General features: G+C 40.6%; 4 protein-coding genes across 4 annotated transcripts; 3 read left to right on the top strand and 1 right to left on the bottom strand.

Annotated features, from left to right (window-relative positions):
* The first annotated feature begins 1,911 nt into the window (after positions 1 to 1,911).
* On the top strand, positions 1,912 to 45,720 carry LOC105935474 (collagen alpha-1(XXVIII) chain). Its single transcript, XM_012875866.3, has 36 exons — positions 1,912 to 2,228; positions 2,342 to 2,508; positions 4,612 to 5,186; positions 8,045 to 8,065; positions 8,149 to 8,211; positions 10,616 to 10,669; positions 10,782 to 10,826; positions 10,993 to 11,019; positions 11,424 to 11,468; positions 11,643 to 11,687; positions 12,907 to 12,960; positions 17,600 to 17,668; positions 17,780 to 17,848; positions 19,458 to 19,526; positions 24,945 to 25,013; positions 25,625 to 25,693; positions 27,220 to 27,288; positions 27,474 to 27,542; positions 28,783 to 28,854; positions 28,933 to 29,001; positions 29,384 to 29,455; positions 29,573 to 29,641; positions 31,536 to 31,604; positions 31,920 to 31,988; positions 32,417 to 32,485; positions 33,970 to 34,038; positions 37,130 to 37,198; positions 37,348 to 37,416; positions 37,513 to 37,593; positions 37,812 to 37,847; positions 37,936 to 37,972; positions 38,116 to 38,673; positions 40,816 to 41,108; positions 41,195 to 41,417; positions 42,957 to 43,151; positions 43,273 to 45,720. The coding sequence occupies exons 2-36, from the start codon at positions 2,358 to 2,360 to the stop codon at positions 43,278 to 43,280; spliced, it is 3,690 nt and encodes a 1,229-aa protein (XP_012731320.2). The 5' UTR covers positions 1,912 to 2,228; positions 2,342 to 2,357; the 3' UTR covers positions 43,281 to 45,720.
* Positions 45,721 to 48,803: 3,083 nt separating this feature from the next.
* Positions 48,804 to 56,198, top strand: LOC105935484 (kelch-like protein 41b). The gene is made up of 6 exons (XM_012875877.3): positions 48,804 to 50,069; positions 51,317 to 51,474; positions 51,828 to 51,935; positions 53,060 to 53,245; positions 54,008 to 54,154; positions 55,778 to 56,198. The coding sequence occupies exons 1-6, from the start codon at positions 48,960 to 48,962 to the stop codon at positions 55,887 to 55,889; spliced, it is 1,821 nt and encodes a 606-aa protein (XP_012731331.2). The 5' UTR covers positions 48,804 to 48,959; the 3' UTR covers positions 55,890 to 56,198.
* A 1,344-nt stretch (positions 56,199 to 57,542) lies between these two features.
* On the top strand, positions 57,543 to 64,787 carry LOC105935480 (2-oxoglutarate receptor 1). The gene is made up of 2 exons (XM_036128436.1): positions 57,543 to 58,315; positions 63,271 to 64,787. The coding sequence occupies exon 2, from the start codon at positions 63,280 to 63,282 to the stop codon at positions 64,240 to 64,242; it is 963 nt and encodes a 320-aa protein (XP_035984329.1). The 5' UTR covers positions 57,543 to 58,315; positions 63,271 to 63,279; the 3' UTR covers positions 64,243 to 64,787.
* A 13,276-nt stretch (positions 64,788 to 78,063) lies between these two features.
* On the bottom strand, positions 78,064 to 113,690 carry LOC105935479 (heparan-sulfate 6-O-sulfotransferase 3-B). The gene is made up of 2 exons (XM_012875872.3): positions 112,745 to 113,690; positions 78,064 to 79,356 (listed from the first exon to the last, which is right to left on the bottom strand). The coding sequence occupies exons 1-2, from the start codon at positions 113,290 to 113,292 to the stop codon at positions 78,606 to 78,608; spliced, it is 1,299 nt and encodes a 432-aa protein (XP_012731326.1). The 5' UTR covers positions 113,293 to 113,690; the 3' UTR covers positions 78,064 to 78,605.
* Positions 113,691 to 114,367: the final 677 nt, after the last annotated feature.

Here is a 114,367-nt window from a genome sequence, read left to right as displayed (position 1 = left end):
ACTTTTATGACAGAATTTCTAGGCGCAGCCAAGGTGTTGAGGGGATCCGTTTTGGTGGCCATAGGATTGCGTCTTTGCTATTCGTGGATGACGTGGTTCTATAGGCTTCATCAGGGCGTGATCTACAGCTCTCACTGGAGCGGTTTGCAGCCGAGTGTGAAGCGGCCAGGATGAAAATCAGTGCCTCCAAATCCGGGACCATGGTCTTGAACCGGAAAAGGGTAGAGTGCCTTCTCCAGGTTGGGGAGGATGTGCTGCCCCTAGTGGAGGAGTTCAAGTAATTTGGGGTCTTGTTCACGAATGAAGGGAAGATGGAGCGGGAGATCGACAGGCGGATTGGTGCAGCGTCTGCTGTGAAGCGGGCGCTGTACCGATCCGTTGTGGTGAAGAGAGAGCTGAGCCAAAAGGCAAAGCTCTCGGTTTACCGGTCGATCTACGTTCCTACCCTCATCTATGGTCATGAGCTTTGGGTCGTGACCGAAAGAACGAGATCCCGGATACGAAATGAGTTTTTTCCGTAGTGTGTCTGGGCTCTCCCTTAGAGATAGGGTGAGGAGCTCAGTCATCCGGGGAGGACTCAGAGTAGAGCCCCTGCTCCTCCACGTCGAGAGGAGCCAGTTGAGGTGGCTCGGGCATCTGGTAAGGATGCCTCCTGGACGCCTCCCTGGTGAGGTGTTCCAGGCACGTCCCACCGGTACGAGGCCTAGGGGAAGACCCAGGACACGCTGGAGGGACTATGTCTCCCGGCTGGCCTTGGAACGCCTTGGGATTCCCCAGGAGGAGCTGGCCCAAGTGGCTGGGGAGAGGGACGTCTGGGCCTCCCTACTGAAGCTGCTACCCCCGCGACCCGACCCCAGATAAGCGGAAGAAGACGGACAGACTGTCGGACGGACGGACTTACATTCAAGCAACTAAAGTTGGGGTTTGCACGTGATCCTGCATATTTATACCTCTAACAGTCAAAGCTCCACACAGCATGATGCTGCCGCCACCACGTTCCACTTTGGGGATGATCAAGGTAGCGTGAAGTCTCAGTTTATATGTCTAGTTTGGTTTTAGCCTATATTTATGCAAGTTTACCTGAGTGCAAAAAAAAAAAGCATGTTATGTAGAGCAGTAACTGACAGTTTGGCTATCTTATAATTTCCAAGTTTCAACATGTAAATGCAACATTTGTCAAGTTTTTATTTTACTTTAGTGCACACAAAACTGAACTCATTATCCATTTGCAAAAATAGCAGGCTGCTGTGCGTACTTCTGTTGCCTTTCCTATGTTTTCCTTCCCAGTGAGCCGATTGTAATGTAATGTTTTTTTTTAAATTGGGTACCGTTGTTGTTGAAACATCTGTTGTTGAAACATTTTGTTCAAATTTAGTAGGAAAGTCCTGGGGCACAGAAGACATATCCCGACGAGCATATCCCTGTAAAATCTTTTGGATGATGCCCTTGATGAATAACTTTAAACCGGTTATAAAAGGCTTCAATTGTAAAAGGTTGGAGTAAATAAAACTGATAATATGCTATCTTTCCACTAAATGTACACTGTTTTTATATTTTTGTTGTTGGTGGTGAAAACAGTTTTTATCCTCCTAATTATCTGGACTTTGTACCAAAGACACTGCTTTATTGTTTCCAAGCACAAACTGAGAAAGTCCTGCTTCAAATCCAGCTGGTACAGATAAAAAAAAACAACAAAAAAAACAATGGCAGGTCTTCCCAAACTGGATTTCATTCCTGCTATTTTCCTGCAGAGCAGAGGTTAAAAATGTCAAGATATGAGAAAAGAGAGTCAATGCAGTCGTAATGAGGGATTTTTATTCTTCCACACCCACACTTTGCTGAAAAGCTTGCGAGGGAGTGGGAGAGTTTCAAAAAAAAAAAAAAAAAAAAAAAAGGGCTGGACCATCTCTACATTCACTTCAGGATCACAATGACTCGAATTTGAGGGAGTCCCATGAGAGACGGAGTGAGCTCCCAACTTTTTTTTTTTTTTTTTTTTGCAAGGACATTGTCGCTGCTAATCCTACCTGCATGACTTTTGTGGCGCCTAATTGAGCTGCAGAGCCTCAGCTGATGTCCAGCCACTGGAAGAAAGACGTTCAACCTCATAATCTGCAGATGGAAATCTGAATGAAGAATTTCTCCTTTGTCTTCCTGAACATTTTTTCCACTCCTGAAAGGAGAGCAACAGTTTAAAGTGTGGAGCCCTGAGTCAGCAGCATTGGAAGGTATGCATCCTCAATCTCTCTCTGCACCTAAGAGACGAAAACTTGTTTTTACTTGTAGAGAAAGTTTCTGATCTTTAATTTGTCATTTCCAATCTCCACTTTTGTGCTTACAGCCGTCTGAGGAAAGTCATGGTCCCCTCTCTGCACTGGCTGCTCCTGCTCTGGAGACTACAGGCTCTGTGGGCTCAGGACTATGAAGAGGAATATGAAGATGAGGTGGTAACCACGAGGAGGAAAAACAAACTTTATACACCAAATTCCATACCACAGAATGGCAAATGTAAGTTTACAGCTGAGGCTGATTCCATCGTTCTTTTGTATCAATGCTCATATTTAGGGAAAAAAGGGGATGGGAGGTTGGCAAAAACAAAAAAAAACAAAAAACTGAACATGATACTCGACATTGCTGGAGGATGCAATAAACACGGTCTGATCACATCTTTGCTCCCAAAGCAATTCATCTCCAGTGTGACCGCTCAGTGCTCTGTTATCCAAATGTTTTATTCACTCAGAATCCCGTTTCCTCAGGCGCATTCTCTCTGTGACATATTCATGTGAAGATTAATGCGGTTTATCCTCAGCCTCTGTTACCTCTGCAATCTCTCTCTCTCTCCCTCTCTCTCTGCTGCAGAAAACTTTCAGTTTGTCTTGAAAATGAAGAGGCGCCTTTCGTAAAAACTGTATCGCTCCCGAAAAATGCTGCAGAACCCTAAACTGGCAGCCTTTTTTGCTGCAGATGTTCACGCAGATAAAACTTTTGCACTCGGACTCATGGAATCGTTTTGATTGCGATCAGCAGGGTCCTCGTACTTGGCGGGAAATCAAAGTGATAAATGAGTTATTGATGAAAGGTTGAGGGAACTGAAAAAAATAAATAAATAAACGCACTGCTGCCGTCCATGTGTTTGTTACGAAGCCAAAGCGGCTGACTCATGCTGATGAAGAGCTGAAACAGGACCGGTCTTTTAAGCCAATTGGGTTTTATGTGACAAACGTAATGCCCCCCCCCCCCCTTGTAAAAATATGAATTAACCGTCATTGACTACATCTTTTGGAGAGCTGAGTTCAATATCACTCCCTACACCCATACCGGATTACTGTACACCCTGACCTTTACTGTAGATTCAAGAAATGAGGACGTAGGTTGAGAGATCTTGAAAAGCAACAAACTACAGGCTAAATACATTGAAGAACGCCCATTGACATCTATCAGTCAGGCTATTTCAAAGGTTTTCGGACTCTAGCAAACCGAGCTGAACGCCATTATTCACCGGTAGAGAGAATACTCAACAGCGGTGAACCTCCCCAGTAGTGGTTGGCCCACCAAATCGACTCCAACACCAACCCATCCAAAACTCTGCAAAGGAACTTAGAACAATATCTAACTTAAGGGTTTAGAAGTAGGAAAGAGATGGGGAAAATGGGAGTGTGTCCTGGTAAACACCAGTTCTGACCAAAGAAAACACAAATCCCCATTAGTACATTTGAATGACAAACAAAAAAAAAACAACCTTACTGATCCCACTGATTACTAAAAGAGAATTAACATAAGTTTCCATTTTTAGAAACCCATCTTGCTAAGCAATTGTGTTGTTCCTGTTAAGTAAGAAAAATAAAACCAGTTGCTTTTTTTCACTGAATAAAGCCAAAGAGATGGTTGGCATACCTGAGCCAAACAAAATCCAAGAGAAAGAACTGTTTACTGTGCCTCTCTTATATTTCTGAATAGCAGAGTACAAACACTTTGTTACCTTACTTAAGTAGAAATTTTGGTTATTTATACTTTACTGGAGTAATAATTTTTTTTGCCTACTTTAAACTTCTACTATTTTTCCCTTTTCATGCTGTTATCTGTATTTACTACTCCTTACATTTTGAAATTAGCCTCATTAGTCTTATTCTTATTTCAGCTTGTTTTTGTTCTGGTTTGTCAATAATAAAAAAAAACTGAAAAATATTCAGATAAATAGCGCTAACTAAACACAGTGATTTTAATTGTGGTTGGAGGCACCAAGCTGTTAGCCAAACACCCCAACCAAAAAGTTAAGAAGAAGAATATAACGTGGAACATTACATTTTTAGGATGATTTGTTTTTTGATACTTCTACCTTAATACATTAAGTCGTTTTATATCTGGTACTTTTATACTTGTCCTAGAGTCAATAGTTTGAGTTCATACTTCTACAGAAGTATTTTTAAATACCTTTGCTGAATAGCTAACAGCTTCTACTTCAGCAGGATTCATAATATTGTGTTTTGTCGCTGCTATATCATTTTTTTTATGCAGGTTTAGTTCAAAATGAGTCAGTAAACCTCCAAAAAGTTTAAGGTGTTGTTTTTTTTAACAACACGTTTATATTAAATGAAACTCTGTTCTTCCCAGCTCTTATCGACGAGGACTGCGGTGTGGAGCTGGCCTTTCTGGTCGACAGCTCAGAGAGCGCCAAGGACAACCACGGGCAGGAAAAGCGCTTCGTCTCCAACGTGATGGACCGACTGCAGGGCCTCCGGCTGCAGACCGGCCGCGGACTTAGCTTCCGCGCAGCCCTCCTCCAGTACAGCAGCCAGGTCCTGATAGAGCAGACCTTCAAAGGGTGGAGGGGCATCGAGGACTTCAAAGCTAGGGTCGCTCCTATCGTATACATAGGCCACGGCACCTACACGACCTACGCCATCACCAACCTGACCCGCATTTACCTGGAGGAGTCCGACAGCAGCAGCATCAAGGTGGCCATCCTGCTCTACGACGGCGTCTCGCACCCCAGGAACCCGGACATATTTGCCGCCGTGGCCGACGCCAAGAACCAGGGGGTTCGGTTCTTCACCATAGGGATCACACCTGAAGCCAACGAGGCCGCCAACATCGCACAGCTCCGTTTAATTGCCAGCTCCCCAGCTAGCCGCTACCTTCACAATCTGCAAGATGCGGGCATTGTGGATAAGGTCATCAAGGAAATTGTGAGTAAAGCACGTTTACTGATCCAGTTTGCAAGTGGAACATCAGTAAAGACAGCAACCTTATTGCGTCTTTTTTGTAATCTGTGGAAGTATATTTAGCTTTTTTAACAGCTTTTGACTGCCTTGGTGCCAAGCCCTTTTAATTAATGCAAGTGTTTTGGCCAAAAACTCTTTGAGCACCACCATGTCGGTCGCAAAAATACTTTACTGTAATACTATGTCTGTCAAATAATTATTTTGGCCATTGCCTTTGTAATAGCTTGCCTCTAAATACTTGAAACTGCAAATCTTTTTTGGTCTTTTGCTATGCTGTCCACTAAGGCTGGACAATAATTCAATAACAATTTATATCAATAGATGTGTATCGATGATAGAAAAAAGGGTCAATAAAGAAATTCCTTTCTTTTTCATCCTAGCCTATCATGTAGGTTAATATTACAGTTATTACATCCTCCCAACCAATCACAAACGCAGACCCAGGAACTCTCTTCCCCCAAAGCTCCGCCCCCTTTCAAAGAGTTCAGAGAGCACGTGATTTTTTTTTCATTTTTTAAAAACTTGCAGTTTTGGTAAAAAGTTTTTTGAAGAAAGGGTTGTGTTTGAATTCAGTGTTTATGTGTTCTGTATCTGAAGATAAGTCGCTATAAGCAACAGTATAAAATACATGTTTTGAATTTGTTGATAATTATCAAAATCGATCAATATGATCTCTATTTTATCGATATGCTTTTTCTCTATATCGTCCAGCCCTACTATCCACAGCAAAGGCGTACTGTGATGCTACACATGCACACACCTCAGCATGCAGGACGTGTCTATGATAAAAATGAAGAAATGAAACAATATTGAACAATGAAAAGTAGCATCTGTTCTTAATGCGGCACAACTGTGAATGCCATCCCTCTGATCCCAATATACCCACACTATTCAGGACAGGAATACATTATAAGCAGCATGTTTACGTTTTAGAATTCAAGGCCTTAAAAGACCTTAAACATGTCCCAACAGCTGTTGTTTAGGATCACAAGATTTAAGAAGGAACAAGGTGACTATTTTGCAAAATATGCTTACTATGGCCCAAAACCTCCAGCTTTGGCTTCCTATACATTGATTTACAGTTGAACCACATAAATGCTCTCATTACGCTGACAACAAAGCCTTCTTTCCAGACAGAAGTGACAGGTAGCTCATTTACACACACACACACACAAAAAACAATATCTGGCAACTTGGCACGGTTTTGAATTCCTTCAGATACATTAAGGAGACAGAAGAGAAGTAACATGTTTTTTGGTGTTCATGCTCCGACCTGCATGAACACTCAAAGCCCACAACGTTTTACTGGAACTTTTATATCGCTCGTGAAATTGCATGCGAGCGCGTTTGATAATTGCTTTTTTTTTCCAGGGGGCAGAAATTGATTGGAGACGGAAGCTTCGAAAAAGCCATTAGGTGAACAGACGTTCTCCAAATGTTAGCGCCCTTCCAGTTTCACCATGCGCCCCAATAACAACTTCCTCTGCTTCCGCTGATGACGGCAGCCGACGCTATGATTTCCTGGCTTATTGCATCCCTAATGTACACCTGCTGCTAGACTAGCGGGTCTCCTGCGAACGCCGTTCGCTCGGATTGCTTCCTGCACGCCTGCTCGAAGTCATCAGCGGGCCTCAGCGACCTAAAGCGTTCGTTCTTCGAACACGCGTATTTGAAATTTAGCAATGCGAATGCATATGCATGGGGATTGTTTATGTGTATCTTTAACGGTTGACTTTTTATAAGCCACTGCTGCGTTAATTAGAATCCGCGCTGCACAAACAACATCCTTGAGTCAACAGCTTGGCCACATGTGCTCCGTATTAAAGCTCTTTGTGGGAAAAGCGGGTGAAGCAAGCGGCCAGAACCTGGGAAGAACGCGCGACGCGTGCAACACCGTCTGACAAGCGCCTCAAACCGTTGCTTCAGACTCTAGCTTAAGTGTTTACACAGGTGGGATGCATCTAAATACGGGGAATGAAAAACTTTATGGGAAGCTAGTCCAGAAACATCCAAAGCATTGCATCCAACAATCCCCACTTTGGTCGGTAACCTAGGGCTGAGCAGCAGCAGCAGCCGCAGCTAATACTCAGACTTTCATCTCATTTCCTTGTATAGGCAGCATCTGTATGTCATAAGCATGTAAAGCTGTAGCAGCCGAGGGGTTGTCTTTTATCTTTAGTCCAAGCATTAAACGGCAAGACGCAGTTCTTTAGGAGAGGACAGACTGTTTACTTGGCTTTGCTTCCTGGCGCAGCAACCCCCCCTTGGACCTTTAGGAGAGATATATTATTGATCATTATGTTTTTTTTTTTTTTTAACATAAGCATTTTATATTTGAGAATTCAATCTGCTTCTAAAATAAATCAGAGTTCTGGCAAGATGTGTCTTACAAGAGGAAGTACAGGATGTAATCTGATGCACCAGATGGTTTGATGCAGAGAACCAGCTGGAAAGTCCTTTGTGAATAAGAGCAGTCACCTCTAGAAAGGCGCTCCATGGACGGATTGGCTGAGGCTTCTCTCGCTTGCAGCTTCAATCGAAAAGATGAATCGAGCCCGGCCAGCCGAGCCAAGTCTGTACACATTAGCGGGCCATGTTGACCACGGCTGCACCAAAAGCTGGTCGACTGCGGCATGTTGTTTCATGAACCTCTGTGACCTGGGTAGTCGAATAAAAGGCACGTCTGGTTTTAGAATCAAACAAAAGGGTCTAACCCCAATCGAATCCATCACAAATTAGGATTCATGTTTAGAATATTGTTCAGTTCTATAAGACTGAGACTAACTGTATGGACTGACGCTGTCGTCTTTCTTGCCCCACAGACAGCGCTGGCAGATGAAGGCGTAAGTATCCGAACGACAAGATTTCCAGAGGTTATTTTGAATGTGGGTCCATGTCCACTATTTCCACTCTCGTGATTTTGTAGTGTCCTGTAGTGAAGAGCCCATGTCAGTGTGAGAAGGGGGAGAGAGGACCCAGCGGCCCGGCGGTACGTAATACTTTCATTCAGACGTAATAGCTTGTAGGTGGAACCATATCGTCCAGTGTGACTCCCGCAGTCCTGAGTCGGCTAACAAAGTATTAGTTTGGCCATTATTATTTATTTTTTTTTAGCATGAATTGAAGTATAAACTTTATAAGAGGATCTGACCATTTTAAATGATGGGTAACTGTAATGTAAGGAGTTCATGTGCAACGGACCATAGCAGTGTCTTTGCAAAACATGACTAGAAGGCAACCTTTTTTCCACCCTTAACATATTTGGTTTGAATATTTGTACTATGCCATGAAACTAGGTGGAAAGTTCTGTTCATCTGGAAAGAAGTGCATTTTACTGCTTCGAACCTGGAATTGTGATAAACGGTGCCCCAAAATTAGCAAATAGGAATGCATCCCCATTTTTGCTAAATCATCCTACCCTACCCTAGGGACTGGGGGAAGCTGGTTCTGGCTCTAGGGATGTGGGATGAATAGACCAGCACCTACATACCGACCGGTTGTTTGGGAAAACAGCATTTCTGCTCTACTATCAGAAACTTAACTATGCTGAGTTGGCCAGACACTCCAGGGACCTTCACTGGAAATGTGCACTAAACCAACATTCCGCTTTGGTTCAACACACACAGTCCAGGTCGGATTGGTGTAAAACGAAGGATAAATAAAGTACTTTGCACTGTCCTGTGAGTACAGTAGAGGATCTATAATCCTGTGGGCCTGTTTGTTTTTCAAAAGCCCTGAGAAATGCCTTAGAGAGGACCCAGTGCTCTGGATGAATTAAAGACGACACGCAAGGGGGCTGGGGTTAGTAAGCGTCGCACATGTGAATGTTTTTGCAACCGTTGCAGTTAAATCCCTAAACACATCCATGTTAAACCACTTCTGCTGCTACCCGGACATTCAGCCCGCCTCCCTTACAGTCTGCGCAGAGGACCCCTCCGCAGACAAAGGCTCCTACAGGCTACATAATTGCAGGGTTCAGAAGAGTTTAGTGACTTGTGCGGGTTTTTAGACGTCTCGTCTCCCCGAAGCAGTGAGAGTAAAGCAAATGCCTTGCATTCCTCTAACAGTTTATTGAGAACAGGTCCAAACGTATATTTACATGGGAAATCGGCAGAGTGACGTCTGCTCAAGGAATCCAGCCTCTCGGGACTGTCGGAGAACACATGCTTGGCAGATTGGACGTTACATGCGAGACTTTCTTCGCTCGCCAAACAATGTCGTGATGCTGGCTCGCCTTCTGCTCCCCAGAAAAGGTCAAGCCCCAATCAGACAAAGCGATAACTGCTTTGAAGTATTTTATCTGGATTAGAACAAACAAATTACTGCTTTAGTCCTGACGCTCAGGACATAAGCCGCTATGCATCAGGAGAAGATTGGAAGACGGTCACGGAGTCCATCCTTTAAAACAGAAAAGAGTCGAGAAGTCTTCTGTCTAGACAAGGAAGCTTCAGTTATGCTCGACTCTTCCGCTCCCTTCACCAAAAGACCTAAACCCTATTTTCTTCAAACCACGGAGCTCTGATATTTGGTATGAAGAGCTAAAAATGCTTAGACATATGATAGAAAAGACAAGCAAAGAAACAGATATCAAACAAAAAGTGGCACAAATCATTTCAAACAAACTATAAAATGACAGATAGAAGCTTAGACATGATAGAAATAATAATAATTAAAAAAATCTTTGACCTTTATGGGAAGGCTGCAGTAAACGAGGCCGTTTTCAGCCATGATTTGAAGGAACCAACGGTTTCTGCCCGTCTCGGGTTTTCAGGGAGTTTCTTCCAGAGCTGAGGGGCATGTAGAGCGAACGTTGCCTCCACTTGTTTTGCTCTGGTCCCGGGGAACGCTGCACGAACAAGTCTCTGATGACCTGAGGGGTCATCCTGGTTCATGACTGACCAGCCGCTCTGCCTGCAGTGAATTTCAAGTCGTTAATGCCTTATAGGCCATTAACAACTTTGAAGTCTGTTAACAAGCAAGGGGGGGTCAGTGTAGTGATTGAAGGACTAGTATGATGTGATCCAATTTCCTGGTGTTGGTAGAGCTGAAGCTGCCTGATTGGTATAAGGACTATACAAGAGTCCAACCTGCAGAAAATACAAGTATGCACCCCTTTTCTGTGTCCTAGCTTGACAGTAAAACCTTATTTTGCTGGTTTATAAAGTAGTTGCAGGCTGATATCTTCGTACGTTGTGTTTGCCTGCCGGAGTTTAGCTCTGACTACCAGACCCAGGGTTTTTGCTTTCCAACAAACCATCTCCAATTTGTTTTGTTTTTTGACTTATATAGACATTATCAAGCAATAGAACAGTATAGAAGGATGTTCTCTTAAATGTTATTCAGTGGCTGAAACTGTTTTTATCTTAAATCTGTTGTTTTGACTTCTTCCACAGGGCAAGAAAGGACGTCCTGGAGAGGATGGAAGCCCCGGCTTAAAGGGACAGAAGGTAGTATCAACCCTCAACTCTAAATTTATGATTTTTTGAAAAAAAAAAAAAAAAAAAAAAACTTTTTAGGTTGGTTACCTTTCCAAGTTAAATAATTTGTTCTTTCCTTTAGGGTGAAAGTGGTCTCAGTGGACTTCCAGGTCGGGAAGGAGGCGAGGTGAGCCAAAGGGTCTCCAGCTTGGTCGATCACATTACGACCGAGTTAAATCCGACACGTATTCTTTGTCCTCTATTCAAAGCATCCAGCAAAACTGATGTATACTTTGCAAAATGACTGTTTGCTTGTGTCCGCTTGAGCTAACCAAACTGTCTTATACACACAGGGTAAACCAGGATACAAAGGAGAGAAGGTATCGTATGGATTCCGCCCCAAACCCCTTCTTTAGTTTCCACAACACAGGGTTCCCGCACTGTTCTAAAATCATCATAAAGCGACAGTAACAGGGAGATTATGAGCTTCAGACATGATGACATGCTTGTGATTTAGAAAATATTGCAGCATTTTTGTCTCCTTTGTTCCGCCATGTTTAATCTCAGACCTGTCTGCAAGTATTTGTGCTTTGCTGCTGGAAAGCCTTCTGATTCTGCATATTCCCACAACGGTACTTGTTGCAAAGCAGCTCCAACCTAAACCCGTAAACATCAGTGTTTTTTAAAGCTGGCTTGTGTTTGAGATGACAGTCTTTATCAGAAGCTTGTTGGTGGCGATGGACTTATTGAAGGAACCTAAAACCCTTTCTATTTTCTCTCACAGGGAGAGAGAGGAGAGTGTGGCACACCCGGCGTTAAAGGAGACAGAGTATGTTTGTACTTATTCATTATTCAAACTTCTCAACACATATGTAATGTTATGGCTGATTTCTCAGTTTGACACTAATAAATCCTCTTCAAATTCATTAAAGGATTTTTTTTCTTTTTACAACCTGTTACAATCGTTTTTGATCAAAAATAAAAACAACCTTTTTTTTTTCAGGGTCCTGAAGGTACTCTTGGTCCAAGAGGAAACCGTGGACTTCAGGTACATCTAACATTTCTCACTTTTTTGTCATACTTCCATGTTTATGGAGGACCAAGTCTTCCATAATTAAAAATAAATACAGAAATAAATAAATGCTCAATAAATAAATATGCATACAATTATGTGCCACCAAAAATATAATAAACAAATAAATGTAGGTAGAAAATAAATTATACAGTGAGACAAAATGTATATATCTCCTTTAATTAGCCACTTTATTTATTAATTACTTAGTTTTTTAAGTATTTATTTATGTGCATGTTATAATATTTTTGTCCGTTTTATTCTTTCTTTGTATTTTTTTTGCCCTATTTATTTCTCCAATGCTATTTATTTCTGCCTGTCCTTTTTACATTTCTGTTTGTCCTTTTTACATTTCTGTTTGTCCTTTTTACATTTCTGTTTCTCATTTTTACATTTCTGTTTGTCCTTTTTACATTTCTGTCTGTCCTTTTTACATTTCTGTTTCTCGTTTTTACATTTCTGTTTGTCCTTTTTACATTTCTGTTTCTCGTTTTTACATTTCTGTCTGTCCTTTTTACATTTCTGTTTGTTGTTTTTACATTTCTGTCTGTCCTTTTTACATTTATTTTTAATTATGGAAGACTTGGTCCTCCATACATGTTTAGGATCATCAAACAAATGTCAATACCAGAGAAACACAACCTGAACGAAAACGAGAAGCGGATTTCAGATGATGATTTCGCTTTCGATTCTGCCACATCAGAGCTTTCCAGCATGAAAGGGCTGTTTATGTTGACGCCACGGTATCCTGATCGGATGTAGGTCCAGACTTTGACTGATCCACTCTAAAAGTAGCAATTTTTTGAGCCATTCAGAGGTGGACGTGCTGGTGTCTGGTACAAGGAAAGAACATATTCATGATTTAGGATGGCTTGTTTAGCTTTTTGTACCCACTCAGGTTGTTTTTGTGGGATATTGAAGCTAATTTTATGATCTAAAACATTTACATGGAACACGGAGAAGGTGCAGATGTAGTCTGCAATGCGCGCTCTGCAGATGATGACTAACAGACATTTGTTGTAATTATTCACATTGTGGATTTGATTGTTGTTGTTTGAGTGCGGTTGCTAAAAGGAAAACATTAAAAATTAACAAAAAACAGAAGAAAATGCTCCACCCGTGCATGCAGCTTAGGGCATAGGGACCTGCTGAAAGCATGTTGATGGTTTATTTCACACCTTTATTTGTGTTTTAGGGTTTGCCTGGTCCACCAGGGGATGTGGGACCTGAAGGAATCACGGGAAGAAAAGTAAGTATTTGCCTTGGTTATCCTGCAATTTAGGGAATACTGTGGTTATTTATTGATTTTAGTTTTGTGATGCCAATATTGTCGGTTCACTTCTCACCATGATGGATTTCCTACTAGCGCTGCTTTAAATGAAGCCACTTTGGCTAAAGCTCTGATATGAATACAATATACTGCATTTTTGCCTTGCTGACTATCAAACAGGAATTTTATGAGAAGTAAATATGTTTATGGGCATGGTTCCTGTTTATGGAGATATGTTGTCAAGGTTTATACTGTTAGTCAGACCTTTGCAATAAAAGGTGTAATGAAATCCACATAGTTACGTTTCAGTGAATTATACAATTAAATGGCCTTGATAAAACATTCCTCCAGCATCACCTTTCAATGCGCCTGATACTGTAATTTACATAATTGAATCAAAAGCTAAAACACGCTGGCAATGATGTGTTTTGGACATTTTGAAAAATTCAGTGGCTGTGCAACATAATTATAAAATATTCTCAACACGTCATGTTATACTATGCAGATGCACTGTCTGCACTGATGAAGAATGGTGAACGGTTGGAGCGCTGCAGCGTGACAGTCTGGCCTATCCTCTGTTAAATTCTGCTTATACAGTGTTTGACCACTGGGGGCATTCATAGACACAACACAGAACATCAAACCCAAGATGGGAAATGCAAACTAGAACACAAAATACATAAGGAAGAAATATGAAAACTTGGGGTTCCTCAACATTCGCTTAATTTTTTCATGTTTAGCCTCAAACAGCTCTTTAGATACGCCCTCATTTGTGACAACATAGGAAACGCTGTGACCGCAGCTCTCAGAAATATAAAATAATTAGAAATTCATGGGTCAGTGCAGACGATCCTAATGCCCAACTTGTCATTTGCTCAGTCAAATATCCGTTGTGTCAGCTTTAAACTCCTGGTGTAACCCTTTTCAGTCACATCCAACACACAGGGAGCAGATTTCAATCATCTTTCCCCAGCAGTAGCTAACTTATGCACCAACTGGGCCAATAATAGAGGCTGATGGGAAACCTTGTTCCACATCGCTCCCTTATCAACAAATAAAGTGCATAAGGAGGTCAACAGGAACGAATACACAATTATTCAGCTTGAGATAGACTACGACCTTTAGGACTACTTGTTCTGATTTTCCTATTCGGCACTTTTTTTACTGCGTTTTTTTTTTTACAGTGCTGTCATTTCCATACTGATATGGCAGTGTGTTGCTAAGGTAACACTATGAGCTTACTATGTTTATTGAAAACTAACACTGTGAGCATGTGGGGATGACAAGAGGTTTTACAATAGGAAAAACAGAGGTCTGTTTGTTAAGGTGCAGCTTCACAAACACGACTAGTGTTATTTCTTAGTCATCCTTATTTTTTTAATTTGTGCCCCTGGTGACAGTGATTAACTCCATTTATCACTGTCAAAGTTCAACCAGACATCTCCATGTCTAGACTCGCAAAAGCCAGATGCAGCACCTCTCCAAAACATACAGAAAACAACTTTGTCTTTTTTACTTAGCTGAAGTAAAAAAAGAATATACCGTCCGATCATATCAAATCAACAGGGGATGTGACTACTTAAGGCATTTTCTTTCGCTAGCAAGACCAGAAAAACGGCTCATTTGCATGGACAGCAAACATATGACCTCAGAAAAGGAAACAAACTGTTTGTGAACGGCATCGGCTGATGATTAAAATGTCCTCGAAGCCTTGAAAACCTTCCAAAACAATAGTCAAGATATTAACGCTGGCCTAGAGAGTGATGAGGGGAAGGTATGTGGATCAATCAGACGCCCGTGATGCACAGGATGCGTGGTGATTCAAGCCTTTAATCAGCTTTTTATCAGCTGCAGCAAAATATAAAGAAAATTTGAGGGACTGACCTTTTGTCTTTATCAAAGATTAAGCAGGTGGTGGCAAATAAATTAAATATTTAGACTTGTCACTACATAAAATCTGAGACCCCTCTGTGTGTTAAAACCATTTATCCACATTCATAACCTTCCTTCTGCACATCTGGGATTGCGTGTTCTCCCTGTGCAAGCTCAAGTTTTCTCCGGATATGTCCCTGTGATTTAGGATTAGGTATTCCACAAAAATGTTAGGAAGTCAACGTTTTTTTTTTACGTTACAAGTCTAAAAGTGTCAACTGGAATGCTTTTTTGGGCTGCAAATTCAAACCTAAAAGGTTAGAGGGGTTCCCATTGACCCCCAACCTCAAAATCCAATATGTCTGCCTGCTTCATAAACGATGATCGTAGCAGCAAAAAAATAAATAAAAATAACAACAACATAAAACATTCTCTTTGCTTTTGCCCCATTTTGCATGACATTAAATCGAGTATCTAATTTGGATCCAATAAATACAAAGAGATGTATTGTTATCTGAATGTGCTGCTAAAAGTGCCTGGTCCCTTATATGACCAGTTTGCAATTAAAAGTCAGACTTTTCATGTTCCAAACGCAATTAAAATGCCCCCTAAACCTCACCAAACCTCATCTCAAAGTTCAAACTGGCTGCCAAAATAGCTGCAATAAACTGTAGTGTGAGAGAGAACAGCTAAAACCACCTTTATTCATCGATATTAACTCAATTCTTACACAAGGCCCCTGGTTCTTGGCATAGGCTACATAGGTAGTTGCCTAGAGTCATACAAACAAAACAAAAAACTAATAGATGAAAAACATGACATGAACACTCGGATAGATGTGCAGTCCTGACAGGTGCCCTGATTGGAAAGGAGAAGACGCAGCAGCTTCTTGATTTTTGATCTTTTCCAAAGAAAACCGGCAGTTTCTATCGTGATAAAACTATATTACAACTTTCTGTTGCTAAAATGTGTTGAATAAAATGTGTTTGATGGTAGATACACAGTAGTTTACACAAGGATCACAGACTGCAACTGTTTATGTTCAGTCAGGTGTTTTACATAACATAACAGAGATTTAATAGCTTAGAATTCAGTTGGGCTCTGTGTCTGCCCGTTATTCCAAGCAGGCCAAAAATGTTCCACTTTGGTCTCATCTGACCAGCGCACCTTTTTCCACAGGTTTGCTGTGTCCCCTGCGTGTGTGTCAGATTTTAAACTGGGCTTTCTTCTTGCCCCTCTCTCATAAAAGTTAAAGGTGTGGAAGTGCATGACTAATAGTTGGCCTGTCAACACATTCTTTCACCTGAGCTATAGATTTCTGAAACTCCTCCTGACTCACCATGGAGGCGAGTCGCCCCATAATGTCACATTACAAAGCACAAGCGTAAATATATTTTATTGGAATGTTATGTCAAAGGTCAACACAAAGTGGTATACAAATGTGAGGTAGAAATAATTTTTTACATGGTTTCTTTTTTTTTTCTACAAATAAAACACTTAAAAGGGCATTGAGCAAAAGTATTCAGCCCCCCTGAGTCAATATTTTGTAGAAACACGTTTTGCTACCATCTTAACCAGCCTCTGATGCCGTCACAGAGCAGCTGTATTTGTACTGAGATTAGATTACACTCAGGTGGATTCTGTTCAGACATTAGCAATCATCAGGCAAATTCTGAAAGCAATTGGTTGCACTCAGACAAAGCGGTGCTGAATACTTTTGCACACCGCACTTTCCAGTTTTTTATTTGCAACAAAATTTTTTTAAATTATTTGTAATTTTCGTTCTACTTCACAATTGTATGCCACTTTGTGTTGGTCTGTCACATTTTCTAATAAAAAATATATTTATGTTTGTGGTTGTAATGTGGCAACATGTGGAAAAGTTCAAGGGGTGTGAATACTTTTTCAATCCACTGTATGCTGCTGGATTGAAGGCATGTGATTTAAAATTTAAAAAAAAAAAATCTGTTTAACCCTGAGACTTTTTTTCTCAGAATAGCATGCAGTAAATACCCCCCAACTCTCACGAAGCTGACATTTATAGCGTGTTGGATTAAAATCACCTAACACTGGCATAAATAACATCAGAAATGTCAAGTATCTCCAAAAGCTCATAAAACGGATGGGGAAACTATACATCTGAATGTTTATTGGTGAGTTACAATCCAGCGCTGCTCTGACATTTGCAACTCCTCTGAAGGAGCTCATCTGTCATTAACTTGTCGGCTTATTTGTCGGTCGCTTCTCCTTTTAGCCTCCTCTGCCGTGTTAGACCTGCCCTTTCTGCCATAAATGCACATGCTCCCCACCGAGTGGTCGCCTCCTAATTATTTTAGAAAAATGTTCACGTTAATAGTCTGGCTGTCACCGAAATAGCAGAGTAACGTCTGGCTCGAAGCGTTGCCCCGACTTGCTTGCAAAGGGCAAAGGAAAAGGGGGGAAAAAAGCACCGGTATGCACCTAGAACAACCTCCCGGCCCCATTCCCACCCCCCCATGTGTCTCTCTGTGAACACCACAGCTGTGATTTACAGCCTCTATGTGAAGAAGAAACCGCATTTAAAAAAAAAAAAACAATTAAGTCTTCAATCAGGGATTGTTCCTTAATGGAGTGCTGAAGCTGAACAAAGCAGGTTGTGTATGTTTAGAGTGGAGTTACATTGATTTTCCTGCACTTACATTTCTAAAACATTGGCAGCTACACGTCATGATTTGCACAAAACGTAACCTTCGTTGTCTTTTTATAGGGGGAGCGGGGGCTTCCTGGACCACCTGGAATCCAAGGTGAAACGGGGATCGGCCTTCCGGGACCAAAGGTAAAAATTTGCCGCCATAATGTTCTGGAAAATCGTTTCATGAGAACATAAAGACCAACCTTTGTGTCTCGCCCTGTTTGAGCACTCCCCTCGCTTTCTCGCACTCTGCAGGGGGATGTTGGTTTCCAGGGGCAACCAGGGCCTCCCGGTCCTCCAGGAATTGGCGAGTCTGGACCACCGGTGAGTCAGAAGCGAGGACAAAACATGTCACTCGTGTATTATAGATGGCAGCAGAACAATGTAAACGGATCCGGCCTTCGTACTGTTCCAACCTGCTTCATCTGTCTGGCATGTTATCACGTGAAGCGTGTATTTTAGAATTAGTTGTTTTGTTGCCCAAAGCAAAAAACAGTACTAACTTCTCATGTATGGCGACTTTTATTAACCACATGAACTTTAAAACCCTGTACCCACTGCCTGTGTGAATATTAAAAAGATCAGAGATTTGAGATAAAAATACCTGATATCAGATTTTTGAGAATGGCAATTTTAGGCCGATTACATTTCTCTGACAGAATGATAACTAAAAGCATAAAATTATTAGTGTTTACTTACCTTCTTGTGTTTGTTGTTATTCGTTAGTTAAATGAGGAGCAGAGGTGACGTCACACTGTGTGAGTTAGATTGCAGTCGCTGTGAAACAGAAGGGTTTTAAACTGGCTTTTTTTATTAGCATGGTTTACATTACTAACTGTAAACATAAGCCTGCATTTCTAGTCATATAGGATTCAGACCTTTACCTTCCTAAAATTTCACCAACATTTCCAAATCCGGCATGTTCCACTGCACACATGGAAGCTCATAAGGATAGCCATAATAGCCTTCCTGCTTTCTACAGAATTTTCCCAAAATGAAGACGAATTGATGTCCTCTGGTGGGCAGTCCTCTTTTTGTACCCAAAGAAGTGAGGTATGAAACAACCAGTGGGGGTTCTAGACCAAATTTAGCAGGGGGGCCAGGGTGGGGCCAGTGTTTTTTCACAGGGGCACAGAACAAAAGATTGTGGAGGGGGGGGACTTAACAGGTCAACATTTCGTCGTTTAATATATTAAGTAAGCCAAAGAGCCAATTGTGGCTCTGGAACTGCAGGTTGCAGACCCCTGATCTTTTCTCAATACAGCGGGAGCTTAACGTGAAACAGCTTAATATTTAATTATTTTTATATTTATTTTTTAATTATTTTATTATTGGGTAAAAACATAAACGAAAAAAAAAAAATACAACTGATCCAAATGACCAGTCAGTCACGGTATCTTTGTCAGCATTTATCATCCTAAGAAATTTTATATCATGTTTTTAGTACAGGGGCCATAACAGGGGCCAGGACCAGTTCTACGGGGGCACAGGCCCCTGTTGGCCCCTGTCTAGAACCGCCCCTGGAAACAACCAGAACTTTAAAAAAAAAAAAAGTACAAAACGGACAAGAAACAAAGTGACCAGCGCTCACTAAAGTCTACATCTCATTTACAACAGCTTGGATAAATAGCCCAAAAACACAGTTTCCCTTTAAATGGTTTCTTATAGCCTTTGGAGGTGGTGAGAAAACAAAAAAAGGAGCCTCATCATTACTTTTTAGGCATCAGGACCAAATTCGACATAGACAAGTACATATCACTGCAAAGTGCTTTATGAATAAACGTGCCTTGCCTAGAAGCTGGACTCATTATTGGCTTGACAACCGTTTGACCAAGATGCTTTTCAGAAACTTTGAATATGTCTTAGTCATTGCTTCAGGAAAGATCAAGAGTCCGTTCCTTTAAAGGTCATTCGCACTTTCTGTTTTATTCAGGGACCTCAAGGGCCACAGGGAGTCCAAGGAGAGAGGGGACAGACAGGAGAAGGTCTCCCCGGACCAAAGGTGAGTGGGTGTTCATGTCTTTTATTTCTGAAGCTCCTGGGACAGACAGTATATCCTGAAAGACAAACGCACTCAAGCCGGCTAAAAGCTTCGGCCTTTCGCCTCGTTTTTTCCTGCATCCATGTTCACTTTACCCGTCCGCCCTCTGACCTGTGCAAAAAAAAAAGAAAAAAAAAAAGAGTTCTGTCTGGGCTCCAGATTCTTCAGCATTACGACAGGAAATTGACGGCCTGTATGGAAACGAGACATAATAACGCATGACAGAAGCGCCGTAAATTCCCGTACGGCGCTGCAGCGCTGCTTCCATTACCTCATGCTGCGCTGCAGCCTATTGATCGACCCGACAGGAGGAGATGAGAACATCCCGGCGCAGCGGAGGAGATTCAGAGACGGGACAGGAAAGGGGGAATCAAAAGGCCAGAACACCCCCACGGTTCAGAGTGTGATTCAGTGAGAAGGAACTATACGTCTGTTACAGTGTCTGTGCTTTCTCAGCGCAACACACGCAAGAACACAAGCAGAACATCTCCCACATGTGGGAACACACCTTCCCTATGAGCCTTTCTGTTTTCCTAACAAAGACCAGAAGCATGATGGTATTTTGTGTTTCCACAGCATGGTGTTCACTGTTGAAGTTCGCTCAGATTACTCAAGTCGCTCTTTGATGGGCTTTGGACAAATATCCATACTCCTGTTAATTTTGATCAGGTTACAGACAGTACCATATTATGTTTCTGTGTAATAAACCAAGACAAAAGTGTGCGTGTATTTGTGCAATGGAAGGAAAATTATACATGCTTTTTTATATATATTGCAAATAATAATCAGAATTAGCATCTTGCCCCTTTTGCTCTGATGCCCTAAAAACAAATCAGAGCCAGCAGGGTTAGGGTCCCAGAACAATTTCTCAAGTTTTGAACATCTAATGACATCATAACGTGGAAAAGATTAAGGGTTGTGAATGCTTTAGCAAGAATGCCTCATTTAAAGGCATACTATGCAACATTTTTCAGTTAATTAATGTGTTCCGTACCGTTTTGGATGATTAAATGAGTCATTTCAGGTCGAACAAAGGTTTTCTCGGCCGCCCTGGTGGTCTGTGGGGGAAATACCGTATTTGCAATTGCAAGAGCCCTCGGCCCGCACACACAGGCTCAGAAGTCTCGTGCAACACCGCGAGAGTCGGTCTTGCTTTACGGCGAGAACTCCATGTGTTTTTGCCCTGCCATTCACTATATGCACGCGCGAAAGCAACAACAAAGAACCGCATGTTAACGTCAAATAAACATGCAAGCATATCGAGTTTTTTTTTATTATTATTATTATTATTATTATTTTATTTTATTTATTTTTTTGAATGTTGGCGAGGCGGTAGCAAGAGTTTGTCGAGGTGGCCGCCTGGCTTGACTGAGAAATCAGAACAGCTGAGCATCTTTACGACAGTGCACTTTTACTTTCGCCCTCTGGGGTGAGCCTCGCTGGAAAATCAACCCCGGTTGCATAGTATACCTTTAAAGATGAGTTTCGACCTTTTTACATTTTCAAATTATAAAAAAAAAAACAGCTCTTAACATCGTACTTAGTCCTATTAATCATCCATTCCAAAGGTGCTCACTGTAACCAGCTCTGGACCAGGCCCATCATTATTACATTATATTAGCACAGAATGATGACTGGTAATTTATGTGAAATAATGTCAGAACCTCAGGTGTAAAAATCCCATCCAGATCTTTGTTGTGTCAGAAGCAAACATTGAGCGAAGCATCGGTAAACTGCCTTCAGGCCTTGACATACCTAAATGCTTTTTTGTTTCTCCTATAATATTTACCAAGCAACCCCGCAACAGAAGGTAGGCTTCAGGTGAACTTCGTATTTTACACTCAAACCGGACTGTCATCTAATTCATCACCTGGCGCCGTTGCTGCACAAAAGTAACAGTTTCCACCATAAAACGGGAGAAGGTGTTTCCCCCCCCCACTGTTAGATAGCCCTCGAGGGCACTCTTTTTCTTTTCTTCCATTTTTCCCTTTTCTCTTTGCTTGCACCACACTCGGCTGTTTTCTCACAGATGGCATTCTCTCTCCAAAGCAGCGTTCCTCACATGACGTGCCCCGACAAGCTCCAGATTCGCAGCAGCGCCGGAGCAGTGCAACCCTTTTTACACATCATTAGCGCCTCTGCTTTGAGCTCGGATTACGGATTTTACGCCAAAAAAAAAAAAAAAAAAAATCCAAACTTCTGGAAGCCTACACACAAATGCAGCATTGCTATGCTAATTAATGTACATCTTTTCTGTTTCTTTTCCTTGGGTGACCTTGGAAGATGGGTAAAATATTCTCAAGGTAAAAAAGTGTGGCTCCTCTGCAGACGCTCCCTTTTCAAAGTGGACTCTTTTCTCTTTTAAATGGATGGTGCTGTTTGATGGAAGCCATTACTGTGCCCCTCCATGTTTCCTGTGCAGCGGTTGTCCCCGAAGCATCAAGTCTTGGACAAGAGATTGATTTAATGAACAGATTTAAAAAAATATTAGATTGGCCTTTCCTTGACAGGTTCCTTCTGGAAACATGATTATCAGATGATGCTTGTCCAAAATAGATAAATGAGGTTTTGGTAACTGTGGGATCCAGGAAAAAAAACAAAACTGTGCTAAACATCCTGGGGGAAGCTGGGAATTGAATCACCGCATTGTAATTGATAGAAAAGCCCAGTGATGTCGACCTGTGTGATCTCAGTCTATCCCGATAGATATTTAGATAATCTGCTTTAGTGAAAGGCATCTGCCTCATTTTGTCCCACAGGTCGATTTAGTACCATCTAGTGGGAAAAGTGCTAAATTGCTTCCAACAAGACAATTATTAAAGCAGCCCCGTGTAAGTTCTGACATAAGTATCAGCTTAATTTGACATATATTATATATTAATATACAGCACTTAGAGCGTATTGATGCTCCATGCAGGTTGCCCTTCTCAAAAACTCGCCTGTGTAACTTTGGAGGGTTGGATCCGTCACTGAACGGATCACACAACCCATTCTAGGTTAAGGCAGTCTGAACTCAGACTGCCATAACAGCAAAACAAAACTGATATGACGCTTACCTGATCAGACACATTTTTGGTTCTCTGATGAAGGATTTAGTTTCGTCTTTACGTAACTCCATGATTTCTCAATGAACTGGTCTGCTATCAGATTCCAAAACACGGAGGGAGACTGTTTAATTTGGCAACAATGCAGCCTTCGGGGGCGCTAAACCTGAAGTTACAGGTCTCGCGCCACTACTGGTCAAAAGTTACATAGTGCTGCTTTAATCTCTCTACCATAATGCCTGGATGAGAAACTCTACTGACCAAAATCAATTCAGATAATTCAGATAATCTTCCTATGTGAAACATGGTGAGAATGGAAGTTTCGATGTACAGCAATATTAAAAACAATGTTATTGCAGTTATAAAAATCTAGTTCATTTATTTTCACACTGTCTCAATTTTCTGTGAGGTTGTGATTTCGGTATGTTTGCATCTTCTGTTGTCAATACAAGCTTTAATATAGGAGCTCATTACTGGCGCATTGCCTGCTAAGTACGTGCGACCTCGTTTCTCTTCACTGTAAATAACCACCTAACGTGTGCATGATAACAGTTTTATAAAATACTTGTAAAGTGTCATTAGCATGCTGTAGAGTTTTTTTGGATACTGTGGTTGTTCTTAGATGATCCTGCACCTTCATTTAAAACTGTCACTTTTAGTCCCACATGTGAAAAACAAACTGTCCCCAAAACCTACCTACTAAGTGGTTGTGCCACTCAATAATAGGTCTACAACACCAGGTAGAAGTTTTGGACTACTCTCTTTTTGCCCGGATTGCTTTAATTGAGATATACTAAACCTAACAGCTTCTCTGTTAGGTTTAGGTCTAAATCCAGTTTTATCTGGTCGGTGGCCACTCCAAAACCGTTTTTTCAATAGGAGAAGTAAACTCTCCTATTGAAGCCGTTTCTTGCCCACTGTCTTTTATGTTTTAGAATCACTAACAAGGATCTCAACTGAGGCATGTGAGACCTGCAGTGCTTTAGATGTTGTTTTTGGTTCCTTCAGTGAACTCTTGGTGCAACTTTGGTCCGACAGCCACTTCTGCAAAAGTTCTCTATTGTTCCATGGTTTCTGTTCCATGGTTATGGAAACCATGGAACAGAAACCATGGAACAGTGATGGCTCTCACTGTGGTTCACTGGAGACCCAAACCATTAAAAATGGCTTCGTATCCTTTTTAAGACTGATAGGATGCCAGTGACTTTGTTTCACATCTGCTCCAGAATTACTTTGACCTCTTTTAGCCAATTTCATGTTGTCAGATAAGTTCAATAAAAGTATGTATTTTATTCTACAAGCCAGGCAGCAATCAGAGCTGAGTGCGGCTAACGAAATTAAACTCTTCTTTTAAGAATATGACATTTCACAGTTAATTTTTGATTTTAAAGTTTGCACTGGAAATTTTTCACAAGATGGTTTGGATCGATTTTCTTCCCCTGAGTAAAGGAACTCGTCATTTGACAACTGTATTTTGCATTTACACATTTCTTATTTTTTGTCTGATGTCAAAGTTGGTCTGATGACTTGAAACAGGACCAAAAAATATAAATCTGTAAGTGGGAAAATACTTGGCCAAATTACAGTAGACAGGATGAACAAATCCTAATCAAAATCAAAATCAAAACAATAATAAATAAATAATAATAATAATAATGATGATAATAATAATAATAATAATAATAATAATAATAATAATAATAATAATAATAATAATAATAATATATAAAAAATTTAAAAAGATTGATGTTACCTTCTGGATTCTTATGGTTCTTTGTAAATTGAGAAATATTGTGTTTGTTTTCTTCATTAAACTCGCTCATATACAGAAGCGGATAGTGCTGGCTTCTTCCAAAGTAAATCTTCATTGAACTGGACTTATCCTAATTGGAAATTTCTTAGGCTGAATAAAACAGTATTGAACTGCAGGTCTATGGGTTTGAATTGGACCTATTAAGTTGTTGTTTAGTGCTTTGGGATTCCTGATAATTAATAATGTGAATGTCAGTTTCTTCCTAATATCATTTGTGGTCTCCTTTATTTCTTGAATAATATAACTTAATATTAAGCTTTTAACCAGAAAGATATTATAAAGTCTTTACTTGGCCTTTGAACTAATATAAAATTAAGTTCTTTGTTCTTTATGTGAATACTACACTACAGAGGACACTGAAAGCAAGCTTTTATGTGTATGAGTGTATCTTTTATCAAAGCAACTGTGAAAGACTTTATACTTTTGCTTATATGGGGCATATGGTCTTGCTTTGCCATTCCTGTGAGCACATCTAATATTTCAAAAGTCAGAATGCAATAACTTCTCTGTCCGCCTTCACAGGGCGAACGAGGCATAGAGGGGCCACGGGGGCCCAGAGGACAGCCGGGCCCAGGAATCAAAGGAGACAAGGTAGAGTACAGAGAGGCCATAAATGAGGCGCCTCGCTGAAAAGACTTTACAAAAGCAGAGAAAGCTAGAAAGCTAGAGCCCTGTTGTGAAGGAGGCCAAAAGTTGCCAGAGCCACGGATAAATGCACTGAGCATGGTGTTATATAGGAGGTCACGGTCTACAGGCTGTGAATCGCAGTTAAAGCCTGAATGGTGTAGGAGGACTGCAGTTTTATGGTTTGGGCTCTTGAATGTGGAAACATTAACACTCTACTGCTGCATTCAGACATCAGTGTAATCGTAAGGTTTTTATTTGTCAGAATGTTTTTGCAGAACTTTGAAACCATCTGGATTTCTTTTGCCTCACAGATGTAGACATGGCTTGGAAATGCTGAACTGATTTGCAAAAAAAAAAAAGGGCTAGGAAGTCACATAAATTCTTTTCTGCTGTTTAGAGGATCTGATATTTTTTTTTTTTTTTTTTAGACAAGCCATAGTTACATCGAATGGATGCAATGCAGCCGATCAGCGGAGTCCAAATGATATGTGTAGAGAACGAATTAAGCACTGCGCTTTCTACAAGTAATAAATTATGAAAATGTATTGTGATTTTTGTAAACCACATTCTTACAGGGGGATTTTGGCCCTCCAGGGTTTCCAGGGCCCCTTGGCCTCCCAGGTGTAGGCATCCAAGGAGAAAAGGTATGTAGCTGGTTGTTAAACTAAGGGCTATATTTGCAACATTTTCTAATGTGTTTCATTAAGCCCCAATTTGACAGGATGATGATCATTGATTTTTTTGTTTTTGTTTTGACTCACCATTACTGATTAACCCAACCTTTGACAGGATCATTGAATTCAATGAAATCGAAAGTAGCAATGACCAATTAAGGGATCATTGCTAGCAGGCTAGCGTTGCCATTGTTTTCAGGCACCTTGTGTTCGGTCCCCTCCGCAAATAACACTCAGTTGGGTCTGTCAAATGGGCTCAGATGACCCCACACCAGCACCACCACCTCCAGCATCAACCATTGATACAAGGCAGGAAGCATCCATCCTTGCATGTTGTGTACACCAAAATATAACCCCACCGCTTGACACAACTGTCACTGAATAGATGCACTTTTTCTTCCCTTTCTTCCCCACTCTAAAGCTTAGTTTTAACTTAAAAAGTTGTCTTCACCGTACAGGGGCGGAGCTAGGGGGGGGGGGGTGCAATGGACCCCCCTAAAATCTGAACGGTTAAATATGTCAACTGTGGATGTTATTGTATATATATTTGAGACACATCTGTACAAGGGGTGTGCAAAATAATCGTCATGATGATGCATCGCGATTCTAATATTCGCGATCCAATGCATCGATTCTTGATGCCAAGTATCGATTATTAATTTAAAAAAACGAATAAATAAAATGGATGAATGGTTGGCGAAAATCAGCCAGAAACAAGTGGAATACAACTTCCAGTCCAGTAGATGTCGCTGCGGATGTGTTGACGCCCGCTGCCTTGTGTCACAAGCATTTCCGGCCGTGGGATACTGCGACGAGTCGTTCATAAACAAAACATGGAAGAGACTGGGAAAATTCGCCCAGCTCCATCTAATGTCAAGTCAGATGTTTGGACACATTTTGGCTTTAAAAACAAAGAAGGTAAAAACAAAATTGATATGACGCACCCAGTTTGCAAACACTGTTACATCGTAATGAAATACTGTGGGAACACAACAAACTTAAAAGCACACATGCAGAGGCGCCATCCAGAAAAACAAGAGCCGCCAGCGCTGCAAGCACTGATTAAACAAACAACACTCGATTGCAAGCTAGCCCCAACTTCTACACGCGCAAACATTTGAATGTTTTCATTTCATTGGTTTAAAGGGCCACTGAGGCCATGTAAACGACACTGATCCTTATTTTGTTATTTTAAGTTTTATAAATCCTAAGCACTTTTTGTCAGTGTGTCCACTCCAGTAACAGTAATCTTTGTTTTCATGGCAATACCTCCAAAAGGCGTTTCAATAAATACAGCTATGTATGAATACAGTTGCTTTCAGTTATGCATCAATTGAAGACACTATCCAGATCATACACAGCCTGTCAGCCACTGGTAATGGCTGTATTTTATTCCAACAGTGTTCAGTAAAAATATTGCAATGCATTGCGATGCATCGCAATAATTCAAGTATCGTGAGGCATTGTGATAGAATCGCTTTTTGTCTTCCTTGCAGGGAACAGAAGGTCCAAGGGGGCCACCAGGAATAAGAGGCCCACAGGGAGAGGGTTTTCCTGGACCCAAGGTTTGTTTTAAATCGGACCCAAACATTATGAGAAATCAAAGTTGTATTCACTTGTCACATATTATATATATATATATATATATATATATATATATATATATATATATATATATATATATATATATATATATATATATATATATATATATATATATATATATATCATTGAAGGTATATTGTTATAGGGAGACCAAGGGTTGCCAGGTGAAGTTGGGGCTCCAGGAGAAAGAGGAGCTGGTGATCCCGGTGCGAAGGTGAGTCATGGGGTTCTTTTGATTTAAAAGGCCACAATCATTTATAGTCCCCTTCACACTGGATCAATACCACTCTATGTTGTTTGGGATCTGCCCCATTGTTTGAACGATGCTGATTCACAGCAAATCGGAAAACTCACATTTTTATGTAATGGAGAGTCTGACACTGTTGTACCTTTTGTACGCCGTGTTTCTCTGTCTGCTGCTTTTCTTATTAGTGCTACCAACAAAGGTTCACTTGGATATTTCCTACCAATCTGCTTAATTGATTTATGTGGAAGGTTTTATGCACCCCAGCTACCAGTTTTTGCTTTACTGTGGAGGAGGAAACACCGGCATATTCATCAGCATCCTAATACCTTAATAAAAATGCAGGCGAGAGTTTATTTTTCTGCACTAAGAGTTGTGAGCTACAACCTGTGGCAACCTGGGCCTTATTTTTAATCTCACTCTGGTCTCTGAGCACTGATCTTTGGTAGTGCAGTCAGAAGGTATGAGGCAAAATCACTGATCACTTATCCTATCAAGGTTATGAAACCTAAAGCTATTTTGGTAAACTAATGCAAAATTACATTAGAAACTCTACAAGGTGATTCTTGTCATTTTCCTTCTCCTCCTGCTGCCTAATACAGTGAAATTACTTATTTTTGATTGGATGGAAAATGCTGATTTTCCAGCTCTCCTACACGACAACTCCCAGCTTTATACGCGCAACTTGGAGGTGTGCGCGCTTTTCTCCAACTAAGAGCCCTATTCCAGGTGGAAAGCCGTTTACGCAGTTTTTTTCTTTTTTTTTTTAATGGCATTGTGATGTTGAGGCTAATGGGTGACATCCTTTTGACTGCAGCCAGAACAATAGTGGAACCAGATGCGCAAAGCAGCTGTGCAAAAAAAAAAAAAACAGCCTTCTCATCAAGCCAGTCTTGCTTCAAATCCCCTTATAACCAATCTGCGCAGGTGTGCAATACTTATATTTTATGGATGATGTACCGTTGGTGCTACCAGGCTCAATCACACTGCATCCAGGACCCAGAAATGCTGCCACCTAATGATCAGCAGTGCATTTTGTTTTCTACACAATCCAGAAGACCTCTTCAAGACCCTCTAGGGACCGCCCAAATGCTGACTGATTTTTAACGTCATAGTTTGGTCATTGTCTGGTGTGAACGAGGCCTGAGTTTAATATGGTGCGGAGGTCTGCGGTCCATGCACTTTAGAAGAACCTAACATTTGTCTGCAGGGGGAGCCAGGATCACCAGGACTGTCAGGTTTGCCTGGGCTTCCTGGAGAGGACGGCGCTCCAGGACAAAAGGTAGTTTGGAGCATTTTCTTCATACCTCTATATGGAATGAAAAGCACATTTATTGAACCTCAGAGTCTGTGGCTTTAGGGTGAACCAGGAGCCATTGGTCTGAGAGGTCCAGAAGGCACGCCAGGGATTGGCACTCAGGGTGAAAAGGTACTCAGTTTAACTTTTTCCTTCTTCATTCTCATAGCATGGGGAGGATTGTTCGTTCAATCAGCTTGTGCATGCCACAAAAGATGATGACCCCCAACGAAGACCGTGCTTGGTAGTGACGTATTGGACGAAGTTGTTTTAGCTTTTAATTGGAGCATAACATATATTGAGGTTTTTTTTCTGTTTAGTGTACCTTAAGTGTATTAAGACCACTTCCTTTTTTGGGAGGGTGGGGCGGATTAATCATGCATAACTGGTATTTTGTTGTTACACTCTTTTTTTTCTTGTGAAAGCCCTTGGTAGACGTGTACGTACATTAACAAATGAGTAAGAGACTCACAGCTACGGCATAAATAACCATATATTCTACACGGCCACTCAGGGTGACCAAGGCCAAAGAGGAATAAGAGGCTTGACGGGTCCGCCTGGCATTGCCGGACCCTCGGGACCAAAGGTAGGAATCCTTTGAGCCATTGTTAGTTAAAACTGTAAACAATCTGTGACAGGATGATGACTGGCAGTTAATGAAAGGTCGGGAGTTAATGATTCGGTTGAATTAATGTTTAATCAGGGGGAGCCAGGGGCACAAGGGAGGCCAGGATCTGTTGGTCCACCAGGACGTTTCATTACTGGACCCAAGGTATGAGCGCTCAGTTCTCGCAGTGAAAAACTTCACTATTCCTGCATATTTTCAGGTTTGTATTTAGGTGATTATTACGCGCCGGTTCGTTTTGTGTGAAAGCAATTATCGCTTGTTTCACAAAGATGTCATTATAGTTCAACTGAGATGAATATGTTAAATTCCCTGAAGAGAAATTTTGATTCTTGCAGCAGGCAAAATACGGAAAGAACTATGTGCCATTATTAAAACTACAGTGAGGTTCATTATTAATAAAAAAAAAGTTGTGTGGGTATTGAAAAAAGTTATAGAAGGGGGTGACAATGACAGAAACTGGCATTCATGATACTTATGGAGTTTAGTGAACACACACACCCTAAGTCTGACCCTATGCACACAAATAATGGGTTCTGCAAGTACCTTGAAAATATCCTTGAGGACATTAACTGAAACTATGTTTTGGCTGACACAGATGATGTCTCTGAAACTTCAAAATGAATGTTTTCATGACCCTGAGTCAATCATCTATTATTGTATACCTTCTGTTCTTCTTTCTTACTGAATTTAAAGAGTGAGATGCAAAATAAAAGAGGAGAATCCGGTTTGTTTTTAATGACGCAGTGCAACATGTCTTCCAAAGTCCCGTGTGATTGGTTGGTCAGCTTGGTTAGGTCTTCAGACCAGACAGATCGAGTCAGAAAGTTGCATAGTTTTTTTTTTTTAGGACCAGATTGGATCAACTTGTGAAATTTAACAGTGGTAATTATCGCCAAACCCTTAGCCTTCTCAGAACACGTCTCCAATAATTAGGATCTTTGTCCCTGATTGCATTTTAAAACTGTAATCTGGCTTTTTGTTAAACTTTGGAGTCTGAAACTCTCTTATCAGCTTCAGCCAGCATCTTCAGAAGGTCCTTTTTGCTTTTCTTTTGGGAGCTGATTAGTACATTTCTCACCAAAACATGTTCATCTCTGGGACGCAGAACCTCTCTCCTTACTGGATGGTACGATGGCTTCAAACTCCGGTGTTTATCCTTGTGTATAATTGTTTGCACCTTCAGGCATGTGAAAATGTGAGGTGCATGATTCTTGTCCAGGTATTGTTCCTATTACGTCACACAATGAAGTAGTGGGTTTAAAGGTGTCACCTTGAAATACTACAGCAGAGATGCCTCCATTTAAATCAGGAATTGTGAATTACCCTGTGGGAATCTTGCAAAGCCGTTACACCAAAGATACCATAATACAAGTGTCTGTAAACCTCTGAGTTTAGAAAGAGAGAAAAAAACATAAACAAATTTCCATTTGGGCAGAAATGTATGAATTCTATCTGAGGAAATATGTTTATTTTTATTTAAAGTCAGACAGTGAGCAAAAATAGGTTACGGTTCTTTTTATACAATAATACACCTTTTTGGTTGGTCAGTTCACTGACCCTAGTCTGACGTGGGTTTTCTTTCCAGCTCACTTGGAATACTGCAAGCTCCAGGGTGGCCACAAGGGGCCGCTAATGAGGGTTTATTACCGTGGACTCCCCAGCTCATCCCTTAAAATTACAAACTCAAATTCTAGCTTTTGGTTGGGTTTTTTGCACCTATTAAATCAGCTTCTCCCACATTAAAATGAGCCTTTAGATAAGAAGAATACTCACTATAATATATGTTTCAGAAACCTTTATTTATAAAAGCTGTAAGAAGCTGCAGAACATTTCTATAGATAAATATCCAGGTGTGCCTATGCCACAGCATTGAAGTAAACTAAACTCTTCTATTTCCACCATGACCTCTGGTTCACTTCCTTTCTCATACATTTGGAAATACTTACAACAAAAATGTATTTAATTGTGTGGCTTTATTGGCAATAGTATGTACGTGTCATCTATATCTGAAATCTTTATGCTTTAAACCTTGTTGTAGGGTGACCCTGGCCCAAGCGGTCCTCCTGGTCCGATTGGGGAAACTGGCTATGGACTTCCTGGCCCAAAGGTAACAGAAAGTATTTTCTGGTGGAAAATATGTCTAAAATGGAAATAATCATGAAAGAACTACGGGAAGGATGAAATTCCTGCCTGTAGAGACCGATCTTAAATATTTAAGTTCTTACATGTCCTGACTAGATAGTGTTTGTTTGGAAAAATCAATGATCAGCTAGCATTAATGGGAGGCAGAACTGAGAGAAAATCAAAAATATGGAACTAAAAGCAAAGATTGTTTTGTTACCCTTGTATCAAATGTTTTGCATTTCTTAATATCATTTGTGTGGAAAAGTCATCTACCTTTGGATTGATTGCTCTGTTATAGGGGGATCGAGGGGATCGAGGCCCCGCTGGTCCGTTTGGTCCCAAAGGAGACGGCTATCCCGGCCCCACGGTGAGAAAACCGAGGCCGGCAGAACGTTGCCTATCCATCAACCTATAATTCTCAACATGAGCACCATTCATCACACATTACACCCAGTTCTCCATCATCTCTCTCTGTGTTTTCCACGTCAAGTTCATCAGTTCCAGCTGTCCATCCATCTGTTAGACATTTATTACCCAAAAGTTGCAGATGTCCTGTGCGCTCCTGCCGCAAACGCTCAGAACAGACATCGGGACATTCAGGCTGGGATGAGTTCCAGTTTAGAAAGAAAATAACGTGTCCTTAATACCTAAATAATCCACGAGATCTGGTGTTTTAGCTACTGTCTGGCAGACAGTTAGACCAGACCACATTATTGTCAGCAGTGTAAATTAAATGAGTACAAACCAGCGAAGGTGGATATTTTTTTCTGATGAATGATTGTCTCTGTTGTTTAGGGTCCTCCTGGTATGCCGGGGCTTCCTGGAGAACCTGGGTCCGAGGGTGTGGGCATCCCGGGACCAAAGGTGAGAACGCGTCTGAATCAGAAAGATACCACGCTCCTTCCATGATTCTAACTTTATAGTTGACCCCTGAAATCCAACAGAAAATTAGATTTGAGTAAAAATGAAACAGCCAGGAGAGCCAGTAGTTTCTGGTTTTGGATGCATTTAGATTGAGGGTCCCTGAAGAAAGAGAAGCCTATGGTTTCCTTTCTGAACTACTTGTCCTTGCAGAGGACCTGGATATCTAAATCAGGGCCACATCCTGACTGATGGAGACCCATTCTAGTGTCATTAGTTTTTAGACTGATCACAGTTTGTTGGTTTCTGTTTATCCAACCTGCGTCTTGAGAGCTTAATAGAGTTGGGATGAAGAACTGGAGACTTAAAGGCCAACACCTACGCTGGAAAACAGACATTTGTTCTCTCTGTCGAGGCCCCAAGAACAAGAACAAGGTGCTTTCTGATCAGGACATTTCATACTTAACAAGACCTCAAGTGCAAAATGACCTGGGAAGTCCTTACAGGCTTCTACTGCAGCACACTCGACTTAACCTTCATCGGATACCACACACACACACACACACAAAAAAAAAAATTCAGCGCAGAACATTCAGCCGGAAACAAGCTGCAAAAACTCCCAAACCATGATTGGAGAAAAAGAATGATGAAAAATGTTTGTTTTTGCAGCCCTGGGAGAGAGAACTTTGCTTCTAAATCCTAGTTTTTGATGGTCTTGTTGTCAGAAGGTTGTTTACATGTGTATTCAGACACTCCCACCTGCTGCCAGTACTGGGTAAGCTCTGCAATGGTGGCAACATGATTGAACGCTCCTTTGGATGAGATGGTCCTGGTGCTGGCTTGTCAGTCTTGGACAACTTGGAGGCTTTTCTTTTCGGCTAAAAGTTCTTGATAGTCCAGAAAACTGTTCTTTTGACAATATTCCTCAGGAATAAAATTAAACATCTGCCAATGTTGATGGTATTTGTCATTTATTAGATCAAAAGCTTGCAGGTAACTGTTTCAAAGTCAAAAATTGTCAATTTTTAGTAGAAATCGATTGATCAAAGCTTTGTGGCCAATTTCCAATCTCAGGTTTCTGTGAGACTGGACTCAAATTTGTCTCAAATATTATTGCTGAGTTTTGAAATATCTGAATATGTTGTCCTGCTGGGGTCAATAAAAGATCATTGGCGACTTTTTTTGTACTCAGAAAAGTTGCCAATGAAACGACCAAAACTGCTAAAGGCCAAAATATTTGTTACACCTTTTTTGATCTTTCTGATTGTGTGGTATGGTGTGTTCACTGATCAGGAAGACATCGGATTTTTGAGTTTCTGCTCAATCAGGGCAAAACCAGGGACCAGCCAATTGTGCTTACTAGCTCTACTTTTTAGTGGCGATTAATAACATTTGTTTTTACTCAGTATTTGCATATTGTTGAAATGCACGCTCCTGGTGTTTATGTGTTCTTACTGTGTATCTTGCGTGTTTTCGCAACTTTTCAGGGGGATGTTGGATTTCGAGGGTTGCCTGGTCTACCTGGCCCACCAGGAGAAGGCATCCAAGGACCTCCGGTAAATTTAAAAGCATTTTAGATGCATTTTTTTTTTGTCCAGGTGTGGGACTTTCCATTTACATTTTTTGTAACCTTTGAAAGCCGAAAGTTGTACATTCATGAGTCAAAAGAAGGATTTATTTATAATCTTGGTAAATATTTGGCTTTTCTTACACGCTCTGGCATTTAATCTTCAAAAAAAGGCACATTTCATTCTGTATTTTAAGGCCACAGCAAAGGTATTTAAAGTTTTTACACATTTTGTCATATTTCCACAAATCAGCTTTTAATATATGTGATTGGGTTGACATGACAGACCGACACAAAGTAGCACATAATTCTGCAGTAAAAGTAAATTCTGCAATGGTTTAAACATTTTTTTTCACAGATACAAATTTAAAAAGGTTGGCAGGACGTTTTTATTTGGCCCCTGTAACTCTGCTAACCTGACTCCGCCAGATGGATTTGCTCCGCATATCCATCTGGAAACCTTCTGTTGAAGTAATTTTGGGAAGGGGCGAAAATACTGGTTAGCTGATTGGCCTATGTTGGTGATAGACGGGCCAAATAAACCAATCAGATCAACGAAGCATATGACGTACTAACAGCGACGATGAAAACACAACCACAAGCTCTTGCCGAAACCAGTCGGGAGAAGAGCAAAAACATCTTTTCCTCTGAGAAAAGCCTCCAGAGCAGTGTTTTGCTCTTCTTTCAGCAATGAAATACTCTGTAATTCCGATAAAACTTGTTTGATAGCCACGCTAACGCTAGTTTCCTCGGCTGAAGCCGCCATGTTCTTTAGACTGAACTGTCGCGCTTCTCGTTGCGTCACACCTCAACCCGCCTCAAAGCCAACGCTGATTGGACGTTCGTTTGGTGAACGGCTCCAAATTTTCATTAACGGAAAGTAGCCAGACTGATCTGCGAGTGAAACCTTGAAAGCTCGCGAGATCAGGATGGTCTCACGAGGCTATAACTCTGGTACCCCTAAATAGAATAGGTATAAGAATCTACTACTATTACTTTTGATCAGGTACTCCACAGAGCTGGCACTTAGCCATGTAGGGGACGCAACCAAATATGTGGAAGAGGGTGTTGTGGTCAGATGGGCCCAAAATTGAACTACGCTGCCTGCATGTGTGGAATAAAACAAACACTGCTCATCACCTGAATACTCCCCTGAAACACGGCGGTGGCAGCATTATGCTGTCATGGAACCTGATCAGAGCTGATGGGTAGATGGATAGAGCCAAACACAAGGACATCCTGGCTACAATGTAAAAATTTGATTCGCAGCACTTTCATGTGCTATGATGGCCTAGTCAAAGTCCAGATCAAAATCCAGTGGTTATTTCTGTGCAAAACTTGAAAATTACTGTTCACAAATGCTCTCCATCCAATCTGAACCGGGTTTGTTTCTTAAAGAATAATGTGCCAGAAATGTCCATCTCTGCATGTACACAGCTAGTAGAGACAAGCCCCAAAAGACGGGCAGATTTTAGCATCTCGAAATGTGCTTCTACAAACCAGGTGAGCTGAATACAAAGGCATGCAGCTCTCGCCAGATTTTTATTTGGAAAACCCACCATCATTTTCTTCCGATTCCATAATCCTTCCTCTGCTTTGTGTTGCTTGTGAAACTTTCAGAATGGGAAAGGTAGCCATCTTCATAAGCGTATTTTATATAATCACCCCCACCGCGCCCTGTCACACGGGTGGAGTGTGATTCTGCAGACGCGTGTGTGATGAGGAACACTTGTTCTAGCAGGCCTTGATTGAACAACACCCAGCGCTCCGTGCGTCCTCGCAGATCCCCGTCCTCGCTCCCCGCGGGCTGCGGACCAACGTCTCTGCAGGTCGCAGCGCTTCCGCAGTCATTTGCAGGGGGCGAGATTTAATTAGGGACGCAGATAAAGTCTCCAAAGGCGGAACAAAGTGAGGAAACATGTCACCCTGACAGATGTCAGGCCTTCTCCACGCTGACTAAATGATGTTAGACACGAGACAATGTTAGGATATATGGCTTTAATTCTGAAATAACTTTAAAAGCCATCAATAACATCTAGATTTGCATCAAGATCTGCTTTCAACAGCTAATTAGCTTGGCATTTAACATTGTCGTAAAGTTCCTTTTGAGTACCACTAAACGTAGCTGAGGACTTGAGAGACAAGAGTGGTTATTTTTTTTAAGGTTATGCGTCCTGTCCCGTTGCACTGACAAAGCAGGAAGAGATCATCAAGCCAGCAGTCGGACATGGTGGTGGTAGTGTTATGGTCGGGGGCTGCTTTGCCGGTTCAGTACCTGGGCGACTGGCTGCAATCGATGGAACTGCAAGTTCTGCTCTCTAGCAAAAAATCCTGAATGAGAACGTCTGTTATCAGTTTGTGAGCTTAAGCTTACACACACCCGTTGGCCGAGCAAATAAATGTGGCCTAGTCAAGTTGAGCTGAGGTGCTGAGCCAGGACCTTGTGTTCATGTTGGGATTAAAACTGTTCTGCAAAGTCAAGTTGGCCTGAAATTGAGTAATCAGTCAAGATGACATTTAAGTGAGACCAAAAAGGGCAAAATAGAAGAAATGTATAAAGAGGGTAAATACTTCAACATCACACTGTGTTCCATTTGCCTCCGACTTTAAATCCGGGTGTAACTTTATATTCACCGCGCCCTTGTTACTATCGTATCGCTGCGTAATTTGGATTACATTAAATTTGATTAAATTAAAAATAAATTCAATTAAACAACTCTCAGCTTCTTCAGCTTGATGGAGACATGCAAGATTTAATCTTTTAGAGAAGCTACTGGGGAGAATTCCCCACATAGTCAACCAGCAACCCAACTCCCCCCACTGCCCCAACAGCTCATTTTGGTATTCAACACAGGAAAAAAAAAGAAAACTGTTATTTTTTTATGCCAACATGCATCTTCTTTGTCTTCTTCTTTGTTGCCAGCTTTGTAACATGTGTCTGTACCTAAATAGTCGTTCTTTGTCCACTCGCTATGAATGTGCATATTTTTGTGAAAAAATACGGCAGTAATGATAGATGGAAGGATTTAACAGTAGCAGCACAGGCTAAGGCTCTTACCTGAGTGGGGTTGTTCTTGCAGGGAAACCCCGGGCGACCAGGTCCACAGGGACCTACGGGGCCACAGGGACAAGGAGTTCAAGGCCCCAAGGTAGGCTTTGGTTTCATGCCATCAATAAGTATCATTGTCAATTAACTCTGAGAGATACTAGTGCATTTCATTCAGGTCTAAAATGCACAAATATAGTTATATAATGTCTGTATGTTTTCGTGACTATTTTACGTGTGTGTGTGCTTCAGGGTGAACAAGGGGCCCAAGGTGTGACGGGGCCCAGAGGTTTACCGGGAGAGGGCTTTCAAGGAGCCAAAGTCAGTCAATATCTGGTTTTAAACCCTCCGCGTGGCAAATTTGGGGTCACGAGTCGTTGCTTGATTGCTGCTGCTTTGATTTGTTTTGTGCATTAGGGCGACCGTGGCTTGTCAGGAGAGAGGGGGCTGAAAGGATTCAAGGGGGAATTGGGCGATCCGGGAACGCCGGGACAACCTGTGAGTGGCGCTTTGATTGGTACAAGTTCTGGGGTGGGGGTGGATTTAAGTATTTCAGGTCATAAGTATGAAAAGTAAAGCTGAATGTGGGGCATATTTCTATTTCCTGAGTTCCATACCATCCATCCATCCATGGTGTAAACATTGCTTCTGCTTATTTAAGCTGGTATTAATTCAGAGATCTCAGCACAGTTTTGTTCATTGCATCCTCATCTTAGGGTCTGCCCGGTGTAAAAGGCGAAGCAGGCCTCACTGTGAGTCTCACTTCTTCATATCCTTTTCTCATCAGTTATTTAACATTGCCATTTATGAACTCATGCTCTGATGACGGATTCATTTCAGAGAGAGGACATCATTCGAATGATCAAAGAGATCTGTGGTAAAGTATCTCCCGATCTTTCACTTGTCCGCAGCGCACAATGCAACCGGAGAGGGTTTAGCTTCTGTCTGGCCTTATCTGTAGATGGTCAGATCAGATTTCCACCTACTGAAAGTGACATTGCAGCCATGATGTCATTCTAGGATGCGGGATCAAGTGCAAGGAGAGGCCCATGGAGCTGGTGTTCGTCATTGACAGCTCGGAGAGCGTGGGGCCGGATAACTTCGAGATCATCAAGGGTTTCGTGACCACTCTGGTGGACCGGGTCACGGTGGGCCGCAACGCCACCAGGATCGGTCTGATATTGTACAGCTTGGAGGTCAAGCTGGTTTTCAACTTGGCTCGCTACAACTCCAAAGAGGACGTCAAGCAGGCCATCAGGAACATCCCATACATGGGCGAGGGGACCCATACCGGTACGGCCATCCGTAAGGCCACACAGGAGGCCTTCTACAGCTCACGCCTGGGCGTCAGCAAGGTGGCCATTGTGATTACGGACGGGCAGACGGACAAACGGGAGCCGGTCAAGCTGGACATAGCCGTGAGAGAGGCCCACGCCGCCAACATTGAGATGTTCGCCCTGGGGATCGTGAACTCGTCGGACCCGACGCAGGCCGACTTCCTGAGAGAGCTCAACCTGATCGCCTCCGACCCGGACAGTGAGCACATGTTCCTGATTGACGACTTCAACACTTTGCCAGGTATGAATTGACAAACGGGCCAAACCAAAGGACTACATGTGGTTAGAATAGAAAAATATGCCATACACTGCAAAAGTGTTTCTGCCTCTGGAGTTTTTTTCACATTTTCCCATGTTGCGTTAAAGGAAAAAAATGCATGAGTTTCCAATTTCATTACAAAGCAGAATCTGAAAAGTAGAGTGAGCTTTTTGTATTCAGCCCCCCCTAAGTCAGTCATTTTGTGCAACCACCTTTCTCTTGGCTTTACTTGCTTTACGGATCCTTTTGAGCGTTCTTTTTAGCAAAGTGGCTCAATTAATACAATATTGGATGAAGAGCCTTGAAGCAGCTCTGGCTGTATTTTTAGGGACATTGTCCCTAAAAATACCTGCTTGTTTACCTCAAGCAGGTAAAATCTGCCCGAGTCTAAAGTCTTTACCGTTTGAAACCAGGTTCTGTTCCAGGATTATCCAGCATTTAGCTAGTCTGTTGAACATAAATGTACCGTATTTTCCGGACTATAAGTCGCTCCGGAGTACAAGTCGCACCAGCCATAAAATGCATAATAAAGAAGGAAAAAACATATATAAGTCGCACTGGAGTATAAGTCGCATTTTTGGGGGAAATTTATTTGATAATATACAACATCAAGAACAGACATGTCATCTCGAAAGGCAATTTTAAATAAAAATAGAACGGAGGCAACAACAGGCTGAGTAATTGTACGGTTAGCTTACGCTACATGACACAACTGAGAACGTGGCTGGTATGTTAACATAACATATTAAAAGCTATTCAGATAACTATAGCATAAATAACATGCGAAGAAGTTAACCAAAGCGCCCGTGTCACTCCAAATAACTAAAATCCAGTGAAATCTTCATCCTCTGTGTCACTTTCACTCCTAATAGCTGTTAAGAGGTTAGCAAAGCAAAGTATTGGTTCATTGCATTTATCTCAGAAGTTAGCCGTAACTTTCATCTGACCCAATAGTGTTGTAACTGAACAATCTGAGTATTATGAGCAACGCAAGCTGAAAACCTTGAACTCTTCTGCACTTTGTGCAGACATTGACATATCCACCTGAAAAAAACGTCATGAGAGAAGTGCAAATACCCTGTAGACTACGATTAAATGTTATTAGCTATCTCTGTCTCGTATGGGTGGCAGTCATACTAAATCTTCAGGTCTTGCTCCCTGAAATTCTGACAGCCGATTAAAAATCAAGCAGAAAAAAATCAAGCAGTTTGTTCTCATCCTTTAATATTTTGCAAGTTAAGGTTAAGGAGAGATTCTCTAACCGTCCTTTTCATTTCAGTTAATGATGTGGCAGTTGCAAAAAAAAAAGGGACTCTGGAACTGCAGGAGAGTAGTCCAAGTAGCATTAAACAAAGTCAATTCAATGAGGCTTAGTTCATTAGTTTAAGTGTGAATTTATTGCATTTTCAAGGACTTTGATAAAGAATAGGATTCAGTAAATCCTAAAGCCAGTTGAGTAAAGAAAAAGTCTTCTGTCAGTCCGGCATGACTTGATGGATAAACTGTACCGCTGTGACTCTCTGAAGGGATCGGCCTTGTTGTTGGCTCTGCCGTCCGCTGTTGGCAGAGGTGAAAGATGGAAGCTTTTGTGTGAGGCAGCACGAATGAAGCCAGAGAGCAGTGTGTTTTAATGCTAGGGCTGACACAAACCCAAACCAGCCTCCTCTCAGACGGTCACCTGCCAAGAGCTTCAGGCCGGGTTGTGTTTGCGGCACCGTTCTGCGATAGCTTGGTAGCTTTCGTCTCAGCCAGCTGGCCGGTGCTCTGTAGCAACAGGCGGGGGAGGGGCAGGGCTGTGTTACAGCAGCAAATAATTTCAGTTCCTCTGGCTATTTCTCTGGCTCTTCTTTCAAAAGGCTTTAAGCTGTGTAAATGACATGATGTTAATTTTTTTGGTGGATTTCAAATGAATCTTTTATACTAGATCCTGCCTGTCAACCATGTGTAAGTAGAAACCATGATGGGAATGTTTTTCTTTGTTTACCCCAGGATATGTAAGGGTCCCACAACAATCTGAAACTCATCTGATAGAGTTGGAACACTCCACTGAAAACCTTCCCGGACTCCTGTAACGATCCGTTGTCTCTTTCCTCCTTTGTCTTGCATGTGTGTGTTTCGTCTCAGCTCTGGAGTCCAAGCTAGTCAGTCAGTTCTGCGAGGATGAAAACGGAGCCTTGATATACAACAGAATAACCAACGGCTACAACGGCTACAACGGCCAAGGCAACAACGGCTACAACGGCAACAGAGGCGGCACCGGGAGCTACGCCACCGGTGGTTACGGGTTCAGGCCCATAACGCAGCCGGACATACTCAACGGCCGACAGACTGGCACTAACTCTGGTGCCGGCACTCACAGCCAGGGCGGTCGGACAGAAAAAACCCAGCCTGGCAGCAAAGGATCCAGCTCCGTCCACGTATGGAACGCAGTGCAACAAATATATATGTGGGTTAGTAAAGCGCTGTAAAGCCACAAGGCTCTGTTTGTTTGTTCCTTTCTCAGGGTGCAGGAGGGCAGCGTGTGACAGTAATAACCAACACAGGAAGCGACCGTGGGGACACATTTAACCGCGGCACCTCCGACTACAGAACTCCGCCCCCCGCCAGAGGGAGCTCGTCCGGGAGTGGAGGCTCTTCCTCATCTTCATCCTCTACAAACATAAGCACATCGTCGTCAGGCGTTTCTGTACAATATGTGCCTCCACCAAGACCAGCCCTTCCTAAAGGTACACACAATCTCCTCTAATTTCATATCTTTAGCAGTTGTCTGTTGAGGAAATTATCTTTAAACCTTACATTTGACAGAATCAAAGCTGCAGTTTGAAATTTTTGGGTTTTCCTCTAATCCCTCTGAACCCAACATCCCCACTCGGTCATGCTTTGGGCATGCTTTTCTTCGACAGGTACAGGGAAATTTGTCAGAGCTGTCAGGAAAATGTATGCAGCAAACTGGTTTACCTTCTGGTTTACCTTCCATCAGTGTCACATTAAATACACAGCTAGAGCTCTAAAGCAATGGTTAATATCAAATCATATACATGCGTTAGAATGACCTAGTCAAAGTCTAGCCTAAAATTCAATTGAAAATCTATAGTGAGACTTGAAAATACATTTTTTATAGATACTATACATCTAATCTGGCGAAGATTGGGCTATTTTGTACAAGTGGTAATAAGAAATATGAGGATCTAGATGTGCAAAATGGGTAGAGATCTATCCAGAAAGACTTGCAGCTGTAATTGTGGCAAACGGTGCTCCTACAAGGTATTGACTCAGAAGGCCTGAACACAAATGAATAAAACTGCGTATGTGAATTTTGACCAGAAACGATTGCTCTTTATCACGCACTAGCAGTCTATGGAGCCCCTAAAGGGACATTGAAGGAAAATAATGCAAAATAAAAGTTTAAAAAAATGTTTTTTATTCTTCTTCAATGTCCCTTTAGGGACTCCGCAGTACTCAAACAGGCACATTATTTTTTTTAAGTGGATGAACATTGGTAGTTTGCAGGAAAGTGGTAAACAGTAACCGTTCCTTTTGGTGAGCCCTCACCTGTCACTAGTGGCTGGTACTGTCAGTTCTTCACTTGCTAACATCATGAACTATGCTGGTGTATTTCAACTTCGATTTGTCTTCAGTTTATTTTTCCCCCCGGTCCTCTCTTTTGACTTTCATAACAAAAAAAAACGTTGCATCCTCACGACGCTTTCCTGGACAAAACTAAACTTCCTTAAAAGACTTTTAATGCGGCCGGCTATTCAATCCTTACCAGGGTGCGCCTGAGATAAAACGGAGAATCCCATTCAACCAGCCCCGGCTGGGATAATCACATGCAAAGTGAAGCAGCAACAACTGCTGGCGATAACCCGACGCTAAAACCCTCAAACTTCTGACAGTTAGTCAAAATCATTGCAGGAGTGGGGGTTGCAGGAGCCCCTGCAGTGACGCGACATGATTAGCATCGCCAGTGACGGAGCAGTCCGGTGTGTTTAGTGAGCCGGTGGCAGAGAGGGCACAGCTTTGCTCGATGTATCCTTCATGCCGCGTGTGCAGCGAAGCGAGGAACAGTCAGGCCAATTATTTTTGAAGTAGTGTGGCTATTATAGTGGAACCGGCCCCTCCCTGAAGAAACAGAGCGGAAACGGTCACTCTGGGGATGGATTTTTTTTTTCTTTTTTTCTGCAGCTATCTATTTTTGGTGTGTGTGAGTGTGCGTGCGTGTCTTTGTGTGTGATTTCTTACCCCCTTATCCCGTTTTCCTGCAGAGACCGTGCCCTTGGACCCTCGCTGCGGGCTGGTTCTGGACCAGGGAACATGTCGAGAATATAACATCCGCTGGTACTACGACAAGCAGGCCAACGCTTGCGCTCAGTTCTGGTATGGAGGCTGCGGCGGCAACAGGAACCGCTTCGACACAGAGGAGGAGTGCAAAAGGACATGTGTGGTTTCCAGAGTCATAGGTAAGCCTTCCCACTACATTGTTTTTGTGTTGTTGTTTCTTTTGTTTGTTTTTTCTTTGGTATAACCACAGACTTGATCTGTTTAAGTCACTGACCTTTCTGCATGTTTCTGTTTCTGCAGGAGGCTGAGCGAAGGCATCCGTCCACGACCTGCAGCGGGAACTTCAGGGAGGAGCCGCAAGATGCAGCCATTTTCCACCAGATTCCAGAAAGTTGGGTCACAATTTCTCAGGCAACTTCATGCACATTTCAGTTTGTGGCATTTCACAACTTATCGCAAAATTTATTCTGTAAAAAAAAAAAAAAAAACCCAGACGTGTTTCGGTTACCTTGGAGATCCGCGATCTTTTCCTCTCAGGTATTACAGATGGGCACTCCTGTCTGCTCAGCTTTTCTTCACCTACAGTTCAGTATATTTTGTTTCCCTCCCACTTAATGATTGCTGTGAAGATAGTGGAAGGACGGACTGTTTGCACAGCGCGGACAGTCACAGCTCTGCAACTTAACAAACAGCACCGGTGAATCAGAGTGGTTTAAACCCAAGCTGCAGCCATTACAACTTTTATTTGGCTTCTAACGTTCAGACCCAGTAACATAGTAGAGATTAGGTTTTTTTTTTTTATGTTTTCCGTCTTCCCTCTTTTTTTTTAGATTTTTGCTTCCAAGCTGTCGAAACCTTTATGGGATCTTTTGAGTGATGTCGATGAACATTTGGTCTGACTTTTTCACTTTTTCTCTGGATCTGGAGCGTTTTCACTCCAGCACCTGTCCATTTTCAGAGGAGATGGTTTTCTTTTCCTCTGATTGATGTATCATTCAGATCTATAAAAAGAAGACACCTGCAGATCCACATCTTATTCATGAATATTGTATTAATATTAGACTTTTATTACTTATTGAGACATTTTTTTTTCAGGGTGGAGTGATTACAAAACACACAAAACAAAAATCAAATGTGCAAATTTGAACAGATTTTGGATTTGCTCTGATTCAGCCACAACTGAAATTATACATGCTGGTTCAGATTATGAACATACAATCCACAGTAATATTTGTGTTATAATCCTTGGCATAGTTGAGGCTGCAGAATGAATTATTAGGTGATTTAACAAAGTATTAAGGCACAACCAGGCTTTTGGAGCTCATTTACTTTTCCTCCCTTTCAGAAAGTTGGACTATGCGTAGCCTCACGCTCTCTACATCATAAAAAAACTGTTTTTGAAAAGTTGTGCGGCGTTGTAAACGATTTGTCCTTCGGGATCTTTGCGCCGTCGAAGCACCCGGACGGATCAAACGTGCATCAGAACTGGCTGTGGAATAGATTAAGCAGGTTAATATTGAGCTTCTGGGATGGCTCTCACCTCAACACTATTGAACAGAGTCTATAATCCAGGCTGGTGCAACGAAATACACCGCTTTACATTTTGTAAACAAGAGGTGAAGAATCCGGCCAGAATTACACCAGATGCTGGTCCACTTGCAAAAGGTCTGTTTGTCTGTTTATTCATGTTTAAAATAAATCATTAAAGTTGTGTGTTGTATAACCATTCCATCCTGAAGAAACACCAGCGAGAAAGCACCTTTAATCCTCAAAATTATTGACTTTCTTACCAAGGATGGGCGTTTGCACCCTTCACCCCAAAACTCTAATCAACAGATAAACTAGATGCTTTGATTTAGGGTTAAAGTCGACTGCGATCACACCTCTGCTTTGGCAAGGGAATGTCACGAAAGCCAATTTGCGAGCGGGTGTGCAGTGGGGGCCAGTAAATGTAATGCAAGGCCTGATATTTAACACCGCTCCCTTTACTTGGTTGGTGTGGCCAGCCCGAGCGGTTGACTTGTGGAAGGTCTGTTGTCTTATGGTATTTGCAAGGAACTAATTGAGACGGCGTGCTACTGGAAGCCATTAGCAAAATTACCATTGTGTACTAGTTTTTAAACAAAATAAATACAAAAATGTCACAGACTTTGTTAAAGGGTGAATCTGTTACAGATCTATTGTTATTCCTGAAATCCACGACGTTAAGGTGCTGCAGTATTTCGGTTTTTGTCCTCCTATTTAGTGCGATTAATATTTTACATACATCTAATTCATAGCTTGCTAAATTATACCAAGATTAGAGCTATAAAAATTGAAAAGAAAAGTCTGAAAGGTAACAAAAAAAAGAGACCTTAAGTGAAAAAGCAAGAAATAAGAACGTGAGAGATGGTTGAACGCCGTTTTGCACTACTGTGCACACATTATGAATAAGTTTCTCTTTGTGAAATAAATATGTACATGTGTTTGTTTTCATCAATATAAAATGTGATTTTTTTTTCTATCAGTTTTTTTTATTTGTCTTCATGTTCGCTTGGGAGAAAACTTTTCAAACTGACGCACATATCGCCCTCTACTGGGCAACATAGGCTCCTGTCTCTGAATGCGGCGCTTCAGATTTCAGTGGGAGGCTGTTGGTTATTGTGTTACCCAGATGTACTGACTGCAGGAATGCATACTTACTGTAATGTGTAATACTTTGTTAAAAGTGTCAACCATTTAAATAAATCTGATCTTAATTAAACTATGCAAAAGGCTCATCGATGATTAACTTTATGGGTTTCAGAATGAAGTCAAAGATCAATTTACCATCCGTCCACCCATCCAGTGGTGGGCCATCAGTGCCACCAAGGTCCTCTCTGCTGGACTTACATCACCAGAAATCATGATAGTAAATATGATAAAAGTTCATTTAAAAAAAAAAATCCTAAATACACACCGTCAACTTCCTAAATATATATGAGAGTGAAAATAATAATAACTGGGAAGCATAGGTTTGCAAATATAAATCAGAACATGGTGGCATTCATTTGTAGTCAATCCCCGCTTACTTTGATACCCTAAATAAAATGCAGTACAACCAATTGCCTTCAGAATTGGTAAATAGAGTCCACTGGTCCCAGTATGAATGTAGCTTTTCGTGAAAGACTCAGATGTTTGCTAGAGGATGAACAACCAGCACCACGAAGACCAAGGAACACACCACCCAGGTAAATGATAAAGTTGTGGAGAATTTTAGCGACGGCTTATATAAGACAACATCCCAAGCATTGAACATCTCACAGAGCTCTGCTCAGTCCATCATCTGGAAATGGAAAGAGGGTGGCACAGCTGCAAAAACCAAAAAGACATGCCGTTTTACATTAACTGTCAGTCAGAGCGTGTTATAATTAACCTTGCCTGCAAGATAAATTCTTGCGGTATTTGTGTATTCACAAACACATGGGCTGCACACAAGCAATCTGGCTGGCCACATTATGTTATAATGTGTTTTTATGGCCCAATTAAAGTTCAGATTTAAATGCAATTAAGAATCTGCAGTAAATCTGACCGAACTTGAGCTAGCAAACTGAAAACCCTGAATCCGTTTCCATTTGAAACACACAACTTTGTGTTATTCTGTCACGTAAAAAATCCCTGTAAAGCACACTGGCTTTATATATATATATATATATATATATATATATATATATATATATATATATATATATATATATATATATATACATATATATAGTTATATAAAAAATGTATGTATGTATGTGTATATATATATATATATGTATGTATATGTATATATATATATATGTATATATATATATATATATATATATATATAAATATATATATATAGTTAGCTTAGCATAGCTTCAAGAAACACTGAAGGCACAGGAAAATGATAAGCATAGTATAAATATACTTTTTTTATTTAGATTTAAATATACCTTGGATTAAATTAATGTAATTATGAATTATATATATATATGTATGTATGTATGTATGTATGTATGTAGACACCCTCGTTTGGCTTCCTAGGTGAGCTGTTTTTAAAAAGATTAATGCCAGGTTTGATTACCGTAATCACAAGATAGTTAGCTTAGCATAGCTTCAAGAAACACTGAAGGCACAGGAAAATGATAAGCATAGTATAAATATACTTTTTTTATTTAGATTTAAATATACCTTGGATTAAATTAATTTAATTATGAATTATATATATATATGTATGTATGTATGTATGTATGTATGTATGTATGTATGTATGTATATATATATGTATATATATATATATATATATATGTATATATATATATATATATATATATATATATATATATATATATATATATATATATATATATATGTGTGTGTGTGTGTGTGTAGTGCAATAAAATGTGGAACACTTTAAGTAATGTGAATACTTTAGCAATGCAATGTAACTGCAGGATTATCTCTCTCACTTTTCCTAAAAAAAAACGCTGTAGCTTTAAGGAAGCGGCAGAGCTCTTACGCACGTCAGCTCCCCCTTTCTGCTTAAATTACATTTTAGAGACTCCTCGACATGTGGCGTAGTCTGATCTATCTTTAGTGCAGCCCGCAAGAGAATTGTTACCCAACTCCACGGTCTCTTCAGACTTTATCAGGCCGCAGAGATAAGACCAAATCAAATAAGCAGCTATTGAGCCAGACACATTATTTCTGGCAGTTCGAGCATTTTACAGGGAAATCGTGGATGCAAGCAGCCAGACATAATTTGTGTTAGCGGAGAAAAGAAACACGTATTTCTATCTCTAAAATTAATATCTGCGACTGACGTGTCTTGAGAAGTTTCAGTGGCGAGCTGCACACACACTCACACACACACACACACACACACACACGCCTTGCTGATTTGTGGAGGTATAGCTGCTTGTTTGTGTGGCTCTCACCTGTTTTTGCTCACAGCTGCCACATTCGAAACTTTTTAGGTCCAATTATAGCACAGCGTGTCTCTCCAGTGTCTGCTAATTAACGCTGCAATGGGTAAAGAAGAAAAGAAAAAAAAAAACACAAAACAATTGCAATGTAACACGCAGGTAATTACTAAGTCAACTGTAGAGTCACGTGTTGTGATAAACAAAACTTTCATCGGCAAAGTGCGTTTTTTTTTTTTTCTATGTTGGATGCGGGTAAGGTGTGATGCTCTATATTAATGCATTACACCTATTGCTTCGGATTAGGATTGGGGCTAATGAGATTATGTAAAATGCTAATCGCTCAACCAGAGTCAAAATGAAGGTAAACCATTTGCTATAATTTAAAGAAAACGGGTGTAAAACTTGAAGGAATATGAAAAGGTCTGAAATACACCTTCTTTTAGTAAAGGGCACCACTGTGTTGAGTAGCTTAGTTGTCTTTTGAGAGTACGAACCTCCTGCTTCATTAGAGGTTTTGAACTACATGCAGGAATGTTTATGGCTGACAGATGAGGGTAGGCTCCATACAGCCCCATCCATGAGGACAGGGAAAGGAATTAACATCTAAAATAGAGCAGATGTTTCTGAATATGACAGCCACTGCTCTGAATATCCTGTCGCTCATATGTAGCTTTAGCTATAAGGGGGCTATTTAGGGGCTTTGACGGTATTGTCTTTGCTTCTAATGGACCGCGTGACACTCTGGGAGCTGAATCATGGTGGCGTGCCTCCAGCCGACTATCCCAGCAGTTGCTACTTTCAGTCTGCAGCGGCAGGTGCTGGAGCCCGGGCTTGGGGCTCTGCTCTGATTCGGCCCATTGAGATTCCGCTGAAGCCGAAGCACGCTGGGGTTAGTGGGAGCTATATTTAGAGGGGGAGGATTAAATTGCTCGGTCTTCACGCCGGGAACCCTTTCTCTGCTCAGCCTTTCCCAGCCAGGACCGACTGCCAAAAGGACCTCTGGCGACCGTCTCCGTCCATTGTCCATAGACGTTGTCGTTTTGAGCTGCTGTTCCCACCTCTTGACCAGCTATGGACCCCAACGCCATCAAGGAGGAGCTGCGTCTCTTCCAGAGCACCCTGCTCCAAGACGGCTTAAAGGAGCTCCTGAATGAGAACAAGTTTGTGGACTGCACTCTGAAAGTGGGCGACCGCAGCTTCCCCTGCCATCGGCTAATCATGGCCGCATGCAGCCCTTACTTCAGGGACATCTTCTTCACGGAGGATGGAAAGGAGGTGGAAAACACCAAAGAGGTGGTCCTAGAGGACGTTAACCCCTCTGTCCTGGACATGATTGTCCAGTACCTCTACTCGGCTGAGATTGACCTCACTGATGACAATGTTCAGGATATAATTGCTGTGGCGAACAGGTTCCAAATCCCTTCTGTCTTCACAGTCTGCGTTAATTACCTCCAGAAGAAGTTGTCGCTGGGTAATTGCATGGCCATCTTCAGGATGGGCCTGGTGCTCGGCTGCCCCAGGCTGGCGGTGGCGGCTCGGAACTACATCGCAGATCGCTTTGAGCTTCTTCATAAGGACGAGGAATTCCTGAAGCTTGCCGCCCATGAACTGTTTGCGGTCATTGGCGGGGACTCGCTGAATGTCGAGAAAGAGGAGTTGGTATTCGAGGCGGTCATGGCCTGGGCTCGCCACGATAAGGAGAAACGCGTCAAGGTCCTGAAGGACGCCTTCAACTGCATCCGCTTCCGACTGATGCCGGAGAAGTACTTCAAAGAAAAAGTGGAGAATGACGAGATGATCAAAGCTGACCCAGAGCTCCAAAAGATGATCCAGGTCATCAAAGACGCCTTCAAGGGGAAACTTCCAGACAAGCCCGTGAAGAAAGAAGGTGAGGAGGGGTCCAACGTGGAAGGAGAGGAGGAAGACAACCCGTTCCCCGGTTTCCTCAACGACGACCGCAGACATGGCATGTTCGCCCGTGACTTCATCCTGATGATCAATGACACAGCAGCGGTGGCGTACGACGTCAACGAGAACGAGTGCTTCCTCGCGGCTATGTCAGAGCAGGTCCCCCGTAACCACGTTAGCGTGGTGACGCAACAGAACCAGCTCTACATCATTGGAGGACTGTTTGTGGACGAGGACAACAAGGACGTGCCTTTACAGTGTTACTTCTACTTGGTGAGCATTTCTAGATTTACCCAACTACATTGGTGGACATGGTGTAGACACCCACAAGATAGTTAGCTTAGCATAGCTTCAAGAAACACTGAAGGCACAGGAAAATGATAAGCATAGTATAAATATACTTTTTTATTTAGAATTAAATATACCTAGGATTAAATTATTTAATTATAAAATCATTAATTTTAAAGCGTTTTTAGTGTAGTTTGAATGGGCAGTGCATTTTACCACACCTCTCAACTTTTGACGACTGTTGAGATTGAGATTGTTGTCGGGGGGGGGGGGGGGGGGGGGGTAGGGGTGCTGTTGGTCAATTGAAGACGGTCCAACCGGGGGGGGGGGAGGGGGGGTTGGGGGGGCTGTTGTTCGATTCAACACTGTCCAACGGGGGGGGGTGGTGCTGTTGTTCGATTCAAGACGGTCACTATTGTAGACGGACTTTGCTTTCATGTTACAGTTTGTAATAAAACATGACGACTTACCATTTAATTCGCACACAACACGGACCGTACAAGTGTTTCACTTTGGATGAGGGAAACTTGTTTGCGCGGCGGCGGTCCTTGCAGCTGTGTTACCTCTACTACTGGACGTGCGGAAACCATTGTACCGCAAATTGGTTCCGCCATGACGCGAAGCGTCCGTACGCGTGCGTTTCAAGAGTGAAATTTTCAAAGTAATGCGTGTGAGCGTGTGCAATTGATGAAATGCGTGTGTCACACGGTCAATGCGTGAGAGTTGAGAGCTATGATTTTACTCTGTTTTCACTCCAAAATACTAATCCAAGCTAACTTCTCTTTAGCTAGCAATAGCCTCATATTAAACTGACAAATTGAAGGTTGTTGTTAACTGTTGTGGCTGTTCTCTGATTTTTTCACCAATTCTAATACAGACTGGGAATGTTTATGGGGTGCGTTTGTCTGTAAGTAACAAATTTAGCATTAGCTTACAGGAAAGCCTTTTTTTAAATAGTGTTAAGGTTAATCTAAAAGCCCATTTTCAGCTTTCTTTCGAGTAGTTAATTAACTCAGGATACCAATAAAACAACTGAAAATGAATGTTTTAGTGGTGGTTAATTTTCAGCATTTGAACACAATATGTTAGGCTCACAAAGCACCTTGCCCCATAACTTTCTGCAAGCGACGTTCATGCAGTTAGTCATAAAGACTCTACATGACCTTTCATATTTTTATTCTCACATATATGAAGGCTCTTGTCTTTTCTTGTACAATTTGTCCCCACCGTAGTTCGATCCTCTCGCATCTGAGTGGGTCGCCATGCCACCCATGCCTTCTCCACGATGCCTTTTCAACATTGGTGAGAGCCAGAACCTGCTGTTTGCTGTGGCTGGAAAGGACCTGCAGACCAACGAGTCGCTGGACACCGTAATGTGCTACGATGTTGAGTTAGTGCTATTACTTGCTTCGCGCCACATGTTTTCTTCTCACCATATTATTTTCTCCACTCTGTCTCTCACTGTGTGCACACTTTCCAGGTGTTAATTAACCCCAGGAAAATAAACAGCTCTCTTTACAACTAAAACAAATTGTACCTCTATATGCTTAAGGCTTTAATTTTATCTCACATTCTCCAATGAGCTTTGCCTCAATTAGTATATGCAAATGTATAATGTGCAAATTATCGTGTAAAAAAACAACTTAAGAGCCAATGCCAACTGCTTTGTTCTTTAAACATAGACAGAGATACACCAAAATATTGCGACATACCTTTATATTTTAAAACTGTGGCATTCCCTAGGAAGATGAGATGGACTGAAACCAAAAAGCTTCCTCTGAAGATCCATGGCCATGCTGTTGTTTCACACAAAGGACTGATCTACTGCATTGGTGGAAAAACAGATGACAAGTAAGTGTGTGTGTATGTGTCTGCGTATCTCAGCTAACGCCGCGAACCTCTGCTGTTCTTGATCTATCATCCTGCAAGTCAGGAAAACTGCAGGATACACATCACAGACAACAGTTACAGTGCCACAGTCCAGGGTTTTCTAAAATAGCAATAATAGAGAATCCTGATCCCCTGCATCTCTTTTTACAGCTATAACACAGCCGCTGTTTGGTTCCACTGCCTGGACTCACAGCACTGGTGCACACAGTTTAAGCCCTGTGCTTTCCAGGAAAACTGACGTCAACAAACTTTAATATTGTTGCTAATGAACTTAAATGCTGCCTGTAAACTAATATTAGACCGATCAAATAGCCCAGCTATTTCAGCTGCCAGTTATACACTTATCAAGAGAATATAGTTGTGCTACTCCTGCTTTGAATTTCAAATGACAAAGAATAAAACTGGGCTATCTGTTAAACAGATTGTAATCAGCAAAAGAATCAAACCTATAATTTTTTTTTTAGATTTTAAGTTAGTTCCTTTTATGTATTACAACCCTCTAATTAGAGCAAAACGTTTTCCTGCTAAAAGATAATTTTTGCCTAATTTAAAATTGTTTATGCATGCATGCATGATGCTGCCACATTTGCCGAATAGCTAGATCTGCTTGCACTGGATTTAATTTAGGGGCATCAAGGTACGTGGGTCTGAATACAAAGGCACAGCAGAATTTGCTGATCTTGATTTGAGGAAAACAATCAACCGTTTCTTCAATTTCACATTTTATGTGCCATTTTGTGTCAGTCTTGTCTCATGAAACCACTACATACCCTGAAATTGGTGGGTGTAATCTGACTAAATGTTCACACTTGATGTTGTTGTTTTCCCGTTGCATTCAAATTAATATTCTAAATATTAATCGATTTATAAATCAATACGATTATTATGATTTAATTTTTATTCTTGGAGAGTTTTGTGTCTCTGTTTTGTTAAAAAAAAAGATAGTTTATATAGTTTGACATAAAAACAGACACAATATTAAAATACAAAGCAAAAATGGATCCCCCAAACATCATTTGGCTGATCGTTGACATCTTTGGACCATCAATGTTACCCACATTAATTTCTGCTTGTGACGCCCACAGCAAAGCCCTCAACAAAGTGTTTGTGTACAACCACAAGCAGTCTGAGTGGAGGGAGACGTCCGCCATGAAGACGCCCAGAGCCATGTTTGGAGCCGTGGTCCACAAGGGCAAGATCGTGGTCGCTGGCGGGGTGAACGAGGAGGGCCTCACTGCTTCCTGTGAAGCCTATGACTTTACTACAAACAAGTACGTAGAAATCACACAATAGCTTATTTTCTAGTCTCCTGTTGCTGCTAGCTTTGCTGCAGGGCTATTGCTGCATTGTACAGAAAAAATTAGTTGATTAGTTGAAGTTGCTTTTTTTTAAATTTGTCCTTCTCCTAAATAGTACTAGATGGTTATGAAAAAAATAGTTAGTAGTTTAGTCAGTTTTCTGGGTCTAACCATGTCCATTCTTCAATGCTAAAGTTGTTTGTTGAAGCTGCTGGCTTTGTCAGCTGTGATCCGCCGACAATTGAAAATCTGCTCTAAGTTTGCCCAGACAAGAGTAAACTTGGATTTCGTGTCAAGCTGTTATATGTGCAGCAGCGTTTTACTGTGCTGTCTAGGTTAAGTATTTGTTTGGAAATTGGACTCGCAATCTGGCGTTTGGGCAGACTGATACAGCCTGAACTAAGATGGCTGTCATACTGAGAAAACGACAACTAACCTTAGAATGGCATTGGACCCGGGATGCATTTCATGGCAGCTGATATAGAGTTGTATCCTGCAGATAGAAATATGTTCAGTAGTTGTTGAAAAACTAGCTAAAACATGGCCACTAATCTGACAAGCTGTCTGCCCTCCAGCTCTTTGGGGAGTTCTAACGGATCCTGGGAGCGGATTGGCGCTGTTAGCAATATTTCCTCCGTGTGAGATGAAGGCGAAGGAGTGTATTTGCTCCAGAAAACCACATGTACCAACCCTAGGACAGCTGTGAGCTTCTCTTGGCGTGCTGTGTTTCTGCAGGTGGGAGCCCTTCACAGAGTTCCCCCAGGAGAGGAGCTCCATCAACCTGGTGAGCATCGGTGGCCTCCTGTATGCCATGGGTGGCTTTGCTATGGTCCAGATGGAGAACAAGGAGGTGGCTCCGACAGAGGTTACTGATGTCTGGCAGTAAGTCTCCCCAAGCTTTAGGCACTCCACTGTTGCACTGATTAAACAAACTGTCTAATTGAAAACATATAAACCAAAAATGTTATAAATGTTCCCACTTGGAATTATTCAAATGAAACAGATTAAAGGCCCTTCAAATAGATGGGCTAAATAAATAAAAGGTTTTCATTGATCAAGGGAGTTGCACATTACCGACAAAGACGGCTAACATCGTGTTTGAAATGCCAAACTTGGGGATTGATTCATGACACATTGTTTGCCAAGTGTTCCAAAATAAAAGGAATGATAAAGCAATTTCCGCTCAAGTTTTAGTTCATAAAATGAAAAATAAAATTAAAATGGGTAACAAGAGAAATGCTGCCTGAGCGCAGTAGCTTGGAGACCCTACAAACCAAAGTCTGTGCTTTGCCCAAACACAGACTCCATATGTAGGGTGCTGGTTTGTTAGGTTTCCACTAAGTCTCCACTATTACTACTACTAGAGTAACGTGGATGTCAAATCCTGATTCTAACGACACAGCATTCAAACTCTAAATGTTCGCCTGCATTCAGTTTACTCATAACCTGCTGATTTAGACTACAAATTCACTTCAACCTAATGCTGATCATGTGGTTGGTTAAAAAGATTTTAAAAACACTGTGTTATGCTGATAAAATGCACCTAAAAATATGCTGCTGCAGCTTTTTACTTAAAGAATGTGTTTTCTTGCCTGACAAACGTAATGCAACAGCAAACAGCTGCAGTCCCCTTAGTGGTCTGCCTGTCGACTTCCTGATTGTGTCCTCATCCCTCAGCTTTGTGTTGTTCCCTTCTCTTTAAACCAAGGATAGATTTTTATATATATGATCCTGGGGCAAAAAGTAATTTTAAAGGAAAATATTTTTTGGTGTGGGTGGAGAAATTTGTCCATCTTACCTGTGTTTGCTTCCAGGGAGAACAACGACGCTCCTTGCATAGACAATATTTGTCGCACAAGTTCTCACATCATCTTTTTTCTGAGAAATCAATAAATTGCCACACATACATTGGATATAAAGCTGTCTTTCACGTCAAGAATATCGTACATCCTTTTATTACTATGTTAGATTTCCAGATTATGTGGCTCCAAGCAAGAAGTCCTGGTCAACTAAGGGTGGAATTTCCTATCATTTAAAGAAAGTCTATATTTTTGTTTTTATGTCATACTTTTTTCCTACTTTTCTTACTTTACTGTATTTTCACCGAAAGATGTTGCGCCTGCTAGCAAGTGTCACTTTAGCATTAGCGCTCTCTCGCTGAGCTCACAAGAGCTGGAAACAAACTTAGATTCTTGCCCAAACAAAGACACTTTCTCAACCACAACTTCTTAACCTCCAAATAGAAGATATATGTACCAATTAAACTCCTTATATGAACTTATAAGCCTTATATTGATGCGTGATCAACTGAATGATCACTCATCTGTACTGAAACCCAGCATGCATAGTTAATACTGTTAAATTGTAACCATTATTAGCCAATGCATTAACAAACTGACATGCTTGATTTCAACTTAAATAATCTGGATAGCTGCTGTGTAATACCCTTAAAAGTATTTTTATACGCCGTTTTTAAATTACAACTCTCCCCTTTGTTCCTATTAGGTATGAGGATGACAAGAAGCAGTGGAGCGGCATGCTGAGGGAGATGCGCTATGCAGCAGGCTCCTCCTGTGTGCCTATGCGCCTCAACGCTGCCAGGATGCCCAAACTGTAGACAGAACCACTTTCCTTCTCGTCTTCTTCTATTTAACGACTTCCAAAGACCTCCTCCTCCTCCTCTTCCTCCCCCTCCTGCGAGCTGCTTCTAACGCTCTGGGTTGATCTTTGACATTAATTTTTTTCTCTGAACTCAGATGATTTTTATCTGTACAATAAAAGCTCCCTTCAGCTGCTGCTTCAAAGATGCCTCATCCCCTCGGCATAAAAAAAAAGGAGTCACAATTTAGTTTGATCTCTAAAATCTCTGTTTACACAATTTTAGCTCGTCTTTTGTAAAAAATAAAAAAAAAAACATAACTTCTCCTTCCTGCCTGTGCCTTTGCTTTTTGTGCTTTGCGAGGGCAGCCGGGGGGGTTGCAGGAAACGCATATTTGTAGACACATTCAGGTGAACAAGGAAGTGAAGACTAAACGGGGACTGTCGCCTTGACACCGAATGACCGAGTAATGATTTTTTTTTTTCTTTTTAAACAAGGGTTACATTTGTGTTAAAAATGACTGCTGTGGGAGAAAACAGATTTGAAAGGAAAAAATTCTGAAGATATGATGGAGAGTTGGGACGGATGTCTCTGCATTTCAAACCTGGCTGTGAAGAAAATATGTGAGCACAAAAGGAAAATAAGCATTACATTTGTTTTAGTTTAAATTACCATTACAGTGAAGATCAATATGGGGATATTACACAACCTTTACATAAATTTACGCCTGCACTCCCGGACGTACTCATCCGTCCTCATTATTCCATCCACTCAGTTCAATGCACCGGCATCACTAGCGACACAATCCCTAGCATGATACGTCCAACTCCTTCACATTCTTTCTTTTTTCTTTTTCTTTTCTTTTTTTGCCCAAGCAGCTTAATGTTTACCAAGAACTGGCATGTTCCTGTGGGCAGCAGAATTTTTTTCCCCCCACAAAACCACACCAAGGTGGTGGGGACATAACACTGGTGATCCCGCAGCTTCCAGTTAATGGCGGGCTTGAGCCTTGGCGTTTCCTGGATCGTTTCTGGGAAATTTATTGGTTTGTTTTCGTCTGAGGTCAGATGGTTGAAAGTCGGACACAACAGGGAGTTTCACCAGGATATTGATCCCAAACACGAATCAAAACTGCTTTGGAACTGGGCTGACACTGACGTTAAACATATTCAACACGGGCTGACTGTTTAAATGCCAGAAGCGAAAGGTGGTGAAACAAAGTGTGTGGTTTCTCTGCAATTTGCCAAAAGATATCTAGTCTGATGAGATTTTTTTTTTTTTTTTTTTTACCCACCCAAAAAAACTGAAAGAGCACTTCCTATTATGGCCTGAAACAGCTATTTGTTCAGTAGCTGTAAACTGAGACTTTAAATAAAAACTTCAAAGCATCTGAATGCGATTTTCATAAATCAACACAAAGTAACGCACAATTGTGAAGTGGACGAAATACATGATTTTAGTAGAAACTGATATGACTGGATTTATTACTGCATGTCTTTTAGGATATATATCTGCCAGATTTGTACATCTCCAGCTGCAATGTGCACCCATTTTATTTATTTTTTGCAAAATAGCTCAAGAGCGGAATGGACGGAGAGCATCTCTGAACATCAGTTTTCAGCTCTTGCCACAGATTCCTACTTAGATTTAGGTCTGGACCTTGACTGGGCCATTCTGACACACAAATATTTGTTTTTATTGTAAATGTGTGTTTGAGGTCACTATGAATACTCTGTTTTTTTTAAAGGGAGTTTGTGTTTCAATGGGCCGATTTTAAAACAATCCTTTTGAAAGTGGTCTGGTAAAAGGACTAGACTGAAGCGGAGTAGAATAAAATAAATCCGTACGGCCAAAACTCCCTCGGAGAGCAGTGAGAATAACAAAGTCATGGTCATGAGAAGCTCTTTGTTAAGAAGCAAATGGCTCAAGCCTTCTTTTTTTTTTCTTTTTTTTTTAAAACCGGAGCATAAACACAATAAGCTTTTGCTTCCCGCACATTTCTCACACCTCTCTGTTTTTTTTTAATGACAAACTAAGGGCTGCTGTATGCCAGATTTATGTTAGCGGTATGAACTCTTCCAGCTATGTGACAGCTTCAAAAACAACCCAAACAATGGTTTCATTAACAGGAGTTCGATCTAACGAGACAAAATAAATATTTTACATTCTCCGCACCCTGCTCATTCCCCCCCCGATTCACATGAAACCTGACGTTTGTCAGTTTTAAGCGTGAGACAGGAATGTTGGCTGCGACCGGCTAAAGGTGAATCACACAACGGTGCACCTGAAAAGCGAATTATGCCGGAGTCCCCCCCCCCCCCACCGCCGCCCCGGGTGTGGAAGCGTAGGGAGTGGGAGGTGGTGAGATGAAGGAATGGAGGTGAAAACAAAGACGGCCCACAGAGGACCTGGGCTCCAAGCTGATGAGGACACCATAGTTGACAGTAAGTTAACAAATATATCCATTTCTTCCATTATTCTAAGACTTCTGTGGAACTGTGACTCTGAAATGTTACCTCAAAGACAATTGGTATAACAAACTAGTGTCCCTGCCATGTTACATCAGTGTCAGTGTGTGACATCCATAACAGGAGGCGTTTCACAGGCAGAGCTACAGCTGTTATATCCTGAGAGGCTTTCGCAGACCAAGCTGTTGACAAGGAAACGAGATATTGTTTGCTACTTTCCCACTGAGGCGGCTTGATTGCTTCCTTTCTTCCCCGCTCTGCTCACCTCTTGCTTTTCGATCCCGCTTCCTCCTTTCTTCCCCCCGCAGTAATTGCTGCTGACTGTGTAACAACAGATATAGGAGCAGAGTTTCGCTCCGAGTCTGCTTTTCAGCGTCGGTTTTTACTCGCGCAACGTTGTCGGGTCAGCTGTTGACAGGCGGACCTTCGTCTGGATGGTTGGTGAACTTAACAATAACCAGTGTCAGTCCAATGGCTTGTGAGCGTGGTTACTGTAGTTTGATGGACATTGCCTTTAGAATGGATTGTTAATATAATAAAAACATTGTACTATGAATTATATTTGTTTAGCTTTCAGTATGTGTGTATTTAGTTTATGAAAAAATGTACAGACAGATATTTTTTTTACAGTAGCACAATTTCTCATTCTGAAAAATGTGGAGAAACATCTACCTTAAATTTAGTACAACTGTTAAAATTTAACCAATACAGGATTTTGTATACAATTTTTTTTAATTATATACAGTAAGTTTAGCAATTAGAAGAGGTTTGAATATATAAATTATATTTCAAACAATAGATTACGCATTTAAAAAAAAAATATATTTTACTCATCCGATTTGTTCTTCGATATTTAAAAGGAAATAAAATAGGAACTATTCTAATTATATTCTAACAATCTCAAAAGAAGCTATGCTAGCGAGCTCATTGGACTTTATTGTGAGCTTAGAGTCTTGATCTAAATGTTTTCAACCACAAATTCCTTTGGCTGTTCTCAACTTCTACCCTGATGAAACAAACTGTTGAGATTAAACCAGTTTAACCAGTGGAACATTTTCAACAACTTTCATTTGTCAACATTTCAATTAGTGTATCTCGGTGAAAATTATGTACAGTAAGTCTAAAAACTCAATTAAACTCCAACCAATTGTTAGAATATGCTTAAATAAATCAGTTAAACTAAATTATTTTGCCTATCTGTTTAATCGTCCGTTTAGGGTTGCAATTTTTCTGAAATGGAAATAAGTGACGCCCAACACAGCTAGGGACCCTGACCTCAATGGCTTAGCGGTTAGCTTAGCAGTAAGCTTTGGTGTTAGCCGTTCATTGTAGCTCCGCTGCTCACACTGAATACTTTGAACATGGCTGAGAGTCGCAAGAAGAAAACCGCATACAGGTTTATGAGGAGAAGAGGAAGACGCATGTGCATGTGCAGTTATTCAAAAAGGGACGTGGGGAAACTTCTGGAAAAATCTCAGACTCTACCTTTAATGTAACTTTTAAAATGCATAAGTGTTTTTGCTGTAGGAACTCTCCTTGTGAACCCTGGGGACATTTTTACCTAAGACGCAAAATCCTGACGAAAAAATTAATAAATAGATAAAATACAAAAAGAAAACAAGGATTACTTTGCCTGCTAATTCAAATAAATTAAATGACACCAAAAAAAAATAAGAAAAAAAGAAACATTGTATGGACTGATACCTGAACACTGCATTCCAGAGAAATATAGACATTTTAACATTTCTAATCTATAAACTGTATGTCATTTTTTAAATTCTCTTAATAAAGATCTATTTACGGTTTTATGCTATGCCAAGCTATTATGCTATTAGCATAATTTTTATTTAAATGGCCATATATATTTTTGTTGGCTAATACTACTGTAGCTCCCAGCTGAAGAAAGATGAGCCTTACTGATAGTCACAACTACAATATATTAAATTAATGATTGTTCAAACCAAATATCCTAAACAATCAATCAAAGCATAATATCCTACCAAAAGCACAATAGGAAACAATAATAACATAATTTCCCTGCCATCTTAGTCTCAGGAGATGATTATGGTATGAAGAACTGTGACACTGAGGCTTGGGTCTCTGTTCTTATGTGTCTGCTGTGTTGCTCTCCTGATCCATCCTGTCTCATATCAGACATGGAAACACTCACTGACACATTTTACAACTTGCCTTGTACTCATCCCCACCGACGCTGTTTAGCCAGACATGTGCCTCCTCCCACTCACGTCAGTATTTTTGCAAGCGTTTTTGCTTCTGGGGACGTCGTGGAGTATCTGGTGCGGTGGACAGTTTTAAAAAGGCGCGGTTATGTGGTGTCTGTCTCTAAGCAACTGTGGCAGCAACACACGCAGGCTTCACCAGTCCACAGCAGGCTCTGGGGTCCTGCATAGATCTCATCATAAAAAAAAAAATTCTGCCACTAGTAGTTTCTGTTTTATTTTGTACATTATTGTTAGATTGAGCGTTGATGTGTGTGTGACAGACGTGTGTCGAACATTTATAAAAAAACATGGAATAAATCACGTTTCATATTTTTCTGAATTCAATATGTGATTTGAGACGCAACATTTAACTTCCAAAAATTGACATTTCTGTATCCTAGGGGACGAGTGGCAACTACCTCCAATGTTTAAAAGAAACCAAAAATTACTACTTTTTTTTGGCTAAAGTATAAAACGAAATTGACATAGTTATAAACATTTTAAACTTACAACTATGATATACCATTCACTCGCAATGATACAATGTTACAAATGTCTGTGGGCTAAGCTAGCAAGTTTAATGTTAGCATTAGCATTGTCACTAAACTAGCTAAAGCTAAACCTGGGTGGCAACATTTTGATTTGCAAAAAAATAAAAAATAAAAAATAGACTTGCCTCAGTTTTAAAATAATTTAATTATGCCATGTTCACTTAAAGAGGGCTTTTAATTGAAACATATTTAAAGTATTCTTTCTCTCTGTGGTTGGAGAAAATAGTTTAACAACAAATTTCAGACTGGCTTTCACAAGTCAAAAAGAACAAAAATTACTTACACAAATAGGAATATTGACTCTTTAATATTAGAAAATTAACCAGTAACAATTATGATACACTTTTAGAATCCTACTGGACAAATAAATAATTGCCACCTTAAATAAATGAATAAATAATATTAATTACAATAATAGGAAATCAGCATTCCTTTCTTTTCATTGTTATAATAAAAGTAAGAAGTATATATTCTCACAAAGACAATAATTTAACAAGTAAAAATGTGTATACTCCAGTCTTTAGTTTTTTTTCATCCTATTTTTTTTCCCATCCTCCTTGTCTCTCAATTGATATTTTGCCGTAGCGCTGATCTTATCAGTTTTGGGTTGTACCAAATAAGCCTGAAAGTCTTTTCAAGAAGTGTCTTTGAAATGAAATCGCACAAGCTGATTCCCCTTCAGTGACTCAACAGAGAGGTGGTTCCTGTCCTTTTCCCTGCCTCTGCATCAGTGAGAAAACCCTCTCAACATTTGCATTGTGTAAGACAGACTGCTCAATCTTCATTAATTCTGAGTAACATGTCATCCTTTTGGACTTCTCAAAATATTTGGTCCACAATTGCTGTACCCGACCTCTTTTCCCCGGAGTAACAGCAAACTCAATCAACTCACGCAGCCTATTATCTTTTTCTGTGTCCATTTGACCCATGAAAGCTATGGCACAATTGTCATATGCAGAAATTTTTTTGCACACGGCGCACTTTGCCACCCATTTGTCCTAAACAGGACAGTAAGAGGGAATTTTTGTTTGAAGTTTGTCTGTAAAGCTAGACTTGTGCTTTGAAGTCTTGGTAACAAAAGCACCAGTCCCAGTGCTGTCCTACAGAACCGTATTTAATAAGAGAAGAACCACCCACAAGGCAGCAGCTCGGTTACCTGACTCCGCCAGATGGATTTGCTACGCATATCCGTCTGGAAACCTTCTGTTGAAGTAATTTTGGGAAGGGGCGAAAATACTGGTTAGCTGTTTGGCCTATGTTGGTGATAGACGGGCCAAATAAACCAATCAGATCAACGAAGCATATGACGTACTCATCAACTCGAAAACACAACCACAAGCCAAGCTACTCTTGCTGCTGCAAGTAAAGGCTCGTTAGCTCAGCAAAGAAATACTCTGTAATTCCGATAAAACTTGCTCGATAGCCACGCTAACGCTAGTTTCATCGGCTGAAGCCGCCATGTTTTTTTAGACTGAACTGTCGCGCTTCTCGCTGCGTCACACCTCAACCCGCCTCAAAGCCAACGCTGATTGGACGTTCGTTTGGTGAACGGCTCCAAATTTTCTTTAACGGAAAGTAGCCAGACTGATCTGCGAGTGAAACCTTGAAAGCTTGCGAGATCAGGATGGTCTCACGAGGCTAGCAGCTCGGGGGTGATGTCATTCAAAGGAAAGGCTGTCACAATCTATGCATCACACAAGTCAGTTTTAAGTACATGCCTATTGGTCCTGGGAAAAATTATAAAAGCTGGATATTTTAGATACTATGATTATAATTCCTGCTCCAACACACAATCTCAGCCACAAGCATTATCATGGCTTTAGCAATAATTTGACTTAGCGTACTTTCCAACATTCTGACTTGACTTTACGTACTTTCAAACGCAAATGTAGAATGTCATTTTTTGGGGGGTAGCAAGTTTACCTTTAGCATTAGATTGACTTTAGTATTAATTAACCTTTAGGTTTGATTTAAATGTAGCATAAGTCTGACTTTAGCATTAGCACTGTTATATGCCAATATCTTGTCAAGAAATAGAAAGCTTACTGGCCAGTGGAGAGTGTCAATTTCTTAGGTCATTTATTCAAGAAAAAGCTAAATGGTGTTACTCCACCTGTAATTTTATTGGTAATAATTTGGTGTTTCTTTCTTCCGACAGGGCTTTTTCATGGCTGGGCTTAATGACAGCTGCACTGATTTGGAGTTGGTCCTTAAACGCTGCTACCTATCTGTCTGCTATGGCATCATCTTTATCGTGGGCCTGGTAGGAAACTTAACATCCATCAGTATTTATCTGGCAAAGCTACGTCCGTGGAAGAGCAGCAGCATCATCATGGTCAACCTGGCACTTACGGACCTCCTCTATGTTCTCACCATGCCCTTTTTGGTCTACTACTACAGCAACGAGGAATCATGGCTGCTTGGCGACTTTATGTGTCGCTTCGTGCGGTTCGCCTTTCACTTCCACCTGTACGGAAGCATCCTGTCCCTGTGCTGCGTCGCTATTTTTCGCTTCGTGGTGGTGATCCAGCCGCTCAGGGTGGCACAGGTGCAACAGAAGGTTTGGGGCATCGTCGCTTGCTTGGGGGTCTGGGTTGTCGCCGCTGCTGAAGTCACGCCAATGCTTACTAGCCTATCCCTGACGCACGAGGACAACATGACATTTTGTGTGGACTTTGCTAACACAAAGCCAGTTAGCAGCATTCGGGAGTATAACTGGCTGCTCACTGCGTTAGGGTTCGCCGTACCCTTAGTGCTGGTGTTCATCTGTTACATCGGCATTGTGAAACGGCTCATTAGCGGATCCGGCCCAACCAGCTCCTCCAGGATGCGGGCACGGCGTGTGACCATCCTCATCTTAGTGGTGTTTGTCCTGTGCTTCCTACCCTACCACGTCTTGCGAGTTCTGTGGGTAGAAACTCGAATCGGTTCTTCATCACGGTGCACAAAAAATATAGTGCATGCAGCTTATATCATCTCAAGGCCTCTGGCAGGATTCAACACGTTCTTTAACCTGGCGTTGTACACTCTCTCGGGCGATAACTTCAAGAAGGCCTTTCTGGACATTTTCTGTCGAGAACAGTGGGTCAGCAAGGCGAGATCTCTGCTCCACCTAAACATTAATAAATGAGCCTGCTGCTGCATGACTAACAACCAATGACTTTTTCCTGTAATCATCCAACTAAATGGACATTAGAAGGCGCAAGTTAGTGTTATCAGGCACTCAGCAGACATTTGAGACAGTTAGTGAATGTCACTAGACAGAGTTTGTATAAATGGTGCAATAGATTAGCATAAACTGTTATTTTAACTCTTTCTTATTGTTGCTGTGACCGTATATGGGCACGTTTAGGTGTGTAGCTATTATTATTTAGCCATTTTCTGTCTTACTTAATAGGTATGTTCTTTTTATATTTGTGTCATGTTTTACAGTATGCTGCAAAATGTCCAATGTCCCTGGCACTTTTGATTGTTTTACCTTGAAAACCACCAACTTCGATATGTTTCGCTAGGATTTTATGTAACAGATCAACACAAAAAAAAACGAAACGGTCTCAAGGGCTTCAACAAATAAACGTCTGAAAAGTGTGGAGAATTTTTGAATTTAGCACCTTTCATCCGATTGAATCGGCCAAATAAAATCCAGTGCAACAAAAGACATGCTTGTTTGAGATATAGGGGTTGACTCATTCTGCTCATTGGGTTAACCTGGTCTTTTGCGTGAGAAAATGTTTTATACTTTGAAACTTTTTATGCTGGATAAGCCTCTTGAAATGAACCTATGAATCATTCAGGGATGAAACTTGTCACGTTGACCTTATTTAAACAGACATTTATTAAAAATAGGTTAGAGTGTGTTACCGACATGTCTTTAATTTTCCCCTCATTTTGAGCCACCTCCGAGGGGAATTTATTTCATGGAACTTCATGCAACAAGGTGATTATATTGGCCAAGATTGATTTTAATGTTTCATGCATTCTCTTCTTATTATAAATGAGAAAAGATACGTTCCATCTATCCATTATCTTTCACTTATCCAAGATTAGGTCATGGGGGCAGCAGGTCCAGGGAGGAAACTCAGACATTCCTCTCCCCAGCAACATCCTCCAGCTCATTCCGGGAGATCCCAGTCCCTCTAGTAAATTCTGAATCCTCAGGGTCTCCTCCCAGTTGGACGTGCCTTGGAAAACTCCAAACAGCGGTGTCCAGGGGGGTCTGCTGCGATCCAAACCACTTCAACTGACTCCTTTCCATGTCAAGAAGCAGCAGATGTACTTTGAGCTCCCCCCCCCAGATAACAGAGATCCTCACCCTAGCACCAAGGCTGAGCCCGGTCGCCCTCCTAAAAAAAACTCATTTAAATCACTCGTATCCGTGATCTCATTACTTCGGTGATGATCCATAGCCGATTGCTCTGTCCATCTCCCGTTCTATCCTACCGTCACTTGTGAACAAGACACCAAGATAGACTGACGCCCAGGAGTGGAGTGGGCACTCTGCACCTTTTTCTGTTAGAGGAAAACGGCCTCATGCTTAGATAAGCTGACTCTCATCCAGGCCACTTTACACTCAACAGGGGCAACTCCAAAATCAAGGCCCTCGGCCGGGGGCCTTTCAGCATCCTCACTCCCGCCTGATGCCCCCTTCCTGAGTAATGCTGGAGTAGAAGAGAGTCCAGCCCCTCTCCGGGAGCTGGGTTCCAGAGCCTGAGCTTTGTATAGAGGTGACTCCAGTTGTTTCTAGCTGGTACTGCTCAACCTTACATAAAAGGTTCGACTCCTCGCTCACCAGCGAGGCGATATGCCAAGACCTAGAATCCAAAGCTCAACCCCCAGGAACTTGCAGATGAGCTGCCCCGCCAGGCCTGGCTTCAGGAGGGTGCCCCGGTCTCCCTAACCTGGGCAAGGTTCCCCTATTGTTGCCATGTAATCTGAAACCGTGACCTATTCTTCCTGTCCCCTCCGCTGAAGCCAATTTGCCACGGGAGACCCCAGGAGGAGTAAAAGCCTCGGGATCATAAGGTGCACAACCCCATCCACCACGTTAAGGTGGCGACTCACCAGCGAGTAAAACACACACGTTACGTAACAATGTGACCTTTCTGAGGCTGGGTTTACAGTGGAGGTGAAGACTGAGCCAGAGTACAGTGAAAGCAGCAAATGTTTATGTGTCCGATTTGTCACAGCTTTAATGGACAGTCAGTGGCATGTTAACCCTTCCAGCACGAAACTAAAATGTCCCATTGCTGTTCTTTTTTTACAAGTTGATATTTAGCATCTCCAAACAGCCTCATTTATGAGCTATTACTGAATTGCTGAGCGTTTAGCTTAGCACTAAGAATGTTTAGGAGAATATGGCTGTTCAAACATAAATCACCTTAAACATAGAAGAGAATAAAAAAGAATCCTAGCATCACAAGAGCATGGGCAACCAGTATAGCTCACACCTGCATTGCTTTGTTCCCTTTTATTCTAACAGAACTTTTGACATTTCGCAGGTATGGGTCAACACAATGCCAAGAAGGAAAGATACAAGCAATTCCCTCAGAGGAAGAATTGTTGCTGTTCGTTTATTTGGCTATTTCTAAAAAAAAAAGAATTAAAGTCCATCATTTTGCAGTGAAAAAAAAGATAAGGGCACTTGAGAAAGATATCGGCATAGCTTGTAGAGTTTAGAACTACACGTGTAACCCTAAAAATACCTCATTGCATATTAAGGTTCAGGGCAATAAACAATTGAAAAAGACCAAACAATTATAGCCTGTTTGAAAGGTTGAAAAAGAACGCATCCTTTTGCAAAAGAAAAAAAAAAGAAATACTCTTGCACAAAATACATTGTGACTGTGTGTTAGATACTTGGACATGTACCCGCTTTGGTTACAACAAACCAAAAGCAGATGAACCCAAACAGGGCACAGAATGGCTAAAAGCTAAACAATCAAGCTGTCGCACACAGCACCCCATTCATTTCTTCGACCTGATTGAAATGTTTTTGGGAGGACCTCAGGAGAGTTGCGTAGAAATGCATATACATAATAAAATTAAGCCTGAAGTGATGTTGTCAAGAAGAGTGATTCACAACTCCTCCACAGCATTCCACCAGCTGCTCAACCAATAAACATTTCTAATTTTCCAGTGCAGTGTATTAAATATCAGCAACACTTTCTTTGTCTCATGACTTGATTCCTTTTAAAGCTGAGATCACGCCCGATGTTCTTCTTTCGACAGAGCTATCCATGCTTTGTGAATGGAATATCTCTTATGTGGTGGTCCTTCATATCAACAGCTGCGCAATAGGTTTAAGCGCTGGAGCTTACATCCAACAAATACTGGAGCTTCAACATCTTAGAAATATGAAAATTCAGTAAATTGGGAAGTTTATCACTTTCAATAAAACCCTCTGCACTTAGTACCTTGGGAGGTCAGGGCAGTCAAAAGTAGCCGGTCAACGGCAGCAAATCGCCGTCTATAGCAGCTCCTGCCGCCGCCTACTTTTCCCCGATTATACATCCCAAAAACCAGCTTAGCATCTGTCTCCACTGAGAGCAACATTAACGAGTGATTGGGTTCCTTGTTCCAACCGAGATGCTACTTTTCCGATCAAAACACAGACCGGTGTTATGCTGAAAAGTGCAATAAAACCGTGAGAGCCGACGTGAGTTTTGAAACTGCAAAGCTTTTTAAGGGGAAGATAAAACGTGCACAGCACCGCGTTCATAGACCAATGTGATGCATTCACGAGCGTTAGAAAGCTATGGTGCATTCAGGAGCATGGGACATTTCAAACTTACAAGGAAAGAGGCATAAAACGGAATAGAACTTAACTCATACAATAATGTATTTATCCAGAAACAGCCTGGGCTTTCTTACAACACTGAATGCTCTATAAATGTATTTCTGATATTTTTTGATTATACACATTTGTTAGCTTTTTATTCTAAAAAATCTACAATATTACATATAATAAAATATAATATTACAGCAGCAAATTATCAAAGTTTTTCAGGGGATGCATTTTGTGTTCATCTCTAGAATCCTCGCCGATGATATGATATCATGTGTGATGAGTGCAAGTGAAATTAAACTGAGATAAGAAATATCGAAAGAGCAATATGACTCAAATAAATTCAATATGTAAATTCAATTTCAAATTCCAACCCTGTATTTTTATCATAAAAATTCGACTTTGTTTGTAAAGAGATGTTATGATCGTTTTTAGAACAGAACTGTGAATAATAATAATAATAAGATGAATAGACCTCACCTAATCTGATCTGTTTTATGTGGTGCTAGTAATTCAAATTAAACTACTTTTATGCAAATGGGAATTGCCTTACCTTGTTAAAACATGATGATAACATCATGTGAAAAAAGTATGTTTTAAGAATAATAATAAAAAACAAAAGTTGTTTTTGAAGAATTGATCATTCACATTTTTTGCCTTTTATTCAATTTAAAACATGCACTCTGACTCTATTGTTTAAATAATCACCTGTCTTGAAAGCTTCCAAAATATATCAGGGAGAGTCTATTTTTCAAAATTCTCCCCTCCGGGGCTCGGGCACCGGCATAAGTGCACCCTCCTACCTGATAGTGTGCAGCCTGCTACTTTAAAAAAGTTTGACTGCCCTGTCAGACTGAGGAGTTTCACCTGTGGCAGCGGCGTGCCAAATGAGGACCGACATGGGGAGCACACAGGAAGGCTGCCTTGTTGTAGGATCTTGAAAAGTGACTCACAGTCAAAATAACCGTTCCTCCTGAGGAAGACCTACCCCTTTTTTTTAGCAAAGAAAATAATCCAAATAAAGCTGAACTAAAGGACTAACCCCTGGCTGGATTGTGTGCCCAGTGGGATTATGGTTCAGGCTCCCGTTGTCTCTTGTGTCTGCCCAAACCAGTCCCTGTTAGTTCTCAGTTTCCTCCGCTTACACTAGAGCTTTATGGGCATCAATTTGTTCTACTAGTTTGTAACAAATGAAACAACTTTGAATGGATAAATCAAATGATCTTACGTTTTTTTTTTTTATGGTAAAACTATAACTTGAGTTATATTTCGTTAAATTTGATAAGACTTGACAGAATTTAAACTACTCACCCAGAGTGCCTCCTGTTTCGTGGACAGAACAGAAAATGAACTGCCAAGTACTATCTTGTCTGTAAAAGGGAAGGGTGTTTTTGTGGGATCAAACAACTTTTGCAGTGACCAGTTGCCTGAATGTTTAAGAATGTTAGGAACTATATCCTGAAGTTTGTTCTTTCAGAACCGTGTTGAGGTGAAAGGAGATCTATAAGCTCTGTTCAAAGTTCTCAGGTTTAAACTGGTGTTGGCAACATATTTTTAAAATCCCTGTAACAACTTTCAGAGGAATTATTATGGTTTATCAGGGGTGTAAATCACAAGCTTTGTAACAATATGGCTTTGTTTGGATGACGATACAATATTTGTCGCTATAACAAAGTCCGTTACGATTTGATACATGTGATTTAATATTATCTGCCAATCAACTCACAAAAACAAATATGATCTGATGATTCTATTTCTATGCTCTTGCATATATCAGGCATTTAAATAAAAATGCTTCTAATTTTGAAATAACTAACTAGTTTGAAAGATTTTCATAGTTTCAAAATAAAGATGTATTTTAAAAATGACAATATAGATTGATATTGGCAAAAACTCGGGCGTGGGAAGAGTTCGGAGAGGCCATGGAGAAAGACTTGATTCCTTTTAAAGCTAAGATCACACCCGGTGAGAGTTGGACTCTGCCAAGGTTGCCCTTTGTGACCGATTCTGTTCATAACTTTTACGGACAGAATTTCTACGGGCAGCCGAAGTGTTGAGGGGATCCTTTTTGGTGGCCTTAGGATTGCGTCTCTGCTATTCGCGGATCACGTGGTTCTATTGGCTTCATCAGGGCGTGATCTACAGCTCTCACTAGAGCTGTTCGCAGCCGAGTGGATGAAAATCAGTGCCTCCAAATCCGAGACCATGGTCTTGAGCCGGAAAAGGGTAGAGTGCCTTCTCCGGGTTGGGGAGGATGTGCTGCCCCTAGTGGAGGGGTTTAAGTATTATGGGGTCTTGTTCACGAATGAGGGGAAGATGGAGCGGGAGATCGACAGGCGGATTGATGCAGCGTCTGCTGTGAAGCGGATGCCGCACCCCGGATAAGCGGAAGACGATGGATGGATGGATGGATGGATGGATGGATGGATGGATGGATGGATGGATGGATGGATGGATGGATTGATATTTTGCTTCAATGTAATTGGATTGTTAATCATTGAATCGATATATCGACGTGAATCAGTGTATTGTTACACTCCAGACTATAGAGGTACCGATGCAATAGGGAAACCTGCACATCCACCCCACCCCTGGAATTTCACCTTATTTTGTGGGATCCCTGGGGATGTATATGTTGCATTCCATTTACAATCAGAAGTCGGAAACCTAGGCTTGTTGTTGTTGTTTTTGAGAAAAATATTAAGATGTCCTTTTTTTACTGTTGACCATGAAATTTTACCTGTTCGTCTATAGTAAGCATATGAATTAAATGCTTGTGAATTCATCTATTTTTGTGCCCATGTTTTGAGCTGTCACGAGCAATTGATATACATTTTTTTTAAATTCTGTGAACCATGATCAACATTCAAAATCAATTGAAGCCTTCCAAACAACTATATGTCAAAGCCACTGTAAGAACAAGTTACAGGAAATGACCTAACATGTTACAATTGATGCAAACAAACTACATGTTTTTTTACTTTAACTGTTTTCTGAATGTAAGAAGTTGTCAATTTTTACTTTTCTATCATCACAGACAACTGATTTGCTCATTTAGAAAGTGACAGTGATGTTGGATCTGTCACCCAGGGTGCCCTCTGCGTAGTGGATTTTAAGGTAGGCTGGGCAATCAATAAATTCCTGAAGCATTATTAATATTGAACTGTAAAATTTCCAATTTCAGAAATGCCGTTTAGATTTGGTGTCAGGCCTTTTATTGTTTCAAATTCTTTCTCAGTTGACAATTTCATACTGATCAAGGGCATCCGATGGTATGCTCAGACTCCCAGCAGGTATTTGACTTGATAAACTCTGATGACTTGTATAGTACAGATGAAAACCCTGAAAGCTGCTCAAATTTACTTTGAGACTCCGTATCCTCAGCTCCATCCTCCAGTCCCTGGTGAACAATAAACCATAAACTTGAACTCGTCCTCTGATCCGGTGGGAACAATCCACCACACGAAAAAAATGGAGCCTAAAGATCCACTTTCATTGGTTATTTTCTAAGCTGTGTATGATGTGTTGAAGAGACGTTGGTTCATCGCTTGAGTTTAGGACCTTCTTTGCATGCGAGTAGTTTTTAGTTAAGAGAGCTGTTGGTAAAGGCTCCTCTAACTATCACAGGAAGGTCTGTCTGCTTGGGGGAATCAAAAGAAATGATTTGATAATGCTCCACATGACGTCGTTTTTGTTTGCGCTGTCTCTAAAAAGAAGACGTAAAAGCTGTCCCGAGACTGAAGCCTGCATCTTGTTGAATAAACAAATCAAGTCCTCAGCAGGAGTAAGGTGAGTGGAAGCTCATGTAAAATTGGGGAAGCTGATTATTGGAACCAAAAGCAAGCATTACAATCAAACTGAGGCACCTGACATAATAAATACATCCATGCATGGCATTTTTTATTCTTCCAAAACTTGATTGAAAGGATTATTTATTTATACAGGTTTCTTAGTCATACTGACTACTCAAAGGATGTTCACGCTAGAGGAGTTTTTTTTTTAAACGTTTCAGGTATTTTGGAACTGGAATCAAACTCACAACCTTGCAAGATGATCTCTGCCATGCCTGGTGGATCAACAAAGTGGTGACCTCACCTTCAACGAGCTAAACACACTTGAAGTTTAAAGATTTCTCGTTGAGATGGATCATTTAAGACTGTCATCAAGTCAGGTAAACGCTAGAAAAAAAAATCAATTAATGGGTTATAATTGGACCCTTCAGTGCTGTGTTTAACTTTCTGATGTTTTAATGGTGGCTTTCTTAACACCAGTATAAACGCATGGAAATGTGTTTATACTGAAAAGCGTTGGACAAGCACATTGAAAAAGTGTTTTGCTTTAATTAAATGGTTTTCATTTCGTAATCCTTTGAAGAAACCTTAGGTCCAAGACATATTTCATCTTAGTTAGCAAGCAGATTTTTCTTCAATAAAAATGCCCCTAATGGACATGTGACATAAATAATTAGATGGTAGATACTAAAATATCTAAATTTGGATAATTTATTTAGGGTCTGATGAACTATCGTTAAATTGACCTGAAATTAGCAAAAATATAAAAGAAAATCAAAAAGTCTAATTCATTGTTTTGGCGGCGGTTATCTTTTAAAATTTAGCCAATAAATTATTAAACTTACTGAACTATGCCCAGATAATAAATGATTGCATGTTAAATTGTCCAGGGACTTTGAATAATTATAAATCTATTTATTTCAGCTATTTAATGGATTCTGATCACATTTGTTACTATTTAAAATATTTCATTTATCAGAAATAATAACAAAAACTTCAGTTGTGGGTTTTGTGAAACTTTGTTACATTTTTACTCCAAGTCTCAGTTATATTGTCACTTTGTTCCAATGTATATATTTTTTTAAGTAACCTTTAGTCCAACTTTTTACGGTGTGGTGCACAACTCAGGAGTGAAAGAAAATATGTTCGGATTTAAAGTTTTTTTTTTTATATATACAAATGGATATGTGGCATGTTTACATTCAGCTCAGCCTGTTATAAATCCCTATCACAAGATGCATGTTTTACTTCTGCCCCACAATAGTGGGCTACTTATTTGTGTTGGTCTGTTACATAATACACACACACACACACACACACACACACACACACACACACACACACACACACACACACACACACACACACACAACAAATAATATAAGCTTCTTAACTGCAACTTTTGTGTACAATGGTACATTTTTCACCAGTCCTGCACCAACACCGTAACTAATATTTACAAATCCTGTTTCTCAGTTACAAGCATTTCTTTGCTTTCTTTCTTTATTTTAGTAACAAATGCACTTCAGCATTACAATGGCGATCACAAGTACGTTGTTTTCTCTTTCCTAGTATTTTTGGAGCTATTATTTTTAGCAAAAAAACAAAGGTGAAAGTCAGCAACACGGTGCAATAAGGCTTTCTAAAACCAGGGCGTGAACCTGTGTGTGCGAACAAAGGTCGTTTTAAGGTGCCTTGAAGTCTCAGCAAGTTGCCACGTTATGCGATGTACCAGCACAGGATTGTGTATAACCTTTGCGCATCACATGTTTTATCCTCTCAGCGATGACATGGTGGTGGCATCGTCATGTTGTGAGACAGCTTCCGCCCATAGAGACTGATGTTGCATTCCATTTGCCTTGGAAACGAAAATAGTAGCTGGGAATGGGGTAAACCCGAGCGAAGTGTTCCAGTTAACACAGTCAGAGAAGTCGGGATTCCACAAAAAAAACAAGAGATTGGCATTCCAACATGGCGACGGCCAGGAAAGCTGTTGCTTTTGTTCCTAGTAGCTCTTATAAACGTCCTTTAAAGCTGTACTTTCCACATGCAAACACCACTCCTAATTTGTTTGGTTCAGAGTTGCAGCCGCTATACGGAACATTGATTTTTAGACGCACTCTTTCAACTGTCTTGTAGAATAAACATGTTTTATTACAGCTTACTGTTGATGAGGTTTGAAAATCTGTTGCAAGACCTGATGCAAAAAGTGATGTTTGTAGATGCTCTCTATCCAATATGACTGAGGCTGAGCTATTTTACAGAGGGGAATCAACAAAGATCTCTAGATATGCAAAGCTGGTACAGAAATACCCTAGAATACTTGCAGCAAACGGTTCTCCAAAATATTCAATCAGAGGGTTAATACAAATATAATTTTCCCCCACTTAATTATGTGTTGCTTGGTGTTTGCATAATGCATAACATCTCATTTAGATACACTGAAGTTTGTCTTATTGGTCCCTGTTATTTTTTTTTTATCTTGCCACAATGAGAAAGTACTCATTTACAGTTCTCAGATAAAATAAACACCTCATTAGGATCAACATTCTTGGGCAACATCAACGCTACCTTCACAAAACCTTAAAGTATAGTAGTGATGGCAACTTGATAAAATGCAAAAACATATTTCTATTCTCAAGTTCATGTGTTTTACTAGCTGCACTGCAAAAACAGAACTAAAATTAAGTCAAAATTTCTTGAATTTAGTGTCTTTGTCCTTGATTTGAGTAGGTAAATAAGATGAGCTGCCAATGGAATGAGTATTTTGACCCCTAAAATAAGATAATTAGATATACTGCACTTGAAATAGGATGATGGAGATGAATTGTTCCTATTTTAAGTGCAGAAATCTTCTTTCATTGGCAAATCATCTTATTTGCGTGCTCAAATCAAGGACAAATACACTCAGTTTAAGAAAATTTGACTTATTTTTAGTTTAGTTTTTGCAGTGTGAGACAACACATTTTCTTTGCCAACAGAGAGTTCATCCAGATGAGGCTTCCTTAGTATGAATTTGTTTTTGAGATGCCCGTCTTCAGTGAGCAGGTGTACGCAGTAGAAGTGAGACTTACTATAGATTTATAAAATGTTTCTCTTGTACATGCTGTGCAAGTAGAGCCGACAGCTGGGAATGGAAAAGCTATTTTAGTCTGCGGATATTCTGTTTTTTTGCCTCCAAATTGATCTAGATGCCACACATTTTTTTTTCCTCTTCTTGGTCGTATCATCGAGACGTCAGGAAGTGTATATCACAGGGCCCAGCAAAGGGATATTAATTTTAGGCAATCACCCCAGCACCTAACTTTTAAAGGTCTCCTGTCTGTGGAAATTTGCAAAACCTGATTGTTTTTCTACTGGAGCGAAAATGGAAGGTCCGTAGAGCTGCACGGTTCTCAGATTGGGGAGAGTAAAAAAAAAAAGCCTTCAGCTTCTTCTATTTTGTGCTGCGGCAGAGTCACGGCCAATTGAAGTTTAAATGATCAATTTGGAAGCAAAGAGCCCAGTGATCAATGCCCTAATGGTACAAATACCAATGTTCTGTCACTGTGATGTAAGAGTGCTCGAAGTGGCTCTGACAGCTTGTCTTTCAGGCCCGCTGCTCTCCTCTTCTTCACAAGTAAAAAAAAAGAAAAACCTCATCATTCGCGTGTGAATGTGGAAGAAGTGTGAAGATTGACTATTTCTATAGTGTGGAAAAGACACATGAGCATTCACATGTGTACTGGACAGTCCATCAAGTACAAATTACTATCATGGGAAGCTGCTTTTCCAGAGATACAGTACCTTCCCTTAAGCATATAAAATATTAGCCCTCAGTGATTTAAATTTTAAATGAGCATTTAGGTTTGTATGTGTAATGTTCTATATCATTGTGGAAAATTATAGTACTAATTATAGATCCCCTTTTCTGTTGAAAGTGCCTGCAATGGAAAAAAAAAGTTTTTTCCTATGGTAACAAATCTAATGGTAACAAATCTACAACATTTATTTAAGTAGTTTACTAAATATGTTGATTCAGTTAGCCGTTAGCACAGCTAACCAAAAAGTTAGCTTCCCAAACTCATATTACACAAGCAAAAATATTAGCTTCGCTACTATTAAACCAATAAATAAGAAAATGTGAGGAAGCTAATGCTATCTGCTAAATTATAACCACACACATACACTCAGTCTGTGTCACACGTCTATAGTCAAAAAGTGCTGCACGCACAAGAAAAACGTATGGATAGCTATTTTAGAGCCAGATAAATAACTTTTAAGCTTTTACAGGGGAGTGGAGGCATTGAAAAGAATATTCTATCCCTTTGGGCCGAGGAAGCCATAGTGTGAGTGTGTTGGTTGGAAGCTAGTGTTGCTGGTTTTTGCAGGAGAAACAAGCAACCAGCTCTATTACCTGATAAGTCACTGATAATAATCACACCTGGCAACACTGCTGGAAGCCTGGAAGACAGATCAGAACTGAACGTTTCCGGAGGTCTCTTTTGCCCTTTATCATAAGGCTCTTTAACAAACGTGCAATAAATCATGACTTTTTAGGTTATATATTGTTTTAACAACAATATGATAGATTTACCGTATTTTCCGGACTATAAGTCGCAGTTTTTTTTCATAGTTTGGCCGGGGGTGCGACTTATACTCTGGAGCGACTTATGTGTGAAATTATTACACATTTTTACCGGTATATGATTACACCTGTACTTTTCACACCAAACCGCAAGAGGGCGCTCTAGGTCTGTGTTGAATCAGACGTAAGCGACGTAGAAGCGAAAGTGCCGCATCTTCTACCTCCGGAGTTAACGGAGTTATTTGAAATTGACACCGAGGATGAAGATTTCACTGGATTTTAGTTATTTGGAGTGACACGGGCGCTTTGGTTAACTTCTTTGCACGTTATTTATGCTATAGTTATCTGAATAGCTTTTAATATGTTATGTTAACATACCAGGCACGTTCTCAGTTGTGTCATGTAGCGTAAGCTAACCGTACAATTATTCCGCCTGTTGTTGCCTCCTTTCTATTTTTATTTAATATTGCCTTTCAAGGTGACATGTCTGTTCTTGATGTTGTATATTATCAAATAAATTTCCCCCAAAAATGCGACTTATACTCCAGTGCGACTTATATATGTTTTTTCCTTCTTTATTATGCATTTTATGGCCTGTGCGACTTGTACTCCGAAGCGACTTATAGTCCAGAAACTAAAGTAATGTGCACTATTTTTGAATTGAAAAGCCTAAATAAAAACGTTTCATCATTGCTGTGTAGAAACAAGTTTTTCCTACTTTATACATGCTGGTTAAACGTCCCTCGAGGATTTCCATACCAGGGCAGGCAGTAAGTTGCATGGGGCTTTGTTCGAAAGTGTGTGTGTGTGGGGGGGGGGGGGGGTACAGAAAGATTCATTACCATTTCAGCAAAGGTTAATGCCTTAAATCATATGAACATTACAATGGATCTTTTTTTTCTTTTTGCGCTTTTCAAACCAAACCGGTGCTATATCTTTATGCTGTTAACTGCCCTGTACCTAGAATGAACTCGGAGCATTGTTGAAGTCCCTTACTCCTACTAGCTGTAACCATCACTGCTCCCAACTTTTTAAATTGTTTATATCTCTGCTGTTTTTACCCTCCAGCAAATAAATAGTCTGTTGGTATTTTTTATGCATAAATCTATCTGCACGTTTTGCGCATTTTCTAAAAAAATTTCCCACTATTTTTAATAACTAAGAGCTGTACAGTAGTTTTTTAAGTTGTACATTTGCCCTTACTATGAAGTCTCTTGTTGGTGTTCTGTCAATCGTTATTATTTATCTGCATACTTCCATTTCACTCTGTTGTGTCTCTCAAATTTTTTCATGTAAAAATTCCCAACTTTTAGAGTTCTTAGTCATACGCATTAATTTTGAACTGTCAAACTATGGCAAATATTTGTAAGGTGGGAAAGCTTTCAATATGAAGGAAGGAAGGAGATCAAAAGAAAAGACCGAAGGTAGGTAGGACACAAGGTAGGTGGGGAACAAGTAAGCAAGGTAGGCAAGACATAAGGAAGGAACGAAGGTAGGAAACAAGAAAAAGGAAGGAACGGAGGACTAAAAGAGAGACTGATGGAATGACTGGAATTAAGGAGGGACATCATGAAGAAAAAAAGAACAAGGAATTAAACGATGACGAGGAAATGAAGATGAAAGGAATGATGCACAGTAAAGGAGCCAATGAAAGAGGAATGGTAGGACACAATGAGGGTGGTAGATAGGAAGGGAAAAAGGGACTATTGTGGGTATTTGTCGTTTTCTATTTTTTAGACTTTTAACAGCTAAAAGCATGGTGCCTACACAGTGTGAGACATTGATGAAAATCTAGTCAAACAAAATGTATTCAACTTGTTACACCAATTTTATTGGTTAAATTGGAACAGTTTGCTTTGTCAGTGCAGTCAGAAAGAAGAAAACACACTGCCGTTTGTGCTTTGATACTCTTATAAAGCCAAACACCACAGAGTCACAAGAGTTTAACATAGAGCTAGATAAACAGGACATCAAGGACCCAGTCATCATTTAGGAAATGTAATAAATAGGCCTTTGTATTTTTTTATAACTTACATATTTTCATCTCCTGCATTTTTTTCTTTTATTGCGAAACTTAAGGAACATTTTCACCGCCTTAAGAACATTCAAAGCACTTGCAACTGAATAAATAAACACATTTTCCACAATTGCAGTGCCAAATTGTAGCCATAAGAAGAAAAAAAAAATATAAATACAAAATGTTCATGGTTCCCTAGCAAATACATACATTGTAAATATTAAGACACCTTTCGGCAGTCTGACCGAGCACTATGAGTCTGTGAGGGCGAGGGGTCCTGGCTGAGTCACAGGACGCGGAAAGAAATGAATCGGTACCGCGATGTCCCCGCTCCTCACCATCGCACCACCTGGCTACTGTAATCCTCGGTGGTGACTACCTCTCCTACCGCTTTCACCGCCTCCTCTTCTTCCTCTTCCTCCGTCCCTCCGCCTCCCAGTCTCAGCAGCTCGGCCAGATAGTTCCTGTGCAGCCGCTGCCTCTCCTGCCGCCTCCTCAGCCGCTCCTCCTGGTGCTGCCGCTGCCGGTTGTACTGGTAGCGCCGCAGGAACAGCTCCTTGGCGTACTCGTACAGCTCCATATCCAGGGCGTTGAGGCCCTCGATGCGCCACCGCACCTTCTCGCTGATCCCCACGCTGGCGGCGCGCGTGCTGTTGATCTGGGTGAAGGCCCGGATGAAGCGCAGCCCGAAAGTCCTCTCGAACAGGTACTGCGTCTTGCGCTGGAACTCGGTCAGGCCGAAGAAGGCCATGTTGCGCAGGTTGGCCTTGGCGCTGGCGAGCAGCACGCGGCCTCGCTCCAGCTCGCTCATGGACGACATGTTGTAGCAGCCCACCAGGCTGAGGTCGGCCAGCATGCGCACCTGACGGTTGTTGGCCAGGTTGGAGGGGCAGTTCATGAAGTCTGTGAGCGGCACGCCCGTCCAGTCCTCGCCGCTGTAGCAGGCGGGGAGCTCGTCCTGAGTGGGAGGGCGGCCGTCGCACATGTGGAGGGCGGTCTTCCACGTAGCCCCGCGCTGTACATGCTTCCACTCACTGAGGTAGCGTGACACGGGGTCACGTAGCATAGTGATGTAATAGAAGTTCCTGTGGAGACAGAGATGGACAAGATGAGCAGACTGGCTTTTGCTTTGCCCAACCTGAATAACACCTCTGGTTTGTCACTCAGTTAGCTGTACAGTTTGGACTGTGACTCAACTCATTATTTCCACCTCCCTGTTTGACAGTTAATGATTTGTTTGATATGAAGAGTTTCTGCTAAGCTTTGGTCTGCTAAGTCTTGTACAGTTGGTACATTCATTGGCACCCCAGGGGATGGTGTGTTTAAAAAAACAACAACCTTAAAAGCACCATGTGCCCTGACAAGCCTATCATAGCCTTTAGTACAGGCCCACCGGCTCACGGGTCCTCCGCCATATCCAACAGTCATGAGAGGGATTTCTTTGTATTTGTCCTGTCATCCCAAATCTATGGCAAGCCGATGAGGCCAATTATCGTCCGTACAATAACGCGCAGTTCCAACCCGTATTTTACGCATATTTTACGCATTTTTACGCATTTTTACACGACCGCACGCTTGTTTGCTTGTTCACTAAATGTTGAAAAGAAATTAAAAGCTAAATAAAATAAACCAGGTCACTTAATAAAGCTGCATTTTCTGTATGCTTTGGATTTATATTCACATGATAATATTTTCAGAATTATTAATAACATTTCTGTTAAAGATTTCACTTATCTTCTGCACCAAGGGCATAAGTAGGGAGAACAAGCAGAGTAAGTTTTGTGTAATATCAGACTTTATTATTGAACTAAGCAGGATTTAGACAGGATCAGAAAGGAAGGTGCATCGTCTTTCTGCCTTTCCCCAACGATCAGGGACCTCCTGGTTGTGTCTGGTGCTGCAGTGTTCTTATTGGGTAAAACACATTTAAATCTAGTGGCTGAGCACATAAAAGACAACCTCCTGATAATATAATATGCAAAAAACGCCACCAAACGTTATTAACCCCACCTCACGTATTTTACGCGACCGCGCGTTTTTTACGTCACCGCGCGTTCTGGCTGGAAACGCGCGGTGCTGTAAAAAACGCGCGCTCGCGTAATATACGGGTTGGAACTGCGCGTTATTGTAAGGACGATAATTGGTCTCATTGGCTTGCCATACAAATCCACCAGGAGGATTTGTTGTCCCATTTTATACCCCCCATCAGTCTATTGTGTGTATGCCTTTCACTTCAATGGTGTGAGATGACTTCCTGTCTTTGAGACTACAGCATAAACCATTTGATTGCAAGGTAAGCCATGCTGCCACCAATCTTTCTCTACACATCAAAAGTCCTGCCCTGCTGCTTCCATATGCCATGTATGCCACATATTTGGACTGTTACAATTTATAATCGACATTTTACAGCAACAACCCAAAAATTAACTTGGCCTATGCTTTCTGCACTGAGCAAGATTCACTCCCCTTTGCATGCTTGTTACTAAATGTAAAACCTAGTGCTTGATCTATTTTCTGATTGATTTGGCCAATAATTTTCTGACCACTTTGAGCCCTCCTGCAGCATTGATATTTAATCCCCAGATGGTCATTTGATCTTTAAATATGAAAAAAATTAAAATAAAACAAAACATTGACATTACAGTAAAATAATTGACATTGCCAACATGCAGCAGAGTACTGGATTCTTCACCCTTGATCCCAATCCCGTGCACTATTGACAATGTCAACCAATACTTCCGATAGGTGACGGGACGAATGGTTCATATTTTTTACATTTCCTACTATTTAAACCAATTAACAGTTTTTCAATATACAAACACACGTCGCAAGATGAGAAACTGCTTGACTGCAGCTTTAGTCTCCGATGACTTAAACACTGCTCAAGTTAAAGAAGAGCTTAGCAAACCCAATATGTTAGCCTTTGGGATTTTAGCACAGAACAGGGTTTTTCTTGACCCATCTCCAAATCCACTTGTTGGCATGTAAATAGGATCTAAACGTTGTCAAGGAGACTTTGTGACTCCAAAAGACCACTTTTAACTGCTTTTCACACATGAGCTTTGACGGTTTTCTTTCCCGTCCTTTTTACTGCGCATGGCAGCAATGGCGGCCATGGAAACAGAAATGTGCATATTATTAATAAGAAGTTTTTAGTGGTATCAGTAGATGTGGTACCAGTAATTTTGTTTGAAAACAGTAATTTCCTAGCTCTGAATAAACGCACTCATGTGAAAGTTTGTATTTTTCACTTTGACAGGCTACAGAACATGGGTTGCCAAAGTGGGGGTCGGGACCACTGGGGGTGGATCACTAGATGATCCACCCTGATGCTGATGTGCTAAAGTTTTGGAAAAAGGTTTTATGAAACAAATGTGCGTACATTTATTTGTGAAACCGGTACCAAAGTATAGCTTTACAAGAAGCTCAGCGTTCCTCATTTTAATGCCGGAGGAAGGTTGCACTTTTTTGTAGGAGTTCTTGTAAAAATACTCCTTTTATTAATAATTCTGTGTATTTTCAAAATATTCTGACTTTATTCTCAGAATTCCCCCTCAAAAAAAGACAACCCCGCCCACCAAAAGTGGTCCACCGGTCTGTGGTGCTGTTATTTTGGGGGTTTTCCAGGTGGATGGGCAGTAACAAAAGCTTCTCTATGACTCTTATCGCTTTTTTTCCACCTCGGCATCATGTTAACAAACATAAGACAGGTTACTGGGTATCAGTTAATCAATACACTTGATTAGCCCCGTTTGGTGACAACGTTAAGGGAAGGAAGGAGCTTCATTTTCAAGTTTTGCATTTGCTCTCGATTCGTTGGCGGTTCACTAACTAGCTGAATTCTGGAGGCAATCGGTTGCTTTGGATTTGTACTTGTATTTTTTTTAACCTTTGCAAAAGAGGCTTTTTCATTTCCGTCAAGCAGTCAAATTACAGCTTCGCACGGTATTAAAGGGAGACCATTTCATGTGTGCAGCGCAATCCCAAGGTTGATGAAAAATGTCTGCCAGACACTTTTCAGCAGCGCGAAGGAGGATGAAACTATACATTAGATTTCTCATATCCTGCTTGCAGTTCGAAAAAGAAACATGAGTGGGAAGAACTACCTCGGAGGTGAGAGCACACGGGGTGCCCAGAAATTCTGATTAGGGTTTAAATGAAAAGCATTACAGAGGGCGTCTGAGGATGTTAGAGAATAATGACACAGAAACAAACGCTAGTCAAGCATGCGTACAATTTAATATCCTGCGAATGTGGAATTATTCTTGTTTTTGTCACACCAATTTGTTCCTTCCTACCACTGGTAATGAGTTTTCTTTTCCTTTCTTGCCTTTGAGTCACTCCGATCTGCCACAAACAGCACTTTAAAAATGACGAACCTAGCTGCAAGGGAACCTTTCAAACGGACAAACACTTGTTTTTCTCTTATCTATTGAGTCGGTGATAACCACCATAAAGGTGAGGTGCCCGAAAAAGGGTGCGGGGGTGGGCAAGAGACATTCAATATTTCTAAAACTTTAGAAAGCGACTTGTATAAAAGCGAAATTGACTGTGGTCATCCAGTGTGCACAGATCAGTGTGACCTGATATTGCACAGAAAAAGGGTATATGCAAAAGCAGGACATTTCTTTTTTTTTTTTTATTCTACAGTTTAATACCTTGAAGCCTTCAGTAACTGCAACCCAAAGAACTGCTGAGAAAATACTCGAACAGTTTAGGTGATTTAACAGGTATGTTGGCATTAAAGTGCCTTACAATGAGCCATACAAGTTGAACTTGTACATTTAGCCACATTATAATGATGCAAATAATTTTACACAAATTTTTTATTTTTTTTTTAAAGCAGCAAGAGGTTTGCCATGAAGATGTTCTGGTCAGATAATTAGGCATCATCTCAACCCTGAAAGATTGCGGTTGGAGCCTGGTTCTGTGTGGCTGCTTTTCTTCAGCAGCTACAGGAAAGCTGATCAGAGTTGATGGAATGATAGATGAAGATAAACGACAAGATTTCCACCCATCACTGCAACCTAAATGACTTTTTTCATATTGTTTTACCTGTCTTTTAAAAAGTGGATCAACACACACACAAAAAATGGCGGTGCAGTGGTGGTCAGACCTAAACTTAATAGATCTGCACTAAATGTAGGTTCTTTAAAACACAATTTTTGCTGTAGAAAACCTTTATTCTGTTTGTAAAAATAAAAAAAATTAACATTTTCGAAGCTTTTAGGGCACAGGTGTCAAACTCAAGGCCCGCGGGCCAAATCCGGCCCGTCAAGGTAAATAATCCGGCCCTCAAGAGCCAAAAATAATAAAGTAGAGGCATATATCCTTTGAAAGTGTATAAAATGGCTATATCTGTGCCTCCTGTAAGTGTAACTCACCCCAATATCAACGTTTTTTGCAGATAAACTGTATAAACGGCCTAAGGTTGCTACTTTTATGTTACTGTGCATTTTTTATACTTCTATGTGAACTGGAATGAAATTATGAAATGAAAAGTATCGTCTACACACGTGCAACCGGCCCTTGTAATGACTTCATGATGCCAAAGTGGCCCTATATAGAAATGAGTTTGACACCCCTGTTTTAGGGTTTTAGGAAATCAGATCAGGATGCCATTAGTGCTAGAATCACAGCAGTGTTGGTCCATTGCATGAAATCTTAAAGAAGTATATTGAATTTTGTTGGTAAGGTGTCAACATTTTAAAATGCAAGAATGTATGGCACTGTATTTGACTCGTTGTTACACTGATCTTGTAAGCTGTGCTTTCCTTTTGGGCAAAGAGCTACTGAAATGTGCACAGAATTTACCATCTGTGAGCACACGAGAGTCCACGATTAGTCAAGGCTGAGTTTTTGGATTGCTGATGTTGAGCAACGCAGAGCCAAGACAAATGCTGGCACATTTCACCTGGGGAAGTGTTTGAGTTACAGTTTTTGTCAACAAAGCCAGAAAAATCTCCCACAGTAGAACTAAAGCCTCTCACGCTACAGCCTTATTCACCGCAGTTCGTCATGAACGTCCCAAAGCTGTCAGTTTAACTAAAAGTTTGAAATAATGAAAAATAATAGTCCATACAATTACTGTTGCACCATTGTGTTACATGTACACTACTATAGATGTATTATAACCTGGTTAAATGTGTCAATATGCTCTGAATTCCTTGCCTTTCAAAGATGTCAAGGTATTCTTTGGTCAGCATGAAAGACAAAAAAAACAACAGCAATTCAACTCTCTCCCAAACTATCAGGAGTCCAATAAGGATACAATTAATTTTTTTTATGTCCAGACCACAGCAGAGTTTGCTTTATTTCAGGAATTAGCCTAGGAGTGAGTTAACACATTCTGTCTGTTTTACCCTTGAAGGTGTTAATTCTGTATTTGTTTACACTGAAATATGCACCAGAATTTCTGTAGCAAACTTCTAAAACTTTGAACGCCAGTTCTGGCTTACACTGACTTTTTAAGAGCAGTCTTATAAAACTTAATTCAGACCATAATCCATGTACTACTGCTTATAGCCTTCCTGTTATCTGCGTAAATTCTTGTTCTCGTTTGCGCTGTCGCAGCCAGAATGAGCCGCAGACATGCTGTGGAAAACAGTCTGACATTGCATCGTTAAAAGTCACATACAAATTGATGTTGTCATAAGCGACAATTTTGTTTTTAATCGGCACCTGGTTGTAATGCTTTGCTTCCACCACTAGATGGCAGTACTGTACTGAATTGAATACACTGAAATATTACTTTAACCCTTTGAAGCCTGATACAGGTAACTGAAGATACTTCGCTTGTTAATAAAAAACAAAACAAAAAAAAAACTTTTTTTAGTTTTAAAAAAATAAAACATCAGGCTTTCGTATTGTCTTTGTATCATAATTGATACGTGAGACCAAAAATACATTTTCCTCATGTTTTCTGAATTTTTATATAGGGTGTGTAAAATATATTCGTTTGTAGGTTGTAAATTCTGTGTTCAGACAAATACTGACTTTGTGAAGAAGCAGAGGCCTCATAAATATTTGTTTAAAAAATGATACACTTTAGGTTATAGGGTTAAAACAAAATGAAGGAATTGAAAAATTAAACGGAACCAAAGTGATTATTGCAAGCCGTTCAATTAGTGTTTGTTATGTAAGTGTTTTTTTTTTAAAAAAAAGAGAATTTTCCTGATCTTTCAGTAACTCTTGACAATGTCCCTAATTGCTTTTCTTATTTAGGACTTCTTTCTTTCTTTCGTGTGCACCAGCAGTCCCAAATGTGTTGCCACCTTTGTACATCACCTGGTTTCCACTCCCATCCGAACATCTGCTCCAAATTCCCTAACAGCTCTCTGGTGTTTACAGCTGCCCTTCTCCTATAGCACTATCTTTTTCATCCTTCCTTAGTTAATGATCCCTTGACTGGCTCTTTGCCTACCAGTTTCCAAACACAGTGAATAGGATGAATCTGCATCTTACGGAACAAGAAGAACAGTCTCCCCTAATGGGGTTCTATTTAATTGGCCACAGAAAGTAGCAAAGAAAGTGGATGAGTTTGATACAAATTCTTTTTTTTATTATTATTAAAATCCCCTGTTTAATGATACCACTTAACAAAATTCAGTACAACTACTTACTTTCATAAATCATCAAATCAGTAAATAGTCCTCCTGTGTGCTGTTTAATCCCAAGTGTGTACCACTCATTTCAGGTTTTTATTTGCGATTTTAAAGCATTTGTCATTGTCGTTCCACATCGCGACTGTGTGCTACTTTGCGTTGGTTCTGTCACATTCCATGTATACCCCATGTTTCCATTGCTGCAAATAATCAGCACAACTGGGACTGAAATTCTACAGCAATAACCCAGTAATAACAGTCTTAGGCTCTGCTATGCTTCGCTCACCTTTGCATGATTGAAACTAAATGTGCTACTTTGAGTTGGTCTGTCACATAAAATCCCCCAAAAATACATAGAAGTTTGTAGCAGTAATATAATATAAATGATGTATGATAAATATATATGTAAGGTACTGTTGATTACAAAATAATAAAAACACATTTTGTAATAAATAATTTGTTTAGGTAATACATATATCGATAATTACAGTTAAGAAAGCCCAGTAATTCTTGACTCTAATGTGGTGCATTGCTTTAATATACAGCGAGCATAATCCATTAAAGCCTTAATTATAAATCTGCCGTGCACTAGATATAAAGAGATCATTAGTTGTGCAAGTCTAATGATTTCACTTCGCAGCTTAACTGAGACGTTTGATTGAGAAAGCAGCCGAACCACTGAGTCAGGATCACAGAGCCAGGCAGCCTTCAAAGGTCGACAATTTAGCAATTAGAGCCAGACAGAAGATATCAATCAGCGGTGATATATACTTAAGTGAGTGCTGTGATAATAGCAACGTACAACACGCGCCCACAGACAGACGCGCCACCCACAGATAATAGCAGTCCACAGTGGGAACTAAGTGAATTACTCTGCCATCTTAGTGGGGTAGATTGGAAAGCGATGGATAGATAGACGGACCCAACACGAGCCCCCCTTGCTGAAAAGGCCTTTGTTGTGCGTCCATGAAAACAGCTCACTTTTTTTTTTTTCCCCCTCCACCCCGCTGCCTATCAGCTATCTGTAACTGCTAAACCGCAAGACAGGCCGATCAATAAGCGTCCATGCAAACCGGGGCCTTTTTGCTTCTGCGCTTTCATCGTGACCTATTGACAAAGAGCAGCAAATGTCAAAGCTCTCTGGTTACTCGTGTCAGGGACAGAGGCGGGGGTCATATTAGGAAGGTCAATGGTAATTCCTCTTGGATGTAAGGCTGGGGTATTCTCGTGTAGGAAACCCAGGACGCCTGTTTGATCAGGCATTTTATATCGTGTATTATAGAGAGAGGAACAAATGTAGGTTCTCTGGCTTCCTCTCACCACCGACCACACCATGAGGTAGTCAACGGCTGGATTAAGGCTCTGTGGATGGCGTATACAGTCGCATTTAACCTGCACTGAAAATCAGCTTCAGTGGCCATATATACTAACTAGCTGCGGCTGGTAATAAACAAATGAAACAGAACAATTTAAATCAAATATGACAGCCGGTTAATCCAAATAAAAACATGCTAATTATGTTATTCAACTCCTGCATATGCAGAGTATGCATAACACAAAAGAAGCATTTTCTTGCTATGAGCTGGTGCAATGATAACTGCATTGCCAGAAAGCAGCTTCTGGCTATGCATTCCTGAGGAATAATAGCCCACGCCTCATGGACCAATACCTCCAGCTCATTAATATTCTTCGATATGTGTCCAGCAACAACCTTTTTTTAATAACCTACAAGAAATTTTAAATCTAATTTAAGTCAGGCGACTATGTTGGCCACTCTCATTTCTTCCGAAGGGTTCACCTAGAATCTCCGGAAACCTTATTGAACCCAGCAGGTTTTCAGTGCCAGTGGAATAAAAAAAAAAAAAAAAAAAAAAAAAAAAAAAAAAAAAAAAAAAAAAAAAAAACCCTGAGCATCATTGAGCCACCACCATGCTTGACTGAAGGGAGGGTGTTCGCTTTGCATAATATAATTTACTCTGCCCTCAGTAGACATACCGCTGATCCACTGGCCAAAAATCTAACTCTGATTCATTGCGCCACAGAAAGCGATCCAAAAATCTATTTAGTTTATTTATACATTTCTTAGCAAACTAGACCGGACTTTTCTGATGCTTTTGGGTCAGTACTGGTGTATGTCTCTGAACTAAGGTGTGACGCCCTTCAGTGTTTAGTATGTGGAAACTGAAGCCTCGGTGACTGTTGTCACAAAGTCTTGCTTTAGATCTTTTTTCAGTCAGTTGAGGCTTTTTGACCACCTGGCTCCTTTGGAACCTGGTGGCAGGATCTGTGGATCTGTTCCTATGTCTGCCACCAGGTGGCATAGTCACTGGTCCTCTCTAGTCCCTTCCACTTGTATCAGCTGGAACATTCAGGGCCTGCGCCTTTTTTTCTATTTCCTTGTTTGTTTAAGGCAATGTTCTCTTCTCTAAGTTTTGATTGGCCATATTTCAACTAAACGTCACCATCACCAGTTCAGGCAATGTTTTATCACAAGCATACCTGATGCAACTAACAAAGTTTTTGATTGATTTCATCAGGTGCCTGAGACTGAACAAGATTTTCAACTGTGAGCTCTTTTGAGTAATTCTACTCATGGGATCAATTTGAGATAGGCATTGATTAGTCATTGATAGTAGGGCCTTGTGTTGAAATCAAACTATTCTTGGTATGTTACGCTTATTGAATTATTCCAGCAGTCCTTGTGTTTATGACAGACGGCTGAAAATTTTGGAATCATGCCAAAAACATAAATGTCAGTGGGGGTTGAGTTATATTTGCTGCAATTGTCAAGGCTATTTAATTTGTCTGCAATTGCTGTTTTGTAATAGGGCTGTCACAATGCAAACATTTTCAATACCAGGGCAACATTTTTAAAAGGCAGAGGGTTCTTTTTGGTTAATGTGAGAAAAATATAGTTTGTCTCACTAGCCTGATCACACTTTATGGAGATGTTTACCTTGGATTCAGTTGTGCAACTATTTTATTATAATTGCTTATCTTTTCTGGGCAGCGGTGTCTTTTCATTTGCCTGTAAATTAACTTTTGAGATAAATTAATGTTACTACTGAGGGACAAATAAAGGATTCTACTATACTAAAATAAATTGTTTTAAAAACAAACATGGATCTGGCACATACAAAACACATTTTTTAAAATGGAAGCAAGGATCTGGTCCGTGGAAATATATTCAGCAGCAGTAACAGCTATGGTTTCTTAAATTGTTCTGTTCTAATTGTCAGATTCAGTCTGGCTCCACCATAACCTGTCAACTGATTAACGTTTTCCTGCGTTGATTCGTACTGCGGTAGAATGGAGCATTGTGTGTCTTGTAACTTTGCACGTGGGAAGCGCGTCTCAACCAGAGCTCAGATAGATGGTACCCCGTACATTAGGCTGTCTGTGCCTGTGAAGCTAATATTTAAACAGGTAGCATTAGCTTGTGTCTTCTGTGAGGTTTACTACTTCACTGTTGCAGATACAGGAGCTTTACTGACCTTTTTACGTAGCTTTTAAACATCACTATGCTAGCATTAACTTGTTGCATTAGCATAGCTAATATTGTTTTTTTTTTTTTTTGTCCATTTGTCTTGTAAGGAAAGTTCCTTCCAACGATGCTGTTGTTTGCAGTGTGGGAAAAACCAGGTCGCATTTGTTTTCCTCAAGCAGTTCTCACCATATTAGCAGAGTTTAAAGCTTCTAGCAGCACATAATGGTCAGATGAAGGTGCATGGAGCGGAGGGGCTGAGCCTGTTATGGCACTGTTGCTGCCGTAGGAATTGCGATAATTTGGGCAAATGAGAATATTTATATCAATTTTGGTGCAAATTAATATCTTTAAAAAAATTTAGTATCAATTATATTGAGATGTTGATTGTTTTCACAGTTCTAGTTTGTAACAATTCCTGCTCTTCGTCGTTTCATTCTCAATTCTTCCGTTTAGACTGTTTTTGTTCCAGCTCACATGGGAGAAAATCATCAGAGCAACATTTTTGCTGTCCATCAAACATCAGTCCAGGAGAGGTATCAGACCACATGAAGTATATCGGTGTGCTCACTAAGGTAGCATAGAGCATGCCAGAATGCTATAAATGTCACACTATAAACTGCTCGGCGGTCTTTACATCAAACTGCGCCAAGTCAGTCGCGACTCGCAAGCACCTGCAGCATCAGCCTCTCTGTTCCACGGACCGACAAGTGTGCAGTGGGTGCCTGCTGTGGGAAATGCAGGAGTTTATCACAAGAAATGTAGCAAATAAGTGCGATAGACTGTGAAGTTTAAAATGTCGGCGGTGAGTCTGCGCGGTGCACAGCACAACCAGGTCTGCAGCCGCCTTTAATGTTTCTCCTAAGCTGAGACACTCAGCTTAGGAGCTCTCTCACCTGGCGGGAACATGAGTTCTCGCCAGGTGAGAGAGCATTCAGAGTCGCAACATATTTTCACCTTGCTTGGTAAATGTTTCTGTGTTTTGTAAACGGGCTCAATTTCTGAGGACGGCTGCACTAAAAGCTCCCACAGATTCAGGAGTTTCTTGGGAAAATGCTGTTTAGTATTGCTAAGGTGTTTAAAAATGTAGTCAGAGGAACGACCAAACAAAGCTACATTTAAAGGGGTTGGCATCACAGCACAAGTTGCTCTTGTTCGTTTGATTTTAGTTGATCTGTGCAGAGTATTTCATATATTTCCTTCACATATTTACAGTCCTGATAGTTTTTACGTCACCAAAACCTGATATTTTATTGAAAAATGAGTCAATGACCGTAAGTAGTTTACAGGTTTTCAAATGTTTAACAGTAATATTTTTAACTCTGTTTCACTAAAGGCCTGCAAAATTCTAGCCTGTCAATCTGGGACGGCTTATATTCTCCGGTCTAAAACTTACCGGACCAGTCACGGCGAGAGTTCACAATGCATCACTCTCAGCGACAGAATTACCCATAATGCAGCAGCACTTTCCTGTAACCAGAATAAAGTTGCTGGCCGCAACGGAGTAGTGTTTTGTTGATGCCCTTTATCACGTCCTGAATTAGCTGGATATATCTTTAAAACCTCAACAACTAGCTGCTCTGAGGGCTAAAACGGATGCAAACAAAGTTTGCGTCACGTCCGTAGTTATCTGATTGGTTCTAGCCTTTCCGTTGACCCGGTTTGTCCCGCCTTTGAAATCTGGCTTTGCCGGGGGCTTTCCAGACTGATATGCCGTGTTTACGCCGTAAGTCACTCTGGCTGGTCAGGCTAGCATAATTCAGCCATTTGTACCTGCTATTGCCCTTAACCTTTTAGAGGTTTGTGTTTTTTCAATCTCGTACCTTCTCCATGTGCTTCACAATATCTCAACTGCAACCAGGGAGAAAGGAAAAACTCAGACAGAGACCTTCCAAACAAGACTAGCTTGAACATAAGAGACAGTGGAGCTACTGTCACAGTGTACATCGTATATCAACACGTAGCGGTGTCAGTGAAATCATGCCCAATCATTCCCAAATGCAAGGTTAAACTAACTGGTCGCATTTTGCTAGCGATCCATCGAACGCCTCGTCAGTGCCCCCCCCCCATCTCTTGCAGCCTGTCACCTTTCTCCACACAGCAAAGCTGCAAACACTATTGATTGCCTTCTCTCCATCTCTCTCTCGCTCTCTCTCTCACTCGCTCTCTAAATCACCATCAAAAAAGCTACAGAGGAAACTCACAGCAGCAGATCGATATCTGCCTTGTTAATTCACTCACTGCCATCAAGGACACCATCAGGCTCACGATAAAAGCCTTGATGGAAACTATTTATGCTGCCGAAGACGCAGTCCGCACAAAAACTATGTGGATCGACAACAATCTGATTCATTTTGGCATTTGAAATACACGAAATACATCATGTTTCTTCTTGGTAGGGCGTTTTCTAAAAAAAAAAAAAAAAACTTAATCGCTGTGACTCAACCTCATCCTGATTCAATGAGCTCAATGCGTGAGATATCCACTTTCCGAGCTCCGTGCCGTGTTGACACACCTCAAGGCCCAGACTGAGACGGCCAGAGCTTTAAACTTTACAAAGCTTAGGTAACGTTTGCCTGGTGACCAGGTTCTTGGCCATTTTTCAAGTAGAAAACGCTTTCATTTAGTCTGCTGTGGCTCTGCGGAATGGGGATAAATTAATAAATTAGGTCCAATAAAAACTGAAACATCTCTGCGGTGGGACAACCTCAGCCCCCACTAGCAGATGCTTATGGCTCCCAGTGTGACACGCAGAACCTTGAGTAAGTTGATTTTAGCGACAGTTACTTGAAATTTATTAACTGATTTTAGTTGAACTTTATTATGTTACAGCTGGGAAATTAACACCTTTTTTGCTGTTGTTCTCTACGATGCTGAGCATGTAGGGCCACTTACTTCTCTTTCATTCATTCTGTATTGTAAGGCAATTCGGAGTCAACATATTTAGCAAGTAATTATGGATAAGAGATGACTACAAGATGATATTTGGGATGCCAATCGAAATGTTTTCAGTGATCAAGTTTTATTTTGTGAGATGTTTTTGAGCTTTTTCCTGGTTTTTAACTATGTTAAAAAGCCAGGCTTGTGCCAGGAACCTAACCTATATCACTGAATTTGAATATTTTATGTGTAAGCTCTTTCAGGCATGTTCATTGCAGTTTTGTGCCTTGTGAAAAAAAAAAAAGACGGATCTTAAAGATGACTTTGTGGATGTTTCCTTATTGCATCAATATTGGATCGTTAATCATTTAATAAATGCATCAATGTGGATTGATTTTACACCTCTAAGAAAAGTTTTTTTGTGCTACTGACGTTCATTTTAACCCAGTTCAGACTTTTGCACTCAATTTTAGTTTTGGAAAATTACTGAAGTCGTTTTAGAATTAGTCCCTAAAAAGTCAATAATAATAATAATAATAATAATAATAATAATAATAATAATAATAATAATAATAATTCATTAAAGTTTAAAATGAATATGCCATTCATGCTAGTGGTGAGTCAGCGAATGTACCTAATGCAGTTGAAACCAGGAATATCTTTTCATTATTTAAAAATTTACATTTTAGGCTCATTTTAAAACAGAACACATCTAAATTTGTCTACTTTTAAGTAAAGGAGGTCCAAAATGATTTGCTAAACTTCAGAAAACCAAATCATTTTTTACCAGCTTTCTTCTAGTTCCATTTTGTACCTTACTATTTGGTAGAACTGCATCTTAAACGATCTGACTTGGGTCTGAGATTCTGGTTGTCTTTCCAGAAGCTCCTCACAGTAGATTTCTGTACTTTTGTCCCATTCCTACATATAGAACTGCTGTAGAGTCAGGTTTGTAGGCTGTTTGTAGCGCTGACCTCTAATTTTCTATGGGACTGAGATGTGGGCTCCAAAATATTAACTTTTAATTTGTAACTAATTTTGGCAATGTCTTTTCGGGGCTGTTATTGATTTGGAAGACCCATTATTGGCAAGCTTTAACTTCCTGGAGGATGTCTTGAGAGACTCCTTCACAGCATCCACAAACAGGCTTCCTTTGGACTCAAATTGTGTAAATTAACAGAAGCTCACAACGCCATGGCATCAACATCTGGGCTTTCCCGAGGTCTCTAAATACATAGTAATCTTATCGTACGTAAATTGAATCTGCGGAAAAATAAAACCTCGTCAATCGTAACTGACTTAAAACAACATGTTTTTGATTTACTTTCAGAGTCGGAAGAAGAAAGTTATTTTTCTGTTTCAATAAAGTAAATTTGGAACTTAGATATCCAGTTGCAGCAAACCTTATGTAAGACAAATTACATAAAAGGACTGAATGATGCCACAAAACTGTACAGAGACAGATTAAGTCCCATGACATCCGTCTTGAGACCAACAGGTCAAGCGGGATCCGTTTTCACTTGTCTAATTTCTCTAATGGAGTAATTTCATTTTCCTGTGACAAGTACAGGCAAAACGATCTCTGTCCCCCATCTGTGCACTTGCAGGCTTCCCGAAGAACCAACAAACGCTGCACACATGGAAAAGCAGCGTAGCAGCCTTAATCAATGGCACCCTTTCTTTTCTAAAACGTAACCCAGCTGGTGTGGCATATCGGCAGGAAGCTCTACATAGTAACTGGTAGAGAAATGCAGATTTATTGGGAGAGTGGTGCTGAAAAATAAAGGGGACTGAAGGTGCATAGGGGATCCTCATTGGTCCCAGAAATGAGATGCTATTTCAAGCCACGAAGAAAAAGCCCCGGGGGGACGCTGGCGCAAAAAGCGAAGGAAACACAAGAAAGGAACACCTCCGGAAAGACGTGGTCAAAATGGACGATCTCCATCTGCAGAACCGAGAAAAGTTCCCACTGGTTCCTTTCTTTGAGCATTCTTTTGGTTATCAAAAAAAGGCACACCCACGGTATGCATGGCATCGAAGACGCCCCTGCTAAAAGCAATCGGCCGTGCGAACCCTTTATTTGCTTCAGCGACTTAGCTTTAACCTTTTGCTTGATATCTTAATCCTTCCCCATCTTGGCGAGGTCCTCCAAGCCAGTCCTCAAGGTTCATGTAGATATAAAGAATAAATAAATGGCACTGTACACCGCAAAGGTCACGTCTACCCACACACAAACTGCAGAAAGGCTTATTTGAAACGTGTGAATGCTGTGCTGCTTTAAGAGTGAGTGATCTTCGATTATTTCACCTTTATCTCCTCTATGTGTTTTTTTCCACTTTTCCTCTCCGTTTTCATATTCTTCAGTATTTTACCTCAGTGAGTGAAGATAAAACGGATGTAAGACAGGGAGCGATTACAGTACCTCAAAAAATACATTTATAACCATTTTGTCACATAAGATCTACTAACCCTAATGTAGTTTATTTTTATTTTTTTTCTTGTGGCTGACCAACAAAAAGTAGATCTGTTGAAATGGAAGAGAAATTATGCATAGTTTTCTATGAAAGATGAACTTTGATACCCCTAAATAAAATCCATTGTATCTGTTTGCCTTTAGAAATAACCAAATAAGTAAGATATAAGGTCCATGAGTAATTTTATGTCTGTATAAATCCCGCTGTTCTGTGAAGACCTCAGATTTTTTTTTTTTTTTTGCAAAAACATAATACCCACTAAAGAGCACAGCAGACAATCAGGGCTAAAGCTACGGAAAAGTTTAAAGTGGGGTTAAGACCTGAACTTGCCTCCCCACATCTGTAAAAGCGAGTGACTCTAACCTCGTTGACAATTATGTGCACCTATCATACTGTTTTTAGCTCATCTAAGGCCCAGTGTCCAAACCAGTTTTCACTATAGCCTCATAGGGGAGATGAAGCACGGGTTCACACACATTCAGAAAATAGGAAAACAAAAATAATAAACCAGTTGCTCACCAGGATATCAACCCAGTTTAGTATGACGGTAAGAAATAAATGCTCTAAATGGGGAAACGGTAGATCTCCACAGATCCCCCAACTGAGCCGCAGAGATCCACAGATCAGTCGGGGGATCTGTTGTCAGGACAACTTCGCAGATCTGGCTTTCATCCAAGAGTTGCAAGAAGAAAGTAGCTACTTGTTGAGAGAAAGCCCCCCAAAAAAAGTCAGAGCCATGTGAGAGAGATGGACAGATGAGGCTAAAAGATTTTCAGATGAGGCTAAAACTGAAGCCTTCCAGGAAATGGAGCTGATACAGATGGAAACGTTTTATATATTTATATTTTAGGATAACATTTTATATATCTCCTTAAATGGAAAAGGTTAGTTATTGTTGTTGTTGTTTTTTTATTATCTATTTACTTCTTGCAACTTCTTGATCAAAAACAGATTTGGGTACATTCATTGATGAAACTTTAATACTGTGATGCTGCGTTCAGACCGAACGTGTTTTCTAGAATGTCTAGAATGTTTTTGATGCTCGAGGGCGTGGCCTGGCCTTATTTGCTTAATAAGCAAAAGAGCATCGTCGTCGGGCACTTGTGCGCCGTTTCTGGATTCACCAAATAATTCAGGGCCCTTCAGTTTGGTTAATGGTTTTCACCATTTGTTCCGGGAGCTGTGCGCAGACGAGGGTCTCTTTCAGAGCCGTGTTCATCTTTCCCAGGAGTGAAAGTATGAAGTGTCGTAAATTACAGGAGAGGCACAAACCGTGACAATGAGCTTGTCCTGTGTTGTCACTTTGTGGGATTTCCCAGGTTCTTTCTGGTCCTTCCGTCCCATGATAAAATGTCACTACGTAATAAAGCTGAGCTTCTCTGATTGGTTGACGTGAAACGCATCAAACGCGCCACAGGACCTCTCCACTCCCCAAGACGCATAGACTTTACATGAAAACTATTGTTAACCTGTTATGGATTTTGTTGCCCGCAGTGTTTGATCCGTGAACTTTTCTTCAGTCCCAGTTCACAGGTTTGAATGTAAATCCGAACGTCTGGATTAACGCTCTTTGTTCCTGCTCCATCCTTCCTTTGAAGCGTAATTAAACCTTTCTTAGACGGTCCTAATCCAGGCAAGAAGTGGGGGAGATTACCAGATCCTCAGCGATATCTGTCAGACACAGCTGTGTGCTAGATGGAGTTCTGTTGTGTGTTTTCTTAAATAAATGCTTTTAGATTGATCCTATACTTCACAGTAAGATTACATCATTAAACAAGATTGTTAAAATTGAATTAACAAAAAAATGACTCTTTTAACTGCAAATATGTGGCTTTATAATATTCTGTCATAACAAGCTATGACAGAATATTATAATATTATAATACTGTAATTTCTTACTTTGCAGGGTGGACTAGATATCTGCTGGTTGTACATCATGCAGTCAAATTTAAAAACTGCCAGTAAATAATAAAAAAAATTGTACTACACAACCAATTTGTAGTCCTAAAAAGGCATATTTTATCCAAACTAAAATACTTTTTTTACACTGTTTTCATGCATTAAATAAACAGGGGTTTCCACTCACTTCCAGTTATATTTCCTTTTTATTTAAAAGCTTTAAAATATTTTTTTTCCCTCTTTCCTTTGTTTTTGTTTGATCCTCTGCTCTCTAGTGACTAAAATTAGATCTGGCAAGTGGGGATTTTAGTATTTGATGTCGTTAATGAAACGTCTTTTCAAATCTATTTTTGGTCACAGCTAGTGGTTGATCATAAAGCTGTAAAATCTGTTAACATTACCTCCAGCCAGTGAGTTAGCTATGAAATAAATAAAATATTTACTCTGGCTATTACCCGGTGTAAAAGTCTGTTAAGATGCGCCGTATACGCAGAACTTTATAAGAAGTCGTTATGCTATTCATTAATTACTGCTACATAATATATTTTGTAAAGTTATGATCAGATATTTAACGTGAACTTCAAAAATTGTCTTGTTTTAACAATTTAACAAGACTTCAGTATGCAAAGGCATTTTTTTCTTCTTTTTTTGCTATATGATTGTAAAATGATCTATTTGAACTACAGATTACTTTCCTTTTTTTTTGTGCTAGTTAAATGTTCCTGGTGTTTTTTGAGGAAAAATGCAAATTTCAAGTCATTTCATTTGTTTAGGAAAAAATTATTTCCAAATTAAAACTATGGCCGTTTGTGAAAATATATTTTTCCCTTAAACCTCACCTGTCTCCTTTGGTTTCAAAAACTGCCATCATGTGTTTGTTTTCTGCCAATGAATTGTTTACGTCGCTGTGGGGGGTTTTCTTTGCTAAAATGTTTAAATTCAGCCTGACTGGTGGTTCTCAGACTTGTGGACGGCCTGATTAAGGTGAAGCTGCGGCATCTTGATAGGATGCAAGTCTGAAAGCTGACGTCTGTTTTTGAGGCTTTCTGAGCTAGACTTGACGACGGTGTGTTCTGCATCCAAGTTTTCTTGAGCTTAAGATCCCCAATTTATGGCTGGAGACTCTCCTCCATAGAACCTCCACCATGTTTAACCGCTGGTATGATCTTTTTCTTTAGTGCTGTCTCAGTTTCAGAGTCAGACCTCTGCTAAAAGGGTCATCTTGGAAGTTTGGGCTCCAATTTGGCTTCATAAAAGGTTTCTTTATCTTTCTTCTTTTTTTTTACTTATACTTTAGATTAAACCTACCTTTACATAAGTTTGGCTTGTTTAATGTATAGCTAAATGATATTTAGGCCAGCCAAAAGAAAAAAAAAAAGAAAACACAATAAGCCATTAAAGTTATTTTTATTATATCTCATTACGTAAATGTCCACTAAATATCCACTAAATACAACAAATTAGCATTGGGTCAATTTTTTTATCATTCCATCCAGGTAAAAGTTAATAATTAATTTAGCTCACGGTTGAGCCTACATATGCATCTATTAGTATATAATTTTGTAACGGCATTTATTCAAAGCCATAGAACCCAAAGTATAATCTAGCCTATGGCAATATTATGTCCTATAACATGTTTTTTTAAATGGCTTTTATACTGTAACAGACGGCACTAACAGGTTGGTGCTCTAACACATTGCCCAAATAGGAACACCAAATGTCGACACCTTATCAGCAAAAAGCTGACGTCATTTGCCCCGAATCCACCCGTAAGCCAGGGTTGCGTGAGGAAACGAGCGCAAACCCATACTAAACCAGAAGCTTATGAACATTTGTCAGCCTACGTTTCCAACAGATTCACGTGTTGACCCTTACCTAAAAATAAAACTCTCAGGTTGAGTGTTGGGAAAAATTGTAAAAAAAAAAAAAAAAAAAAATCCAGAATACATCTTAATAATTTATTCTTATTTGCACCACCAAATGGGACAACGTCATTAAAAATCTCTCTTGTTGAATTCAGAAATGTCCAACACATAATAGTGCTGGAAGTCGTAGCTGTTTTCCTACCCAATGAGCAAAATGTTTGTGGATAAAAAACAACTTTGCCTACAGCCTAAACCAGTGTTTTGCAGACTTTTTAACATTTTTAAACAAACTTCTTAACCACACAATCGCACTTCCTTTTTTTTTTTTTTTTTTTGGAAAAAATAAAAATGTGACACTGACAATCTGTTTGAATTTTAGATACATCACTAAAAAGGCTAATTAGACAAGGGCAGTCAGCAAGAGTCAAAGGGGACAAATTGGAGTCAAAACCAGAATAAACTGACCTGGAACTGTACTACCAATGTTATTATCTCGCAACAACAATGTTAAAAGTGCTACATTTGTATTTTATGTTTTCATTCAATTTATTGTTAATGTCGAGTCTCCTCAGGTTTGTTTAATGGCCTAAAAAGGGGTTCTCACTTTAACCTTTGGATCAACTGGTCTAAATTGAATTGTAAAAGAAAAGTAAATGGTGATCATGGTGGGCAAACCCCTCTCAGGGATACTCAGGCCTCTGGCTCATCTCTCGGTGAAGCCTTCTCCGGTGAGTGAGAGGAACGTCTCTTTACGGTTTTGAGTTGCTAGATCGAAGGTTTTGACCGTTTGTTAGTTCAAACTCCATGGAATTACTGGAGTTTCCAGATGGTGTCCTGGAAAGGTTCTCTTGGTCTCCTGCGGGACTTCAGTATCTTAGTATACGACGATGGAGTCAGCTTGCAGTGGCGTGTTGGGGGAGAAAAGCCTGTCTGATCTGAATCCGAGCTGCGATTTGTTGGTGCACTTCTTCCATAGCTACTGGATGTCTGTAATGAAGAAAACGTTTGAGCGAGTCTGGCACTCGGTACCAGGCCACCTTGGACCAAAAAGGTTGTGATCGGTTTTGTAATTTTATCCTCAGACTTGCAGTGTTGAGTCTTTAGAACTGCGTTGAAGAGAGAGTAGAGATGTCAACTGATCACCACCTGCCACTGAGTTTAATCCGCTGGCAGAAGAGGCTGCCCTACAGACCTGATGAAGCCCAATGTGACGGCGAGCTTAGAACGCCCGGTAGAAGCCCCTGTCTGGGAGATCTACAACGTATGCCTTCAGGATGATTAAGTTCATGTTTCTAGGTTAAGTGCTGTGGTGTTGGGAACAGGGAATTTGGAATGGATTGATGCGTCCTGCGGTACCTGTGGTCTGAAGGTCAATGGGTCCGATTGTATCGGCAACCAGGAGGACACCAGTGGTGTTATAAGCTGAAAAAAGGAGGACTTTAGGGCTTAGTTGGCCCCTGGGACTCCTAAAACAGCAGACAGATACCAGGTGGTCAGAACAATTACAGCCAAGTCAGCTGAGGTGAGTCAGACGTCTGATTGGGAGACCCCCTGTGCTCCTCACTTTAGAGATATAATGGGCACGTCTCACTTGGGGGACACTCTACGGGCTAGATGTACTAGAGGGACAATTTATCCCTTCTGGCTGAAGAACGCCTCAAGGGGTCCTCCTGAATGACCTGGAGAGTTAATCTGGGGAGAGGGGTGTCTGGGATTCCCCCTTAGACCTGTTACTCCTGTGATCGGACCCAAGAATAAGAGGAAGACGATGGGTTGATCTTTTACTGAATCAATGAATCAATTCTGTCTTTTTAGTTTTCTTCATTTACATCTTACACTTTTTTTACATTTACATCAAATGTTAATGTTTAAAGGCTAGTGTATTTTATTTCCTATTCGTATATTAAGACACATAACCTCGTAGCCTCGTGAGACCATCCTGATCTCGCGAGCTTTCAAGGTTTCACTCGCAGATCAGTCTGGCTACTCTCCGTTAAAGAAAATTTGGAGCCGTTCACCAAACGAACGGCCAATCAGCGTTGGCTTTGAGGCGGGTTGAAGCGCGACAGTTCAGTCTAAAGAACATGGCGGCTTCAGCCGATGAAACTAGCGTTAGCGTGGCTATAGAGCAAGTTTTATCGGAATTACAGAGTATTTCTCTGCTGAGCTAACGAGCCTTTACTTGCAGCAGCAAGAGTAGCTTGGCTTGTGGTTGTGTTTTCGTCGTCGCTCGTAACAGAGCGACGACGAATCTGATTGGTTTATTTGGCCCGTCTATCACCAACATAGGCCAATCAGCTAACCAGTATTTTCGCCCCTTCCCAAAATTACTTCAACGGAAGGTTTCCAGATGGATATGCGGAGCAAATCTATCTGGCGGAGTCAGGTAAATAACCTCGTGTCTAAAACACTTAAATTTAAGGGCTGTTTTTACCCTACTTATTGTTTTTGTTTTTTTGCCAGAGGATTAGCCAAACCCTGAATTACTACTTTATTACTAGTGAAAGTAACAAAGGCTGGCCAGTATTTGTGTCCAAATCTGAAATAATGGGGTTCCTCATAAGGTTACACTTTTTGAGTGCCCTGCAGCCAAGCTGGAGCGGGGCAGAACAGCGGCTGAAGCTGGTTTGATGTCTGGCCATACAACAATTGCATTACCTGCTGCGATGTAAGTGCTGTGTCCCCATGCTGAGAGCAAAGCCCTGTAAAAGCAATTGGTGAGCATTCAAAAAGCTACTTATTATTCAATGATTTTTGTCAAGTTAGGAAAGAAATGGAAAAAAAAAACCTATAAAGAGGGGTGGGAATGCATATGTTTAGTCACTAGTAAATGGATAAAGGGAGGAAAGGCTATAGCTAAAGAAGACTTAGGTAGAAATCTCTTAATCACATCCCTTTACTAGCTTGTTAGTGTGCGCTGTAAACAAGATTCACAAACCACATTAAAGTAACAAGCTCTGTTCAAGCCCTTGTTAACGAGGGAGCTCACCACTGTTTTGTTCCTTCATTTCTGCAAATCAGAACGTACATCGTCCCTGTCAAAGACATCACACCGTTAAACATTCCCAACGCAGCTTTGGAACGCACTTATGTAATATTGAGCGGTTGTCTGCATTTTTCACGGTTTTATTAGTGCTGGAAGGATGTGTAGGAGAGAGGTGATTTCAAGGTGACAGTAAAGTGCAGCTCTAAAGCAGACAGATGGAGCGTCTGTGTAACGGACCAACAGGAACGGGAACATACACCAAATGTACGAAAAACATTCATCTTTTCCTGAGACGGGGAATAAGATTAGTTTAGGTGAAAGCTGTTTCACTGTGCTGTGAAAAAGTATTTGCCCTTTCACATATTTCTTGTTTCCTTTCTTGTCTCACTTAAATGTTTTAGGTTTTGACGCATTTTTTTTATACTAAAGAAAAATAGAAATTGGGCAAAATGGCATCCATGAGAGAAGGAGGGAAAACCCATGTCTAATCTATAAGAGGCCAAAGGCCCTCTTCGCATTGGTTAACATCTTGTCAATCCCTATGACTTTTTGAAAAATATTTTGTCTACTCATCATTTGAAAACTGGATTCTGCATTTACTCAGATTATCTTTGCTTGATGTGAAACATTACTTTAATAATATGAAACTAAAGTGAGCACTGACCAACAATACTACAATTTGTACTCTTAAGATTTTGTATGTAATATAAAGAGTATAGTGAAGAATTTATTCTGTCATCCTGTCTGAGACCCAGATATTTCATTAGGCTATACGGTGGAGAATACAGCAAGAATCAAATTCAGGTAGCAATTAATATTCCTGTCTATCAAATAATTGCCCTCCAAAATCCTTATTATTGTAACTAAAACATGAAATTATATCCGGGAATTTACAGTCTACAACTTAAAGGGTCCTAGTCATATGCTATGATCATTAAAAACATGTATTAAAGGAGCATAGCGTAACTTCCAGGATTTTTGCAGATGTCTGCCCCCTCTGGTGACAAGTTGAAATAACACCAGTGCAGTGCACCTTCATGGGAGAAGACGAAAAGCATCTGCTGCTGAGACTGCACTGATCTTTTGCTTAGAGGCGTAATGTCTTAAGATAAGAGGATTATAAATATTGACGTTAGCCCATGTTCTCTCGCTAATGCATTGATTTTGGCAGAGACTCCACAAAGTAGCCAGGGGAACGAGACAGTGTAGCATGTCGCACCCCATGCGCTCATGAACTGACTAATCCAGCCTATAGAAGCAACTGTGGCAAATAGAGGAAAACTAATTTTACACGTCGGACAACTGTAAGGGTATGTATGGGAAAGAAAATAAATATTTAACTCCAAACCTAGCACTATGCACCTTTAATCTTCAAATGAAAAGTATTTATACCAAGTGTTCGTCGTAATACTGTTTAATTAGTTCTTTTTGAGTCTGAAAAGAAGTTTTGCAACAGGCACAATCAGCAAACATTGCCATAAAAGCACTTCATTCGCAATTAAATGTAGCAAAGGCAAAGTGTAAAACACATGAATAAAATATAATAAGCCAACAGGGGGCAATAATTTAATCAAAGTCTTTGTATGAAACCAGAGAGAGCTACTGCCGTAGAAATTCGCAGTTATTAGTACGTGACTAGGCCCCTTTAAAATTCTTCTACATAACACAGTTTTATTTACCTTTTGGTCTTTTTATTTATAGAAAAGGCATCATTTTACAACTTTGCCTTAAACGGAATGTTTAACTTTTTTATGAATTAGTATGCTTCTAAAAGAACCATAGATGCAGTGCTTATTGATCTTGGTACTGGGTCACCATCAAGATTCTTAGGAGGTTGACTACAAGAAGCTGGGGTAAAAATCGCCCTGTGTGTTTAAATCATTGGATACTTGAACAGAAAATGCTCATCTGAATGACAGCTTATTTGATAAGAGAGACCAGACGCCCTAGTAGCTAAAGACTTTCCATCATTTTGACAGTCTGGTACAAGGATGCACTGCAACAAAATACCATTTTCCTTCATCCCTGGCCCAGAATGTTTTGCCCTACCCCTAAAGAGCAACCACATTTTACAAACGCTCTTTCCGGAACTTCTAGGTAAACTCCACATACTGTTATGTTTTGGGGACAATGTAACTGGAACAAGTTGTTTTAAATGACTTTGTGATTCACATCTTAATCAGTCTCAGGTTGTCAAAATCAAATAATTCTTGCATTCTATTAAGAAAATTACTTATTTGAACCATGAATCACACCTTTGAATGGACCTTTTAATAATTGACGATTAGAGGAGGAACAAGTTATCTGTTTTAAGTTTTCTGATGTTTATCAATTGGAAAAATAAGATGTTTACTAAAAATGATGGAGAAATGTTTTGTCCATTCAAGTATATTAAAATTTCAAATAAAAGACTGCCAGCCCAAATATCTTATAAATCAAACTAACCATAAACACGATGATCAAGTAAGTCAGGAATGGTCAACCAATCAAAAGCAGAATTTTGGCGAACTTAAGAGTTACATCATAATATCCTGCCAATGAGTTACAGGGTGTCTCAAATGAGCCAATCAGCAAGCGGTTTCTCTCTGTGACAACTTGGACTCCACAGATGTGTGACGAAACAGGATTTTGTTTTTCTTTTTGGCCAAAAACATGATTCTGGTCCCATATCTGTATCAGGCCCAATACTGACATTGTCAAATAATGTCAGTATTGGGTTGGGTTGCTGGGGTGTTGTTTTGCTTCTTCAGTTTGAATTCACACAGCAAAGCGTTGCGTATTGCAGCTCGAAGGGGGAGACCAGACAAAACCGTCACTGGGCTGTTCATCAAGCTGATAACAGCTAGCGTTAGCTTATGTTGTCTGGAGTGTTTACAACTTCGCTGATGCACGTTCAAGAGCTTTACTGAGAAATTATAATTAAGAGATAAAGGCTTTAAAACATCCTCAGTTGGTGTTAATCTATATAATGTGTTTCCCTTATTGCAATGAATTGCTGAATTTCATGAACTTTTCAATAATATTCCAATTTGTTGAATATGACTATATATTCTCAGCTCCGGTTTAAAATCGGCTCATTAAACTACACTGTTAATGTGGGATTTTGTAACCCTCTGTGGCAGTTTTCCAGAAAATGCAACAGCATAACTAATAATACCTTTGAAAATTACACACTGGTAATTTATAGTAGTATAGTCAAGGTTTTTCAGAATACATTCTCATTCTATTGAACTCAGTGTTGAAGCACTCCAAAAAATAGTATGGTAATTTTTTTTAGCCTCTTGAATTAGTGACATCAGTGAATTTTTGGAATAACATTTTAATGTCTTTCATACCTAATACTTTGAGCTAAGACAACATTTTATATTTATTACTAGATCTAGGAGGCAAAGATAAATTCCTTTTTAATGTGTAGCCTTTCCGTGACAATGTGTGCCTAAAGTACGTAACCAGCAAGTGCCCATTCCAAGCTAGTGGCACCACTCACTGCACACCTACTTGCCAATTTGTCTCTAGGACTTAGTGGCAGGTTAATTTAAATGCTTTAAATCCAAACATGTCTTAAAGCAGCTGATTAAATGACCATTCAGTTGACCTTTTAAGGTTGGCTAGTCTTTTCAGTTATTTAGCCCAGAACTACTAGTAGACATCAGTAGATGTTTTGTATTGGTACGTCTCTTCACTTTTCACTTTAAAACCACATTTTCACAATACCCATATGGAAAGACACTGCCTTCTTCTATTTGTTTTCAACAAAATTTCACTTGGTGTTAGAGCTAGAAAATGGAAAGCTTTTTTAAATTGGAAGCCCTTATGCTTCATTAATCATCTTTTGCAAAGTCATTTCTGACTGCCCAACCAGATTTTAACCATGAGAAGATAAATCCTAAGCAAAATACCAAGTTCCTACATGTCTTTGGCAAATCCAAAAACTTGTCCATTATTGATAAATGTTGAAGAAAGACAGAATAACCAGATGGAGAACGGAGAACAAGCAGGTACCTTATTATATGCATCAGTTCATATTCCAGAGATCAGAAATGGGTCAAAATGGATTTCCAGGTTGTGTGGAAACATCTGTGGCTCTCTAAAATCCACACATAAGCTTAACAAATCATTACAACTTATAAATATTATACATTTAGAAAGTTAATATGATAGCAAACAACCTTAAATTGACAGAAAATCCATGTTTCCCTCATGTTTAATGCTTCCAAGATCTGAGTTTTCACTAGCCCTCTTCCCCTTCTTTGCAAAGAAAAAAGCATAGAATCACAGCTAAAACCTGAGTGTGTGTGTATGTGTGTGTGTGTGTGTGTGTGTGTGTGTGTGTGTGTGTGTGTGTGTGTGTGTGTGTGTGTGTGTGTGTGTGTGTGTGTGTGTGTGTGTTTGTGTATGTATATATGCAAGCTATATCACAGCCTGTTAGATATAGCCCCGAGATAAGAGTGGGTGTTCTCTTTTTCATCCGTGTCTGATCGCTGCCTGTCTGCACTCTTCTTGCTATGTGTGACCTGTATAACATTAGGTATCTTTTGACATCAGCATACTGTTGCTAAATTGGGATCGCTATTGCAATCAGACAAGGGGGAAAAATGTTTGAATCCAACGTTATTTCTGAACGTCGGGTAGCAGAAGAGGAGAGCGTGAGATCGGAGTTCAAATGTAAACTAATTTCTTGAATAAAAACAGCATCACGGAGAGGTTATTAGTGGAGCTGAGACAACAAAAACAGGACCGCAAACATGCACACCCGTGAAAGAGCCCCCGGTCAATTCCCCGTGCTGCCATGCACGTCTGCGTCACAGTCTACAATGGATCTGGAAGTGACAGGAGAAAAGCCTTTCAGGACTGACTGAGTCCGGCGAGGGCACGGATCATCCCAACGTGTGTCCCTACGTGGCCCTTACAAAGCAATCTTCACCTTAAAAGACTGGTAGCCTTTACTGAATTATTTTACATGTGGTGCGTGTGTGTGTGTATCTATGCATATATATATATATATATATATATAATTATATATATATATATATATATATATATATATATATATATATATATATATATATGATTTATTTTACTATTATATATATATATATATAGATATATATATATCTATATATATATATATATATATATATATATATATATATATATATATAATATAAAAAATATCAGTCAGGAAAATAAGTGGGCATAAGTGGGGAAATCAAAACTTAAGAGTGACAGACTTTTGACTCACAGGTCACCTGATAATTTCTATAAAACAGCCTTATTGCAAATGAAGAGATCACTAAGTGCCAGTAAACAAATTGAGGTTTGTCCTTCCGGAAACTGCTGATTCTGAGAAGCTGACCCTGTGAACTCCTTTTTAGACAGCAGCATAAATTCCAATAAAGCTTCTTGAATATATAAATCAAACAGCACTATGGCGAAAGCAGTAAGGCTCCACTTGTGAAAATTTTTTTTTTGTTGGGCTCTTTTTGGCATTAAGACAACAATTCTTATTGCCACATTGCCAGACAGGACACAACAATAAATACATAAACAGCAATAAAGGATGTTTCAGTTCATTATCACATTATCTGAAGGCTCAGAATGAGAGGCTGCTGTTTGTTTCATTGGTATTTTTGAGTAATAGACCAAAAGAAAGTAGAGCATTATTAAAGATAAAAATAAGGATTTTTTTCTTTTCCAACAGGGAAACAGGTCAAAGTTGATGTAAAGGTGAATGGAGCTAAATCTAAGGCACGCTTGTGTGAAAACCTGTTAGATCGCAGAGGTCTTGAGATGCTAAACATACAGCGAGAGCTACAATCCAATGATTTAGATCAAATCACCCATCTGTTACTTGGCCCAGTCAAAGTTCAGTCTTTTTTTTTTCTCCACTTCATAATCTGTCACTACTTTTTAATAATCTATTATATTAAATACCCATTATATAGAGCAGGGATGGGCAACTTCCATGATAAAGTGGGCCACATTTTTTTTCAGCACGACCATTGGATGGCCACATGACCACGCACTTCAAATAATTGGATATGAAAGAAGCTACAAATTATTCTCAATAAGAACAAATTTTAGATGAATTTATATCTGTATGTTTACTGCACCAACATATAACTATTTTCTGCATATAAATGCATTTTATTATGTCCTTAAGCAAAAGACAAACTGTTTGCTTTAAAAAAAATTGCAAAAAAGGAATTTAAACTCCATATCAATGCATTCAGGAGTATGGGTCATTTCAAATTTACAAGGAAAGAGGCATAAAACGGCACAGAACTTAACTGAAACAATAATGTGTCTATCCAGAAACTGTGTGGGCTTTCTTACAATACTGAATGCTCTATAATTGTATTTCTGTTACTTTTTGATTATGCACATCTGTTAGCTTTTTATTCTGAAAAATCTAATGTCCCATGCTCCTGAATGCACCATAGCTTTCTGACGCTCACGAATGCATCACACTGGTCTGTGAACGCGGTGCTGCACGTTTGATCTTCTGCTTAAGACAAAGCTTTGCAGTTTCAAAACTCACGTCGGCTCTCACGGTTTATGTTGTGTGTGAATGACAAGAGACCAAAAAAAAAATTCCCCATGTCCATACTTCTTCCCATTTTGTCTGAAAAATGTGACTTTCTCGTCAAGTTTTCCCTTTATTCCACTGCTAGTGGCCAGGGCTCTTGACTTTCTTCCTCGCTGTTGCAAAGCGGCCCATGCCCGCTATTGTTTGGGTACGGCCCCCTATCGGTCAAAAGTATAATTACTTTTTTTTTTTTTTTTTTTTTTTTTTAATCATTATTAAATTAATATTGATCTATTCGCGGGCCGCACTGAGTGATGACGAGGGCCGTGTGCGGCCCCCGGGCCGCCAGTTGCCCATCCCTGATATAGAGGATCATTTGTGGTTGTCCTCCTGACAAAATGCAACAAATGTTGAGTATTCTGAATACCTGAGCATCAACAGCACACTAGCTGAACACGTATTTTTTCTATGTGAAACATGATTGGCTAAAATGCCACACAACCCAGCTCCGATGCCATTTTAAAATGTGAACTGCGTGGCAGCCGGCAGTGCCTTTGTTAATCAGTGATGAATTTCTCTTCCCCAACATTATACTGAGTGGACAAGTGTCGACCGGAGTGTTGCTGACTCACCAACGGTGCTGGTATGGCTTTAAGACACCTCTTCGAAACTATTTCAAAGTGTTAAATTAAGTCTGACGGCTGCCACTTAGGGCGGCAAATGGATTTCTAAGGATTCTTAAAGGCACTCCTTGGTCTCTCCGACACATGCTAGTGCTCTCTGTAACATATGGAGATTTGCTCTCTGAACCGACTTCACGCCAAATTGGCTTCGAGCACATAAGCTGCACACCTCAGAGGACCCTGCTGGCTTAAGTGATTTATTCTCTTAAGATTAGCCATGTTGCTGCTGTAATTACAGGAAACTGAAACAGACCTTTCGGATCAGCAGGAGCCCTTCTCCTCTTGGCCGTCCCTAAACCTGATGGAGGCGACTGCTGCCGGCGGTGCTGACATGAGCTGTGCTTGTTAACGCTGCATCTTTATCACCTCTTTACCCAGATTTACATGCCAATCGGGCGTCACAAGGGGATAGAAATGCGATTTCCTGTTATACGCCTTGATTTGGAGTCATTTGACGCTTTTTTGTGACCCATATAAGTAAATAAGATGATAGTTGTGTAAGGTTTGCTGCTAATGCTTTTGCATTTATTTATTTTTTGGAGGTTACCAAAAGTACATGATGTATTAGAAGGCTTGCAACATTTTGTTTGCATGAAAAAAACCAATAACACAACTAAATAGTTACTCATTTGACATAAAAGGATCACTTAAAACCTCTTTCTTTTTAGCTTTAATATACAGTGCTGTGCAAACGTTTTAGGCAGGTATGGAAAGAATGCTGTGAACTAAGCATGCTGGGAAAAAAGTATAAACGATTGTTCCTTTTTATCAATTTACAAAATGCAAAGGGAGCAAAGAGAAGAAAAATCTAATCACATTAATAGCTGGTGTTACTGCCCTTTGCCTTCAGACCAGCACTGATTCTCAAAGGTACAGCTGGGAAAAAAAAGTCATGGATTCTGTAGAATAGTAGTCAACCAGTTATACCAAACAGGTGCTAATGCTCATCAATGTCACATGTAGGTTGAAACACAGCCATTAACCGAGCAGAGCAACAAGACAAGGTAGTTATTCTGCAACCTCAAGGTCTCGGCCCAGACAAATATTTCGAAGCAGGTCGTTGTCTCAAGATTTCTTAGCTGCAGTGGTGGGCCAAGGAAACTTGGTGCAGCAGATGAAAAACACATCAAGCTTATTTCCTTTCGAAATTGGAAGATCTCCAGCAATGCCATCAGCTCGCAACTGGCAGAAATCAGCAGGGGCGAGGTACAGCCATCCGCTGTCTGGAGAAATCTGGCCAGAAGGTGGTCTTTGTGTGAAGAGTTGGAGCCAAAAAAAGATGTACCCCCGCCATTGGAGAAACAGGGCCAAGCCACTCGACCATGTACAAAAAAACAGAAACTTGGGTTGCAGAAAGTGGCAGCAGGTGCTCTGGACTGATGTGTCAAACTTTAAAATCAATGTGCCGTAGCAGAAGGCAGCTCGTTTGCTGAAGGGCCGGATAGTGAGCGTCTGCAGGCATCAGTGAAGCACTGTGGAGGTTCTTTACAAGTTTGGGATTACATTTCTGCAACTAGAATTGGAGATTTGGTCAGGGTTAATGGTGTCCTCAAGGCTAGGAATTGAAGGCAAATACATATTGATCATTCAGTGCCACCGGGGAGGCTTTTGATTGGTTCCAGATTTATTCGGCTGCAGGACAATGACCTCCAACCAGACAACCAAGGTCATTAGGAGCTATCTTCAGCGTATAAAATAAGATGTCCTGGAAGTGATGCCGTAAGGTTGCTTTATGCTTGACGCGCTTACATTCCGTAGGGAAATGAGACGTGCGGACACAATGTCTACTGCATTAATGCTTCATGCGGCTTTTCCTCTGAAGTAGCACTTTTCTCCTAGACTCTAGAGGGTAGCGTCGCGCTCCTACGTCAAACGTGCCACACCCCACTACACGTAGAACTAAAAGCAGTTTCCAACATTTATGCCTCTTACTTTCTTCCAAGAGTGAAAACAATCTCTGTCCAGGAATTGTTAACGTTTTGTTGATCACTGTGATCTTTTTGGGCCAAATCATTAAGACGTCTACATTTACGACCCTCCGCCACAAGGGGCGCTTGCTCGTCCACCATGTTTGTTTGTTTTTTTCCGCAGGACTGCGGAAGTTAGAAATTTTGCGCTGTGCGCGGAGCGGAAACGTTTTTTTAAGGAACCAGCCGAATTCCTTAAAAAAATGTGTTCAAGTACCTGGAAGAACAGATGTTGCCTTGAAGGCAAAGGGTGATCACAGCACATTGATTTCATTTTGTCTGCTCAGTCACTGCATTCTGTTAATTGATGAAAATAAACTATTAATGCTTGAAAGCAATCTTGGTTGGCAGCATTGTTTCATACCTGCCTAAAACTTTTGCATAGAGCTGTAAATATTTACTTGACTACTTTTTGTTTAAGTTAGGCATGGGGCTTGATTTGTTTAAAATAGGACAAGATTACAATAATTAAATGCTCTTACATCTGTCTTTAGAGTCATTTTCTCTGCAGCCGATTGTAGGAGGCATAATGAGATGCCTGACTCCGGGTTATCCTTCCTTTCTGCAGGTTGTTGCTTAAGACGATGCTTCTTTAGTCATACATTTAACTCCATTAGGATTGATGGTATCAGTTCTTAATCATCACATTGAGTAAAGCTGACCTTGAATAAGCCCATTCTCTGTTAAACCGTTGCATTTCTCTTGTTTTGTGGTCATTATATGTAAATGGTTCATCTTTAACACACAATGTTTGTTGCCAGCGAAACAAAAATTAACAGATGCCAGTACATATAAAAATGCTGACGTAACAGAGGAACTATCGTATTTTGGAGTTCCTGCACCACATATCTTGCTCTCTATTTCAACAGGGGAAACAATGACAGAATCAATGAGCTTTTCTTAGTAAGGCAATATATTACACATTACCCAATTTTGGCTGGTTTTCAGATCAACAGGCATAAAGAACCTCTCTGTCAGATATGGGCTCATTGTCATCTTTACATTTTATAGAGTAAGTTTTAAGATGAGTCATATTTATTTATTTTTTATTTCTCCTGATTTTTGCTTTTTCATTTTCACCCTTTCTTGTCCAGTCGACTCCTGATTTTGGTGCATTCAATGTCATGGGAAAAAAATCTGAAACTTTTGAAATGAAACGTAGGATTAACCTATTTCAGAGATGAAAAGGCAAAAATAAAGTCTTAGATCGGTGATTTGCTTACATTTAAGCGGGAAACATTTGAAATGTATGCCCTTGTCTATACCCACAGCCTGTTTAGGTTCTGCGGTTACTAGGCGGACACACCCTGGGCAGGTCACCAGTCCATCAAAGGGCCATTTCACACAACCATTTCTATTATCAAGTTAAGACAGACCAATTTAACAGTCATGTTTGAGGCCTGGTGGAGGAAGCCGGCACACAAAAGCACAGGGAAAACATGCAAACTCCATGCAGCAAGACCCCAGGCTGAGCTTTTACCTTCTTGGTGCAAGGCAATTGTCCTATTATAGCAACTGCATCACAGTTGTGGTCCAGAATAAGAAATGAAACTGGGGGAAAAAAGTTACCTTACTTCCAACTTTTTTTTTTCTTCTCTTTTTTTCTTTGTTGCTAAGTCATTTTTGGTGTGTTTAATGTCACGGAGAAAGTCTGAGGTTAAAAATTCACAGCTGGAAATTAAACAGGCAGAATCTCCCTCTCCGGCACACACTCATTCCATGCCTTCTCTACATTTTATAATACTAATTTTGGGAATTGTTAAATGTATTTTTTTTTTCTGTACAATTCTGTTTATTTTATTTTGCTTCTCCCTTCCTTGGAGCGTCTAATGATATAATTCAGAATTGGAAAATGTGAAAGAGTTGGAAGACCAAGAGCTGATGGGTGGTTGTTGGCACACCCCTTTCTGACGCGAAATGAGCAGAAATAACCTCTGTAGAGAAAAAAAAGTAAGGAATTTAGCATGATTTTACATTCAAAGTAAAGTTTGACAAATGTTTTATTTTATTTATTGTTAGTTTTAATTTGTAGGAAATGGATCAACGTCTCTATATCTGTCTGCCTACACACATCGCGCCCTTTCATTGTGCCACGGACTCACTTTTTGCTCTTTTGGGCATTCTTCTTGTCCTTCTTGTTCATCACCACCGGCACGCAGCTCGTCAGCTCCGTCCAGTCGGCGTGCAGCCCGCAGCTCCAGCCCGTGGAGAACCGGGAAAAGAGCCACGACTCGGCTTTGCCCGGCCGGTGGCAGGTGCACTTCCTCTGGCCGGGCAGGCAGTCGCACGGCTGCTCCAGCTGGATGTTCTTCACCAGGTGCCGGCCGAAAGTCGTCCCGCCGGTCTTCTGGATGTGCAGGAACACCATCACGTCCTCCCCGCGGATGTTGAAGTCGACGTGCCTGTCCAGGTCCCGCTCGGTGAAGTTGAACTTGGACGTGACTTTGGCCGGGAAGTCCTCGTCCGCCTCCGCGTCCGGCTCCGAGTGAAGCGAGTCGAACGCCGGCGAGCGCGGCGGGACGAGCCGCTTCTCATCGCTTCTCAGGTGGCAGGCGTTGCTGTCCGCCGGGCACACGTACTGGTAGCCGATCATCAGGAAGATGACCGCGGCGATGGGGATGAAAATCAGTCTGCTGAACTTCTCCTCCATGGTGGAGAGATGTGTGAATCACGCCGCCGGCACGAATGTGAACGTGATGCCCGAGTCGCGCTGCCCTCGCCCCGGTCTCATCCTGCACGCTCAGCCCGGACTCGCGATGCTGCCGCCGGCTGAACCTGCAGCCGAGGTCCCGACATGAACACTTCCAGCACTGGACTGGCCCCCGTCCCGTCCCGTCCCGCGCCGCGACGCCTCACTCCACGAACTTCACGCCGTCACTAAACCGGCTTAAGCTAATGAGGCATGTCTTCCGTAATAAGCGACAAACTGTTGGCGGCGGTCTAGCGCAATGCCACCGGGAGGGAGGCGATTCATCCCCGCGTTCAGAGCGTCCGGGCTCGGCTGACCTGCCAATTGCTGATCGGTATCTGAGCTGGTGACTCCAGCGACAAGGTGAGCAAAAGCATCACAGGGACTTCCGGTTCAGACTTTCAAAATAAAATGTTTAGAATTCTCTTTTTTTATCAGTAATATTTTTTTATTTGATTGTATTTTACCAGTATTGTTATTTTTTTGTCTGTTTTTTTTTTTTTTTTTTTTTTTTTTTTTTTTTTTTTTTTTTTTACAAAGAATTAAAAAAAATGTCAAAAGAATTGAAAAATAGTGGGCCAATACTTGTTTGTAGAGTAAACAGTGTTAGAGGTTGTAAATGCTGATGCTCCTCAATATGAAACTGTCCACCAGCTTGTTACCCATCATCATCAAGTGATGCAGATGGCTTATGAAGGTCACATATAAGCTCCCACTTCACATGGGCCAATAAAAATAAGTCTTTGAAACACTATTCACACCCCCTTTTTAGTTTTTCCCATTTCGTTGGTTTATAAATGACAACGTCCATGTATTTTAGTGGGTTGTTATGTAATTTACAAACTCGAGGTAGGGTTTAAATATAATCATTCTGTTTTAAATAAAAAAAAGATAAACGAAAAAGGGACAGTTTAAAGTGTGTGGTGTGCCTTTTTTAGCCACCTGTACACTGGTAACCCCAAAAAATAAATCCAGTACAACCACTAGTCCACTTTGCGTGACTTTATTAAATCCAACACCAGACCCAATATTTAAA

The sequence above is a fragment of the Fundulus heteroclitus genome, chromosome 24 (genome assembly GCF_011125445.2).
Source record: "Fundulus heteroclitus isolate FHET01 chromosome 24, MU-UCD_Fhet_4.1, whole genome shotgun sequence".
In the NCBI taxonomy this organism is placed as follows: Eukaryota; Metazoa; Chordata; class Actinopteri; order Cyprinodontiformes; family Fundulidae; genus Fundulus; species Fundulus heteroclitus.
Note: the sequence above shows the minus strand (reverse complement) of the source record. Positions and strands in the feature narration are given on the sequence as shown.

Excerpts from the sequence above, each read along its gene's own strand:
- LOC105935474 (XM_012875866.3), top strand. The coding sequence starts at position 2,358 with ATGGTCCCCTCTCTGCACTGGCTGCTCCTGCTCTGGAGACTACAGGCT. Across the intron at positions 10,827-10,992 it reads CAGGTCGGGAAGGAGGCGAG|GGTAAACCAGGATACAAAGG; the intron begins GTGAGCCAAAGG and ends TTATACACACAG. Across the intron at positions 37,848-37,935 it reads AAGGCGAAGCAGGCCTCACT|AGAGAGGACATCATTCGAAT; the intron begins GTGAGTCTCACT and ends GATTCATTTCAG.
- LOC105935484 (XM_012875877.3), top strand. The coding sequence starts at position 48,960 with ATGGACCCCAACGCCATCAAGGAGGAGCTGCGTCTCTTCCAGAGCACC. Across the intron at positions 51,936-53,059 it reads GGTGGAAAAACAGATGACAA|CAAAGCCCTCAACAAAGTGT; the intron begins GTAAGTGTGTGT and ends TGACGCCCACAG. Across the intron at positions 53,246-54,007 it reads TATGACTTTACTACAAACAA|GTGGGAGCCCTTCACAGAGT; the intron begins GTACGTAGAAAT and ends GTGTTTCTGCAG.
- LOC105935480 (XM_036128436.1), top strand. The coding sequence starts at position 63,280 with ATGGCTGGGCTTAATGACAGCTGCACTGATTTGGAGTTGGTCCTTAAA.
- LOC105935479 (XM_012875872.3), bottom strand. The coding sequence starts at position 113,292 with ATGGAGGAGAAGTTCAGCAGACTGATTTTCATCCCCATCGCCGCGGTC. Across the intron at positions 79,357-112,744 it reads AATGCCCAAAAGAGCAAAAA|GAACTTCTATTACATCACTA; the intron begins GTGAGTCCGTGG and ends CTGTCTCCACAG.